Source organism: Ictalurus punctatus, chromosome 2 (genome assembly GCF_001660625.3).
Source record: "Ictalurus punctatus breed USDA103 chromosome 2, Coco_2.0, whole genome shotgun sequence".
NCBI lineage: Eukaryota > Metazoa > Chordata > Actinopteri > Siluriformes > Ictaluridae > Ictalurus > Ictalurus punctatus.
In genome coordinates, this window is record NC_030417.2 from 32,745,729 (window position 1) to 32,889,907 (window position 144,179).

At 39.3% G+C, this 144,179-nt stretch overlaps 6 protein-coding genes and 3 non-coding genes across 14 annotated transcripts; 5 read left to right on the top strand and 4 right to left on the bottom strand.

The window, feature by feature from the left end:
* The first annotated feature begins 10,166 nt into the window (after nt 1–10,166).
* On the top strand, nt 10,167–10,238 carry trnac-gca (transfer RNA cysteine (anticodon GCA)). The gene has a single exon. It is a non-coding gene; the product is annotated as a tRNA-Cys (tRNA).
* A 2,866-nt stretch (nt 10,239–13,104) lies between these two features.
* Nucleotides 13,105–13,176, top strand: trnac-gca (transfer RNA cysteine (anticodon GCA)). Its single transcript has one exon. It is a non-coding gene; the product is annotated as a tRNA-Cys (tRNA).
* Nucleotides 13,177–15,304: 2,128 nt separating this feature from the next.
* Nucleotides 15,305–19,787, bottom strand: arl5c (ADP-ribosylation factor-like 5C). Its single transcript, XM_017460916.2, has 6 exons — nt 19,472–19,787; nt 17,824–17,884; nt 17,479–17,626; nt 16,307–16,390; nt 16,050–16,201; nt 15,305–15,941 (listed from the first exon to the last, which is right to left on the bottom strand). The coding sequence occupies exons 1-6, from the start codon at nt 19,515–19,517 to the stop codon at nt 15,893–15,895; spliced, it is 540 nt and encodes a 179-aa protein (XP_017316405.1). The 5' UTR covers nt 19,518–19,787; the 3' UTR covers nt 15,305–15,892.
* A 6,373-nt stretch (nt 19,788–26,160) lies between these two features.
* cacnb1 (calcium channel, voltage-dependent, beta 1 subunit) lies at nt 26,161–63,838 on the bottom strand. 5 transcript variants are annotated; one of them, XM_017460884.3, is made up of 14 exons: nt 63,573–63,838; nt 53,404–53,490; nt 38,175–38,294; nt 37,536–37,658; nt 36,453–36,589; nt 36,134–36,201; nt 35,147–35,175; nt 33,646–33,726; nt 33,308–33,366; nt 32,985–33,094; nt 31,515–31,666; nt 31,281–31,376; nt 31,002–31,187; nt 26,161–28,686 (listed from the first exon to the last, which is right to left on the bottom strand). In XM_017460884.3, the coding sequence occupies exons 1-14, from the start codon at nt 63,660–63,662 to the stop codon at nt 28,213–28,215; spliced, it is 1,812 nt and encodes a 603-aa protein (XP_017316373.1). In that variant the 5' UTR covers nt 63,663–63,838; the 3' UTR covers nt 26,161–28,212. The 5 variants fall into 5 exon arrangements, with proteins under 5 accessions (XP_017316373.1, XP_017316355.1, XP_053531754.1 ...); XM_017460866.3 differs by lacking the exon at nt 35,147–35,175 and adding an exon at nt 35,488–35,624 and having other exon boundaries at nt 63,573–63,836; XM_053675779.1 differs by lacking the exons at nt 35,147–35,175; nt 53,404–53,490; nt 63,573–63,838 and adding exons at nt 35,488–35,624; nt 45,641–45,893.
* Nucleotides 63,839–66,353: 2,515 nt separating this feature from the next.
* rpl19 (ribosomal protein L19) lies at nt 66,354–75,052 on the top strand. The gene is made up of 6 exons (XM_017461507.3): nt 66,354–66,511; nt 68,466–68,572; nt 68,698–68,820; nt 69,964–70,084; nt 72,868–72,978; nt 74,835–75,052. The coding sequence occupies exons 1-6, from the start codon at nt 66,507–66,509 to the stop codon at nt 74,962–74,964; spliced, it is 597 nt and encodes a 198-aa protein (XP_017316996.1). The 5' UTR covers nt 66,354–66,506; the 3' UTR covers nt 74,965–75,052.
* Nucleotides 75,053–79,123: 4,071 nt separating this feature from the next.
* On the top strand, nt 79,124–79,796 carry LOC108274213 (uncharacterized). The gene is made up of 3 exons (XR_006984215.2): nt 79,124–79,186; nt 79,286–79,400; nt 79,513–79,796. It is a non-coding gene; the product is annotated as an uncharacterized LOC108274213 (transcript).
* Nucleotides 79,797–82,837: 3,041 nt separating this feature from the next.
* On the top strand, nt 82,838–84,896 carry st8sia6 (ST8 alpha-N-acetyl-neuraminide alpha-2,8-sialyltransferase 6). Its single transcript, XM_017485472.3, has 2 exons — nt 82,838–82,879; nt 84,435–84,896. Exons 1-2 carry the CDS (start codon nt 82,838–82,840, stop codon nt 84,894–84,896), a joined length of 504 nt encoding a protein of 167 aa, XP_017340961.3.
* Nucleotides 84,897–86,618: 1,722 nt separating this feature from the next.
* On the bottom strand, nt 86,619–114,721 carry gjc1 (gap junction protein gamma 1). Of its 2 annotated transcripts, none has more exons than XM_017484211.3 (2): nt 114,296–114,721; nt 86,619–91,054 (listed from the first exon to the last, which is right to left on the bottom strand). In XM_017484211.3, the coding sequence occupies exon 2, from the start codon at nt 91,010–91,012 to the stop codon at nt 89,588–89,590; it is 1,425 nt and encodes a 474-aa protein (XP_017339700.1). In that variant the 5' UTR covers nt 91,013–91,054; nt 114,296–114,721; the 3' UTR covers nt 86,619–89,587. The 2 variants fall into 2 exon arrangements, with proteins under 2 accessions (XP_017339700.1, XP_017339674.1); XM_017484185.3 differs by lacking the exon at nt 114,296–114,721 and adding an exon at nt 97,851–98,390.
* Nucleotides 114,722–120,782: 6,061 nt separating this feature from the next.
* On the bottom strand, nt 120,783–139,053 carry eftud2 (elongation factor Tu GTP binding domain containing 2). The gene is made up of 28 exons (XM_017461351.3): nt 138,947–139,053; nt 137,402–137,551; nt 137,127–137,292; nt 136,836–136,914; nt 136,671–136,746; nt 135,386–135,451; nt 135,251–135,286; nt 135,022–135,112; nt 134,847–134,929; nt 133,709–133,875; nt 132,883–133,007; nt 132,699–132,762; nt 132,519–132,609; nt 132,290–132,425; nt 132,054–132,181; nt 131,779–131,972; nt 130,702–130,813; nt 130,019–130,159; nt 129,788–129,889; nt 129,587–129,669; nt 129,086–129,172; nt 127,998–128,124; nt 127,606–127,693; nt 126,619–126,737; nt 126,334–126,428; nt 125,974–126,127; nt 122,783–122,890; nt 120,783–121,278 (listed from the first exon to the last, which is right to left on the bottom strand). The coding sequence occupies exons 2-28, from the start codon at nt 137,501–137,503 to the stop codon at nt 121,183–121,185; spliced, it is 2,916 nt and encodes a 971-aa protein (XP_017316840.1). The 5' UTR covers nt 137,504–137,551; nt 138,947–139,053; the 3' UTR covers nt 120,783–121,182.
* Between the last annotated feature and the right edge of the window lie 5,126 nt (nt 139,054–144,179).

Sequence of the window (144,179 nt, forward strand, 5' to 3'; positions counted from 1 at the left end):
GTCAGCAACAATCCTCAAATAGCCTGTGGCTTTCAAGTGATGGTCGGCTGGAATTAACATGCCCACAGTGTAACAACAAAACATTCCCCACGCCGTTACACCCCCTCCACCGGCTTGGACTTTTGACACAAGGCAGGATGCGTCCATGGATTCATGCTGTTGGCGCCAATTCTGACACAAGCATCAGTGTGCCATCAGAAGAACCCGAAATTCATCGGTCATCAAAAACACCGCGTTCGTTCCCCTGTTCGGCTGAGCAGTGTTGATGAGCCTGTGCCCACTGCATCCGCGGCTTCTTGTTCTTGGCTGACAGAAGTAGGAAGTATGTTTTCAGTGGTAGAGTATTTGACTGCAGATCAAGAGGTCCCTAGTTCAAATCTGGGTGCCCCCTGTCTGGCTTTCTTCACTCTCCCTTTAAGTGATTTATACTCTAGACCAGGAATATGCAGATTGAAATGACCAATAGCATGATGGATGTCAAACAATTCAGTATTGTATTCAGATCCTGAGATTGAGAACGGCAAGGGAGAGCAAAGAACCTGTTTCCATTTTCACGAAAACAGTTTGAGATGACTGTTCTTAGAGACGTGGTGCATTATAGTTAGGAAGTAGTCAGTAGTTGATGGGGTGAATTGTGGCACATAGTCTGCAACAATCCTCAAATAGCCTGTGGCTTTCAATTGATGGTCGACTGGAATTAACATGCCCACAGTGTAACAACAAAATATTCCCCACGCCGTTCCACCCCCTCCACCGGCTTGGACTGTTGACACAAGGCAGGATGCGTCCATGGATTCATGCTGTTGGCGCCAATTCTGACACAAGCATCTGTGTGCCATTATAAGAACCCGAAATTCATCGGTCATCAAAAACACCGCGTTCGTTCCCCTGTTCGGCTGAGCAGTGTTGATGAGCCTGTGCCCACAGCATCCGCGGCTTCTTGTTCTTGGCTGACAGAAGTAGGAAGTATGTTTTCAGTGGTAGAGCATTTGACTGCATATCAAGAGGTCCCTAGTTCAAATCTGGGTGCCCCCTGTCTGGCTTTCTTCACTCTCCCTTTAAGTGATTTATACTCTAGACCAGGAATATGCAGATTGAAATGACCAACAGCATGATGGATGTCAAACAATTCAGTATTGTATTCAGATCCTGAGATTGAGAACAGCAAGGTAGAGCAAAGAACCCGTTTCCATTTTCATGAAAACAGTTTGAGATGACTGTTCTTAGAGACGTGGTGCATTATAGTTAGGAAGTAGTCAGTAGTTGATGGGGTGAATTGTGGCACATAGTCTGCAACAATCCTCAAATAGCCTGTGGCTTTCAAGTGATGGTCGACTGGAATTAACATGCCCACAGTGTAACAAGAAAACATTCCCCACGCTGTTACACCCACTCCACCGGCTTGGACTGTTGACACAAGGCAGGATGCGTCCATGGATTCATGCTGTTGGCGCCAATTCTGACACAAGCATCTGTGTGCCATTAGAAGAACCCAAAATTCATCGGTCATCAAAAACACCGCGTTCGTTCCCCTGTTCGGCTGAGCAGTGTTGATGAGCCTGTGCCCACTGCATCCGCGGCTTCTTGTAGGTAGGGCACTTTAATGCAGAACAAGAGATTGGGGTTAAAATCTGTTTTCCCCCTGTCTAGTCAGCAACAATCCTCAAATAGCCTGTGGCTTTCAAGTGATGGTCGACTGGAATTAACATGCCCACAGTGTAACAACAATACATTCCCCACGCCGTTACACCCCCTCCACCGGCTTGGACTGTTGACACAAGGCAAGATACGTCCATGGATTCATGCTGTTGGCGCCAATTCTGACACAAGCATCTGTGTGCCTTTAGAAGAACCCGAAATTCATCGGTCATCAAAAACACCGCGTTCGTTCCCCTGTTCGGCTGAGCAGTGTTGATGAGCCTGTTCCCACAGCATCCGCGGCTTCTTGTTCTTGGCTGACAGAAGTAGGAAGTATGTTTTCAGTGGTAGAGTATTTGACTGCAGATCAAGAGGTCCCTAGTTCAAATCTGGGTGCCCCCTGTCTGGCTTTCTTCACTCTCCCTTTAAGTGATTTATACTCTAGACCAGGAATATGCAGATTGAAATGTCCAATAGCATGATGGATGTCAAACAATTCAGTATTGTATTCAGATCCTGAGATTGAGAACGGCAAGGGAGAGCAAAGAACCTGTTTCCATTTTCACGAAAACAGTTTGAGATGACTGTTCTTAGAGACGTGGTGCATTATAGTTAGGAAGTAGTCAGTAGTTGATGGGGTGAATTGTGGCACATAGTCTGCAACAATCCTCAAATAGCCTGTGGCTTTCAAGTGATGGTCGACTGGAATTAACATGCCCACAGTGTAACAAGAAAACATTCCCCACGCTGTTACACCCACTCCACCGGCTTGGACTGTTGACACAAGGCAGGATGCGTCCATGGATTCATGCTGTTGGCGCCAATTCTGACACAAGCATCTGTGTGCCATTAGAAGAACCCAAAATTCATCGGTCATCAAAAACACCGCGTTCGTTCCCCTGTTCGGCTGAGCAGTGTTGATGAGCCTGTGCCCACTGCATCCGCGGCTTCTTGTAGGTAGGGCACTTTAATGCAGAACAAGAGATTGGGGTTAAAATCTGTTTTCCCCCTGTCTAGTCAGCAACAATCCTCAAATAGCCTGTGGCTTTCAAGTGATGGTCGACTGGAATTAACATGCCCACAGTGTAACAACAATACATTCCCCACGCCGTTACACCCCCTCCACCGGCTTGGACTGTTGACACAAGGCAAGATACGTCCATGGATTCATGCTGTTGGCGCCAATTCTGACACAAGCATCTGTGTGCCTTTAGAAGAACCCGAAATTCATCGGTCATCAAAAACACCGCGTTCGTTCCCCTGTTCGGCTGAGCAGTGTTGATGAGCCTGTTCCCACAGCATCCGCGGCTTCTTGTTCTTGGCTGACAGAAGTAGGAAGTATGTTTTCAGTGGTTGAGCATTTGACTGCAGATCAAGAGGTCCCTAGTTCAAATCTGGATGCCCCCTGTCTGGCTTTCTTCACTCTCCCTTTAAGTGGTTTATACTCTAGACCAGGAATATGCAGATTGAAATGACCAATAGCATGATGGATGTCAAACAATTCAGTATTGTATTCAGATCCTGAGATTGAGAACGGCAAGGGAGAGCAAAGAACCCGTTTCCATTTTCATGAAAACAGTTTGAGATGACTGTTCTTAGAGACGTGGTGCATTATAGTTAGGATGTAGTCAGTAGTTGATGGGGTGAATTGTGGCACATAGTCTGCAACAATCCTCAAATTGCCTGTGGCTTTCAATTGATGGTCGACTGGAATTAACATGCCCACAGTGTAACAAGAAAACATTCCCCACGCCGTTACACCCACTCCACCGGCTTGGACTGTTGACACAAGGCAGGATGCGTCCATGGATTCATGCTGTTGGCGCCAATTCTGACACAAGCATCTGTGTGCCATTAGAAGAACCCGAAATTCATCGGTCATCAAAAACACCGCGTTCGTTCCCCTGTTCGGCTGAGCAGTGTTGATGAGCCTGTGCCCACTGCATCCGTGGCTTCTTGTAGGTAGGGCACTTTAATGCAGAACAAGAGATTGGGGTTAAAATCTGTTTTCCCCCTGTCTAGTCAGCAACAATCCTCAAATAGCCTGTGGCTTTCAAGTGATGGTCGACTGGAATTAACATGCCCACAGTGTAACAACAAAATATTCCCCACGCCGTTACACCCCCTCCACCGGCTTGGACTGTTGACACAAGGCAGGATACGTCCATGGATTCATGCTGTTGGCGCCAATTCTGACACAAGCATCTGTGTGCCATTAGAAGAACCCGAAATTCATCGGTCATCAAAAACACCGCGTTCGTTCCCCTGTTCGGCTGAGCAGTGTTGATGAGCCTGTGCCCACAGCATCCGCGGCTTCTTGTTCTTGGCTGACAGAAGTAGGAAGTATGTTTTCAGTGGTAGAGCATTTGACTGCAGATCAAGAGGTCCCTAGTTCAAATCTGGGTGCCCCCTGTCTGGCTTTCTTCACTCTCCCTTTAAGTGATTTATACTCTAGACCAGGAATATGCAGATTGAAATGACCAACAGCATGATGGATGTCAAACAATTCAGTATTGTATTCAGATCCTGAGATTGAGAACAGCAAGGTAGAGCAAAGAACCCGTTTCCATTTTCATGAAAACAGTTTGAGATGACTGTTCTTAGAGACGTGGTGCATTATAGTTAGGAAGTAGTCAGTAGTTGATGGGGTGAATTGTGGCACATAGTCTGCAACAATCCTCAAATAGCCTGTGGCTTTCAAGTGATGGTCGACTGGAATTAACATGCCCACAGTGTAACAAGAAAACATTCCCCACGCTGTTACACCCACTCCACCGGCTTGGACTGTTGACACAAGGCAGGATGCGTCCATGGATTCATGCTGTTGGCGCCAATTCTGACACAAGCATCTGTGTGCCATTAGAAGAACCCGAAATTCATCGGTCATCAAAAACACCGCGTTCGTTCCCCTGTTTGGCTGAGCAGTGTTGATGAGCTTGTGCCCACTGCATCCGCGCCTTCTTGTAGGTAGGGCACTTTAATGCAGAACAAGAGATTGGGGTTAAAATCTGTTTTCCCCCTGTCTAGTCAGCAACAATCCTCAAATAGCCTGTGGCTTTCAAGTGATGGTCGACTGGAATTAACATGCCCACAGTGTAACAACAAAATATTCCCCACGCCGTTACACCCCCTCCACCGGCTTGGACTGTTGACACAAGGCAGGATACGTCCATGGATTCATGCTGTTGGCGCCAATTCTGACACAAGCATCTGTGTGCCATTAGAAGAACCCGAAATTCATCGGTCATCAAAAACACCGCGTTCGTTCCCCTGTTCGGCTGAGCAGTGTTGATGAGCCTGTGCCCACAGCATCCGCGGCTTCTTGTTCTTGGCTGACAGAAGTAGGAAGTATGTTTTCAGTGGTAGAGCATTTGACTGCAGATCAAGAGGTCCCTAGTTCAAATCTGGGTGCCCCCTGTCTGGCTTTCTTCACTCTCCCTTTAAGTGATTTATACTCTAGACCAGGAATATGCAGATTGAAATGACCAACAGCATGATGGATGTCAAACAATTCAGTATTGTATTCAGATCCTGAGATTGAGAACAGCAAGGTAGAGCAAAGAACCCGTTTCCATTTTCATGAAAACAGTTTGAGATGACTGTTCTTAGAGACGTGGTGCATTATAGTTAGGAAGTAGTCAGTAGTTGATGGGGTGAATTGTGGCACATAGTCTGCAACAATCCTCAAATAGCCTGTGGCTTTCAAGTGATGGTCGACTGGAATTAACATGCCCACAGTGTAACAAGAAAACATTCCCCACGCTGTTACACCCACTCCACCGGCTTGGACTGTTGACACAAGGCAGGATGCGTCCATGGATTCATGCTGTTGGCGCCAATTCTGACACAAGCATCTGTGTGCCATTAGAAGAACCCGAAATTCATCGGTCATCAAAAACACCGCGTTCGTTCCCCTGTTTGGCTGAGCAGTGTTGATGAGCTTGTGCCCACTGCATCCGCGCCTTCTTGTAGGTAGGGCACTTTAATGCAGAACAAGAGATTGGGGTTAAAATCTGTTTTCCCCCTGTCTAGTCAGCAACAATCCTCAAATAGCCTGTGGCTTTCAAGTGATGGTCGACTGGAATTAACATGCCCACAGTGTAACAACAAAATATTCCCCACGCCGTTACACCCCCTCCACCGGCTTGGACTGTTGACACAAGGCAGGATACGTCCATGGATTCATGCTGTTGGCGCCAATTCTGACACAAGCATCTGTGTGCCATTAGAAGAACCCGAAATTCATCGGTCATCAAAAACACCGCGTTCGTTCCCCTGTTCGGCTGAGTAGTGTTGATGAGCCTGTGCCCACAGCATCCGCGGCTTCTTGTTCTTGGCTGACAGAAGTAGGAAGTATGTTTTCAGTGGTTGAGCATTTGACTGCAGATCAAGAGGTCCCTAGTTCAAATCTGGATGCCCCCTGTCTGGCTTTCTTCACTCTCCCTTTAAGTGGTTTATACTCTAGACCAGGAATATGCAGATTGAAATGACCAATAGCATGATGGATGTCAAACAATTCAGTATTGTATTCAGATCCTGAGATTGAGAACGGCAAGGGAGAGCAAAGAACCCGTTTCCATTTTCATGAAAACAGTTTGAGATGACTGTTCTTAGAGACGTGGTGCATTATAGTTAGGAAGTAGTCAGTAGTTGATGGGGTGAATTGTGGCACATAGTCTGCAACAATCCTCAAATAGCCTGTGGCTTTCAATTGATGGTCGACTGGAATTAACATGCCCACAGTGTAACAAGAAAACATTCCCCACGCCGTTACACCCACTCCACCGGCTTGGACTGTTGACACAAGGCAGGATGCGTCCATGGATTCATGCTGTTGGCGCCAATTCTGACACAAGCATCTGTGTGCCATTAGAAGAACCCGAAATTCATCGGTCATCAAAAACACCGCGTTCGTTCCCCTGTTCGGCTGAGCAGTGTTGATGAGCCTGTGCCCACTGCATCCGTGGCTTCTTGTAGGTAGGGCACTTTAATGCAGAACAAGAGATTGGGGTTAAAATCTGTTTTCCCCCTGTCTAGTCAGCAACAATCCTCAAATAGCCTGTGGCTTTCAAGTGATGGTCGACTGGAATTAACATGCCCACAGTGTAACAACAAAATATTCCCCACGCCGTTACACCCCCTCCACCGGCTTGGACTGTTGACACAAGGCAGGATACGTCCATGGATTCATGCTGTTGGCGCCAATTCTGACACAAGCATCTGTGTGCCATTAGAAGAACCCGAAATTCATCGGTCATCAAAAACACCGCGTTCGTTCCCCTGTTCGGCTGAGCAGTGTTGATGAGCCTGTGCCCACAGCATCCGCGGCTTCTTGTTCTTGGCTGACAGAAGTAGGAAGTATGTTTTCAGTGGTAGAGCATTTGACTGCAGATCAAGAGGTCCCTAGTTCAAATCTGGGTGCCCCCTGTCTGGCTTTCTTCACTCTCCCTTTAAGTGATTTATACTCTAGACCAGGAATATGCAGATTGAAATGACCAACAGCATGATGGATGTCAAACAATTCAGTATTGTATTCAGATCCTGAGATTGAGAACAGCAAGGTAGAGCAAAGAACCCGTTTCCATTTTCATGAAAACAGTTTGAGATGACTGTTCTTAGAGACGTGGTGCATTATAGTTAGGAAGTAGTCAGTAGTTGATGGGGTGAATTGTGGCACATAGTCTGCAACAATCCTCAAATAGCCTGTGGCTTTCAAGTGATGGTCGACTGGAATTAACATGCCCACAGTGTAACAAGAAAACATTCCCCACGCTGTTACACCCACTCCACCGGCTTGGACTGTTGACACAAGGCAGGATGCGTCCATGGATTCATGCTGTTGGCGCCAATTCTGACACAAGCATCTGTGTGCCATTAGAAGAACCCGAAATTCATCGGTCATCAAAAACACCGCGTTCGTTCCCCTGTTTGGCTGAGCAGTGTTGATGAGCTTGTGCCCACTGCATCCGCGCCTTCTTGTAGGTAGGGCACTTTAATGCAGAACAAGAGATTGGGGTTAAAATCTGTTTTCCCCCTGTCTAGTCAGCAACAATCCTCAAATAGCCTGTGGCTTTCAAGTGATGGTCGACTGGAATTAACATGCCCACAGTGTAACAACAAAATATTCCCCACGCCGTTACACCCCCTCCACCGGCTTGGACTGTTGACACAAGGCAGGATACGTCCATGGATTCATGCTGTTGGCGCCAATTCTGACACAAGCATCTGTGTGCCATTAGAAGAACCCGAAATTCATCGGTCATCAAAAACACCGCGTTCGTTCCCCTGTTCGGCTGAGCAGTGTTGATGAGCCTGTGCCCACAGCATCTGCGGCTTCTTGTTCTTGGCTGACAGAAGTAGGAAGTATGTTTTCAGTGGTTGAGCATTTGACTGCAGATCAAGAGGTCCCTAGTTCAAATCTGGATGCCCCCTGTCTGGCTTTCTTCACTCTCCCTTTAAGTGGTTTATACTCTAGACCAGGAATATGCAGATTGAAATGACCAATAGCATGATGGATGTCAAACAATTCAGTATTGTATTCAGATCCTGAGATTGAGAACGGCAAGGGAGAGCAAAGAACCCGTTTCCATTTTCATGAAAACAGTTTGAGATGACTGTTCTTAGAGACGTGGTGCATTATAGTTAGGAAGTAGTCAGTAGTTGATGGGGTGAATTGTGGCACATAGTCTGCAACAATCCTCAAATAGCCTGTGGCTTTCAAGTGATGGTCGACTGGAATTAACATGCCCACAGTGTAACAAGAAAACATTCCCCACGCCGTTACACCCACTCCACCGGCTTGGACTGTTGACACAAAGCAGGATGCGTCCATGGATTCATGCTGTTGGCGCCAATTCTGACACAAGCATCTGTGTGCCATTAGAAGAACCCGAAATTCATCGGTCATCAAAAACACTGCGTTCGTTCCCCTGTTCGGCTGAGCAGTGTTGATGAGCCTGTGCCCACTGCATCCGCGGCTTCTTGTAGGTAGGGCACTTTAATGCAGAACAAGAGATTGGGGTTAAAATCTGTTTTCCCCCTGTCTAGTCAGCAACTATCCTCAAATAGCCTGTGGCTTTCAAGTGATGGTCGACTGGAATTAACATGCCCACAGTGTAACAAGAAAACATTCCCCACGCCGTTACACCGACTCCACCGGCTTGGACTGTTGACACAAGGCAGGATGCGTCCATGGATTCATGCTGTTGGCGCCAATTCTGACACAAGCATCTGTGTGCCATTAGAAGAACCCGAAATTCATCGGTCATCAAAAACACCGCGTTCGTTCCCCTGTTCGGCTGAGCAATGTTGATGAGCCTGTGCCCACTGCATCCGCGGCTTCTTGTAGGTAGGGCACTTTAATGCAGAACAAGAGATTGGGGTTAAAATCTGTTTTCCCCCTGTGTAGTCAGCAACAATCCTCAAATAGCCTGTGTCTTTCAAGTGATGGTCGACTGGAATTAACATGCCCACAGTGTAACAACAAAATAGTCCCCACGCCGTTACACCCCCTCCACCGGCTTGGACTGTTGACACAAGGCAGGATGCGTCCATGGATTCATGCTGTTGGCGCCAATTCTGACACAAGCATCTGTGTGCCATTAGAAGAACCCGAAATTCATCGGTCATCAAAAACACCGCGTTCGTTCCCCTGTTCGGCTGAGCAGTGTTGATGAGCCTGTGCCCACAGCATCCGCGGCTTCTTGTTCTTGGCTGACAGAAGTAGGAAGTATGTTTTCAGTGGTAGAGCATTTGACTGCAGATCAAGAGGTCCCTAGTTCAAATCTGGGTGCCCCCTGTCTGGCTTTCTTCACTCTCCCTTTAAGTGATTTATACTCTAGACCAGGAATATGCAGATTGAAATGACCAATAGCATGATGGATGTCAAACAATTCAGTATTGTATTCAGATCCTGCGATTGAGAACGGCAAGGGAGAGCAAAGAACCCGTTTCCATTTTCATGAAAACAGTTTGAGATGACTGTTCTTAGAGACGTGGTGCATTATAGTTAGGAAGTAGTCAGTAGTTGATGGGGTGAATTGTGGCACATAGTGTGCAAGAATCCTCAAATAGCCTGTGGCATTCAAGTGATGGTCGACTGGAATTAACATGCCCACAGTGTAACAAGAAAACATTCCCCACGCCGTTACACCCACTCCACCGGCTTGGACTGTTGACACAAGGCAGGATGCGTCCATGGATTCATGCTGTTGGCGCCAATTCTGACACAAGCATCTGTGTGCCATTAGAAGAACCCGAAATTCATCGGTCATCAAAAACACCGCGTTCGTTCACCTGTTCGGCTGAGCAGTGTTGATGAGCCTGTTCCCACAGCATCTGCGGCTTCTTGTAGGTAGGGCACTTTAATGCAGAACAAGAGATTGGGGTTAAAATCTGTTTTTCCCCTGTCTGGCTCTTGTCTGTATTGAGGTACTCTTAGCTGTGACATGATTATATCTGGCTTTGATTGCGTTACAAAGGACCATCCTATACAAAGCAGCAGTGATGCTGTGCAGTTGAGTTAACCTGGGGGTATAGCTCAGTGGGAGAGCATTTGACTGCAGATCAAGAGGTCCCTAGTTCAAATCTGGGTGCCCCCTGTCTGGCTTTCTTCACTCTCCCTTTAAGTGATTTATACTCTAGACCAGGAATATGCATATTGAAATGACCAATAGCATGATGGATGTCAAACAATTCAGTATTGTATTCAGATCCTGAGATTGAGAACGGCAAGGGAGAGCAAAGAACCCGTTTCCATTTTCATGAAAACAGTTTGAGATGAGTGTTCTTAGAGACGTGGTGCATTATAGTTAGGAAGTAGTCAGTAGTTGATGGGGTGAATTGTGGCACATAGTCTGCAACAATCCTCAAATAGCCTGTGGCTTTCAAGTGATGGTCGACTGGAATTAACATGCCCACAGTGTAACAACAAAACATTCCCCACGCCGTTACACCCCCTCCACCGGCTTGGACTGTTGACACAAGGCCGGATGCGTCCATGGATTCATGCTGTTGGCGCCAATTCTGACACAAGCATCTGTGTGCCATTAGAAGAACCCGAAATTCATCGGTCATCAAAAACACCGCATTCGTTCCCCTGTTCGGCTGAGCAGTGTTGATGAGCCTGTGCCCACTGCATCCGCGGCTTCTTGTAGGTAGGGCACTTTAATGCAGAACAAGAGATTGGGGTTAAAATCTGTTTTCCCCCTGTCTAGTCAGCAACAATCCTCAAATAGCCTGTGGCTTTCAAGTGATGGTCGACTGGAATTAACATGCCCACAGTGTAACAACAAAACATTCCCCACGCCGTTACACCCCCTCCACCGGCTTGGACTGTTGACACAAGGCCGGATGCGTCCATGGATTCATGCTGTTGGCGCCAATTCTGACACAAGCATCTGTGTGCCATTAGAAGAACCCGAAATTCATCGGTCATCAAAAACACCGCGTTCGTTCCCCTGTTCGGCTGAGCAGTGTTGATGAGCCTGTGCCCACTGCATCCGCGGCTTCTTGTAGGTAGGGCACTTTAATGTAGAACAAGAGATTGGGGTTAAAATCTGTTTTCCCCCTGTCTAGTCAGCAACAATCCTCAAATAGCCTGTGGCTTTCAAGTGATGGTCGACTGGAATTAACATGCCCACAGTGTAACAACAAAACATTCCCCACGCCGTTACACCCCCTCCACCGGCTTGGACTGTTTACACAAGGCAAGATACGTCCATGGATTCATGCTGTTGGCGCCAATTCTGACACAAGCATCTGTGTGCCATTAGAAGAACCCGAAATTCATCGGTCATCAAAAACACCGCGTTCGTTCCCCTGTTCGGCTGAGCAGTGTTGATGAGCCTGTGCCCACTGCATCCGCGGCTTCTTGTAGGTAGGGCACTTTAATGCAGAACAAGAGATTGGGGTTAAAATCTGTTTTCCCCCTGTCTAGTCAGCAACAATCCTCAAATAGCCTGTGGCTTTCAAGTGATGGTCGACTGGAATTAACATGCCCACAGTGTAACAACAAAATATTCCCCACGCCGTTACACCCCCTCCACCGGCTTGGACTGTTGACACAAGGCAGGATGCGTCCATGGATTCATGCTGTTGGCGCCAATTCTGACACAAGCATCTGTGTGCCATTAGAAGAACCCGAAATTCATCGGTCATCAAAAACACCGCGTTCGTTCCCCTGTTCGGCTGAGCAGTGTTGATGAGCCTGTGCCCACAGCATCCGCGGCTTCTTGTTCTTGGCTGACAGAAGTAGGAAGTATGTTTTCAGTGATAGAGCATTTGACTGCAGATCAAGAGGTCCCTAGTTCAAATCTGGATGCCCCCTGTCTGGCTTTCTTCACTCTCCCTTTAAGTGGTTTATACTCTAGACCAGGAATATGCAGATTGAAATGACCAATAGCATGATGGATGTCAAACAATTCAGTATTGTATTCAGATCCTGAGATTGAGAACGGCAAGGGAGAGCAAAGAACCCGTTTCCATTTTCACGAAAACAGTTTGAGATGACTGTTCTTAGAGACGTGGTGCATTATAGTTAGGAAGTAGTCAGTAGTTGATGGGGTGAATTGTGGCACATAGTCTGCAACAATCCTCAAATAGCCTGTGGCTTTCAAGTGATGGTCGACTGGAATTAACATGCCCACAGTGTAACAACAAAACATTCCCCACGCCGTTACACCCCCTCCACCGGCTTGGACTGTTGACACAAGGCAAGATACGTCCATGGATTCATGCTGGTGGCGCCAATTCTGACACAAGCATCTGTGTGCCATTAGAAGAACCCGAAATTCATCGGTCATCAAAAACACCGCGTTCGTTCCCCTGTTTGGCTGAGCAGTGTTGATGAGCTTGTGCCCACTGCATCCGCGGCTTCTTGTAGGTAGGGCACTTTAATGCAGAGCAAGAGATTGGGGTTAAAACCTGTTTTCCCCCTGTCTAGTCAGCAACAATCCTCAAATAGCCTGTGGCTTTCAAGTGATGGTCGACTGGAATTAACATGCCCACAGTGTAACAACAAAATATTCCCCACGCCGTTACACCCCCTCCACCGGCTTGGACTGTTGACACAAGCCAGGATACGTCCATGGATTCATGCTGTTGGCGCCAATTCTGACACAAGCATCTGTGTGCCATTAGAAGAACCCGAAATTCATCTGTCATCAAAAACACCGCGTTCGTTCCCCTGTTCGGCTGAGCAGTGTTGATGAGCCTGTGCCCAGAGCATCCGCGGCTTCTTGTTCTTGGCCGACAGAAGTAGGAAGTATGTTTTTTGGGGGCATTGCTGAGCGGTAGGGCACTTTAATGCAGAACAAGAGATTGGGGTTAAAATCTGTTTTCCCCCTGTCTGGCTCTTGTCTGTATTGAGGTACTCTTAGCTGTGACATGATTATAACTGGCTTTGATTGCGTTACAAAGGACCATCCTATACAAAGCAGCAGTGATGCTGTGCAGTTGAGTTAACCTGGGGGTATAGCTCAGTGGGAGAGCATTTGACTGCAGATCAAGAGGTCCCTAGTTCAAATCTGGGTGCCCCCTGTCTGGCTTTGTTCACTCTCCCTTTAAGTGATTTATACTCTAGACCAGGAATATGCAGATTGAAATGACCAATAGCATGATGGATGTCAAACAATTCAGTATTGTATTCAGATCCTGAGATTGAGAACGGCAAGGGAGAGCAAAGAACCCGTTTCCATTTTCATGAAAACAGTTTGAGATGAGTGTTCTTAGAGACGTGGTGCATTATAGTTAGGAAGTAGTCAGTAGTTGATGGGGTGAATTGTGGCACATAGTCTGCAAGAATCCTCAAATAGCCTGTGGCTTTCAAGTGATGGTCGACTGGAATTAACATGCCCACAGTGTAACAAGAAAACATTCCCCACGCCGTTACACCCCCTCCACCGGCTTGGACTGTTGACACAAGGCAGGATGCGTCCATGGATTCGTCCAGGATGCGTCCATGACTGCAGATCAAGAGGTCCCTAGTCTGGGTGCCCCCTGGCTGGCTTTCTTCACTCTACCTTTAAGTGATTTATAGTCTAGACCCGGAATATGCAGATTGAAATGACCAATAGCATGATGGATGTCAAACAATTCAGTATTGTACTCAGATCCTGAGATTGAGAACGGCAAGGGAGAACAAAGAACCCGTTTCCATTTTGACTGACAGAAGTAGAACCCAATGTGGTCATCTGTTATTCTTGCCGCAGCTTCTTGTTGTCTTCTGCTATTGTAGACCATCCCCCTCAAGGTTTGATGGGCTTTGAATTCTGAAAGGTTTCTCTTTTGCTTACCAAAAGTGTACACCATTTCATGAGTTACTGTAGCCTTCCTGTTGCTTGCTCAAATTTTGCCTATTACCTGAAGACACTTAACATAGAAACAGATACTCACATATTCAATTGGAGCAAGAAAAATAAGACACCAGCCGTCAGTGAGAAGAAGCAAGGGTCCAGGTTTATTCGTTCCGTTCCACCACACGAGATCCCCACAGTTTGAGACGTCCCAAAATGCAATCTCAAAGACCAGAGCTGAAGCTCTTCTATTTATACAGTTTTCTTAGGCTCAGGATGACCCAGACACCAATATGTTTAGAGTTATCTCTCCCAGAACACCATTACGTATGTTAACCCTTATCTTGCAGGTGCAGCTTGGCTCCAAAATATATTTTGTTTTGTTTCACTCTTTAACAATAACCTGACCTTGTCTGTGTCACTGTGACGGGATTTTCGTTGAGAACGGACACTTTCAAACACACCATCCCAACATTATTAGTAAATGTTATGTTTGTTCTTCATTTCTTTTTTTGTTTCTAGTGCTTGCATGTACATTACCCTATAAGAGTTTTTCATGAAACAGAATATGAAAGAGATTAATTACTGTTTTCTTCATAAACACCAGCCCTGTCTGTGTGTCTGTGTGTGTGTGTGTGTGTGTGTGTGTGTCTTAGGTGAACATCTGTTCATACAGTCCACCAGCCCAGTGAATTCTCAATAAGATTACATATTACTCATACTAGGTCTCCCTCGTGTTTATTTCATGTATATTTTATATACAACACTGTCATCTCGAAAGAGTTCAGGCATTTTCCGCTGCGTTTAGCTTCAGATGAAGCAGTCTCTGCTTCACATCTAGGTGTCCCATAGCTGACTCGCTTCATGTTATCTTTAAGTGATTTACACTCTATGCCATTAACATATTAATGGAAATCACCAGTAAGATAAAGAATATGGTCTCACTATCATGGAGCATGGTACCATACCTGCAATGCTGTTAAGTGACAAAAGTGAGATTTAATTGTGTTTCAATGATGTCCAGTTAGAAACGCATGGAATATTGTTTGGTATTGCATTTTCACTGGGGCATAGCTGAGTTCTAGAGCATTTTACTGCAGATCAGGACGTCTGCTGTTCAAATCCTTGTACCTATGTCTGACTCATCTGAATGAGGTATCCTTAACTGCTTAATTTAACCGCTTACTACAATTAAATAGGTAGTGATAAGAAGTGTCTGAAGGTCTTGTGCAGGTCGTCATGTTAAATGGTTTCGGAATGTACATTTAATACATTCCACAGTTCATTGTTTGAATACACCTGAAAATCTTTGTATAACAACTTCCCCTGGTTTACCATGCTACAGTGAACACTGAATTCACAACATCTAGAAAGATTTTTTAAATCTTTATTTGTACAAAAATAAAATGAACCAGAACGTATAGTCTGAACACTCACCTTACTTTCAATATTTAAAAATTTCAATACTTGTTTAATTTCATTTGAATTAGGTCCATCAAACACAAACAACATTCTATTAAATATATGAAGTAATGCTTCCAGTTTAAAGCTTAAAAATTAAGCACCAACGTCCATATGAATTTGGCACCAAACACTAATGGGCTGTGCTTGGGGAGTGATCCAGTACCACAGCCAAGAATACACAGTTCAAGCAGAATTCACAAAATCAGTGCAATTTCTCCCACCTTGGACAACACAATCTGTTTGTAATGTTAACAATGTGACCTCTAAAATGAAGACATAATATGCAAACATTTACATATTAGTATATACACATATGTCACATGTCCAGGGTTCAATCTACACATAGCTAAAGCTGTAGCATATGGTGTCTCCAGTATGCTCAGTTTGAGTGGGGCTCTGAGCAAGCCCCAACATTAACTCTTAGAATTTGATGAGACTGTAGGCACATATGGTACATAAACTCTGGCTCTGCAGAGTTACAATAAATCACTGCTCGGCTAGTTTGCTATAACTCGGGAACTCATCCAGTCCAGACTTGCTGGTAAACTACAAAGGGGAGGGAAAAAAATCAAGGAAATGAGGTGTCATTACCACAGAAATGTCATTAACAGCATTGAAATGCATGTATGCTTCTATTATAAAGTTTCCACTCACCCCTCTCCAGTAAGTGCACAGCAGGCCTGGACATGCCAGGAGTGAGCTGTGAGAGAACTGAGGGTAAGACTCTGGGAAATCTCTGCTGCTGTCATGCTATTCTTCATATCCTGTTTATTGGCCAACACCAGCACTGAGGCATTCTGTAGATCCTGGAGTGGGCAGTTTAATTTAAATTATATATTGGTAACCAATAATCTCATGGCCACCGGCAATCAAGACCAGTAAGAAAACAGTGTAGATGAATATGAGCTCACCTCATGTGCAAGCATCATATGTAGCTCCTCTTTCGTAAGGGTCAAACGCTCCCGGTCTGTGCTATCTACTACCAGAATCACAATCTGCAAGTTGGAGACAGAGTGTTACTCTTTCACTTAGTACTAGCCAGGAAAACATGAGAATGACTGATACACTAAAGAACAGTGAATGTATAAATGATATATGGCATACTATCTACCAAATGTTACAGAGCATGTGTACATACAGAGAGATACACAACTGAAATTAAACAGTGTACAGATTTAAATTATCTGTCCAATTATTAAAACATGTCTGACAACTTGACCACATCTACACGTATTACGATTATTGTTATTCTAATTTAGTCTGATAGTCTAAATTAATCTTGATTATTTTTATCGGCTTTGAATTCACAAACTACGATTTTTGTTATCTCATTTAATAAGGCTTTATATGAGAGTGTTTTTGCTTTTGACCTCTGTATTGTTTTAGTTCAATACCTCGGCATTAAAAATAAAGAAAAGCAAATTGTTTATATTAGGTCCTAATTGGTTTCAGGAGGTCCATGATGGTCAGTCAATAGAATGCATTGATCCTAATGGTTCTAATGAAAGAAGACTCTATTGGGTTCTGGTGGTATTTAACAGTAACCAGAAAGTGCCTAAAGGAAAACAACAGGAATCTGTTGGAATCTATTAAGCCATTTCCATTTCAGGTCCATTACATGATGGAAACTATCAGTGATTTTCTTAATGGACTGCAAAGCATTTTTCAGCAGGTGCTTCATATGGTTTAATTTTTGGCGTGTATTATTAACCATTACATGAAGCCATGTGTCAACAAGTTCCCTGGGTGCATAAATTCATATCAGTATATGAAAGCTGGTTAATCTGTTAAGCAAAGCTTCACGGTTGGACCTCTGTTTTGCATATCACCATACTGAAGTGTGTGACACAGGCATAACCTAAACTTATTATTATTATTTTTAATTATTATTATTATTATTTTTTTTTTTACATATTTAACTATCCAAGCATTTTGATGACACCAAAAATCTCTCTCACTCACTCATTCACACACTCATACATACATACATAATACATACATACATACATACATACATACATACATACATACATACATACATACACACACACACACACACACACACACACACACACACACACACCTCTGTGTTGCAGTAATAGGTGCTCCAGCTGGCACGAAGGGCCTCCTGACCCCCAATGTCCCAAACAAGGAAACGTGTTTTCTTGACAGAGATTTCCTCCACATTGCTGCCAATAGTAGGAGTGGTATGCACAGCTTCTTTAGTCAAACTAATATGAGAGAGAGAGAGCGAGAGAGAGTAAGTGTACTGAGTTACATAAAACACCTACTTCTACATCTAAGCCCAAGTTACTTTTGTCTTGTACCACTGAAACAGTAGATCATTAAAATCATAACCTATTGAAGCATTTTGACTAAAGAATGAAAGCATGGTAACAATAATGTATTTATTGTTAACAACACTTACAACTGGTAGAGGATGGTAGTCTTCCCAGCATTATCCAAACCCACAATGATTACTTTGTGTTCTGGAAAAGGAGAGAACATTATGTGTAAAACACACACCACACAAAAAAGCCAAGAATATGTTTGATGTGTCTTAATTGTCAGAAATGTTGAATGGTTTTGTTGAATGTTTTATTGATGTGATTTTGCGATTTACATTGAAAAAGAGTTATTAAAAATTACTTCTAAAACCTCACAATTTCAAGTAAATGAATATGCAAGCATGCTGAAATGTCATCATGCCCAAAGGGTTACATCTGAACAAAAAATAAGGAAGTGAAAAACACCAACACAGATAAAAAAACATCTTATATTTATAACTGGCTACAGAACATTATAATGTTAAACTTTAATTGTCTGCAATTTGTTGTGATTTCACAGTCCTTTTTTTTTCTTTTCTTGTTGAGTAAAAGTTGTGCCATTAGTCGTCAGAGGAAAACACAAAACATATTGTTCTTCTGCTGAAAAGCCATTATTGATTACATATTCAGGCTTGACTGACAAGTTATTTTAAAGTTAGTTTTAAAAGGCTTTTTCTAGCCCTCCTTGCCACTCATCTGTTAACCTCATTGACAAGATTATGGAGGTCAGTATCATGAAAACAGCTCTAGCTAATAACTGTGAAACGCATAAAACCTCTGGATAAGAGTGTCTGCCAAATGCCATAAATATAAAACATACATGACTTAATAGTAAGTGAACAGCTGTGCAGGTTCAAGGTGGAACCATTGTAAAAAAAAACAGAACAGAACAGAACATCTTATCTAGGTTGCACAGGTGAAGACAACAGATGACCAATCATCTATTGATGATTCTGTGTACTAGGATACTGATATTGAGAAATGCCAAATGCTGCTGGCTGACATGCATTTATTGAAGTATACTGCTAGAGTATAGTAGCATACTATATAGGAGATTCAATTCAATTCAACTAAGAATTCCCCTTTGGAGCTTTGCCTGTAATGAGTCCAAACATTGAGACCAAAACTTTAAAAAAAACAGTTTGATAGAGAAAATGCCCTAAAAAATAATCAAGAAAACAATGGTGCTAATAATACAAAAACTACTAGTTTATTAATGAACTTGTTAATTATGATGGCGCCAAAGGCAGCATTTAATTATATGATTAGGGCAGTGCTTCTCAAGCTTTTTGTAGTTATGGAGGGCTTTAACTCTACTGAGCATAGACTCATTATTTTAATGTGTTCAATAATATTTACATTTATTCATTTAGCAGACGCTTTCATTCGAAGCAACTTAAAAATGAGGAAATATTCTTGACATTTACTGGAGAATTATTATCATCATTATTAATCATTATTATTATTATTATTATTATTATTATTATCATTATATACTTTCAACTTATAGAGCACATTAGGTCCAAGTTGACATATAGGCCTGTATGTTTTTGAGTTAGTAAAGTTTGTATTAAACCCATTTATTTATAAGAACTCACTTTAATAATCACTTTGGTAATGGTGGGTTGTCATCTCCACCACTGTAAGAAAATAAACAACAACAACAAAAACAAAACAATAGACCTTTGGCTCTGCTTCAGCCCTACTTTGATAACCACCAGTTAAAGTAATAAGATTCAAAATCCTTACCTCTGTCTCCAAACATCGTCATCAGTTTGGAAAAAAGTAGTCCCATGTTATATACAAGTGTTAGTCACAATTCAGCGCAAATCTGAAACCTAGATATCTCTCCACAAAGCTGTCAAAATATCCTTCTTATTAATACATTCGAGATGAATTCTTCGAGGCTGTTCGACGACGTGAAGAGCCAAAGTGTGTAGTGACTGTTTGTTGGTTTCTTTAAATTCTATGAGAACATAGAGACGCTCATATTTCCCTCCGCTCTGTCCGCGGAAACGCACAGGACCGCAACCTGTGGTGACGAGACAATGAGTTTCTACTGATTCACGGAGAATTCTTTCCATTACAGGTGGGCGGAGTCAAAGTTGACGCAAGACGTGACGCTACGCACGAAGTGCGTAAAAATAGCACGTCCGATTGGCCATCTATTGTAATGACGCGTTGTGTTGCTGTTTTTTTTTAAAAAAACAAAAAAACCTGCGCCAATACTTGGGCAGAGCGCCGGATGTTGACGTTGTATCGCTTTATTTTCGCCCTAGTGTGTGGGAATTCATGCGGAACGGAAACTTATGTAATCAAAAGCGAAAGAAGCTTGTCATGGAATTCCCGTGACTCTTGTACAGAAGAAGGAAGAACAAGTCAATCAGACACATGGCCATTTTGAAGAATTTCCCTTGAATTACCTGGGAGTTATACATCTCCATGTACTAACTAATACTGCTCATTTTTAATTATTATTTTTTCTTTGATTATAACACAAAAATACATTTGTGTAGCCAAATCTAACTGTTTAGTCTATTATTCATTCATCTTTAGAAACCACTTTATTCTGGTCAGGATTATGGTGAATCCAGAGCCTGATCTGGGAAGTCTGGGAGTAAGGAAGGAATACACCCAGGGTGGGACACCAGGCCATCATAGTGCACCATATACACACATTCAAAGATTGCATAAATTACATTGCAGCACAGTGAAATTAATTTATTATTTTTGCATATCCCAGCTTATTCAGAAGTTGAGGTCAGAGCGCAGGGTCAGCCATGATACAGCACCCCTAGAGCACGGTTAAGTGCCTTATTCAAGGGCCCAACAGAGGCAGCATGAACCCCCAACCTTCTGAGCAGTAACCCAAAGCTTTAACCACACAGACAGTAACCTGACCTCAGGTTCAAACCAAGAAACCTAGAGCTGTGAGGCTGCAATGCTACCCACTTCATCACAGTGTTACCCAGGCATAACATATTAGGTTTACTAAAATATTTATTAGAGACCATTTGGTGTGATTAACACTACACTAACACTGTTGAGTTGAAACAGTTATTCCCAATCAATATATCACTGTACTGAATAGTAGGTTCGATCCAAATCATTTAAGATATTTTGACTTTTCTTACATCAATCCTGTTAAAATTAGATATAATACTCATAGGAGTATCTGGTATACTAAGTTCTTTAAAATTTCCCTAAACAAAAATTTGTTTATATTATATATTTATTATACATACATAAGTACATATATTATACATATATAGTATACTCATTTACATACTTATATACTTATATATTTATTTACATACCAAACTATATTATATCCCCAAAAAGTATATTATTCATGCTTTATCTGTTAATTGCATTTGATCCTTTTTAATGAAATCACTTTGCTAGTCATTTGCAAGATTCTTTTTTGTGTCTAGTCCAAGCGAGATTCAGATTAAATCAAGAAATCACAATTTACTGCACTGCAATTAAACAACAACAACAACAACAACAACAAATCCAGAAAAAGGAGATAACATTAATATATGTTGTTTTGGCCCCATTGTAATCTGTAAAAAAAATTATTTGATTATGTCTTTACCATTTATTAAATAATAATGTAACTTTATTTTGTCTTAAGCACACTTGCATTACCTATGCCAGTAGGTTTTCATCTTCCTACACTTAACTAACTTAAAAAAAGAGAACATTTCACAAATATAGATACTGCATTGGTATGTCATAAATGTACATACATGTATAATAACATAACAATTTATTGGGAACACAGTTTTTTTGTTACAGGAAGTTAAAAAATTGTCAGAGGAAGTACCTGTGGGTATCTTTTGTCCTACCCCTTTCTGTAATGTCACACTGAGGAAATTATAATTGTGATTCCATGAGGTCACTTTAAAGTCTAAAAGTAATTCTGAGATGCTCTAATTTGATAAAGAAACAGAATTTCCCATTATGTCAACCCTATGTTAATGTGACAGAGAGTTCTTTTGGGACCATAACTTATGTTTCTATAATGATTAATTAAAAGAATACATACTCTACATACAAAGCACATTGGGGACAAAACTTTTCTAAAAAACAGAAAAAGAGAAAGAAACACAATTTCTCTTTGTTTCAGTTTAGCTGTGAACCATGGAAGTGGCATAACATTTTTTGTGATGCATTAAATGAACTGTTTCATCTTTAATATATTTATTATTAAGGTCACATTCCCTTTGAATATAGGTGACATGAATGTTGAGTAAATAAAATAAATAAATAATGTGTCCTGTATCTTAAATTGTAATCAGAAATGAATCTGATATCCCTTATATCCCAATATGGAGGTTTCTATAATAAGTTTCTGCTTAAAGATAATAAAATGGTGAATTTGAAGTTAATTAAAGGAGTGCCCTTGGGCATTGTCAAATTTTTGTTGCAGTTGGTTGAACCACGTCAAAAGATTGTCTGAGAACAGGTCCCTAATTATTTTTAGGCCTTTTACTCTGCTGCTTTTCAGTTCCATTTTACAAGAATGTGGTAAAACACTGCAGTAACAATTTTCACACTTTGACTAGTTTGAATGACAATTGCAGTTCTGTGGTACTTCACAAATGAAACAAATGGTTTAGCATATAAATGTGCCATTTAACTTCCTCTTTATTGTGTGTGTGTGTGTGTGTGTGTGTGTGTGTGTGAGTGTGTGTGTCTGAGAGAGAAATAGAATAGTGTCATTAAGCCTACTCAGCACATATGCTTCCTTACTGCGTAGGTGAACCTCATAACATTCATGAGTTGAGTCATTATAGTAAATCAAGATATAAAATGCACAACACACTTGCCTGCTCATAGTTGAAAAGAGTGTGTGTGTGTGTGTGTGTGTGTGTGTGTGTGTGTGTGTGTGTGTGTGTGTGTGTGTGTGTGTGTGTGTGTGTGTGTGTGTGTGTGTGTGTGTGTGTGTGTTTGAGAAAGAGAGACAAACATACGCAGACAGCAGTCCCGACCCCAGCGTGTCTAACCACCCACATCTGCTCTCGTGGCTGCTCTTTTTAAGCTGAATCATGAAGAAGGTTGAAAATTATGTTAATCAATTATGTTACTCTCATGTAATAATATCAATGTATTACACTTTAATGTAACATACATTTTGTCTCGTCTTGGTATTTCTATGGGACACTTATCATTCCAAAATATTATTTTCAACAATCCCCTAAAGATATCTAAATATTTAGATGATTCGGAGAAATCAGACCTACAGTAAGGGAAATAAGTATTATATTAGTATTTTTCAGCACATACATTTCCAATGAGGTTATTCACATGAAAGTTTCACCAGACATCAGTATTAATTCAAGAAATCCACAAATATAACAAATTCACAACATTAAAGTACATAAATAAAGTTATGTGTAATAAAGTATTTTCAAACCTTTTTCAGATGTGGGTGGTTAGACACGCTGGGGTTGGGAATGCTGTCTGCGTATGTTTGTCTCTCTTTCTCAAACACACACACACACACACACACAAACACACACACACACACACACACACACACACACACACACACACACACACACACACACACACACACACACTTTTCAACTATGAGCAGGCAAGTCTGTTGTGCATTTTATATCTTGATTTACCATAATGACTCAACTCATGAATGTTATGAGGTTCACCTACGCAGTAAGGAAGCATATGTGCTGAATAGGCTTAATGACACTATTCTATTTCTCTCTCAGTCACACACACTCACACACACTCACAAATGACACAGGGGAAAAAGTATTGAACACGTTAAGAAAAAGCAGTTCTCCAAGGCAAGGTAAGGCAAGGAACCAGCTGAAAACCGTCAGTAATTATACCCCCTATCTGTGTAAATCAATATCAGCTGGGTTAGTAAATTGATGGTCTATAAAAAGGCTTTTCGTTACCAAGGTGTCACACAAGAAACATCTCATGATGGGTAAAAGCAAAGAGCTCTCCCAAGACCTTCACAACCTTATTGTTGCGAAACGGTGGAATCGGATACAGACGTATTTCAAAACTTCTGAATCTTCCAGTAAGCATCATTGGGGCCGTTATCCACAAGTGGAAGCAACATCACTCCGTCATCACCCGGCCATGCACAGGAGCTCCTCGCAAGATTTCTGACCAGGGAATCCGAAGAATAGTCAGAAGAGTAGCCCAAGAACCAAGGACCACTCGGAAAGAGCTCCAGAAACACTTGGAGGCAGCAGGTGCCATCGTCACAGAGAAAACAATAGGCAATGCACTCCATTGCCATGGCCTCAATACACGCTCACCCTGCAAGACTCCATTTCTAAAGAAAAGGCATGTTGAAGCTCCTTTAAAGTTCACTACAACTCATTTGGACAAGCCTCTGAAATACTGGGAGAGTGTTGTCTGGTCAGACGAGAGCACAATTGAAAATTTTGGATGTCATACTACACACCATGTTTGGAGAAGAAATGGCACTGCACATCACCTTTAAAACACTATACTAACACTGAAGTTTCATTGCATGGTACTGGCACACTTCATATAATTGAAGGAAGATGAATGGAGCCCTTTTACCGGGAGATTCTTGCGAAGAATCTGCTGCCATCCACCAGGATGATGAAGATGAGACGTGGGTGGAGCTTCCAGCAGCACAACGAGCCAAATCATACAGTAAAGGAAACTCTCAATTGGTTTCAGAGAAAAAAAAAAATCAAGGTGTTACAATGGCACAGTCAATCACCTGATTTGAATCCAATTGAACAAGATTTAAAGACAGTATGTTTAGAAGAACGGACCAAAATCACACCTGAATACTGCGGACGATTAATTTCTTAATACAGGAAGCATCTTGAAGTGGTCATTACAAACAAAGGTTTCTCCACTAAGTATTAAATAAATTTCAGTTAGTGTGTTCAATACTTTTTCCTGTGTCGTTCCGTTTCATTTATAGACTTTAATGTTTGGATTTGTTTATATGTGTGGATTTCCTGAGTTAATACTGATGTCTGGTGAAAATTTCATGTGAATAGCTTAATTGGAAATATATTTACTGAAAAAAATGTTAACGCGTCCAATACTTATTTCCCCCACTGTAGATATACCACTGGTTGTAAAAGCCCTTCCACATCAGGTTCTATGGCTGGGGTTCTAAAAGGTTTGTTTTTGCAGCCATGGGAACCATTAACTGTAAAATGAACTTCACTGACTGTTTAAATGCAGAATTATTTTATGAACATAATCCAACTATTTAAATATTGGGTTGATTATGCACATATGTAGAATAATATTTTATTATTTATTATAGCCATATACATTTTTATTCCTGAACTTTCCACATACAGAACACTTTATTCCTCCTTCTACAGAGGCATGTTTAAGAACATCCTGATCACAGGAACTGTACAGCCTCCGACCGCTAGACTACAGCAAATTGTGAGAACAGCTAAAAAGATTATCTATTCATTGACACTTTATTCAACAACTGCTGCATGCACAAAGCCACCAACCAGTATTGTGGACAACCCCTCTATTGGACTCTTCTCCCTCCTGCAATCTGGCAGAAGGAACAGGAGCATCCGTGCCACCACCAGCAGACTCTGCAACAGTTTCTTCTCTGAGACAGTCAGTTTACTCAACACCCTGATGCCTCCCAATGCTCACCTGGGCTAGTCAAACACACTTTTATAATATGGAACTGGTTTTTGCTGCCAGTATTGCTACTATACTTGTGCTGTTACACTACACAATAGTTTACAGTTTACAGCCCATGGTCTGTGTATTTGTTGTCCTGTGTATTTTTGGTCCTGTTCTGTATATTTATTGTCTCACACTATTGTGTAGTCCTGTGTGTTGCACCATGGTCCTGAAGAAATGACATTTCGTTCCAATGTATACAAGTCATATAGAGGAATGACAATAAAAACTCACTTGACTTGACTTATAAATAGGCTAGTTGTACTTGAGTTTGGTTTAAACCAATTGGTTTATACTCAGTTCAAGTGGGCAGACAAACAGGCTAAATACTATAAATAAATATAATAATTTTGTGGGTTAAGATTTCCACCACTGTAACTATAATAATCATAGATGCCATGCTTATGCTTCATGGACCCCACTTTGAGAACCACTGATCTACAGTGTGAGCCCGTAATGTGGGGATGATTGTGAAATCACTCATTCAGCAAGTTGCGAACTTTTTGAGAACTGCTTCTTCTCCCTTTTCAACCCAATCTATGCCTATTCTGGTTTTCCATTCAGACTACTGTTTTTCTTCTCTACATGACTTTACGCTCTTTGTTCTCACCACCGTGGTAATAGGACATTTTTTTGTCTCCTAAATTGTCTTGTATGAGACCCTGTAAACTTGCCCTTTTCCCCCTGACCTCTACTGCTTCTCCCTCACAAATCTTAGACTCAAAGAAACATTTCAAACATAGAAATTAGTTCTGATTTAAAATTTTAATTAAAATACAGATTTACCCACAGATTAAAAACAGAAGGGAAAAAAGCAAAATGGAGCTACAATCAGGCACCAAAGATTACATGTTTTTGTTTTGTCATATATTAACAATTGCAATAACGCAACAATAACATTCATTATTAAGCTATTTTCTTGTACATTTTCTGAATTACATCATTAGCATGATGTCCTTTTGCAATATATGTGAGTAAAAACAGGCTCATCAAAGATATTCACTGACACTCTTCCTGCACATCAAAAGCTGCTTGAGTGTGTGTGTGTCCCTTACATATACACAGACACACACACAGACACACACCGGCACACCCACCCACCCACACCCACACCCACACCCACACCCAACCACACACACACACACACACACACACAAAACCCTTGTTTAAAAATGCCCACAGAGATAGTGACACAAAAGGCAGGAGCAGGAGAAAAAGGCAGTAGAAGGTTTACTGTGTGTGTTTATACATGAGTGTGTGTATGAGCTGTTGTCTGTGCATTTCTTTATAAAATCAGTGTGATCACACAATCAGATCCTTAAAGCGACAAAAATAACTAGTAGACAAAGAGTAAGGGTGACACATCTATAGCACATCCACACAACAAAAACATGTGTGGCACAGAGTTAAGACAACCCACCAGTGATAGTGGGTGTAACTTCATGAAATATTCTGGCACTTGTCATTTGTTATGTGATTGGCATGTATAGAAGACAGCTTTTCATTCCCACAGCAGTAGTGCATCAGAAAAAGTTTGATAAACACAGGAGACAGGATGATGCCACATAAAAAATTCTCTACATGTTGAATATCATAGTCCCCTGTTGTAGCCATTTATGGAGGTCTCAAAGTGCTTTAGACAATGGATTCCCAACTCATGCCATGGAGGCCCATCGCTCTGCAATGTTTCCCTACTGCCTACAACACCTGATACAGTGTGTTGTGAGCAGGAAAACTTGAAATTGTGTTGGGCAGTTAGCCTCCAGGACCGGAGCAGAGAACCCCTGTTTTAGACCTTGTTTTAAAGTTGTTTAAAGGTCATACTCGTTTGAAGGTGGGGAAAATCACATCATGTTTAATAAAGCGGCTTTAAAGTTTGTTTTCTTGCATAATAATACCTGTTATCACAAATAAGTTAACATTGGTCGGCTTTATTAATGTGTCAGCCACCTTACTGAAACCTTGTTCATACCACAAATGTGAGTTTTCGAACAGATTACTGTACAGGCTGGAAAAACACGTAGCAGCAATAAAGCTATATCAGGCAAATGATGTAAAACAGTTTCTAGCATTATAAGCATAATAATAAATAATATGTAAAGAAATAGAGAAAGTATATACATGAAGAATATTGGTAGATCTTTGTAGAGAATTTTGACCAGGGAAATCCTGGCCTCCATTACCTGGTGATGCATTATGTGAATCCACTGCACCATTGACATAGTATATCTGAAGGTTGACTGTGTAATACGGCTCCTTTAATCTTTAATTTAGATCATTCAGTCCCACAGTAAATTTGTAATGAATCCGGTCTAGGGAACTAAAGAGATGTGAGGCCCAGAATATTCTAACAGGGGATAAAGAGGCCCTGATTAAGACAGTCAGAGGACAAAATACATACATCCATGCACACACTTGCTCTCACATCCACACATACATACACACAAGACTGTGGTTATATATTTCCTTAGTTCTACTTCATTGCCATTGGAAATAGGAATTTATCCTTATGCTGATAAGGGTTCATGCAAGACACAAAGAAAACTAGAAACAAAGATAAAATGGAAACAAACATGTCTTTGCTTCCTCCTTACCCTGAAATAAGTTTAGCTAAATTAAATATGACTGTAAGCTTGTTTGGCATAATGCGCATGGTGGAAATATGAACTATACAGCATTTGCCTGTGATGGTTTCTATGGATTGTAAACAGATCCAGCTTTAGACATCAACAATTGTCCCCCTACATTTTTAAGCCCCCATTACTCTCCATATCTTCCCGGTCCTATTGGTTTTGGCTCTAGCGGATGTACACGTCTCTGTTCCACTCCTCCTGGTTTTGGTTGCGGCCTACCGTGGTCTCACCAGCCTCTACGTCTTGACAGTAGCGCTCCCTCAGGTGGGCCCGCCCACGGTGATGCTGATTGGTCATTGGCGGTGCTAGGTTGAGGTTCTCTTGATCTGGTTCGGCCCCCTCATCCTCCCAGGATGCCTGTCGTGGGGCGTGGTGGGCAGGGTTTAACCGGCTGCGACAGGATTCTGGTTCCTCGTATGGATCTGTTTCCATGTCATCTGTGTAGGCCGAGTCGCGACTGCCCTGTGTTTCCGAATCAAATGTGTCCTGTCGTGATAAGCCACGCCCCCCGGCTTGTAACTGACTACGTGAAGTGCGCAGCGGCTGCTTGCCGCTCAGCTCGGTCTGATAGTCCTGGGGGCAGGCCCGTTCCACAACGGACCCCTCCCTCTTTGGCTCACTGTGCACGAGAAATGGACCCTGTGCCAAGCAACGCCCCCAAATCACACAGTCCGGCCAATCAGCATGCAGAAACACAAACAAAGGAGAGCAAGCAGGAGGTTAGTACAAGAGTTAAAGTTTGAGATCAAATGTCAAATATATTAAAACATCACAATCCCCACATACACTAACATGCTGTGTTTTTAAATAAAAAAAAAAAAAAAAAAAACTTTTTAATCCAATGACTCTAAAGAGCCATTTATAGAAAATAAATTACAAATAAAATTGTCCTCAGGTCCCCAGTGAAATGTAATATACAATCCTAAGCAAGAATCTTTACTCGGCCTTCTTTATACAGGTTGATTGTGGGGAATTGAATAAGGCCATTTAATGTGTATTTTTAAGCAGGAATGAACAAAGTACTTAAAGTGCAGAAGAAGGGGCTCTGTGTACAATTAGCCATTACTTCTTGTAAACAAATGTTTGCACCTACAAGATCACGCCTTTGGTTAGTTTGCACCATGTATAACAAAATCTCTATCTTATCTGAAATGTTTCGTCACATTTGGCATGAGAGACTGGATGGTAAAGGATTTTGGCCATTATAGTGGCAATATTTAATATTTCATACGTAAAAGAACTGTATTTTAAAAAGATAATATTTATTTTCTCTGTTACATTGACTTTGTCAGGTACCAAATGACTTATAGAGACTACTGAAGATATTACTTGGTAAGAGTTACACTTTATTTAGTTTAGGGTGTAAAGGTTTACAATAAATAGATGAAAAGCTAAGCAAAACAGTCTCTCCCTACTAATGTACTCTAACATTTTGTTTTGGTAAGGTGTATATTGTTTAACTAGTCACAAGATTAGTAATATGACTTGTTCATGCACTTCACATGGCTGGAATACCCAAGAACAATTACATCAGCAGAAAAAAAAGTAGCTTTACCAACCTTATATCTGACAAAAATGTAACTAATTAATTAGAATTATTTGACCTTTAAAGCTGACAAATTACAAATAATACTCTCTGGCTCTGGTAATCTCTTGCTTTTGATATCACCTGATCTGTTTTTCTTTTTATTCTAGTACTTGTTATTTACTTTATTGTATGTTTTTGTAGTTATTTTAATTTTGTACAGCACTTTCGTCAACCGTGGTTGTTTTTAAATGTGCTTTATAAATAAACATTGATTGATTGCTTGAATACATTTGACTAATCTGAAACAACTCCCTGTCTGATATACAGTGGACTTTAAAGGGTGTAAAAGCCATTATTTCAAGATCAAATAGTGCACTATTTTGGGAGTAGGGATCCATTTATTCAGCCATAAAAAGATGCACAGGCACAGAAACACGCAAGGTCATTACTGTCCCCTTGTGGCCAGTATTTGTGAAACATGACTGGTGTGGAGAGAGCATTTCATTTTTTTGGCTTTATTGCTTTTCCTTATACATGGTCCTTACATGCTAGGAGCTAGGAGCAGAGTCTTCATAGTCATCAGATCTCTTGCCAAAGTGTACATTTTTGTTCTCAAAGTACATGTATACGTGTATGATTTTCTAATTTGAACCAACATAGTGTTTGGAAGTGATGTGTTGGGGCTAGATGTATAGGATCACATCAGGCATCCTTTATCAGACGATTGACTTATATCTCGCTGCCATGACGACAGCTCTACTGTCTCCTTGACAACTGTTAAGGTGGAGACTGGGCATAGGGCTTTGTTCAAACTGCAGTCAAAACACACATGGTAATTAAACTAGGGTAAGCAATATTAGCATCCACATGCAGATCAGACTGAAAGTGTGGTGTTAATAAGGTAAAGAGGTAAGTACGTTTTGTAAGGCTGATGCCATGGCAATTTGGAAAGGGGTTGGGATCGAGTCTATGTTTCCTACGCAGCAAAAGAAGAATTGAAGAGTGCTTTGGAGGGGCAGAGAGATGAGAATTTATTGTTGTGTATATGTGCATGTATGTGGGGGTGCATAATGGGCAATAAGTGCATATTGATTGCAGGACTACATAGTAGTTCAGTCTTTTTTTTGTGTGTTGGTGGAGGGGTATATATAGGCGAAATCCCGTGAATTTCAAATGAAAGGGAGCACAGGTAATTACGATTGCACTTTTAGATTCCTAACTGTCAAGCAGCTATCTGTACTTTGATCAGTGTGTATGTTTCTTCATGCCACTGAGGAAGAGACTGCTTCTCTGACATCTCCTCACAGCTGTGTTTTATGCCTCTCAACCCTTGTTAAAGGGCGTGTTCCTCCTCTTGGCCCTCCTTCACAGGGTTAGAGCCATCCAGGAGCTCCAGGTTACGGCGGAGCGAGGTGAGCACCTGTACCTGCAGGTTGGAGACGGGCTCAGGTGAAGCTGCAAGTGCTGCTGTGGCCATAGTGCGGTTCAGAAGTGGGTTTGGGGGGTTGCTGCTTGGAGGGTGTGTGGCCTTCCAGTATGCCTCCAAATAATCCGCCAGGTGTTCACATGCGTCCTCCAGCTGGTTCTCGTCTAATATGATGTCAAAGAGCTCCTGAGTAAGAGAGAATTTTTTTTTTTGTGAGAAGCAGAAAAAAACAAGTATGATGTATGTTGTACAAACAGACAGATAAGTACAAATACTTACAGGGGGACACTGTGCTAGTTTGTCTGCTGCCACCATCTGAACATTGAGATGTTTGGCCTGAGATTTACCTCTGGACTTTATCAGCCTTTGCAATACCTTGAAAAATGTAGGTACATAGAAATAAGGAGAGAAAGGAACAAAAAACATAATGAAACATAAAAATGTATAACGCACTGACATAGAATGCTTCAGTTTTTGTGTGTGTTTGATTGTAGATGAGTGAAGTGTGAATACCTTTGGAGAGGCAATCTTAATGTAAACTATTATAGGTGCCAGTGATGTTTTGGCAAGTTGAGATGGATGGTTAATGGTGTCGGCATCCAGAGCCACCAGCTGCAAGGTCCGAGCCAACTCAAAGATTCTCTCTATTTCACTCTGCACCTCAGCTAAGAGAGATAAGGAGATTTATTTATTTATTTTTTTTCGCTCAAACACACTCACACTCACAAACGCACACACTCACACTCACAAACGCACACACACACACACACACACACACACACACACACACACACACACACACAAGTTAATCAAACAAAAGGTCAAAAACATTTTAGTGGGTAAAAGTGGTAGTGGTATCCATATCAGACAAAAACACTTTTTATCATAGAGAGAAACATACAGCATCTACTTTGTATGACCCATACATTTAGAAACGCAAAAGTAGTGCCATGTTAGTATCATGCACATGGAGGTTATTATGGTCTATTAGATCAGAGGCTCCAGATGCCGTCCTCAGGGACACACTGCACTGTCACATCTAGCTGTTCTTACATCCAACACAACTGAGCCAGTATTGCTCAGTTGCGTTGGTTACAGATGTTAATGAAACCCAAACTTTCAGTATGTTGGTTACAGTATGTATATGAGTTCTATGTTTATATATTTAAGAAGCTTAAGAACAGATATCTACATTTAATCAAACTGAATACTCATGGCAAGTAGAGCTAAATGTGCATACTCTATACTTCCATAGTATTACCTTTTGAGCAGATGAAAGTAATTATATCTTAATGATTTCTATATAGTTCTACACATGTTGCAGGCATGGTTTTAAATTCAGTCTTCGGAAAAGTATGTATCATATTTAGCAAAAGTACATAAAATTTAGCACAAGTGATAAAAACGTGTGTGTCCCCCCCCCCCCCCCCCCCCGTACTTAAAACCACAGAAACATTATTAGAGGATTTGTGGGAGCAAAACAAAATGCAAAAAGGTGTACAGTATGGACCCTTTAGTTATTTCACTTTCAGGTCAAGCATGCAATAGACAGTTTCAGAGCCTCAAATAAAGTATAAGGAGAAAATTGTTAAGTGATGTGGATGGGCAAGGGATGAGGTCAGAGGAGAGATGAAAGAGATGAGAAGATACGTACCCAGTACGTCTGAGGTGGAGAGAGAAGGAAGGTGGAAGGGGAAGTGGGTGTGACGGAAAAAGAGACGTGCGTGGAGAGGGCCGGAAAGAAAGAATGAAAAAGAAAGAAGAAGCCAATCAGGCACAACAGCTCACAAGGAAATGTTTCAGAGAATGTTCAGGACACACTGATAGAATGTCCACAAAGCAACCACGAAACAGCCTGGAAACAGTGAAAAAGGCTTTAAGAGAAAATAAGCATATGCGTCACTGGTCGAATTACCATATAGACATTAACAGACACTTTTTTTGTCTGGTATGTTATGCCATTTGTGTGTGTGTTTATTGTACCCAAACTGGATCTGGTGCTGGAACGCTCAATGATGGTGTGTTTGCTGGGATTGTTCAGGACAGAACGCTTGGCAAGGGAGATATCTGCTGTGACCCGTGTGATGGATATTCTGCAATACACAACAGCCAATAGTATTATTTATTTAGAGTATTATTTTATCAAGTTTTCATACTGCTTCATATCATGCTATCTATAAGGCGTAACATCACCATAATATTTAATAACAAATAACATCTCCTTACATAACCAGAATATTGCATAACAAATAACATTTAATTACATAACCAGAATATTTAGGGAATCCATAAACTTTGCCACTTACCTGCCCTCAAACTTATGTTTCAGGAAGTCAAACAGAGCTTTCTGCATCATATCAGTTACCTGAAAATTATTACACAATGAATAAGCAGAAAGTAGCAGACAGGGGGAAATCCTTCATCCCTTATAACTTAATTGCATCAGGAACCAAATTTACATCAATGTCATTTATGTCTTCTCCAACCATTGCTGCCAAGTATTTTTGCTTTGTGACCTGATTATTTGGATACAGTTAATTACAGTTAATTAGAGCAAGCTTGTAACAATAACACAAACCATTCATTTCTAATAAAGCTGGATGAACTGTAGCACCTCAGTGGGCTGAATGATGTATGTCCCTACCTCATAGCCTTTGAGTGATGGCCCGACTAGGATGATGGGTCTCATAGAAGGCACCACATCATAGGGAGGAACATGTTCCATCTGATGGATTACACACACACACACACACACACACACACACACACACACACACACAGATCATCACATGACAGATCATTTAGGATTTATTATGCTTTTGGCGGTGAAGAAGGGTACCAGAGTTTTAGGCAGCCACTCATAGGCTTTAAATTTTTTCTGAAGTTCTGTTACCAAAAAGTGCATCAGAGGCGATTTCTGAATCAGTTCAGTAGTTACTCAGTAGTTGAATGTGGTACTTTTGGAAGGAGCAATGTCTAATTTGTTTTGATTTCTAAGGAGGACCTTTCTAGCAATAACCAGATATCTAGCAATAACTTTCTGTACTAGCTCAACTGGAAGCCGAGTTCATTCAGGTAACGTGGCAAGAACATTCTTCCTAGGAATAGCATTCTTCTTGGCGTTCAAATACACCCACAGAGTTTACAATAAACCCTTCCAACTTCAGAGATTAAAATCTGGTTTCAATTTTGTATTCTTTTGTATATGTTGCTCAAGATAGTAACCCGATTAACTGGCTGTGTTCAGGAAGAGAACAAGCAATTCTGCTGAATTTCCAAAAATGTCTTACTAGATTGTTTCCTGTTTCCCCAGAACCCAGGAACCAAATCGAAAGTTGTTTCATTTACCAGTAACAATAGTACTCTGATACATTTTATTTTAAGGATAGTTTTCTTAAGGGAGCTCAAAGGTAAATGTTTTATTGCATATGTATGCACATAATGCAATTTCATACAGTAATAATTACAGTATAAAATTGTCATGTAGTGCATATAACATGCACATACAATGGCCTTATAACACATTCCATATTTATGGAATTTATGGAATGTGTTAGCATACTAGTTATTATTAAGTAATTATTTTCCCTCACATTCATTACACCTTGCAATCACTGTTATGACAACTTACAACTTTGGCACAGGAATCCTGTCTAACTAAACCTTTGACAAGGATGTATATAAGGATTTAACCAGCCTAGTGTAGCTACATATTTTTTTTTCAAAATATTGCTGCCTTGTCCTTTTTATGGGCCTCACAGTGTAAAAAGAAAATTGAGTTTTAAAAAATGTAATCACATTTTTAAAAAGCTATATGCAATATTGGGTATGCTCAGCTAGCCTACCTAACATGTTGAAAAACAGCACTGAGATAAATCACTCATTGATTGTTTCCAGTGTAATTGTTTCATGGTGAGTCACACAAAGCTGTTGGCTCTTAGGAAGTGAAAAATGTTTGGAATCAGTTGAATTATGTGGGCTGGGAAAATGCTTGTTTTGTCCAAAATGGGAAGACAACATCGTGGACATTCAGTGTTATCAAATGGATAAGGATCCAATACGCTTTGCTATAACAGGAGATTAACGCACATGTGGTTGTCTAAAATGAGACGTAAATGTTAACTTTAATTGCTCTGATGACTCACCGACTTCTGTTTCTGTTTGGCTGGGCCGCCTAGCATTCCATACACACCAAGAGAGAGCGAGCAAACACAAACAAAGAAATAAAGAGAAGCACAATGCAGGTGATGCCATTACAAGCTGTTAATACATTCAGAAAAGATATGTGTTAGAAATCTATATCATGCTAGCATGTTACCAAAACCTGGGGGGAAAACACTGTGAGACACAGGAAGTGATGAGAAACAGGAATTGTGAAAATCTTGCAAAGGAGATATTAGTTTAGAACTGACTTAAGGGTATTAGCTTGAAATGGTGAGTGGTATTTCCTGATGCACTCTGGCTTGATAACTATCACTATGGTTACCTTCTTAAAGAAGGGCAGACGAGGTATATTGCCCTGAGGGGATGTGACACTGCTGGCCACACCCTTACGGTCCCGGGCATCAACATGCTCCGCCTCCTCAACATCCGATGTATCATCATAAAGTGCTGACATATCAGCTATACAGGGGACCGAAACAATTGGGAGGCGAAGGGGGATTTGGTAAACAGGTGGAGAAATAGAGACAGAGGAAGAAAGGAAGGCAGAAATGATATCAGGGACAGAACAAAAGTGATGGCAGAAGGAGGAAAAACAGCAACATAATGTACACTAGGTGTAGAATTTGAGTTTAAAAATATGGACAAGAACAGAGATAGAGGCTAAGAAAAATGTCGAGTTACAGATAGAATTTCTGTATAAAAAGATATAACACAATACCCAACTTAAAAAAGGCATAACTGGAGAGAACATAAATTGTGAAATGGGAGAAAAATGTAGAAGTAGAGTAAGATGTAGACAGACGGTAAGAGGAAGAAGTAGGGCATAGTGAGCTAGAAAATGGTCAGAACCCCAAGACTGCCGTAAATATTTGTTTGGAAGGTGTAACTACTGCTGGTGAAGAAGGGTCAAGTCTGGTGTATCAGCGCAGAAGCCCTAAACTACACTTCCATTTCATGTTTGCACATACCTGTTCCAGGTGGAGTGGGCCTACGAGTTCCTGAGGCAACATCCAGACTGGAGCTACCACCAGATTTACTGATAGAAGAAAGAAATATACTCTTAGTTAACAAACTAGTGACTGAATGTGTTGAAGGACACTTAATATTAATATTTTTTATAGTGGCTTATCAATGCTGTGCCCATGAACTGAGTGAAGTATGTTGACTATTAAAATATACAGTACTATGAATGAAAGTTGTTGGTTGCTATGTTGGGATGCAATTGGCTGCTGGTTGTCATGCATATTTGAACTAGGTTAAAAGTTGCTGTGGTGTTGTGACACATACCTGGAACTTAAGCGGTTCTGTCTACTCCTCTGCTCCTGTAGCTGACGAGTGCTTTCCAGCTTTACTGGACTGGGGATGAAACCCACCTCACAACCTTCCTTCACTAAACGTCCTATCCACCAGTTATTATTATATTTCTGTTAGTAGAAAAAACACATACACACACACACACACACACACACACACACACACACACACACACACACACACACACACACACACACACACATATTACCTTAATAACTTTTGCCACATCTTTGGACAGACCTACATATACAGTATGCAGTAGGTATTCAGTTCTCAGTGAAAGTGAAAATCTGGTGTTCATATCATATTTTGGAAAAGAACTACCAAATATAACTCATAGACTGTTTAAATTGCAGACAACAAAATATATTTGTTGACAACGCAATATAATTGTTCACAGCAGGGAACCACGCCAAAGAGAAAATGGGCGTGTGACCACTCAGGGATCACAGCTGGTGTGCACCGTGTCATCTTGCCTATATTCATCATTGATCTTCTGCACATTTTCTCTTTAAACACCATCCGATCTCTGCGTTAGCCTGATATCTGAGTAGTCAACCCCCTGGCATCATTTTAATAAAAATCAAATCAATTTTACAATTTTACCTTGAATACAATTGGTTCATAAAGGGAAAGAGAGGATCTGATTTCATTGCATGCCTAATCACACCTCATAACAATGTATTTATTCAAATCGAACCCTTTTACATTAGTGCCACCCTTGGTCATATTACCATGGTTACAATGGTCATGAAGATACCAAAAATATACAATGTGCTGGACTTATGTCTTGTTTTTGCATTTTGCCATGATCAAAAAATACATCCCAAAGACTACAGTTTATACTGGGGATGCCAATGTTTACAAATATTCATTTAATATAAGTTTGACTTCAAATACAACTGCATTAAAAAATATTTTAGTATAGTTTAATATAACAAATAAGCAGAAAGCTTATTAATACACAAGATTTGATACACACTTCTGTGATGGCAGTATATTAGAAATGACAAGGATATACAGGCGATGTCACCCCAGACGAGAAGCGGAACTGACCTCTTTGATATGCAGGAAATCTTTGGCTTCAAATGAGATGGCCATGCCCTGCACTGGAACATCATCATTAGGACCCGGGTTATAACCAACATTAGTCCTCACAGCAAATGCAACTGGCTTCGTCTAAGGCAGAAATTTAGAGAATAATAATAAACAAAATCTGAATGAATAAGGTTCTAAACAGTATGATGAAGTAGATATGAGTGATAATAGTGTCTGAATCTACTATAACGTTGAATTTAAAAAAAATAAAAAATCTTTTTGGAGTACAGAGTGTCTTTTCTGAAAATTAAATCCAAATTATTTCCTTCAAAAGGAAAAGTCTGAGTGTTTGGACCCTGCCAGTTAAATTGAATTATTCAAAGACAGAGTAAAACTGAATGGAGCTAAAGAGGTGAAATATTTTGAACGCTAAATGACATGCTTTTAAGTACTACTGAAAGGATGTTGCTGATAAATCCACTCCATATGATTTAACAGGTAAACTGTATCAGATGAAGAAGTCAATTTAGACGGCACATGGAATAGAGATTAATGGCACATTCAGTAGAGAGAAAGCTGGAAGAGCAAAAAGGACAACAGGAACAACAACAAAAAAAAAGGAATGGGAGAAAAAAAAGAAGAAATAAGGACACACACCTTAGCTTTCTCAAGGGTTGCCAGGGCCTGTCTATCTGCCTCTTTTCTCAGGGCCTCTGGATCCTCCTCCAGAGACACGTCAGAGTCTGAGGGACGACTGGTGTAGGAGTCTGCTGAACCCTGAGTAAGAAAAGGTGAAAGAGGAGGCGGAGGGACATAAGAGGAACATTCAGTCCTGTACATTCAAGCAAAGTATTTTTTAAATTATTATTACAGATTCATATATCACACGAAATCAGCAGAAAGGTCATTTAATCAGAAATCTGAACCATATTGCAAAGCATAACAATCTAACAAAGTGACCCCTTAGATTACTCACTACCATCCTTAAAATATATTAATAATCTACCAATTAGCTCTCTATTCAATTGTTTAGCAGTTTCCCCTACAAGATTAGCTCAGCCTTTTGCCCTGACTGGTAGCTCATATTTTATATGCAGTTCTATCACAGCTGCAAGGCGGTCAGAATGTGGGCAGACTTATAAAGTGCTGCCAGCAGTGTTTTATTCCCCGGAGTGAAGCGCTTCTTTCAAAAGTTGAAAGAAGTTAAACTTTTCAGAAAAACTCTGCGAAAGCTGTTTTTTTTCCCCGCCCAACCAAACAGGTCGCAGCTCAGGAGACAAGCGAAACAACTTAGATGGGCAGGGGAGGGTAGACCGTAAATCAGAAAATTAGTGAGAAAATATAATCAGAGATACTTATATAATCAGAGATACTTCAGCTTTGTTTTAACTTTACAGTACTCTCCTACTCTTGATTCTCTGCCACCAGACAGCCTCATCCTTATTATAATTACTATAATTCATCTTCACTAATCACTTCATCCTGGTCAGGGTAGCACTGGATCTACCTGGGATCAGTGGGTATGAGGAGGGACCACACACCCACCCACACACACACACACACACACAGACATATTCACCACCTACTAGACATGTTTTTGGGAGGTAGGAGGAAACCAGACAACCCAGGGAAAACCCATACGGACATATAAACTCAGTAACATGAGCTCAAATTTGAATTATTATTAATGATAAATGTAGTTTAGATAGCTAGCTAAACTATCTTCAATCAGATTTAATTCAGACACAGAGATGTTAATGTTATAAAGTGCCTGAAAATGCACTTCAGGCTATGTAATTCGTATGTAAGTATGATTCTCTGTCCTTGTTATCAGAAGGTACTCAGTAAACAGGAAATTAAAATAATTTCCAAAAATAATCTGCACGATTAAAACATAGCCATAATTTTCTTTTGTACATATTATCTAGTCCTCATTCTCCTTCACAGGTACATAATATTGAGCTGTTTCTAAAGGTTTTCAATGCAGCAGTATAGATCATGTTGGTTATCTTTATATAAGCCACCCACGCTTCTCTTTTCCCTGTTAACTTCTTTTCCCCTTTTTTTATCTCTTGCTGTTGTCAGGTGTCAGGCACACTCTAAACCGTGGGAGGTGCAGACAGGCATGAAGATAGCTGCAAAGACTGTGAGCTAGAGTGAGTGCCTTGAGGTTTAAATAGAGGTGAGAATTCATCATGATGACATATGTCAAATGAAATGTTGATAAATTATTCATAGCAAAACAAAACCACACACACAGCACTTACTAAATAGTATAATAAATATGGCAGGACATATTATTTACTATCTGAACACACACTGCTTGCATCCACTCGACTACATGCAAATTTTGAGGCAAGACTCATTAAAAAGGAGAAGAAAAGCTCTTCTGCCAGGTATGTTCATCAGGTGAAACCGGTCAAAGAGACATCTTACTGATTAAGTAGCATTTTACCCTTGCTCCTACAAATACACTGGTGGGTTTATCCAGTCCATACAGGATTTTTTTTTGTGATTGTTGTGGCCAAAAATGCTTGATTTTGCTGTTGTTTTTCTTTTCAAAATTTGTTGTTTTTGGGGTTTTTTGTTTGTGGAGAATTACTATAATTGGTAAAATTGCAATTACACAAAATTGTTTTGTACGGTCTTTCACAGTGATGTTTGCTGGTCTGCTTTTAGCTGTACTCAGATGACGGGTCTGGGCCAAATCTGTGGAAAATCTGCGGTAATTTTAAAACATCACAAGCTCCTTTTTCACACAATTGCAAAATCCTGGAGGGACTGGTATTAAACAACTGAAAATTAGGCAATTAGCTTTAAAGCAAGCCTGACACATGAGTTATAGTCTTCAACCTGGTGCAGTTATCTAGCCAAGGTATAGAAATTTTAACAAATACATTTACAAATACTAATTTGAATACATAATTTAACACAAGCTATTAAAATGTGTACTGATAATGAGCTGGCCTTGTAATTAGGAGATATGTGTCCAAGTTCTGTAATAGCCTTTGTATTCATTTAGGTTTGACCATTAAGTTAGTTCAACTTAATTTACTGGTCTATGGCTTTGGAAAACCATGCTGTTAGTACAAATTCTAGTTATGGTAGTCTGAAAATAACACAATTATCTTGGGATTATTGAAAAGGATCCATGCAAATTATTACCTCAACTTCTAAGTCGATCCAATGAATTACTTTTTAATAAATGACTAAAAGACTAATAATCCATCGTATGGAATATGGGGGCAATATGCTCTGTCACGTTAGTGGTAATGGGTCAGTTGGTAAAACTTTCTATGAAGGTCATATTTATACCACGCTATAAACACATTCATGTCATCTTATAATTCATTCATAATGCATTATACACATTGTTATAATTATTTATGAAAATACAATGTGCATTATATCTATTATTATGCATGATGAATTGTAATCATGATGTATTATAAGTAGGGTTCATAACACATTATATCACCAATACCAAAGAAACTGAGCTGATGAGTATAGTGCATCACAAACCTGTTGATTATTTTCTTTAATAAAGAATGTTTTTTATACTAGAGAAATTATATTACAAAACTTTACAACTTCTGAATGTCAGTGTGTTTATGACAGAACACTAACAAAACCGAGGCTAACTTTCTTTGGTATTGGAATTGGTGTTATAAAGACAGCTTGCAATGTATTCTGTTAACAATTTTAATGCATTATCAACATTACTATAGACACTAATGTTTTTTCATAAAAAATGCCAATGTGCAGAATGTCTAAGAATGCATTATAACATGTTATGAATGCAGTCGTAAGTCATTATACATACGGCCTTCATAGAAAGCGTTACTGGTAATTTAATAGCAAGCTTAAGCTCTTTAGATAATAGTAATCCTACTAAAAATGCATAATCTGTATTAGGATTTGACTCTAAATAAGACAATTACTGATCACTGAAGTCCTTGCATAGCCATCCTGATGACGTTGTAAAACCATAACTGTTTCCTAAGGGAAAAAAAATCCTTAAAACTTGTTAAAATTATGAAAGCAAATAATGATTTTTAGAATTTAAACTTATAGTATGAAAAAAGTATAGGAACAGGCTTAATATTTGGTTGCATATCCCTTGCTTGCAATAACTGCATCAAGCCAGTGACCCACTGATGTCACCAAACTGTTGGTTTCTTCTTTTGTGATGCTTTTCCAGATTTGTACTGCAGCTTCTTTCAGTTGTTTGTTTTGGGGGGTTTCTTCCTTCAGCCTCCTCTTCAGGAGGTGAAATGCTGCTCAACTAGGTTAAGGTCTGGTGATTGAATTGGTCAGTCTAAATCGTCTACATTTTTCCCGTTATGAAGTCCTTTGTTGTGTTGGCAGTGTGTTTCAGGTCCGAGCTTCTCAACGTTTTGTAACTAAAGCCCCCCAAAGCCTCCCCTATCATCATAAGGTTTGACTAAAAGGTCGCTAGATTTGTTGCTAGGCGCTTTCTTTTGGTTGCAAAAAAGTCGCTAAAGGGGTCTGAAAAGTCGCTAAGTTGGCAACACTGGTCTGCACTGACAGCTAGATAAAAGGAAGGCTAAGCTCCACCTCTCCACAGCAAAAAGAAAATACAGAGGGAGATGGAATGCAGGGTTTTTCATTTATGCACATTCTATTTGAAAAGCAATAAAATACACAGAGTATCCAAATGATGCCCTGTCTGTTTTTTTTTTCTTGAAAACAATTTGCACCCCCCTTCCATGTTGAGAACCACTGTTTTAGGTCATTGTCTTGCTGCATGATAAAGTTCCTCTCAATTAGATTAGATGCATTTCTCTGTAAATTGGCAGACAGAATTTTTTTGCAAACTAATGAATTAATTCTGTTGCTACCATCATGAGTTACATCATCAATAAAGATTAGTGATCCTGTTCCAGAAGCAACCATGCAAGCCCAAGCCATGACACTACCTCCACTGTGCTTGACCAATGAGCTCGTATGGTTTTAATCATGAGCAGATCCTTTCTTTTTCTAAAAATTGGCTTTTCCATCACTTTGGTAGACCTTAATCTTGGTTTCAGAACTTTTGTGGCTCATCTCTTTGTGGTATTTCTTTGTGATTTCCAAACTGGCTTTCTGTTTCTTACTGCATACGAGTGGTTTGGCTCTTGAGGTATGGCTTCTATATTTCTGCTCTCAAATCTTCTTTGAACAGTGGATTTTGATACCATCACCCCTGCCTTGTGGAGGTTGGTGCTTAAGTCACTGACTGTTGTTTTGGGGTTTTTATTCATAGCTCTCACAATGATTCTGCCATCAACTATTGTTGTTTTCCTTGGCAGACTTGTTTGATGTCTGGTTGTTAGTACACCAGTGGTTTCTTTCCTTTTTGGTACATTCCAAACTGTTGTTTTGTTATGCCCAATGCTTGGGCAACAGCTTTGATAGATTTTTCCCATTTTTTAGCTTCAAAATGGCGAAACCCAGGGCTCAAATCAAGAGTAGACAAATAGAGTAGACTAGAAAATTTATAAATCTACAATTTACATACTGAATATATATATTTCTGTAAACCTGCTTTGTAACAATGTCCATTGTAAAAAGCGCAATACAAATAAGAATTTAATTAAAAAGACATTCTTTACAGTTGCATTTATATAGCACTTTTCTAGACATTCAAAGCACTTTACATAGTATGGTGGGGGGAAATCTCCTCAACCACCACCAGTGTGTAGCATCCACCTGGATGATGCGACGGCAGCCATAGTGCACCAGAAGGCCACCACGCACAAGCTATTAGTGAAGAGGAGAGAGTGATGTAGCCAATTAAGAGATGGGGATTATTAGGGGGCTATGATAGAGAAGGGTCAATGGGGGAATTTTGCCAGAAAATCGTGGTATACCCCTACTCTTTTACAATAAGTGTCCTGGGATTTTTAATGACCACAGAGAGTCAGGAGCTCAGTTTATATATATACATATTAAACAAAATACCCTTCCACCATGTATCCTTTCTTATTCACACATTTTTTTCTCCTTACACATGCTATTTAAATATATCCAGGCCCTACAAATAACAGCTTTAGCACTTCATTTCACCAACCACCATCTCTTCACACTAGCAAATGCCTTCCACGAATCCAGCAGAGTCAGTGTGAAGACTGAAGAAAGGAGTGAGAAAGAAGGAATTGAAAGATAGTCTGTGAAAAAAGGAAACTGACTGTAGATTTGTTCTACAGTTCTAAATGTTATGCACCCTACTCATAATGCATCATGATAACAACACACACACACACACACACACACACACACACACACACACACACACACACACACACACACACAGACAAAATTATTATGGGAAAACCCCAGTGAACACCTGACTTTCTATTTTGGTAAATCAAAGTGGGGGTAGAAGTCAGGATGTGATTTTAAAAAAAGGAAAAAACTCAGGGTAAAATTTAGTTTAGAATTTAAATTCATAATTAAATACATAATTTGCCTCTGTACTATACTGAACTATTACCACCTCTACCATATATAATATAATATAATATAAACTGGGGTATTGAGAAGGGCAATTAGTATCCAGCACATTTTAATTGCCCTTCTCAATATCCTATTTTATGGAATGACTATGAGGTAAAAATATTAAAAGCTGTTGATTTTGTTGATTACAAACAATGTAATGTAAAGCCAGTTTACACTCTGGGTATTTGTGGTGTAGCTCTTAGGCTGTACGCAAATTTAAATTTCTAATTAAACCTTCATCAAAAACTTTTCAAGGCTGGTCATTTTAAATACGCACATGAAGTAAGCATACATAACAAATTGGGCTACTCTTTTAGGAGACAGTATATTAAACATTTGTGTTAAGGATTCCATTTTAATGTGACAAGCAAACACAATGCAAAGGCTAGGGACAATCTTTTCAGGGATTTTAAATTAAATACTCTTTTTGACTGTCACAGGAGAGATATGGGTTCTTCTGAAAGTTCATGAAGGTTTCACATAATAAACACATGTTTTTCACTGAACCATCAGTGACACTATTCTCAAATTTAGCTGCTGGATATCACTCCAGAACAAAGTCCATTTAATGCATACAACATTGAAATGGAAAAGAGAAAATACTAAATTAAAATAAGAGCTTGTGAACCTCTTTGACTAGGAGCTTAAGAGAGAGAGAGAGAGAGAGAGAGAGAGAGAGAGAGAGAGAGAGAGAGAGAGAGAGAGGGGAAAAAGGGAAGACAGATACAGTATGTGCCAAGACACAGTCTGATTATACTGATCATCTATTACGTCTGATCTGAACTCTCAATGGCACAGCCAGTCATTTGCTATTCTGCACCAGTTTCCGTGTAATTCCCCAAAATAGTATTTTACCAAGCCATCAAAACAGGCAGCAATCTCCTAATATACAGCCATTATTATACCAGAAATTCAAATTTCACACACGTCACCCTTTCACGTCTATGCTTAAAGCTATCATCATATCAGAATGATCACAGATGTCCAAACACAATATTAATACGAACACTTGTAAAATATGCTTAAAATGTTTGAATTTAGAGTGGCAATAAAATGAAATAAAATACAAAACAAAATTCAAGTTCACCATTCTTCACACAAGTAAATAAATCAACAGATTACAAATGAAAATTATCATGACATTGCACTTAATATAAATTACACATTAATGACAGGTTATCAAGCTGTGGAAAATCGGAGATTTTCGGCACAGAACCAGTTGAAGCCTATCATGAGCACATGGCCTATAACATGGACTTCATCTAATGTATGTATGTATGTATGTATGTATGTATGTATGTGTGTATGTATGTGGGTGTGTTTGTGTGTGTGTGTGTGTGTGTGTGTGTGTGTGTGTGTCTTAGCAACTGGTGCCTGTGGGGTCCCTGTGCAGAGCTGAAGGTCTAATTTAAACCCACAGGGCCAATGCAGCTGCCCAGCCCAAAATGGAATCACACACACCAGAGAACGATAGAGGCCATGAGAAAGAGGAAATAGACAACAATAACTTTTCAAACGTGAATCCTGGCCACTTCTTGGAAACCATATCTCAGATATCGAGCCATATTAAAAACCATATGCACACACCCACACACACTGAATCATTTCCAGATCTTTCTTACCACTATGGGCCTGTGAATCCGTTCATTTGTCTCCATGGCACTCTTTCCTTGCCACGGCAGCCCTGATTCACGCCCAGACGTCCGAGTCCAATCCAAATGTAATATGTGTATCACAGAAGGGTATGTGTGTGAGTGTATGTCCAAAAGGTTTTAAGTGTGTTGGAGAGTAGGGCCAAAAGCTCTGCTAACCTCAAGCCCCCAACCCACATTCCTCTTCTGTCTTTCTCTCTCTCTCTCTCTCTCTCTCTCTCTCTCTCTCGCTATCACACACACACATGCACACACACACACACACAGAGAACTGGAACCTGAACTCAGTTCAGGGATTGAGATGGGGGGGTCGGGGGGGTCGGATTGCAGGACTTGTGCTACATTTGCAAACTGGGGGTTAAATTTAGCTGTCACAGGCAGGGGCAGAACTCTCTCCCTCTCTCTCCCTGTCTCTTTCTCTCTCTCTCACCCCTCTCTCTCAAATTTAGCAGTGGTATGAGGTGGTGGGTAGCAAAATGTGACTGGGAATGCAGTTGTCAGCCCGTAGGGTGCATGTGTATGTGTGCGTGGAGTGGCGGGTTAGAAGGAGGAAGTGAGAAAACACTCATTTTCAGTGTCTCTCATGACAAATTGACACCTGACGGTGACGTATACTGTTCTATGACCAACACGAACTCTCCTACTCAAATGTTCTCTCAGTGGTCTGACTCACAAAGTCATAAAATAAAATTACTACATTGCTAAAACATTACCTCTCAGGTGGAGTAATAGTCTTACCACTCGTGTTTTTCAAACTACTACTACAAAACAGACACAAATATGGAAATATCTTCTATAAGAACACATACAATTCTTTCTAAATTTGTCCAAAATTGAGGACTTACTGTCCTGCAGCAGTCCATGAAGCATATCCTAAGCATGTTACAATAGTTCATGATCAACGACTATTAAAGTTGTTATAGTTTTTACAATTATTATTCATTCATCATAACTAAAGGTCTATTAACAAAACCAATAACATAGATAATTGATTTGTGATTTCACTATAAATATTAAATATTTTAAAAAATGAATAAAATTCACATTCTGTTCATATGCTATGAAACATGAAATATTTAAATTTACATTTTAATGCAGTCTAACAGTGGGTTTTGGTTCTGTGTGTGAAAAGTTATAGAATAAAAAGCTATAATTGTTTAAATACATGAATGTGGTGGCTACACATTTGCACAATAATGTGCCTAATATGTGAATAATTGGATAATTAAAATAAAATTAAAAAATCAATCTGTGCTAATTTCTAGATGTCTTTTTTATAGAGAATTACATAGAAAATGCTGCCTACTTAATCTCTCAAATGAGGTAGGGAAGACATTCTGAATTGTCCATGATAAGACTACTGAATATTGCATAATGTTGTAAAACCAACCATCAACACAACACATTCATAGAAAACATGTTTAGTAGATGGGTCACTAATAAGGGTACAAATGCATGAAATGTACCCTGAGCGAGAAGGACATAACATATAAGCTATGCTTGGTGCGATTAAATATGCTTTTGGGATCTCCCATTTTTAAATACACACAAGTATGAACGCTGTTGTTAACACTATGAGAGAACATTTCTCACATTCGTTCTCTGCTTCTCAAAATAAGTCCCGTCTACCGCTTGGGTAGTCTCACTTGTTTTCTTGTCCTTTTTTTGCCATCTTTCAGCCTAACTGTTTGTGTCTATCCATCTGTTTTTCTGCCATCTCTTTCAACATTCAAGACTTCAGTGTGTTGCCTGAGACACCTCCTGGTGGGTGTAAATGTGCCAGAGAAGTAAATATTACACCATAGTTAAGGGTATGCATTCGGGATAATTATCAAATAGGGATGTTTTGATATGCTGGAATGATGGTATTTAATGATAAGGAAATCTGACCTAGTTATATTGTTGGTGTTATGTAGACAGGTATTAATTATATCATCGTATAAATACGTGATATCCAAGTGTGGACACTGAAATATAATACAAGAAAGAAAATAGTGCAATCTTTTAAAGAACAAACATACCGGGCAAAAATAATTGTATATCTACACTGTTTTGATGAGTCCATTTAAAAATATTCTAGCAATATTTAATCAAATAATTAATATAAAATATTATTATTAAATATTGTTATTTTAATTTAACGGTTCATTATTTTGAGTAAATTGTTGTAAGTAAATAAAGATATACCATAAACCATGATACTGTGCTGTGTAGTTATTATTGTACTTTTTTTTTATTATGTACTTTTTACATGCTTCATCCTAGACACAACAATATTACCAACAGGATAATGTCATGATACATTATCAACAGGTTATATTTAATGTAAAAATGTTTTTATGTAACGGACAGTCAAAAAAAGCACTTCACTGCATGTCATACTGTGTACGGTTGTGTATGTGATAGATAAAATTTTAATTTTAATCATTTTCCATTTTGTTTCTTTTTAAATTGTTTACATTTTTTGTAATGTTTTAATAAAAACAGCATTAGACAACATTTTTTTTTGTCTATGGCATGGCTGTTTCACTCATGTATTCCAATTTTAACCTCAACAAACTACATATCATGACACATAGTGTGTATCAAGTATCATGATACAATAATTTTGAATTATAGGGAGAGGAAACCGAAGTACCCGGAGGAAACCCCTGAAGCACGGGGAGAATATGCAAACTCGGCACACACAGGGCCACGGCGTGAATCGAACCCTCAACCCTGGAGATGGGCTAACTAAAGAGATTTGAAGGTCTTATGACTTTCTTGGCAAAAAGATAATAGGTAAAGCTCAGGAAACCTTAATACACACAAAACATTTTCCCTCCATTCTTTGACAACACACTGGCCATAAACTAGAAGGTAATTGTTTGGTATCAGCTGACATAATATTTGGTTTTACAGCTGCTGGTTAAAGGCTATAATTATTCAACAGCCTGTCCTTTATCTATCTCTTTACAATAACCTGTACCATTGAATAGGTGTGTGTGTGTGTGTGTGTGTGTGTGTGTGTGTGTGTGTGTGTGTGTGTGTGTGTGTGTGTGTGTGTGTGTGTGTGTGTGTGTGTGGACAAGTGTCCCCACAAGGATACAAATATCTGACAGTCTTGATTTTGTGGGGACATTTTATTCTTTTGGCTACTGAGGTTATGGTTAGGGTCAGCTTCACGAGCAGCATAACATTAATAAGTTACATTCATCATTTTATCAACGGAAGGTCCTCACAAGGACAGTAATACAACTATGTGTGTGTGTGTGTGAGAGAGAGAGGGAGACAGAGAGAGACACACAGAGAAAGAGAGAGACAGAGAGAGAGAAAGAGTGTGTATGTTTAATTGTGATGTATAACCCAGGCTGTTTTGGGTGCCCAGAGACTTCCATGTTATATTCATGGCTCATTGCATGCACACACACACACATACACACACACACACACGCACGCATGCACACGCACGCACGCACACACACACACACACACACACACACACACACACACACCAACTTCATTTCCCTTTGGCACTTCCTACAGAACAGCATGGGGGAGGCCCTGTCACCATGGCAACCTGGGCCTATATAGCAGCACTACTGTGAGTGTGTTCAGCTCTGTGTACAGACGTGGGTGTGTATTAGACCAAGGCCTACACAGTGTTTTTTCTAGGCCGTTTGCTGCCAAAGATGGGGGAGCCACATGTACATACAGTGCACATGCACTGACACAGATCATGAAAATCAATATCCATTGTCATTGTTTATCCACATAATAGAACGTTTCAGGTCTTATGCAGGAAGATCTCCACAACCCTGAACATACACTGACACTGAATATAGCCTTCTCATATCTCTAAAGTTCCGTCAATTTCATATTAGATTTATATTAATCTACAGTATCTACATCTGACAAGAAATACATAAAACACATATGGCTGCTCTAGAGTTACATATTACAGGCAGATCCTATATCACACTGTTGTGCAAAATGTCAGACACTTTGGCCATCACAGAAGGTAAACATCATACAGGTACCTTACATATAATCAGATTTTAAAAAATGGCATACATGATAACAGGTAGTTCCACATGTAAAACCTTTTTTATAAACATTACAGAAATTCTCCAATTGGTGATCGAGTGTGAATCATCTGCAGAATGCTGCTAAGACATCTGGCTATTTGACAGACGTTGTGACATTTCATATGAACTCTATGCATACATCGTGGTGATGTTAGTGACTTAAGCAGCACAACGTTAAGGCAGACTTGAGACAGTCGATTACCGACGTGTATCAGCCAAGGTTACGTCCTAAGCCACACACTAAACAACATATTATTTTAACTTACCACAGAGACATAAACATATACACTATCACTATCATAGACATGTGCCCTATCAGTTTAGTGTGAGACTATTTATTCCTAGCTAATTTTTTCTCTTCACTGTATTGTGTGAACAGTAAAATCATGTTAAAATCAACTCCCTTATGTGAACAACATACATTTCTGCCTTTCTACTGCAAGCCATGTTTATCCATTAAACATCTATTATGAACTTCATGCTTGAACACCCCTAAACAACCACGAGTTTCACCACCAATCACCATTAATTAGATCCACACCTATACACACGATGCAAAGCTGTTGAAAAGATATTTCTGTAAGGATGCCTGCAGCATTTCAGGTTATTATAGGTTTGGTATTTATAGTCAGAACTGGACAGGTCCATCCATAGATTTTAACCAGGTTGATCCCAATGTTAGTCACAGCCAGCTCACCTGCAATTTAGGGCCCTGTAAGATATGTTCTCTCCTTGAGGAATGAGGGCTAACATGTGCTTCCTCTTCAACGTACATGGATGTAAGGGATGCAACAGAATATGAATACATTATATAACAGATATGACATATAATGTGTTCTAATACAAATACAGATACAAATTGAGATATTAATAGGAGATGTGCTATTCATTTTTAAAGAAAGTTCACACAACCTCAGGTTGGGGCTAGAGGTGGGCATCCAGACTGGGATCACAGTAGTGGGAGATGTTTCTTTCATGCAGGTGCAAACAAGTTGTTAGATATGAAGCTCACAGGATAAATACAGATGGCAAGTGGGGGTCCTTAGTAACCGCTTGGTTCCGGGTCACAGTGGCTTAAAGAAGATTACTAGGTTGGTTACATTTTGAGAAATAAAACCAAATGAATTTGTTAAAAAATATCGCGGGTAGGTCCTTGGACCACTTATGTATGCAAGTGATGTAGTTGATGTCAAGGAACTGTCAAGAGATTCACAGAACATGCTGACAGTGCTGGAATTTCTACCTTTCTACCTTTTTCACTGTTTGCCAGAGTTTCTGAGGGCATAGTGGAAAGGTTAATATTTAATAATAATAATAACAATAATAATAATAAACTATTGTTTAAGGCCATACCCACTTTGGGGCGAACTCCGAAATACAGATACAGATAGTGCCATTGTGTTACACCCCTATTCAGCTCCTCCAGGATTTTGCAATCACAGAAATGAACGCAAAATCAAGGAAAATCTGCAATATTCGCAGCAGTGTGCAATTTTTATAAATTACTGCAGATTGTCCACAGATTTGGGCCAAGATGCATCATGTAACATCATCACAACACGCATTCAGCCAAAACCCTCTCTGATTCACGTGTGTCGAACATGAGTACGGCTAAATGGTCTCATTTACCAACAATCATCACTGCGAAAGGCCGTGCAAAACAATTTCATGCAATCGCAATTTCACCAATTCAAGTAGTTTTCCACAAAAAGCACACACGAAAAAAACTCTGCAATCACATCACAAATTTTGTATTTTGGGGCACAACAATCACAAAAAAAAAACCTCTGTGAAATCCTGTATGGACTGCCTATTGGCCACTTATTAAGCCATGACCTTTCAGCATTGTATGTTGCTGCTCTGTTTACACAACCAAACAGATGCCTGTATCTAGCACTGCTAGTAATACAGTGTGAATACAACCAATTCTTGGTAGAAAATGACAACTTGGGAGAGCCTACAAATATTTTTTTTATATGTAGCTATAGATAAAATCACAACTTGTTATGATAAAATATTTACCAAATGTAATTGTTTGTCGTTTATCTTCTAAAGCAATTCAACTGACTAGATCTCTAAGGGAAGCCTTCTCTGTTTCTATTCCAGGATCAAAAGGATGCAGCTTCTGCAAGCACAGTCATGGTGCCAAAGACTGCTTCTTGGTGTGTTGGTGTGCTTGGACCGGCATAACCTTTTCTCTTTGTGCATGCATAAAGGAGGTAATGTTCTCTGTGTTCTCCCTGTATTGGATCAAGAGGGAGACTTCTTAGTTTGACACCCCTTGCTGGCAGGCAAATGTCATGCAGCAGGGGCGTGGAAAACAGGACACATGGAAAGGGAGGAAGTATTTCAGCGTGACACAGGAACCTTTCTTAAAATGTCAAGTCAATGTGAGCGGCTGAGCTACAGGTGCAGGTCTGTGTGTGTAGTTGAAGGAACATGGTGTAATGGGAAAGCAACAAAGATCTGTTATTCAGGTAAATGGAGCAAACAGAGATTGTAAAACGCCAGAGCTAGCTGCATAAACAGACACACTACAGTTACACGCTTTAGGCTATCTCAACTAAACTTAATAGTGCCCAAACTAATAAAAAGCATTAATTAAAACATTGTTGTAACAATTCAATTGACATGTCACAGTCTCAGTGTTTAAGTCTAAGCTTAAAACGTATTTGTTTACTCAAGCCTACCCTGACTAGATTCTGTTCTACTACTTCGCAGTCATAATTATCTTTTTTCTCCCTCTCTCCTTTCGCCGAGCCCCACACGAATCTATGGAGATACTAGAGATCCAGATCCTTTCTGCCTCTGGATGGAGCTCAAATCTTCTTTAATTCCAGACTGCTGGGACTACGGCTGCTCCTAGGACCATACAGACTTCATATAAATCCATAATGAACTTTTTCACACTAACTGTTGTTACCCAGATGAGGATGGGTTCCCTTCTGAGTCGGGTTCCTCTCAAGGTTTCTTCCTCTTAAAACATCTTAGGGAGTTTTTCCTTGCCACCGTCGCCACTCAGTGGCTTGCTCAGTTGGGATAAATTCGCACCTTTAATATCTGTATACCGTGTTGATATTTCTGTAAAGCTGCTTTGAGACAATGTCTACTGTAAAAAGCGCTATACAAATAACATTGAATTGAATTGAATGTCTAACTCAAATGCCTCTACAGACAAAACAGAAATAACGTGCAATTCAGTTTTATTTGCACAGCACTTTTAACAACAGACATTGTCACAAGGCAGCTGTACATAAATCCAGATGTAGATTTAGATCCCTAATGAGCAAGCCACAGTGAGAGTGGCAATGAAAAACTCACGGAGTATATAAAAATAAATTTGTGATATAGCTGTAATAAATTAGAGATATTAGGATAACCTCTGATTATATGTTTGAAGGGTACACACATTATGAGCTTTTTTTTCTTTTGTGTGTCTGTGAATGATTAGGAATGGGTCATAGTGATCCCACACATACACAGAGTGACACAATCACATTTGCATCCTGCTTGTTTTCCGCAATTCACAAATCAGATTTGTTTTTCCATATTCTTCTATGACCTGACTGCTTGTGTGTTTATCCAAGCTGCCACATTCTGAATATGTGCTATTGTGAAATAACACACACGTAGGCAAGATCCGGTGCGGAGAGTTTGTAGACTTACCTGCCGCACAAAGCTGTTTGAGGTTGTGTCAGATGAGGTACTGCCATCAGATCGCTTAAAACGACTCTTCCTCTTTGCATATTTCCCCTGAGAGAAACAATATTAGACAGAAAGAGAAATGGGGGAAGTCAGAAATAATCCCTCAACAATCAAACATTAAAATACATGCAAAAACACTGTCTGTACTCCATGTCCTGTCTCCATGTCCAGATATGATTACCCATGATTACTCATGTCTGCCAGTACACTGTGGTACCCTCTAATATTATTGGTCTGAAATGTGGCCAATGACCTGCTGGCCCTGGATGAGGCCATGTGCAGCGTTTGCGAATGCTAGACTCTGTCGCCATGGAGACCTGAGAAAGGCTAATTGGGTTTGGTGGCAATAAAAGACCTTTATGGAACAGACAGTAATGTAGCATCTCTCTCTCTCTCTCTCTCTCTCTCTCTCTCACACACACACACACACACACACACACACAAACAAATCACTTCATAATAATAGAGCAATTACAACATTGTTCTTTATCTTCCTTCTGACACACTCCCACATCTTCTGGCTTGCTTTTGCACATCTCTGAATGAATGACATGTAGGATTTATATCAAAATAGTGGCAAACATACAGAATAAAAGACCAGTAATCACTTAATTGGAATGAAAAATGAAAAAATCTGTCTCCATTAAGTCCTCTTGCTAGTAAATAACTCTTAAGCAAGTACAGAACATGTTACAGATGTCATGTGCACATGTATTAGACATTAAAGGAAACAGGCTCAAACATTCCCGTGTGACGGTTTCCCTTTTAGTAGCAAAATCAGTGATGAGCCTAGGACGCAAAACACAATGAAATTGGAAATTTGTTTCCTTAATAGTATTCCCATATTCTTCCCATCACTGTGCCTGCTTTTACACCTAAATAAAGACAGTTCCTGTGGAGATTATGTGAAATTCCTGATTAACCTCATTCAGCAGATCAAGTCATATCTACAGTAAAACCATTGCTAATTTCTGAATTTATTATGAGATGCATGGTATGCTATTTTCCTAATGCAGGATGGGTGGTGATCAGATGGGAGAAAAGGCCAACCAAATGTCAAGGGAAGGAGGAAGGATTTGTCACTATGGCAATGGGAGACTTCTTGTTAACAAACACCCACTGAGGCTAATTGGATAACTGGGAATGGGGGATGTGAACTGACGGGGAAATTATTTTGAAAGTTACACAATGAAATGCAGAGAAGACACGACAAGAAAAGAAGGGAAGGGAGCAGAACATAGAAAACAAAAGAAGCGGTTAGGAAAAAGAAGTGGAGATGAGAGAATAGAAGACAAAAGCAGACAAAAGAATAGACAAGAGACCAGATGAGAGGACAGATGAAAAGAGAAGAATGAACAGGAGTGGAGAGGAGAGGAGAGGAGAAGAGAGGAGAGGAGTGGAGAGGAGACAGGAGGATAGGAGTTAAGAGGAGAAGAAGCAGAAGAAGGTAGGAGGAGATGGGAGACAAGGAAGAAATGAGAGGACACAGAAAGAGGGGAGGCAGGAGAAGAAGAGCAGAGATAAGCGAATAGAAGAGGAGATAGGAGGAGAGGAGAGGAGACAGGAAAACACTCAGTAAGAGTGGAAATAATAGGAAAAGAGTCTAATGAAATGGAAAGGAGACCGGATCCTTGTAAAATGTTCCCAAAAACGCAAACATGCATGGACGCTGTTCACAATTCACAAATTTCTGCATGTGGTGTAAAGATATAAAAGGGACACAGAGATGTAGGCAGAGAAAATATGCGCAGTATCCCATTTTCTAATCTTTATATTATGGCTCATACAGCCTTAAGAGCACTTATGATTAGATCATCGTATGGTTCTTCTGATGACCATCAATGTTTTAATACTCGCAATCACAGACCATACACATACACCTAATCCAACCTACTTCACTACACACTCACCGATACAAAGGCATACATGCATGCACAAGAGTACGCACACATTAACACAACCAGCTTTGTAGTTTCTACCACCTCCTCCTCACATCTATGTATAGAAATGATTCAGATGTAGCACCTCTCTCTCTCTTACACACACACACACACACACACACAGCATTATATAACATTTGAGGCATAAATATGGATCTAACAATCAGGGACGTCACTAAAATATGAGCATATATAGTGAAAACAGGATAATCAGAAAACTAATCTGAGAAACAGTCCTTAAGAGGCAGTAAGAATAACAATAAGGACATTTTATAAGGACATGTTGCTTGATTTTCTTGCCTACGCAAGTGTAGTTTCTGGTATAACCCTGGCTTGTTGACAATTTGGTTGCACTACTTTCAGTTATTCAGACTTTCAGAAATTAATGCCCCTGCACTGACATGGGTAGAGTGGCACAATAGGAGGTACAGCATTCAAAATCTCGAAGGGAATTTACAAATCTACTTTGGCCCAAGATCACTGCAGATAGCAGAGCCTATACGCAGTCACAGAAACTCAGGCAATGGAGGGTATTATAAAGGAGGCACTGATGTTGGTGCACATCGGTCCCTCCATGTCTCAAGCAGTGGCAGGCGCTCACGATGGCCAATGTGAGAACAACTCATTGGATGGATTTTTGTGGCACTCAATGAACAATGATGTCAGGCACACAAGATCTTCAAGGATGTGCACAATCAAGAACATCCTGGGATCTGCCCATAGGTTGACTAGAGTCATTATCCACACCTCACTTCCCTTTATCACACATTGCAAAAAAAATTTATTACAAATCTGCCCGTATCAAGAGGATTGAGAACCTACATTCATCACTCTTCTGAAGGCTTGTTAACTCATGCCTCTACATAAACTCCCCCTGGCCCAGGAAATAGGAGAAGCTATTTTCAGCAATGTTTTTCTGCACTGTGACTGTGTTTCAGATAGGAGAGTACAGTTCACTTTGCATGTCTTGAAAGCCTTCTACCAACAGTTAAGCATCAATGAAAGCCTCTTCTTAAGGGATCACTTACAGACAAATGGTCAGGTAGATTGCTTGAACCAGGAAATTGTTGTTGCTGGTTGTTTCTGAAGAAATACTGCAGAAAAAAACCCAGTAAGACTGGAGTTGGAATACACTCAACATTCTCTCACCCATTTTTCTACAGGTCTCACCTCATTTCCATGGTCTGGGGAACCATCCGGGGTCCCAGCCATCAATGAGTGGATAATGAAAAATTAGCAAACTTTGGAGGCTGTATATGTTAAAACACAATGTAAAATGGTAAAAAGCACACTTTACTTTAAAATAGCACTTTACACTGTGTCTCATTCACTCACCAAAGGTAGCAGAGTATGGAAGGCACTAACTTGCCATCAAGAGCAACTTGGGGTTCAGTGCCTCACCCAAGGTCACTTCAGCATGTGGAGTCATCCAGGCCAGGAATTGAACCACCAACCCTATAATTAGTGGATAACCCACTCTACCAACTGCGCCACAGCCACCTATGTGTGGTATGATATAACAGATGCCTCATGCTGATCTTTCACACCAGCCCAGCTCACACCATCTCTGCCAGAAGATCTATGTCCCGAATACTATCATAGCTCTAGCTCTTTACCTCTTTTTTCCTTGGTTTTAGCATTTATAAGTCTAGTACATGCAACGACACAATATGACATCTTGCCATTGTTCTGCTCTGATTTGCTAATAACATGTTTAGACCCTTTGTTGTATGCTCACCCAATGGGCTGATCCTTTTGGTTTGTTTCCATGCTGAGATTTTAATTATTCACACATACACACTCTTCATACATGGATCCTCAACTTCCTGAGTCTAGATTATTACAATGCGTTACTGTTTGGCAAAACCCTTCTTAGTATAAACACAATGCCTGACCTAAACGGTGCATGTCACATTGACCTAAATGTGACAATCTGACTGAAATTCATAAATAGGCTACTCAATTTTTTTCTAAACACAACTGACTGAATTATCTTTCCAACAAACCCACTTGTTAAATGTTGACGTGCCATTACTCATAAATCCTCATATACTCAGGATGTCTGATATAACTAACAAAATACCAGCAAAGTGAATTTACTGCCATCATAGAGATGAGAAGTAGTCAAGAAATATGACACTTGCAACTTGTAAGTTGTCAGTCCACACTATCCCACACCACTGAGAAAAAAGGAAAACTTACTATCCACTGATTCCATAAAAATATAACTATTAATAATATTTTTACTCCTGTTTGTGATACATTGTGCTCAAATATACATCTGCACGGTTGATGTAGATTGCAGTATAGAAACAGAATCTGTGACATGAAAGGTAATTTGGTGAACAAACACATTTGTGTATGTTTGTGTGGCATATTTATGTTGATTCTGGTTTGCCATTTTAGAGTAACAAGTATTCAATTATTACCTTACAAACATTTTGCTCTGCCTTTGCGAGCTGCACAATCGATTCATTGTTAGAGATTATGAAGTTAAATAATAAACATAGAGAAAGTGGAATTTTATGATTTGAATGAATCTCTATGGAGTTACTCTTCACTCATGTGCAAGTGAAAAAAAAATAGGCACGGTGCACAAAAAGGTGGATGGAGTCATGTGTCTCACTAAGCTGGCATGGACTGAAATGATGGTTTAAGTGGAAATACACCTTTTCCAAAAATATGCAACTACAATACTTTAGAACCATTTTTGGAGTGATTTAGACTTTCGGCCATTTTGTCCATATTCATCATTGACCTTCTGCCTGTTTTCCCAGTTATGCCTTTGGATCTCTCCTTCAGCTGATCCTGGTACTTTTAAACACATGTCTGTTTTTCGACTACAGCTGTGAATTTTGGATGAATTTTGGTTCATCTCAGTGTGTTTGTGTCCCTACCACTAATTTATCTACATAAAATCTCAGAGAGAGACAAGAAAAAAAAAATTATTTGTCATTTCTACCACTAAAATATTGATGTAAAATATATGAGACAGAGAAAACAGCAAACACATTTGTTGTAAGTTCCAGTTCAAGTGCCATCTTGAAAAACAAATCTAGGTTACTGCCTTGTAGCGGTGTATAGTGCCACATGGCACAATATGATTTTGATTCTTTAGGCAACAATTACATTTTTGATGACACCACTGAATCTGATACAATACGACATGATTTCAATTCAGAGGGTGATGATTCAGTATTTGATGATATCTCTGAATTTTCTATGATATGATTTGATATGATACATCATATGACACAATTCAGTTTAGTAGCCTCCGATTAATATGTGACCAGGCTATGAGTTACAGGCTGATTAACTAACTGGCATATTAAATAATTTACAGTTTAAAAATATTTTTTTTTTTTTACGTACAATTTTTCTGAATGTCCTTTTTAAAAAAAATGTTTTTAATAAAATTTATTTATAATCAATCATACTGGCTACATCAATAGACATGAAAATTCTGAAAATACAGGGTGTCTCATAGTGTCCCAAGTCTCCATACATAGGGGAAATGAACAATTTTACGCTAAATGTCTTTTTTACGCAAAACGTATTGAAATCATTCTCATGGCTGGATTGGAAAGCTGTTGTAAGGTTGCGATGGGAATGCAGTTACATGTACAGATGTATTAGCACGAGTTCATCATGAGTGGGAGAGACGACTCCATGTGTGTTTACAAAGAAATGGCAATCGTGTATAGGATGTTTAGTAAACAAAGATACAATCTGCTAAAAAGTGTTCTTTCCCCCATGTATGGAAACATTTGGGACACCCTGTAATATTGCTGAATTCTTATGCTTTATGTTTGTATTTGTGCCACGATCTTTAAAATACAGACTATGACTAATATTGTGAAGATATATACATATATATATATATATATATATATATATATATATATATATATATATACAGTGAGGGAAAAAAGTATTTGATCCCCTGCTGATTTTGTACGTTTGCCCACTGACAAAGAAATGATCAGTCTATAATTTTAATGGTAGTTGTATTTGAACAGTGAGAGACAGAATAACAACAAAAAAATCCAGAAAAACGCATGTCAAAAATTTTATAAATTAATTTGCATTTTAATGAGGGAAAAAAGTATTTCACCCCCTCTCAATCAGAAAGATTTCTGGCTCCCAGGTGTCTTTTATACAGGTAACGAGCTGAGATTAGGAGCACACTCTTAAAGGGAGTGCTCCTAATATCAGTTTGTTACCTGTATAAAAGACACCTGTCCACAGAAGCAATCAATCAATCAGATTCCAAACTCTCCACCATGGCCAAGACCAAAGAGCTCTCCAAGGATGTCAGGGACAAGATTGTAGACCTACACAAGTCTGGAATGGGCTACAAGACCATTGCCAAGCAGCTTGGTGAGAAGGGGACAACAGTTGGTGCGATTATTCGCAAATGGAAGAAGCACAAAAGAACTGTCGATCTCCCTCGGTCTGGGGCTCCATGCAAGATCTCACCTCGTGGAGTTGCATTGATCATGAGAACAGTGAGGAATCAGCCCAGAAATACACGGGAGGATCTTGTCAATGATCTCAAGGCAGCTGGGACCATAGTCACCAAGAAAACAATTGGTAACACACTACGCCGTGAAGGACTGAAATTCTGCAGCGCGCGCAAGGTCGGCTGCTCAAGAAAGCACATATACATGCCCGTCTGAAGTTTGCCAATGAACATCTGAATGAGTGTTGAGATCAGATGAGACCAAAATGGAGCTCTTTGGCATCAACTCAACTCGCCGTGTTTGGAGGAGGAGGAATGCTGCCTATGACCCCAAGAACACTATCCTCACCGTCAAACATGGAGGTGGAAACATTATGCTTTGGGGGTTTTTTTCTGCTAAGGGGACAGGACAACTTTACCGCATCAAAGGGACGATGGACGGGGCCATGTACCGTCAAATCTTGGGTGAAAACCTCCTTCCCTCAGCCAGGGCATTGAAAATGGGTCGTGGATGGGTATTCCAGCATGACAATGACCCAAAACACACGGCCAAGGCAACAAAGGAGTGGCTCAAGGAAAAGCACATTAAGGTCCTGGAGTGACCTTGCCAGTCTCCAGACCTTAATCCCATAGAAAATCTGTGGAGAGAGCTGAAGGTTCGAGTTGCCAAACGTCAGCCTCGAAACCTTAATGATTTGGAGAAGATCTGCAAAGAGGAGTGGGACAAAATCGCTCCTGAGATGTGTGCAAACCTGGTGGCCAACTACAAGAAACATCTGACCTCTGTGAATGCCAACAAGGGTTTTTAAACCAAGTACTAAGTCATGTTTTGCAGAGGGGACAAATACTTATTTCCCTCATTAAAATGCAAATTAATTTATAAAATTTTTGACATGCGTTTTTCTGGATTTTTTTGTTGTTATTCTGTCTCTCACTGTTCAAATACAACTACCATTAAAATTATAGACTGATCATTTATTTGTCAGTGGGCAAACGTACAAAATCAGCAGGGGATCAAATACTTTTTTCCCTCACTGTATACATACACATAACACATATAAAACATAGCAACAAAGTAAAACATCAAATAATGTCTTAATAATGTGTTTTCAATGTCTGTGTGTGTGTGTGTGTGTGTGTGTGTGTATGTGTATATAATATACACACACACATTGAAAACACATTATTAACACATTATTTGATGTTTTACTTTGTGAATTTAATTTATTTTTGAAAATATACACTCATTTCAAATCTGATGACTGCAACACACTCCAAAAAAGTTGGGACAGTCAACTGTTTACCACTGTGTAACATCACCTTTTCTTTTAATAACATTTATTAAGCGTTTGGACGCTGAGTGAAGACACCAGTTGGATAAGTTTAGCAAGTGGAATTTTCTCCCGTTCATCCGTTATGCATTTCTACAGCTGTGCAACTTTACAGGGCTTTTGTTGCCTTATTTTGCGCTTCATAATGCGCCACACATTCTCAGTTGGAGACAGGTCAGGACTGCAGGGAGGCCATGCTAGCACCCGCACTCTCTGCTTATGCAACCATGCGCTTGTAATCCAGGCAGAATGTGGTTTGGCGTTGTCCTGCTCTGGATGGCAGCGTATGTTGCTCCAAAATGTTCATGTATCTTTCTGCATTAATGGTGCTCTCACAGATGTGGAAGTTACCCATGCCATGGGCACTGACACACCCCCATACCATGACAGACACTGGCTTTTGGACTTGACGCTACTAACAGCTTGGATGGTCCTTTTCCTCTTTGGCCTGGAGAACACGACGGCTCTTTTGTCCAAAAACTATTTGAAATGTTGACTCATCAGACCACAAAACATGATTCCACTGTGCTATTGTCCATCTTATATAAAACGGAGTCCAGAGAAGTCGGTCATGCTTCTGGGGCGCTTCTGGACAGTGTTGATGTATGGCTACTGCTTTGCATAGTAAAGCCTTAACTTGAATCTGTAGATGCAGCGGTGAACGGCGTTGACTGCTAAAGGTTTTCCAAAGTATTCCCGAGCCTATGTCAGGATATCCATTACAGACTCATGACGGTTTTTAAGACAGGGACGTCTGAGGGATCGGAGATCACACGCTTTCAGAAGTGGTTTTTAGCCTCGCCCTTTACACACTGAACTCCTTGAATCATTTAATTATATTGTACACTGTAGAAGGTGAAATGCCCAAAATTCTACTGATTTGTCTTTGGGGAATGTTGTTCTCAAAGTGTTGGATTATTCGCTGATGCATCTGTTGGCAGATTGGCGAGCCTCGACCCATCCTTGCTCTTGAAGGACTAGGCCTTTTATGGAGGCTCCTTTTTACTATGATTACACGATTCCCTCACCTGTTTCACATCACCTTCTTATTTTAACTCGTCACATTACTATTAATCCTGCTTTTGCCCCGTCCCAGCTATTTTAGAACTTGTTCTATTCATCAATTTCAAACTAAATGTTTATCTTCAAAAAACCATGCAGTTGATTAGCTAAAACATCAAATACCTTGTCTTCATACATTTTTTATGTTTAAATACAAGTCAAAGTACATTTACAAATCACTCCTTTTTCTTTTTATTAACATTTTCCATACTGTCCAAACTTTTTCGGAATTGCGGTTGTAGATTTAAAGCCTGTTTGGCTGGTTGCTGAATCTATTTTAATCCAAACCTCAATAACTCAGCCTTTAAATAATGTTAAAGTTCAGGAGTAAAAACTACTGCGGCTCCAATAAATAGCCCAAATATAATAGAACATGTTTAAACAATGAGCCTAGTTTTCGAATCGCTGGAATAAGCACATGTTCTGATGGGGTCCATGAAATTTTTATTTTATTTGCAGTTAAATGCCTTCCTGGGTGCAAAAATTTGCTTGTCAGAAATCTCAGAAAGTCAAATTTGGGATGCTAGGTAAGAAAATGGGCTCAGGTCCTGGTTTCAATAGGCTATGTCTAAACTAATATTGTGTGTGTGTGTGTGTGTGTGTGTGTGTGTAAACAACTACGCTTTCCTGTGCACGTGGGCGTGGTTATAATGAAGCCGGAATAATGAATGACATCATTCCTCTGTCTAGAACGCGACCGGAATCTCTAAAGGATTATCACAGTATGAAAAAGTGAAGAATTTGAAAAGGAAAAAAAGTATTTTATTTTATTTATTTTTTTTTTTTAAAGTGAAGATTCACATGACAATAGCTTAGAGTATAGCTTAGATTGTGAGGTTTAGAATATAAGCCTGCATACAGGCTATAATAGACGAATATTGCCAAAAGCCAAATAAACAGAAGAAAATATATGGAGTTAATGAAAATGTAGGTTATGAAGAAATGATAACACGTTGGTTTATATAACGGGGTTATGCAACAGGAACCTGAAGAGAAATGAAGGGGGGAAAAAATCTCCATAACTAGGATTTGCAATATTACAACCCCATTTTAAGCATCTTTATATTCGTTTACTAACACTTTAGCCAGACATTTGAGTTGTTGTTGGATCATATTGTAAGAGAAAACACACTGTAGTTTATTTTCTGCTTAAAAAAAAATTTAAAACAGCCGATAGTGACTGAGAATATCTATTAATATTCTAGACTATAATACCAAATTGTAACCAAGTGACATGCATGTCGGGTTAAATCCCATTTAAAACCTATCCAGTGGAGTATTTGTGTACTCGCAGCAGGTGTGAAGTGTTTTCTCCGCGTTTTATTTCCTCCTTACCTGCGCGTGCGAGCCGTGGTGGTCGAACATGTCCATCTGGATTTCCTGTGTCGAGGTGGAAGGCGTCCTGGACATCCCTTTCTGTACCATTGAGTTTAGCTTCAAGAACGGTGTCTAATGTTTCATTTACACTGCGATACCTTGTCTTTTCTTTCCATTCATTGTCGAAACATGTTTGTTTCAGGTTAAACCGTTACACCGTCTTTAGGTAGCTATAGCGACTGTATGGCTGTTCCTGCGCGCGACCAGTACGCTCACTCTGAGCTCGAGCTTGCCGTCGTTAGGCGGACTGGCCACGCCCCGTCCTTTCTCCTCCTGTCAATCAATCACACGCTCCTTCATCCCGACATGCACACACTGTGTGTGGGGCAGATGTAGTGGGAACGCTCACTGGGAAACGGATTATTTTCTTGGATGCATATGAATATATAAGATAAGATACACAGACACAAGTATTAAATTGAATCACACTTCCAGGGTTGATGGTTCAATTTCTTCTACACACTCTGGTTTCCTATACCAAGTCCAAAGACATGCCTTGTAGGCTGATTTCCAAATGGTTCTTAGTGTGTGAATGTGTGTGTGATTGTGCCCTGTGATGGGTTGCACCCCGTCCAGGGTGTCTCCAGCCTTGTGCCCTGAGTCTCCTGGGATAGGCTCCAGGCTCCCCTGCGACCCTGTGTAGGATAAGCGGTAAAGAAAATGGATGTATGGGTACAGTAGGACAGACAAAAAGACAGGAGGTGCAAATGTCCATGTACAATTGCATGCATGTAAACTATTGTAAATGAAACAATGAGGTACAGTAAGACAATAGGATGTATATATTTATTTTACGTACAGCTGAATTTTACAGTAAACTCTAATCAGGCAGCCATGTCATACAGGTCAGCTTCAGATAATTTTGAGAATTTGGTTGTTGGTAACCAAACATCATCTTTTCCCAGTCTTTAACTGTCCAGGTTTGTGCCCATTATAGCCTCAGATTCCTGTTCTTGGCTGACAAGAGTGGAACCTGATGTGGTCTTCTAGTATTGTAGCCCATCTGCGCTAAGGTTTCAAATGTTGTGCATCTGTGATGCTTTTCTGCTCACCACGGTTGCAAAAAAAAGTGGTGATTTGTGGTTACTGTAGCTCTGACAGCTAACAGTCTAGCCATTCTCTTCTGACCTATCTCATCAACAAGGTTTTTCTGTCCACTGAACTACCTCTCATACCTGGATGCTTTTTCTCCTGCACCGTTCTGTGTAAACTCTATAGAAGAGAGGCGTCCGGAAAAGGATGCAGGTTTTCATTCTATAAGCAGAAGCCACACTTGAGTCTTATTGAAAGCCAAGCTCGGCTGATTAAACAGGTGGATTCAGGTGTGGCTACAGCTTGATTGGAACGAAAACCTGCACCCACACCAGCCCTTTGCGGATAAGATTGGATATCCCTGCTCTAGACTGTTGTGCATGAAAACCCCAGGTGTGCAGCATAAATACTTGATCTAGCTCATCTGGCACCAACAACCATGCCACAGTCAAAAATGGTAAATGGTCTGCACTTATATAGTGCTTTTATCCAAAATGCTTTACACTGTGTCTCATTCACACACACCAATGGTAGCAGAGCTGCTATGCAAGGTGTTAACTTGCCATAGGGAGCAATTTGGGGGTCAGTGTCTTGCCCAAGGACTCTTCAGAGTCATGTGGACAGGGAATCGAACCGCCAACCCTACAATTAGTGGACAACACACTCTACTACCTGAACTACAGCCGCCCCAAAGATCACAGTGCACTGGGAATGGCCTAAACCACAATTTTTAAATGTCCCGGGCAAAAACTACAACACATCATTGATATTCAAGAAAAATTCTTGTGCAATAATATTATGAGCACTTTATTCCATTTATGTGGAATATGGTCTTTGTTTGTAATATGCACTTAAATTATTATATAACTGTATACGCTGACAAGTCCATAATTTCGTTGTATGTTTGTACATTGTCAATAAAGAAATCAAAAAAAAAAAAAAAAAAAATGTAATAAAAATCACGGGAAAAAATGGCAGAAATGGCAGCACTGTGAGTAATGTCTGTGAATTCTGCCTCTCAGTTCCTCAAGCATGGCTACAGCACTCTCATTGATAATTGGTCTAGACTAGAACTAGATATGTGCATGGGACTGTTTATTTGATTTGATTTATTTTTTAAATGCCTGCTAACTCAGTCATTATCTTTGTTTGTACCTCCCTGCGGTATTTTCAAGCAATTTATTTGGTTCTAAAAAAAAAATAATTTAAACCACCACTGCCCTGACAAAGCAGTTACTAAGGATGAATGAACACTGTAGTGTAATGAACATGGTCTTTGTTTGCTCCTTATGAAAGTAAAAACCTCCCAATCACACACACACACACACACACACACACACATATATTTATATATTTATATATTTATATATTTATAAATATATAATAACTACTAACACAACAATAAAGACCAATTTGAATACACCATGCTGGATTGTTATTTAAATTGGAATTCTAACAAATTTCCTGGAAGGATTCACACACTTTCACAATAAGGCATCATGCAGTACACACTCCTCTTCATCGAGCAGAGCAAGTGTTAAACGCGCTGCCTGCTTTAAACTAGCTTTCCCATGATGCTTCGCAGCAAACGTTTGCATTTATACCATTTATAGTTTGCTTGGGGGTTAAATTCAATATTCGGCTCTTGATATTAATATGATCTTAAAGGTATACTTTTATGACTTCATTCAGAATTAAATATTAAAATTCCAACAGTACGACAAGGTTTTCTCTCACAACTAGGCATGGTAATCAAAGTTCTGAGAGCATTGTGTTTTTAGCCCCACCTCTTGTAATGGTACAACCCAAGTATCTCATGTAAACTGTCGCTGTTTACAGTTTTGCGCTTCTCCTGCAGCCATGAGGTGAGAATAATGTTTTTAAAAGATTTGTTTGAAGTTAAATCACAGGAAGCAGTGTGTGTTATAGAGTCTGGATATTCGGATGTATTAGGACTGGCCTCTCAAATATATCGTAAGCGATAATTGTACTGGGGCATGCAGTGTAAACAACTACAATATCGCCATTTTGTCAGGAAGTCAGCTGTCACACTGAGTAATTCTCAAGATAGGTGGCATATATTTACTTTAAATAAAATGTCAGTCATCATCATCATCATCATCATCATCATTTTATCAAGTTGTCACGTGAAGTTTAGTTTTTAATGTTGTTTTATTGTTAGACGTTCACTATAAAACAATCCAGGATTAAGAGTCCAGGCCTTGGTAGGGAGACATGAATTACAAGAAGAAAAACAACAGCGTGATAGTCATGCTTTTAGTCAAAGATATTAGCATCATTAGCACAAACAAATAAATAAAGAGGAATCCCACAAAGGCACATGGAGAAGCCTGTGAAACTCTGCACTAAGGCTGTAACTAACGATTGTTTTGATAATCGATTAATCTATTGATTTATTTCTTTGATTAATCGATTAGTTGGATTAAAAGGCCAATTTTTATTTTCTGTTGTTTTTTTGTTGTTGTTGAAAAAATGTTTTCACATTCTGCCTGATGTTGTCCTTCAAGCATTGTGCAAACTGAAGGCTATGGAAACAGTATTAAATGTATCTATGTGGGCTATGCTATACATTGTGTGAAGGATTTTAAAAAATATTAACATTATATTTCGAAAACAAAAACTAACTGATTGTCCACAAGCTTTAAAGCAGAAGTTAGATCACTAGATTAAAATCGCTAAAAAAGAAAAACAAAAGCACAAACTAAGTGTTTACTGGTAAAAGGTTGAATGTTCTGCAGTAACTCACACATTCACTCGTTTGTTTCTAAATATAGCTAAATAAATATCGCATCAAACAACATATTTGATCAAAATTTTAGCCAGAAATTTTAGTTATCGCGCTTCCTTTCTATTGCACGCTGTTTGATTGACGTGTATGCGTGGACTCGCGCTCGTTCAGTGAAGTTTAATGGAGACTCGCTCGCTGTCAGGACGAGTCTTTATGTAAAATGGAAATACTGGTGTGAATTTCTAACATTTACAGATAAGGATATGAACGTAAAAATGTCATTTCTATGCTGAAGAAAACATGACTGGAACACATTAAACCGCACACAGATCTGTCACAGCGTCTGACACGCCACGACAAGCCACGTTAATACAGTCACGAGTTTGTTTGACGCGCTTAATATAAAACATTCTCATATTTTGGACGACCTGGATCGTGCAGTTTTCCCGCAGCAGCTCAGTCTGTGACCTCTACTGTTTCTCAGATGTGTTTTATTCATAGAAATGTGTTTTTCACCACCGTGAAGTGACGTCACTGACGGGGGTTATCCACAGTCACAGACACGACTAATCCATAATGAAATTCGCTATTGATTATTTTAATTATTGATTTTATCTATTAGTTGTTGCAGCCCTACTCTGCACAGACAGTAAAATGAACTCCGGGTTGAACTGGGGATCTTGTATATCCCTAGACTGCCAAGTCTTAATCTTCCTGCAGAGGTAACAAAGTTTTGGGTTAAAATATCATGGCACGTAGTGGAATTTGTGAGGTTGCCAAGTTTCACAAGGGCCCCTGGACCATTCAGTCATCCACCACCTTACTCATGGGTCCAGCTCCTGGAAATTTTTCAAATGTTCCAGATTTTTTTTAAAATTATGGTTCTGATTGAGCTTAGTGGTATTTTAAAGTCTGCATGTGTTCTTTAATATTCACTGAATTATTCAGATCAACAACCATACGCCTCTTGGTGCTGCAGGTATCAGTATGTCCTACTGCATGAGAAAAACAGAAAGGCTTATTTGTCTGAAATTAAAACCTTATTCTGGTTCTCACCTTTCTTTCTGCAGTATGCTCAGGCTTCAGAAGAGGTTGGCATCCAATGTCTTGCGCTGTGGTAAAAAGAAAGTGTGGTTGGACCCAAACGAGACCAATGAAATTGCCAATGCAAACTCCAGTAAGCAAGTCAGATCTTTTTAAAGTCTTCTAAATCCAAATACTCTTATGAAAGAATTGATATCATCACACCAGTTGCTGCAAGGTGTTACATCTTAACGTCCAGTCTACATGCCTCTTCTTTAGGGCAGCAGATTCGTAAGCTGGTGAAGGACGGACTGATCATTAAAAAGCCTGTAACGGTTCACTCCCATGCCCGCTGTCGCAAGAACACACTGGCTCGAAGGAAGGGCCGCCACACAGGCATTGGTAAGCCAAGATGGTGTTCGTTACTTATAGCTTAACAAAATGTTCATCTTTTTTGTAGATCTACACTCACTGTCCACTTTATTGGAAACACTTGCAAGTTCATGCAAATATCTAAGTAGTCATGGTTATGGCTGATGATGCCAATTATTTGGCAGAAGCACACCGCAAAAAATGTCATGCAGGCACAGTTCAAGAGCTCATGTTCAAGAGTTAAGGTTTGCATTAAAAATCAGAATGAAGAAAAAGTGTGATCTCTGTGACTTTAACCATGGCATGGTTATTGGTGCCAGATGGGTTGGTTTGAGTATTTCAGACACAACACGAGTATCTGAGATTACATAGAGTGGTCTGAGCTGACAGGAAGTCTACAGGAACTCAAATAAGCACTCTTTACAACCGTGGTGAGCAGAAGAGCATGTCGGAAACATACAACACGTCAAACCTTGAGGTGGATGAGCTACAACGGGACAAAACCACATCCGATTCTACTCCTGTCAGCCAAAAACAAGAATCTGAGGCTATTATGGGCACAGACTCACCCAGACTGTACAGTTGAAGATCAGGTGATTTTTTTTTTTTTCTCCTTCTTCTAATCTGTCCAGTTTGGCTGAGACTCTGCCCATGATAGCCTCAGATTCTTGTTCTTGGCTGACAGGAGTGGAACCTGATTTGAACATGCAGGTGTACAGGTGTTCGTAATGAAGTGGATGGTGAGTGTAGTTACTCCATATTGATAGTCCTGTGCAGGCAGTATATTACATACAATTCACTATTAAATACTCTTCATATCAAATACACAGCTTTACCTTCTCATCTGTATCATAAGAACCAACAATTTTGTAATATTTGTAGTAGCCTTGCTTTCTCATACATTTCATCAATGCTAATTAAAATGCACAATGCTCCATCTAGTGGTCATTAGTTGCAGATTCAGGTGAAATATTTTAGCACCTTATGCGTCATCTGCCGACATATTTACATTCACCTTATAGTTCAGGATAAAACAACAGGTGTATTCCAGCAGTTGAGGGAATATTACTGTCAACGCATAATATGGTTGCTGTTGCGATTTTAAGACTATTAAATCTGTCACTGTGTCTGAAAGTGCATGTTTATAAGGTTGAGTTGATGTGGAATGAACAGGTAAGAGGAAGGGCACAGCAAACGCTCGCATGCCAGAGAAGCTGTGCTGGATGAGACGGATGCGAATTCTGCGAAGGCTGCTCACACGCTACAGAGAGGGCAAGAAGATCGACAGACACATGTGAGTCTTTAGTTTAAAAAAAAAAAAAAAAAAAACATTCTAACTTTGTGACTACATTAACTGCAGAGTTGTTAAGGGATTTACAATTAAAATATGGATTCATAGAACCAAGATTTTAAACACCGACTCTTAGAAAACCTAAATCAGCTGCTACCCAACAAGGAATTTATTTATTTATTTATTTATTTAAAATGAGAACTTTATTATACTAAGTATAAATTAATTATACTAAATGCTAGTTTTAGGCACCCAGTCTGATTGGTTGAATAAATGGTCTGCACTTGTATAGTGCTTTTTTTAACTTTAGCGATTCTCCTAAGCACTTTAAACTGTTTCTCATTCACCCATTCACACACACACTCATACACCAGTGGTGAAATGGTAGCAGAGCTGCCATGCAAGGTGCTAGCTTGCCATCGGGAGCAACCTGGGGTTTGGTGTCTCCCCCACTTCGGCATGTGGAGTCACGTGGGCCGGGAATCGAATAACCCGCTCTACTACCTGAGCCACAGCTGTCCCTTGAATAGGTTGAATAGGGTTCTAGCCTTCCTGTTATATACGATAACACGTTTTTCCACCAAATTTTTATAGTTTCACTGACCACAGGGTGCTAAGTGGTATCAATGTTCACATTACTTAAAGCTGTTCCTAATATATCAGAATCATTAACCATAACTTCATGATTACATAGATAAATAAATAAATAAATAGAATACACAAATAAATAAATAAACGAAAATACATGTGTTAGAAAAGATAACATCTTGTAGCTTTTGGTCATATTCTGAATAAGTGTTTCTCCTTCTTCCTCTTCTTCTTCCCTTCTTCTTCTTATTATTATTTTAACTGTGACCACTGAGTAATGTTATAACCTACAGTTGTTTTTGTGAATGTCTATTTACCTTTTAGCATTTTATGTGGTAACATATCATGCATATAATTATTCATGCCGCTAGGGCAGACAAAACACAAGAGCTGTTCGTTTGCAGGTTGGATGAAATTGTTCATGATACTACGAGGGAATTTTACTCTGAAGGCGGAGTATAAAGACAGATTGTCTTTGCACTCTGTTGCCTGTTGTGCTGGGGAGTAGGATAATGAAGCTTACAGACTAGTTGCTAGTCTATAGACTTGGCAAAATGTCTTTTTTTACTCTTCTGTAATAATATTGTGGAACTAGTTTTTGTGGTGGAAAAATGGGCAGATTTTAAAGATAGATAGATCAGTAACATGTTGTGTAGTTTCTTCACTTGGCTTTTTTTTTACCCTTTGCACTGTAAATTGTTATGCAGCATCATGAAAAAAAATATTTGCCCCCTCCTGATTTCCTCAATCTTTGCATATTTATCACAGTAATTGATTTCAGGTCCATATAAAAAATGTAAGCTTTTTAAACAATCATTCCATTTATTGAAGGCAAAAGGTCATGCAACAACTGTGATGTAGAAATGTAACTGTATTTATACAGTTACATGTAGAAATGTAACAACACCCATGTAGAAATGTAACTGCCCCCTAAGCTTAAACCTTATCTGGTTGTTCCAACTTTATCAGCAACTTTTACAACTGCCATACCCGTTAACACTTAGTGTGTCCTTCTTTCTTTTTTTTTTTTTTTATTATTTTTTTTTTTTAGCATTTTGAATATGGTGATTTATATCCTGCTTTAAAGCTAGTGGACATTCAGGTCCCCCCCCCAATATAATGTTAATTAAAAAAAAATAAAAAATCCTTTGCACAATGTATAGCATAGCCCACATAGATACATTTAATACCTTTTTCAATTTGCAAAATGTTTGAATGACAACATTGGGCAGAATGTGAAATAACATGTTTTTTTTTTTTTAAAAAAAGCAGAAAATAAAAATTTTCATTTTAATCCTACTAATTGATTAATCGAAGAAATAATAGACAGATTAATCGATTATCAAAATAATCATTAGTTGCAGCCCTAGCTGTTGTACAGTGTTATGGTGAAAGGTAAGAATGATTTCCTAAAACGTTCTTTTATGGCAGTGAGCTGAATGAGTTCTGCTGTCTTTGTAGTGTGGCATGAAGGGGGTGAGATGAATTCTCCATGCTGGGGAGCAGTTTGCTCAGTGACCTGCTACTCCTCACTGACTCAAACGTCTCCAGATTTTGTCCAATGATAGTTTCGGCCTTCCGGATGAGTTTATTGATCCTGCTGGCATCTCTGACACTGATGCTGCTCCCTCAGCAGACCACAGCATAGTGAATGGTGCTCGTGACCACAGAAGATCACACACACAGCGTCAGTGTTGGCCCTCCAGTCCAGTCTGTTGTTCAAGTGGACACCCAAATACTTGTAGTGATTATTGATATATTTAAATAACTTCAATATCTCATCTCTTCTGGAATTAATTTTGATCACTGCATATTGTGCTGCTGTTAAAGACCTTTTAGCCTATTCCACATTGCTGGGTAATTCAAGTTTCTATTGATTAACTAAGGAGGCAGTTATTTTTCCACACAGGGCCAGTTGGTGTTGCATAAATTGTTTCATTTATGGAAGGAAACAATCATTTAAAACAGTATTTTGTGTTAACTCCGATTGTCTTGTATTAAATTTTGTTGGAAAATTTGAAACAATTAAGTGTGAAATCAAAAAAAATTGGGTGTAAAAAGTTTTTCGTGGCACTATATAAAAGCAGCAGAACACAAGCGGGCGTGTTTTATAATGGATAATGCCATGACTGGTTTGCTCCCAGTGAAAGTATAATATGGAAACACTCCAATATGTATAACTGTGTCTACCTTCTCAGGTACCACATCCTGTATCTGAAGGTGAAGGGAAATGTGTTCAAGAACAAGCGGATATTGATGGAACATATTCACAAGCTCAAAGCCGACCTGGCTCGCAAGAAACACCTGGCGTAAGTGTAAAATGCAACCACTTTCTCTGGTTTATGGCACACACACACACACACACACACACACACACACACACACACACACACACAGTCATGTGAAAAAATAAGTACACCCCATAGATATACTCTATCTAATTACACACACACAAAATTGACATTTTGTAGTAATTTTCACAATTTAGATTAACAAAAAAAAAAACTGATCATTAACATGGAAATAGTACGTACAGCCCTATGTTTATCACACCTTCCAATCCATAAAATTAGAATCAGGTGTTAAAGATTTGGTGCCAGTGATTAGAACCTGCTTAGGGAGTGCAGGTGGAACCTGTCTTTTTTTATATACCCCTCTCATATCTAGTGTCTGGTGTTCCCTTTGTTATTGAGGTGTGTGGTGTCATCATACCAAGATCTAAAGAGGTCTGTAAGGCCTTCAGAAAAAGGTCTTGGATGCCTATGAGTCTGGCAAGGGATTTAAAAAGATCTCCAAATGATTTGAAATACATCATTCCACTGTGAGGAAAATCATCTACAAATGGCGCAGATTTGATCAGACCGTCTGCCAATTTGAGCTGTCTGGCTGGTGCAAAAAGAAGTCTCTAAGAACCCCAAAATTTCATCACAGGATCTGCTTGTAACTGTTGGTGTGAAAGTGCATGCTTCTACAATCAGAAAGAGATTGCAGAGATTTGACCTGCATGGAAGGCGTGCCAGAAAAAGCATTTGCAAGACTACAGTTTGCTAATGAGCATATAGGCAAAGACCAGGACTTTTGGAATAATGTGCTCCGGACAGACGAATCAAAGATAGAGTTGCTTGGTCACAGTAACGGCAGACATATTTGGTGCAGACTGCAGACAGCTTTTCAGGAGAAGCATCTCATACCAAGGGTGGTGGAAATGTTATGGTTTGGGGCTGCTTTGCTGCTTCAGGGACTGGACAACTTGCATTCATTACATACATGGGGCGTACTGGCCATCAGGAGGAAGTTGATGAATGTTCCTGCTTCATGATGCTACCACTCAGTGGTTAGATTGGTGCAGTAGTGTGTTACACAGTGTTGTAGAATAACTGATTTAAAATATTTTTTTAATTTTATTGTAAAACGTAGTTATTTTATATGTTGGGATCTAAACTAGCTGTGTGTTGTTGGACGGGGGGGGCTTCCAGTACAATTTTTTTCATTTATCAAAAAAAAAATCCAAAAACAGAGTGTTACAAATATAAACTTAAGATTAAAACTTTACACAACTGTTTGTCCAATTATATACGACTAAAAAGAACCCAATACACACAGACACACACCAGAAAATATATTATTCATTTAGAACTTGCAATTACACCACTGACCACTAGGGGTCCGCGGAAACACTGCACTAGACAGTAGCCTACACAGTGTATAGTTTAAGTGTATAGTACTTCATTTGGGACACAACTGTAGTATTTACTCTCCGAATTCTGTTTTCGGAGCAGAAGTAACGTAGTGAGTAAACGTACCGCACGCAGAACAACTAATCGATAATGAGATTCCTTGACCACCATGTTCATAATCGATTATTAGCGATTTTAACAATTAGTTTTTGTAGCTCTTGTGTGTTGTAATACTAGTTTTGAACAAATACAAGGGACCCACTATAAAGCAAATTCCTTTTTATGTCCTCATTCAGCCCCTGCTGCGAATACAGCTACCTGACAAGACATGTTAATAATGTTAATAGGAGATCATCTAACAAACCTGTAATAGACATTAGAGTAGTACAAGAAAGCTAAGAGATCCAAAGCCAGATTCCACCTTTTATAAAATAGCGTTTCTGATGGTATGGTTTTACAGCTCATTTTTTCATTCCTTCTTTCTGTAGTCACCAAGCAGAAGCTCGTCGCTCAAAGACGAGAGAGGCCCGCAAAAGGCGAGAAGAAAGACTTCAGGCCAAGAAGGAAGAGATCATCAAGAACCTATCCAAAGAAGATGAGACCAAAACCAAAAAATAAGTTTTCTTATTCTCTTTCCTTCTACATGTAATCCTCTGTTATACAAAATCAATTGATTTAAAATAAACATACAGTTGAAAACTTTTCATTTTGGTCTATGTTTTTTGGGGTTTTAAAGACAATATGTCACTGTTTCATAATTGTTCATAATTTTCACATCAGTATCACATGAGTACTGTAAAATGTGTGTCAGCCTAGAAAAACCTTTCACATGATCAATATTTTCTACTATGTATAGTTCTGAAAACTACATGCCTGAACTGATATATTATACTCTTGTGCATGTATCACAACCAGAAGTAAAGTGCTAGCATTTTCAAGTCTGGTTATGCTTAAAAGTAAAAAGGGAGAAAATCACATTTAAAGATTTCTTTCAAATCCACTGAATGATGACCCACATACCTAGACATTTATAACCTAATCTACGTATGGAAAAAAACATACGTGTGTACACAATGTGCAGTGGAGTTTGAGGTTTGAAAATTCCTTAAAAATGTAAAAATTTTACATCATAGATATCTTGACATCATCCTAACCAGATTTGATATGAATCGAACGAACCATCTAGGAGAAGTATTTAAAAGTTTAGTACTCGTCAAAATGCAAAATGGTTTTTCTAACGCATTTGTAATTTGTAAGAAAACCATAATCCTACCAAATTTAGTGCATATAGTTAAAATTGGATGCTCATTGAAGAAAAATGTTACAGACGGCAGTAGTAGCTCACTGGTTAAAGACATTTGACCACTGATCCACTGAATCACAACACTGCCTAGTTGCCACTGCCTGGCCCTTTCAAAAGTAACAGTCAGTATCTGGTGTCCACCAGCTGCTTTAAGTACTGCATCTCATCCTCATGGACTGCACTAGATTTGTCAGTTCATGCTGTGAGATGTTACCCCACTCTTCCACCAAGGCATTTGCAAGTTCTTGATCACATCTGGGGGGGTCACATGGTTACAGGTAATTTTCCACTGCAAGGACGATCAGCTGTCCTTCCTGTCTCACCTGTAGCACTGTCTTAGGCGTCTTACATTACAGACATTGCAGTTTATTGCTCTGGACACATCTGCAGTCCTCATGTCGAACTCGGGGTGTATTATGTCATGGGCCCGATATAAATATCTGATCATGGGACAAAACAAGTCCACTCGAGCGAATCTGACCCAGCTAAGATCCAGTGTGTGTATAAAACTACTACTCCTCTTTTTCAGCTTTTCACTGTTAGTCACATTAATGCATATGATTCACTAACTAATATGAATCATTTAGTAACTACAGTGTAACTAACTGGAAGGGCATGTAGCTGTGCGAGTAAGGAATGTAATACTAGTCTTGAGGACAGATTGTTGGAGTATAAGGGGTTAATGACTAGTTAGCAGACTGAAAGGCTTAGCTCAGGAGTGACACAGAACTTATTTATCAAATTACATGCTTTGTTTGGGTCTGGCACAAAAGGACGAAGACCGATACCAAGAATACATGCTTTCCAGGATAATAAAAACACTATTGCAGCATTATAGCTTCAGCCCACTAGATGGTCATGTCAAATATATTGCAGGGGGCAAGCACTTTTGGCAGAGAGATGAATCCATGAGGGATATGATTATTACCTAGAGAAAGTAAATCAGGAACTGGATCCAACCAACTAATATTTTCCCTCATTTTTATTTATTTATTTTTAATCTTACCGCACCATTTCTGTTTCTCTAATCTACTGTGAATCCTCTTACACTCCATTTACATTGTCTTTTTGGACCATCCTGTATGTTTAACAGTGTCTCAGCTGAGTCTTGCGTCATCTATATATACTAGCAAAGGGTTTATTTACATAGTATTACCATGTATGGTACATTTAATATAAGAATTAATAATATTAGTCTTCTTGAAATGTTCATACTGTACAAATGAATGTGTGTACTTTATGGTAGTTTATTACTGTGAAGCACCATATCAGACTAGCTACATGTACTCTTGGTTAAATTAATCATAATACAATAACACAATTTACTGTATACTCTTTGGAAATTTACTAACACAAAAACATTAAAATGGCATTTTCATCATTCAGGAAAGAAAAAACAATTAAAACTTTTTTAAAGGTATATAAAATTTTTTTTTATGATTTAATGACTAAACAACAACAAAAACAATAATAATGTTTGTTCTTTATGTTGATACCATAATTGCATGCAAGTGTATCAGATGAAGGAGGCTCGTCCTGCTGGATCCCTCTGAGGAACAGATGCATAAAGGACTGTGTACATTTGTGTTTTATCCCCTCCATCCTCCAATTTGACCAATATATTATGTATTATTACTTATACCTTTTTGCTTGTTAGAAATAAAATGTATTACAGGTTTACATTTATACTTCCTTTGAAGGGTGACAGGGTGCTCGGTGGCTTAGTGGTTAGCACGTTCGCCTCACGCGTCCAGGGTTCGATTCCCGCCAGGGCCATGTGTGTGCGGAGTTTGCATGTTCTCCTCGTGCTGTGGGGGTTTTCTCTGGGTACTCCGGTTTCCTCCCCCATGCATGCATGGTAGTCTGATTGGTGTGTCTAAAGTGTCTGTAGTGTATGAATGGGTGTGTGAGTGTGTATGTGATTGTACCCTGCGATGGACTTGGCACCCTGTCCAGGGTGTACCCCGCCTTGTGCCCGATGCTCCCTGGGATTGGCTCCAGGTTCCCCGTGACCCTGAAGAAGGAGTAAGTGGTAGAAGATGGATGGATGGATGAAGGGTGACAGTTAAAACAAAAATCATAGAAAAATAGATTAATTAGTGCAAAACTGATTTACATTACACCACACGGGTGTTTTGATCAGAGCCAAGACAGAATACGAAACATTTCTGTCGCTATGACGACTTCTTTTCAAACGTATTTCAAACGTGTGTTCATTTCATTCTATATTCTATAGTCTTCAATATTCCAAGCTAGATGACATTACTAGTTGACATTACTTGACATTATGACATTACTTCTCAAAGCAAGTGAAACCTTCAGTGAGAAACTGTACTTGCTTCTTAGTGACTAGGTGAGTAAACTACTGCACACTCATGCTGAGCAGAGGGGAATGTCCAATTAGAAATGATGTCTAAGGTTAACTAAATACAAATAATACCTTGATATTTTTCCTCAAACCTTAAACAGACCGTCGAGGACATTGTTTTTAACCGTAATGTTTAACCAGAGTGACATTATAGAGAAGGTTCATGAGAGTAAATCTCACAGAGAGGTGTAAACTAACAGTAAACAGATTGACATTGTGGTCACATTGACCTCTAGTGGTGAGAGCCGGTATGGCTTTATCTCTTCTGTGTGAACCCTTCTGTTTCTGTTTGAGAGCTGGGGAAATTAGATTGAATAGCCATGTATGTGTTGCTAATTGCTAATTTCCCACAGTTTACAGGATACCTGACTGAACTCTAACAATTCACAGACAACAGACATTAGTTAGGCAAAAAAAAAAAAGAAAAAAGGGAAAGATTGAGGCCCAGTGTTTAGTCCTGAGGAACGTTATAATATGTAAGGTTGTAGTTTTTAATCCTGGACACAATTAATACAAGAAAAAGTATAAAACTGTCAAATGAATAAGATTTCTATAAGCATAGAGTCATGTAATTAGTCTGTAGCCCTAACTGAGGATTTGACTCCAGGGATGCCCAGCTACATGTATCAACCTGATCATGGCGACCTGGATGAGTTTGACATTGTGGCTTTTCCTGGCCCTCTTATGAGGTGAGAACCTCTTCTCCTCTCATATAAGATAAATCGAACATTCGTTGTAAGCAGTAATCGTCATAATCCAGTTGTGTTCCAACATCTGTTGCAGCAATAAGATGCAGATAGAGGACCTGCTGAAGTTTATAAAGTGCCAAGTAGAGGAGTGTCTCAGTCGGATTAAAGAACTTCACCAAATGGAGGCCTACTTCTTTTGGCAGATTATGGACTTGTTCTGCCGTCAGAACGGAGTAAGTGTTATAGTTCAGTACGTGTGGTGTTTAACTTTGTAAGCAAATGTGTTTTTCATGAAAGTAAAGATTCTCTGGATTATAATAAGTGCCTCAAAGAATAAATCTAGTAGCTGTGCTATTCATATTCAGTTACATCCCTAATACCTACAATGCATGTGTAACATAATGACATTTCTTATAGAACGTGATGATGGCTCAAGTCGCCACAATCCTCTTCAAGGGAGACGGCTTAATTAGGAAGAAGGTATCAAAACTTATATCACACATCTATATCAACATTTGTCTGTATATGATTGCTTTGTTTTTGCCAGACTACTGACTAAAACGACTATTTCTGCTACAGCTGAGAGGAACTGAGGACCTGAAGTACTGGTTCCTTTCTCTGGCACAACTTTTGTGCTCCTCTGCCCCAGATGATGAGTGAAGAGAAGCCGTGATTCAGATGGGAGATGATCTTGGTATGGATAAGCTCCACAGTAACCAAATTTTTTTCTGAAAATGTTGTAATCATATCCTGAACTGTTTCATGGACCCTGATCCTCACATGCATGTTTGATGGTTCATCTGCAGCCTTCAAAGGACTGACATTCGCAGCGCACATCTGCTATGTGGTGGCAAAAGTGGAGCTGGGGACACGTAGTCAATTCGAATTGATCGGATATGACAGGTATTTGTGTGTGTTTGTGTGTGTGTGTGTGTGTGTGTGTGTGTGTGTGTGTGTGTGTGTGTGTGTGTGTGTGTGTGTGCAGGATGGCCTGGGATGGACTGCCGTATTATCCAGGGTGAATCTACCATCATGTGCCCAGTGTTCCTGGAATAGGCTCTCGATCCACCACACCCCTGACCAGGATAAACAAATGAATGAATGAATGAATGAATGAATGGTCCATTTCTGATATCCCTTATGTTTGAATAGTTGAACAATTTTAATTACTTCATTTATAAATTGAGGCTGTACAGATGTGAGTGGTAAAATCTTTAATAGCAGAAACACAGTGTGGTTTACATCTATTTAGCCTTTTAATCCAAGAGCTTGCTAGATTTCTCACGTGCTTTTGCTCAAAACTAAAAAGTAATCATAATAATAATTATATTCAGCCACTAAGGAGCTGTCTGGAAGATATGATTTACCTCAGAGGATTTAAAAATAACTTCTAAATCAGAAAATCTTTCAGAAAAAAAAAAAATTGTTATATTGATATTTCATCTTCAGGTGTAAATGAAATGCTTGAGTTGATAATGGTGAAGGATTGAGGCAGCATCTAGTTGCATCTCCGGGAAATTATCATGTAAAATAAAACATAAAACCAGACATCAATATTGTTAGAAGATTTGAATACAATGTATTCATACCTGTCATGTAACAAGGAGGGAACTCTGGACTTCATTTCCCAGCAGCCACTGCACCATACTACATCACTGTCACATGACCACCTGCACCTGTATCACGTTTCTGTTTAATGAGCACTCCTATATATAGCCACTGTTTGTACTGCTTCTTCGTCCACACGTCCACGTTTAGTTTTTGCCACAGTATTTTGCCTCGTGTTATTGTGGCTTTGTATTTTGTGTTTGTTTAATGTTAGAAGATCTGCACTTGCTTCTGTATCCATCTTTGTAACATGACAATACCTGAGAGGGAAATCTGCAGATAACAAACAGAAACTCTAAATATGGTACAATGAAAGCCATTAAGACAAACAGTGATCACAAGATATTCATCATCATTGAAATCATCTGTATTAGTGTACTGACAGACTGCCACAGTGTGTGTAGGAGGGTGGTGATGCTTTAAAAACACACCTTACAGTGGAAATAAAAAGTCTAAACACTACTATTAAAATAGCAGGGTTTTATGATGTTAAAAAAAAAGAAGAAGAAAGAAACCAAGATAAATCATGTCAGATGTCAAAGCAAACAATAAATTGAAAATATATTTTAAAAAAACAAATAGAAATATTTTAGACAGACAATAAGTGTTATTCTGTTATTCTGAACAATGCACCATATAACATGGGTTTGGTGGTCTAAGCATAATAGGAGCATAACCGAACAGTAAAGAAATTCCATTGTTCATTTGATTTCTAGAGTCCACTAAGGAGGACTCTTACAAATCAAGCCCAGGGATAAAAAAAAGAAGCTAAAAATCACCCAATGGTGTGTATGAGCTGGGTACAGAAAATGGCCAGTCATCTATCGAGGATCCATGAGGATGTTCCTGCTGGACAGGAAGGGGACATGAATAAGACTGCTGCTGATGATGATTATGAATTTCTTCTGATCATTGGTAAGTGTTCCTGCTTTCTAATGCTATATGTGTAAACTTGTTTGTCTTAATGGTACAATGATGTTCACAAATCTCTTTTTCTGCTAAAAGATGACAAGGAATTCTCTGAAGAATCAGAAATGGAAGCATCTTTCTCCATCTTGGTCTCCCTGAAGCTCTAGAAAATCATGATGGAGGTTAAGATTATGAGGATGACTTTGAGCCTTTTGTTGAAAAAGACGAGCTTCCAGAGAAGAAGAAGATACAACACAGCTTCAGCCAACCACGAGGGTTTCTAACATATTTCTTATATAATTCATTACTTAGGGAAAGAAGCCATCTTCGGACATGGCACCACAAAGTAAACTTTATACCATACACAAAGTAAAGCAAAATACCGTACTTTCTATCAAGAACACAGACAAAAAGAAGCCATGATTGTGCATAGTCGTGAAAGGTGAGTAGTCATGAAATACACAATATGGCCAACAGTATGTAGTGGACACCTGACCATCTCACCCATATGTGCATTTTCAACATCCCTTTCCAGATTTAGTCCCTATTTGCTCTTATAATAACCTTTTCTACTAGATTTTGTAGCATGGCTGTGGGGATTTGCTCATTGGGGTTCACTGGGGTGCAGCTGGAGTCACAGTTCATCCCAAAGGTGTTCAGTGGGGTTGAGGTCAGGGCTCTGCACAGGATACTCGAGTTCTTCCACTCCAACCTTGGCAAATCATGTCTTCTTGGACCTTTGTGTGCCCAACTTTGTGGCAACAGTTCAGGAGTGGCCCACGTATTGGTGTGATGGTCAGGTGTCCACAAACCTTTGGCCATAGAGTATAGTTTGACTATAGAGTATAGTTTAAATCCAAATAACTTGAATAATATTAATTTGGACCTAATATATTTAAAGAGCCCCTTCTCTTTAACCAAAAACACAGCCATCTTGCCCTGATGATTTTTTCTCTAGTCTTAGCATCAGTGGGAGATGCTGTGGTAAAGCAGTCTTAAATGACATTCTGTCAAATAACAGGTTGGTGGAACAAAAACAGCATTTGAACTCACATCTGTCTGAGATGTAATACTCCTAACAGAAATCTGTGTATCTCTGGCATGAGCGTATGCAGTCATTACATCAGTAATGTTTCCCCAGACCTTTGAAAGTGATCTCCAGGATGTGCTGGTCGTTCTGCATAGCTACCTTGTGTAAGAGAATCTATTCATAACGAAGCTCAGCTTCATCAGCTCATGTACAAACAACAAAACCAAATTACTGACCACAACATACAGTGTATGAGCATTTGTCAAAAAAAAAACTTCAAAATATTCTTACCTCATGTGATGTTTAAAATATGTAGCTATAATCATTACATTCTCAAATAGCGATCATGGAATGAGATAGACATGAAAGAAAGTCTTACCAAAGCTGTACCAAATTTCTAATGAAGAACATAAAAAGATCCCCCAAAGACCTTTTCTTTTGTTTTAAAAAAAGTATTCACATCTCACAAGGGCAACTTACAGATTTAGAGCTTAATTAACAAATATCCATCCATCCATTTTCTATACCACTTATCCTACTGGGTCATGGTGAACCTGGAGCCTATCCCAGGGGGCATCGGGCACATGGCAGGAGACATCTTGGATGAGGCGCCAGTCCATCGCAGGGTACATTTAAATACGCGTTCACACACACATTCATACACTACGGACACTTTGGACATGCCAATCAGCCTACCATGCACGTCTTTGGACTGGGGAAGGAAACCGGAGTACCCGGAGGGAACCCCTGCAGCACAGGGAGAACATGCAAACTCCGCACACAGGGCCTCGGCGGGATGCAAAGCCCGGATCCTGGAGGTGTGAGGCGAACATGCTAACCACTAAGCCACCGTGCACCATGACAGTGTCATCACTGTCATCGCATCATTATGTGATAAATGTGCATACAGTATACGAAAGCGCAGTTGAATTCACAAATCTGATTGGTCAGAAGGTGTTTTTCGTATAACAGCATGGATCAGGCTGTATGAAGTATTAATGCACTTATTCTAATACATTATTGTTTCTGTAGTAATGGCTCATTCACAGGGACACTACATAATCTAAGACTAAATAATAAATGGATTTTTTTTTTTAAAAAAGAAAAAAAAAGAGCACTATTGTTTAACAAAGTAAAATGTATAATCATTGACGTGGTGACATTTTTGTTAGGAGACATTTATTCAACATTTATCAAAATAGTCTCGGTTGTAAGCGCTTTGTAACAGTCAAAGTTTTCCAGCTCAGGAAAGCAGAGAAGTTTTCCAGTTTCTAGGTTAAACAATAAGCTGAATTTTTAGAGAGAGAGAGAGAGAGAAACAGAGTGTGTGTGTGTGTGTGTGTGTGTGTGTGTGTGTGTGTGTGTGTGTGTGTGTGTGTGTGTGTGTGTGAGAGAGAGAGAGAGAGAGAGAGAGAGAGACTTTTGTGAGTGTGTTTATTGAAATTACATAAGACAGGTAGATTCTTTAAATATTTGATTTGTGGGGTTCAGCTTTCACATGTATAATGTAATTGGTTAATAAGCATTTTTATGTAATACTGCATGTATTAATAGCTAGATTTTGATATTAAAAGCGTCATTTGCATTTACACAGTGTCTCTCAGTCCCTGATACTAAACTAATAACCCATTGATAAAAAGTGTTTTTAAGCATGATGAGCTGATGGTTGGTGTAAGGTGGTGCAGCTGTTACACCTGCACAGAACATTTGAGGATTTTTCATGATTTTAAGGATTTTGATTTTGGGAACAATTATAGACATAACACATGACTCACCAAATTTGAAGGTTAATCAAGTGTGACTGGAGGTACAGCTTGGACACCATCACTAGTTCACAAGCTCACATTTGAACCTCCCCTCCCAGCATGACTGCAGCAATGACTAGTATTGAAACAAACACATTTTTGGAAATGAATGAGTATGTAAATGAACGTGTAAACTGGTGGGGAGGGGGGACGTACGACAAATATTCACATGATTATTGAACAACATTCAGAATTTGTTTTTTACAGTTGTTGGTAAACAAGGTAGACTTTACACTGACAAGATTGGCCCTTATATTCAGGCATGGCAAAGTTGATGACAGGATGGAGATATCGTGTTACACCATACACTTGTATTTTATTATTTTACCTGCACATAACACAGAACACCTAAATAATATCTCTGATTCTTTGCAAGTACCATGCATTAAATGAGCACCGGCGGTCATTTGTGGAGGATATGCAGTTATATAGGGATGCTCTACTCTTCCTGCCTGCCTTCTCATTTCGGCGGAACACGGCTGTGTCCCTGCGTGCCCTCTACTCACTGGAGGACTTCAATCATGGCCCATGGCCCATCTTCTTTCACCCGACATACCTGGCCAGCCTGGTAGAATTTTGGCGTGAAAGGGGAATTACATCATTACGCCTCAGCACTGGTATCACGATGGCCAGCCTGGCACTGGAGCTCTGCAACAATGCCCATCTGTACGGCTTCTGGCCCTTTGGAACACACCCGTACACCGGCCAGAAACTCAACAACCACTATTATGATAACCGAAGAGTAAACAAGAGAATGCATGCGATGCCAGCTGAGTTTAAAGCCTTGCTGAATCTCCATAATAAGGGTGTGGTCCATCTACAGGAGTGCACAAATTAAGCTATGTGGAATGCCCTCTATTAAACTGTTCCTCAGTTTAACCCATTCATTTTTCAGGTTAATTATTCCACTTTTTAAAAAAAATCCAAATAATAATAATAATAATAATAATAATAATAATAATAGTTGGTGCAATTTGCAAGAAAAGAACACTGAATAAGTTAAAAAAAAAAGCTGAAACAGTTACTTCTTAGTATAAAGACTTTATAAAGATGAAAAATCAGGGATAAGGTCATTTCTTTCCTAAAAGCACTGAGATAATTATAGTTGTATGATAGAGGAAACACTACTTTTATCTACTGTTTAAAGATCACACAATGGGACAATTTATAAACCCTTGCAGTTGAAAATTACTGAGTATTTCTAGTTAGTGGAAAGCAGCAGAGGTGGTAACTATGTGATTATCCATCTGCTGGTCAAATGCGAACTCCCACACTCTTAGTTCTTCAGTTATTTATTTGCATTGTTAAGGTTCTTAGTTTCCTGAAAAGGTTCTCGTTTGGACCTCTTTCTGATAGGGAAACACTCTGTTGTAGAGTTTTTACAAGGAACCTTTAAGGGTTACTCCAGAATCAACATTTAGTATGTGTAGTTATTCAAACGAGGCGCACGGCTGGAATGCTGTAAGTGTAGCAGGGCGTAATTAAGTATAACTTTACGAATAATTAGATCTTTTTGCCAGTTAATTTTTTTTCCCACATTGCCAGTGAGCTCAAGGTATTTGAATTGAAATCCTAGATCATGATACAGCACTGAGTACTGTTTTCCTTGCTGGAGCAGTCATAACTGCAGAAAATATCTGTTAGTTAGTAAGTGGATTTCTCAGATTGAAGGAGGCGTAGGCATGCACAATAGCATGGAAAGGGTCAGTATTTTTCTAGAGAGTATATACTTAACCGTGAAATACGCTAAAATAGTGCATGTGGCCGCATTTTATTACAAATGCCCTCTAATGCACTTCTTAGACAGCAACTTTGCTCAGGTCGTAGAGTGGGTTGTCTGCTACTCGTAGGGTTGGTGGTTCGATTCCCGGCCCACGTGACTCCACATGCTGAAGTGTCTTCGGGCAAGATGTTGAACTCCAAGTTGCTCCCGATGGCAAGCTCTGCTACCATTGTTGTGTGTGTGAATGAGAACCAGTGTAAAGTGCTTTGGAACCACCAAGGTTAAAAAAGCGTGATACAACTGCAGACCATTTACCATTCTTACGAGAGTTGTTTTGTGATTTGGTTAAGATGGACTTTTTAGCAGGAAGTCGACTTACACGATTCACAAATGTTTAAAAAAACAACACAGTTAGATAAACATATAATGTTACGCAATATGAAATCTCTGTTTGTTAATCATAAAATTAGTTAGGGTTATGTACTGAAATATAACGCTTTGGTTTACACACTTCTTTTTCACGGTTTGCAATTGAGCACCCATGAACAGCATCTGAATGAAAGGATTGACTGATACCAATTTGTTCTTAGTGACTCATTCAAAATGTTTGCAAGGAAAACATGTCTACTAGACATTACACCAAAATATTTTATCCACCGAAGTTTGCTACACATGTAGGCAGTTGTTGGTTATGTTAGACAACAGATTTTGGTAACACCTTTTGCAAAGTAATGAATCTTTGTTTGAATTTACAGTAAATATGTGCTTTTTTGTGCAGGCTGTTATAGTAAAGTTGGAGTAATTCATCCAACACTGGACCATATTAAACTGAGAAACTTATTTATTCATTTTACATGTTTATTAACAAAATAGCTCTGGGCATGCATTTTCATGAAATCCAAAAAAGGGGGTTTCCAAAAATGGAAATAATTGTACTTTACTGGGCATTACAGCTTGGCACATTAAGAAAAGATTTTTTTCTCTCTCTCTTTTAAGTATAACAGATATGAGAGATTCTTTTAAAAAGTCAGAAAAAGGGCAACAAGACAAGTAAGGAGAAATATTCTACAGATATCTTACATTTTAAATTCCATATCCTAATTCAGTGGAAATACAGGCACACGAATATACACTCTTAAGAGTAATCAGCGTATACAGTGCCATCAGTTGTAGTGACCCTGCTGAGAAGATGTGCTGGCCAAGCACTGTGCCAGTAGCCTTCACGCAAAGAGCAAGGAGGAAGAAATATCTTTGAGTTCATCCTGATCCAGGTCAAAGCATAAATACAGACACTGTTCCTCTGTTAACTCAGGTACAGACAGATAAAACCCCTCAACATCTGCGCATTCCTTTTGTCTTCCTGAATAGCATTTGCCCATATTCCTATGACTTCCTGAAAACCATATACTTAATTGTTCCTGTCTTACATTGATATGCTTCCTGTTTTATGTAAATATGCCCTTCCGCCTAGCCAATCAATAGTTAACCCATTGTCTCTGCTGTGTGTCAAGCATGATATTTACTCTGTTTTTCTTTGAATAAATGAGAGATCTTGCATTTTTTTTAACTTTGTGTGTCTGTGTCATTTGGTAAACTGTCTCAAGCACTCGGTGCAGGAAGTGTGTAGCGGGGCAAGGGCACTGTCTTTCTGTGTAACTTCACTTTCTCTCTTCTTAAGAATTGTAACACGAAGGTTCTCTATTCTCAATTAATTTCCTAACAGTTTTCTGAGGGCTCATTCCGGGATGGCGATTCACAAATCCTAACACCATATATTGGGCAAAATGGTGTTATAGGTGTCTTTCCTTGGAGCTCTTATAATAAAATTGCTCTAGAAATGGTTTAGTGGCCATTTCCCTACTTACTCTGTGTGTCATATGAGTGAACGCACACAGTTAAATGTCTTTTTCTGCAGCTGCAGTTGGATTTTATCCAGTATTGTTTGGATATTTGCCACCATCATAGCTTCACATTCTTTTTTTCCCCAAGTGCAAATTCAGATCTATCTCTGTACCAGTCATGTTTAATTACAAGATTTCAAGATCTAAATATATTGTGGAATATTGTCAGTCAAATGGCCGTAAAATTGCACACTTCACTTTGATTATATATGTTGTTGTTTTTTTTGTATGTATATACGTAGCTTCATACAAAAATGAGCTTCATTTTTGTTACAAAATTGAATGCAATGAAATAAACCCTACAAAAGTGTCATAACCAAAAAAAGGCATGATAAATACTGAATGGAAGTCCACATACAAAAACACCAATATTAAAAAAAAAACTGAAATATTGAAATTCAACAAACAAGCAAAATCTTTTCTATATTAATAATTTCACCCAAATTCACAATCATCGTTACAGAAAAGTATTGCTGAAATATAAAGGGTTTTGTCCTCTCCATCTCTCACGTGTAATACAGAATTTATATATGGCCTTTTCTGCACCGTTAGCATGACGGCATAGCAGCAGGATGAATCCATGCCAACAGTATTTGGTCTCCCAGAGCATTCATACTGGTGCATAAAAAGGCAACAAAAAAAATTCTTGGAATGTGGCAAAATGGAAGACTTCACACAATACACAGGCTTTTCAAGCATGAGTGCACGTGTGGGCATAAAAATGTACCAGTGACATCACAGTGACTGGATATTAGGCGCCTGTAACCCTTAGAGACTGAGTAAATATATCTGAACATGTCAATAATTACTACAGTACAAAGACAACTGTAACAAACTATACCACTCAACCGCTTTTTACCAGATCTCTGCTGCTGGTTGACGGAAATAACTACTGTTATGCAGAAGGGGGCAGTATGACGAAACAATCAGCCTTTCCACAGTTTCGTGGCTCTGTGACGGTTTTCTATGTGAAGACTCTGAGATAATAACAGGGAATGGTAGGATGTAGCATTGACCTGTTCTCTGCCGTGTCATGAGTCAATAAGCAAGAAAAAGAGCTGATGTAGGGTAAAAGAGTTCTGTGCATGCATATGTAGGCATTTCTATATACGTGTTTTTTTTTTTTTAAACAAGATCCACCCTCCGTCCTGGAAGGATAAAATGAACACAGTGTGACGTCGTTGCGGTGCGATGTCACAGCATTAGAAATCATTGTGAAATCTGACAGTGCGATCTCATTAGGGATGTACAGATCTGGTACTAATTATTGGCTTAAAACATCTGATTAGCATGGGATCAGATTTGATATATTTTCCGATTTGATCCAGTGATGTATTTTACGTCATTGACAGTTAAGTTCTGTGGAATGACACAACACAGATCTTGGACATGAACACAGACCGTACATTGTCTTAAAGCATGTCACCATAACACCTCTGGTGTTTCGCATAACTTGGCATTGCATAGCAGCCGATACCCCAAGCTCTGATGTTATATGGCAATTGGAAAATGTGGGATCGGTGCATCTATAGATGTTGTAGCTCCAGTTTGAAGAACTATTTTGGTTTGGGATTTCCTTGCAAAATCCCAGAAAGACTTGGGAGCTTCTCACACCAGTACCATCAGTATCAAAGTCCTTTTTATCAAATATGTTTCTTAAAAAAATGTTATGGCCAAGCACTGATATAGAAATGACTTAGTTCAAACAACAGGAAGACCAGAAGATCAGTCAAAAGTATACTTTCACTCATCCAGAATGCCCTGGATCATAAGGCACAAAATATATGCTATACCAATAAATATACAGTGTATACAGTATACCTAAAAACTGTATCATCTGTGCATGTGTGTGTGGGTATCTATGTAAACGGCAAGGTTTTGCAAAATGGAACTGTCTACAGATAGTCAGATCCATACAGATGGTTTGCCCTCACCAGATTTGCTACTACTGCTGCTCCCACTGCCTACTTTGCCATGTTTCAACCGATGTTTCCTCTCTTTCTGAGGAACAGTGGGGATGTTACTTTGTGGCTTATCATCATTATTATGGTTGTCATGCATCTCATTATGGCTATTGCTGGCACTGTGTTGGAGGGCATAGGCCTGAATAGCTGCCTCTAACTGGACAGCATCCTCGTTGACTGGTGGCGGCCGAGCATCACTTGCCGAAGGGAAGTTGTCCTCGTTTGATCCAAACTGCTGCTGCTCCTCTTGTGCGATGTTGGCACGGTTCTGCTTGCATGCCATCTTGGCATTGCTCAGGTCTGTGTAGGGCAGGGCTTCCGGCTTCATCACGATGTTATAGCCTGGTGGTGCAGATGGGGTGCTCCAAGTGAACGGATAACCCACGTAGTCTGCCTCCCTGACTCTGTTCCCAACATCATCCACCATTTCTCCTTCGTTGAGTGCTGGCCCGCTTACTCTGTCAGACATGCCTCCGGGCCCCAGCAGGCCCAGTTGGTATTCTTCTTCTGCTGTGGCAGCATGACGTTTTTGCAGTGCATCTTTGATAGTGCCCACTCCAAGGTGAATCATTTCCCACACGTTGAGTAACAGGCAGAGGCAGCTGACGCCATACATAATGCGCAAGAAGATGGTCTTCTCTGTTGGGCGTGAAACAAAGCAGTCCACACGGTGCGGGCAAGGCTCACCTGTACACACGAAGATGGGTGCCACATGAAAGCCATACAGCAGATACTGGCCAGCCAGGAAGGCCGCTTCCAGGGCTGAACGTGTCAGTAGCTGGAGTACATACACTCGCATCAGGCCATCGTCCCTTATGCGCCGCCGCCCATCATGCCGCTCTTTGGGCTTGGGGCGTGGTGGAACAAGCTCCCTTCGAGTGCTATCTATCTCAGGTACCTCATAGATCATTGGGTCATCCTCTCTCTCCTCCCCTGAATTCTCGTGCCCTGCTCGATGCTGACGTGCCGCAAAGTAAAGTTTCCTTGGCCTCCGATGTGTGTACCCACCTTCTGCTCCACCTCCTGCTGAATCCCCATCCCCAGTCCCTGGCACCTCCTTGGTGTGGGAGATTTTATTAGCCGCATAACCCATATAGAGAAGTGATGGCATGGCAGAGAAGATGATCTGGAAGACCCAGAACCTGACATGTGAGAGCGGTGCAAAGGAGTCATAGCAGACGTTTTCACAGCCAGGCTGGCCTGAGTTGCAAACAAACTTGCTCTGTTCGTCATAGTAGATGGACTCTCCGCCCACTGCCGTCAACACAATGCGGAATACGACCAATGCTGTCAGCCAGAGTTTCCCCACCGGTGTGGAATGATTTTGGATCTCCTCCAGCAGACGCGTCAGGAAGCTCCAGCTCATGGCGTCGGACGACAGTGTCCCAGATGGCAAAGTTCACAGACTCTACAAAAGACAAAGTGGAAAGTGAATGAACGAGAGTGCATCTTTAGTTAAACATAGCTATTGGATAAACTGCTGATGTATCAGGTTTGGTATTATTGTTAATGACATTGAAAACAATACTTTGGTCTTGCTATAAGACATGGCTTGACATTAATTATCAGTTTGTTTACTTAAAAATGTCATAGAGTTCAAATATGAGTTACAGTGCAGAAATTGCAAACAACATCACAAGTTTCTGAAAGTTTGAAATGTTTGTGAATCTGATATACACTGACATACACTTATATAGCTGCGACTGTTATTATTTAACAAGACTGGAATGGTTATAATAAGGACAATAAAATGACATGAATACATGCAGGCTTCAAATTGATCAGAACCAGCATGATGTGAGCAATGTGATAAATAGGTTACTTATATAATAGGGACAAATCAGTGCAGATCTGCAGTAGTAGATGACTTCCTGATTGAAATGAACATTGTGTTCACCTGTGTCTGTGTTCTTTTAAGCTCATATACTGATACTAAAAGTCTTACTTTGAAAGGCAGCAGGAAATCACTTTCTCTCTCTCTTTCTCTCTCTCTCACACACACAAACACACACACACACACACACACACACACACACACACACACACACACACACACACACACACACACACACACACACAGAGACCTCATACCTCTGTTAGAAAAACAGGCTTTGCCGCTGCTCAGTGCTATGTTTACAGAGTCTCTGGATTCTCTCCACTCATTTTTCAAAGCTAAATGTTTACATTTTGCCTCACAATAAAACATTTAAAGTATTGACTGCTATGGCTATATATGGACAAGTCTGAGAAATGTCAGGGTATTCAGGATACAGATATAATTTTGGTGGCGAGAGAGAGAGAGAGAGAGAGAGTGTTTGAGAAGCAGAGAGAAAGTATTGTCACTCATCTACAGTGAAGTTCCTGTATTTTAGTAACCATTACCCTCACATGCACTTAAAGTACTTGGCCTATCAGGCTGGAACAGGGAATCCTGTGGCTTTCCTAATGTCTTCTGCCGAAAGTAGAGCTTTGAATCTGAGCATGGTGCTGCCGTTCTTCCCAGTTCTTCCCTTCCAGCAGGCCCTGCTATCCCTTCACCTCTCATCTGTGTCTAAGAGTACTAGTAGTAGCAATGACGACGGCGAAAGACCTAGCAAATGATGAGTGAGTGAGTGAATCATGCATGCACACACATGAATACAGAATACAGACTTCTAAAAATACCGTTATATATGAGAACTTATGTGCTGTAATAGAAAAATAATCAATAACGGTGTGAGAAGGGTTACTTTTACCAACACAAAGTTGATTATTTTCCAGTAACAGAATGTTTTATTCCTCTTATTCCCACAGCAATTCACAAATGCTATTCACATTATAACAATTTTTAGTTGTTTTCATTCATAGGAAAGTTGGGCGATCATCCACAACACAAGTTAGTTCCTGTTATCCCTTATGTTATAGCATTTTTTTTTTCTCTCGTCAGCCTTTTGTCTTGAATTTTGTCTTGAATTTTGACTGTAACTTGGTTACAGTGAAAGCTTACTCTGGTATAAAAGACAGACACTGGAGACTCCTTTCAAAAAAATGCAATAAACAGTACCCTCCACTAATATTGGCATCCTTGGTAAATATGAGCAAATAAGGGAGTAAAACATTGTCTTTATTGTTTAATCTTTTGATCTTTTGTTAAAAAACAAAAAACAAACAAACAAAAAAAAAACAACTACTCTGCTCTCATGAATATCAAACAATTGCAAACAGAACACAGGTTTATCCAAAAATATAGTTGTCAAATCTAGGTGTGCAACAATTATTGTCACCATTTTAGTCAATACTTTGTGCTACCTCCCTTTGGCAAGATAACAGCTCTGAGTCTTCTCCTATAACGCCTGATGAGGTTGGAGAATACATGGCAAGGGATCTAAGACCGTTCCTCCATACAGAATCTCTCCAGATCCTTCAAAGGATGTCAGCATCCTCTCAGAATCTCTCCAGATCCACAGGTGTTCTATGGGGTTCAGGTCAGGGGACTGGGATGGCCATGGCAGGACCTTGATTTTGTGGTCAGTAAATCATCTTTGTGTTGATTTTGATGTATGTTTTGGATCACTGCTCTGCTGGAAGATCCAACCACGGCCCACTTTAAGCTTTCTGGCAGAGGCAGTCAGGTTTTAATTTAATATCTGTTGATATTTGATAGAGTCCATGATGTCATGTATCCTAACAAAATGTCCAGGTCCCCTCGCACAAAAACAGCCCCAAAATATTAAAGAGCCACCACCATATTTAACCATGGGCATGAGGTTTTTTAGATGAGAGTAGAGTTTTTGGGTTTTTTTTAAACCCTTCCAAACAACTGGCCTATGTGTCACCATATATTTATACCCCTGTGAAACATAAAGTCATGGCTGAACAATCCGAGTCACTCAGGTGTACTAAAAAATGTAAAACATCAATGGGAATATACTTAGAATATATCTTTTTCATATGAATTCATAGGGGGGCTAATCATTGTTGCACACCTATATTTAACAAAGATTTTTTTTTATACATAAACCTGTTCTGTGTTTGCAATTCTTTGATATCTATAAGAGCAGAGTATTTTTGTGAATTTTTTAAACAAAAGATCAAAAGGTTAAACAATAAAGACAATTTTTCACAGGCTTCTTTGCTCATATTTACCAAGGGTGCCAATATTACTGGAGGGCGCTGTATGCTATAAACACAGTGATGTATTAGAACAAGTGCAAAAATTATAAGCATTTCTGCTGGAACTTATTGTCAAAATTACTGTTAAAGAACATTAGCCAACATCTTGTGACCAATCATTACCGGGTTTAGTAGGTGTGTTGGAGCAGGGAAGTCATCAAACTCCTGATAAGACAAGATAGGACTTTATTTATTCCAGAGGGAAATATTTTTTTGCCGTTGGCAAAGAATAGTTCTGTATAACCGTTTAAAGTAACTGAAGGAACATAAATGACTATAAAACAGGAAGTGTAGAAAAATATTAGAAATAGTGCATCTAAAATAGAAAAATAAAGCAACATAACTTAATAAGCAATATCTAAAAAATAAATTAAATAAGATCAAATAAACCCTATATAAGAATTATAGTATATAGTGTTATTATCCAAGTACAAAAAGTGACAAGAGTAAAGTGTCTGAGTGACTGAATGAATGTTAAAGACTGGTGTGAAAGATCTGAGTGAAACAGCGTGAACATCTAACCTGTTCAATAACATATATAACATGTGACATTTGTGTCACTCCATGAAAACTGCAGCCAATGTGTGACATGAAGGTAACATTCCAGACAAAGGAATTTTGAAGAAGACTCTCATTCACAGACATAATGGAAAACGATAACATGAGTTATGAGGCATCACATTTACTGCGTTGAGCATGTAACAAGGAAACTAAAATAACAATGAATTCATCAGTACAAATTAGATAAAAAAAATAAATAAATAGGAAAACACTTCACAAGTCAATAAATAACATTAATCCAAGTTTGAAAATGATCTCAAGAACTGTTAACGTGAATATTTCAAGACACTATAACTCTTCAGTCTATTTTCAATCCAATAAAAAAGAAGCATTCAGAACACTGAGGTCGGGATTTTCTTGTGTACAGCGTGCTTAATGTAAGAGGGGGTTAATGTAAGACCATATTAATTCTTTTGGTTTTTATGATAATGATAATGTAGTTGCAATATATATTAAATGAGTGACTTCACTATACACTACACAAAACACTGCAATCACAGATCGTCAAAACTTTTGCGATACACCATGTTGAATGATTATCGTAGGAGATCTGTAAGTACTCTCAGCTGATACACATCATGCCTGAATGTGGGGACCAGTGGGAAATTCAAAGTGTGGGAATAAGGCTGTGATTGTTTCGAATGGAACATACCCAAAACAGGACATGCTAAAACTACAAACCTTAAAATGTTCATTTTAATCTGTAATCTTAAATTCTGGAAATTTCCTGTTTTTCTAAATATATATTATAAATTGTGCTTGACTGACTGACAGAGAAATATTGTTGTTTCTAATGGAAACCTTGTTTTTATAAAACAGTTTGAACGTAACCCATGTAGACACCAATGCTTACATTCGCAACGACTTTTAAAAGACCTCAAACCCAAAACTGGCCGTGACCCTGAACATCCATTCCCATCGATAACTATTCTCTAACCTCTGTACTAAAGTAGGAAGACTCGTATTCCTGGAAACGGTAGGAATTAAAGCAAAAAACAATGACTTTATTAGGTAAGGTAAGGAATGACACAATTTCCAACACTAATTAATGGGGAGAATTTAGTAATGCATTATGTTTTTACAGTAGTTATGAACAGGATGACATTGAAATAATCATATGTATATATGTATATATATATCACTATATTCACTGCAATGTTAGCTTTAATTGTCAATGATTTATACACATTTGAAAGGCTGCAGATTTCATGGAACGACCAATTTACAAGAGCTTAAACATGAAGCGTATGCACTAGAGGTATAAACTTCAGGTTTCCACATGTTATTATATATCGTGGTTATTTGATGATACCATTGAATCTGAATATAGATTGAATGATACAATATATAACTATTTTATTTAGTAGCGTCTGATCGATACGTGGCCAATCTGGGGTAAGCCTAACATTCATTTGTGAATGCTTATGATGTAGAGAAGGACTATTTTAAGTATCAGAGTTATGGGCAAATCACCTTGCTAGCCTATTTACCATTCCGTAGAGGATTTGGCTGAGTTTTTTGTGATTGTTGCGGTAAAAAATGTTTGCTTGTTGAGTTTTTTGTGTTTTTATTGCGGAAAACTACTGGCAAAATTGTACTTGCACGCAATTGTTTTGCACGCTCTTTTGCAGTGATGTTTGTTGGTAAGTGAGACCTTTTATCTGTACTCGTGTTCGACTCACGTGAATCGAAGAGGGCTTTTGCCGAACGCGCATTGTGATGACGTGACGTGACACATTTTCTGCAGAAAGCTGCTGTAATTTGGAAAAATTGCAAGCTCTTCCGAATAGTGCGGTGTTTGCTTGATTTTGCATTCATTTCTGCAATCGCAAAATTGCGAAAATTCTGGAGGGACTGATTTACACATCAGTTTAAAAAAATATGATTTTTCACTTTAAAAATGAATGCATCAGTCCAAATCATTTGATCATTACACCGCTAATATGTTTTGATCTAAAGCTGGGTGCTATACTGCATATCTGGCACTGATATTACCAAAGTATAGACTTTCTTTGGTACAATGAGCTTACATTGTAGGGCAGAATGTGACCATACAATCCTTCATGCAGTGTTATAAAATTTGCAGCCAGCACTGTGAATTCAAAATTGCTGAGTCCATTTAGTGACTTTGTGGTCTTGTAGTTGGCCCTGCCACGTGTCTGAAGCGCACACACACACACAGTTGTCTCATCACTTGTGCCCTCCCCTTGGGCAGTTGAGAACGGCAGAACGAGCTCATGCTCAGCAGAACGCTCATCAGTGCTAACCTGCTTTCATAACCTGTCTTCATCTCTCTCACAGTCTGCTTCAATCTGGAAATGAAGGTGTGTTGATTCTTGAAAAGTGAATAGACCAAAGTCACTGTTAATTACTAGTGGTTCACGCAAAGTCACCTACATTTTTGTATCCAACTTACCCCTGCCAAGCAGCACTAAGCATCACACACCACTAATGTCCCTAGAGAGGGACATGCTTTTGTCGTTCCAACTGCATTGTGCATGGAGTCTTAATGTTCCTCATTTCCAAATTAGCTACATTACTCTCTTCCAAAAGAACATCACAGCTTCAGTATTATAAATTGCATTCATTTTGGCCTTTATTACATATATCCTAACCAAGTGCATATCAAAAATTTAAATGACTGTGCTCCATTAGAGAAGGAAAAAAAAAAAAAAAAAAAAAAGCTGATCGCCTGCATCATAAATCACCACTGTGTATTTGAATTATACGACTTTCTCCTAGATTACTTACACTTACTGGCTTAATGCCAAAACCATGGAATGTTAATTGTGAATAAAAACCCAAGGTTTAGTTAATTACTTTGAGCTTAGAGTAAAAAAAAAAAAAAACATTGAGCGTATACATTTCTTTGTAGTAGATTGCTGGAAAACATGGTCAAAACCCCGATATGATCTATGACTGTTTTTTTTGTTTTTTTTTCAGGGAATGGTATGAAAGGAAGCGAGAGAGAGACTGAGAGAGATAGATAAAAAGAAAGAAAGAAAGAAAGAAAGAAACCATTCCACCTCAACTGAACTGGTATATTCTTTGAATTGTTTTTTTTCCCCCTATAGAGGTCTGAAGATGTGGGAGAGAAGAATGAACAGATCTTGTCGTGTTAAACAGAATGGACTAAAAATAGAATTCCTGACCATTTACGGGAATTGTGCAGTACTAAGAATGAAAAGAGAAAAAGAATGATGCAACATATGTGCTCTGTGCGTGTGTGTATACATATACTCTAAAACTTGATGTGTATGTGTGTGTGTGTGTGTGTTATGAATGGATTTGGATAACGGAATGCTCAATGCAATCAAACAGAGTAATATTTCATCCAGAAGCCTGTAACATATAGCACTTACTAACACACACAACTCAAATAAACACACACACATACATACACACGCATTCATGCACACACACACACACACACACACACACACACACACACACACACACACACGCACGCACATACCAAACTATGTACTTACATACACTCGGGTGTCCCTGTTATCTCTCCTCTTTGTGTCTGCCTCTCCACCCCTTTTCCTTTCATCTCCCTGCTCTTCTCTCTTTCCTTTTCATTCTTTTACGAGATCATTAGCCATTACCCTTAAAACCAGGAAGCAAACAGACCCCCACATTTATACGCACAATCTGACAACCATGTGGGACTGCAGTGTGTGTGTGTGTGTGAGTGTGTGTGTGTGTGTGCGGCGTGTACAATGAAGTGGGTGGGGGGTTGCATGTCTTTTCGTTTCCTCCTCTTCTCTCTCTTCTGTGGAACACACACAATGGACCCCTCTTACCCCTCATTACCCAAAATTGGGTCAGAGATGGGAGGGAGGTTTGTGTGAAGGGTTAATGTGCTTACTGGCAGGGTGATAGGTGAAAAGGGGGTGAAATATGAAATTTTCCCATACGAATGATTGGAGGAGTGAGTGTGGCGATGGGGGGATGGGATGGATTAAATGCAGACCCTTTAAGGGCTTTCCCTTCTATAGCCTGTGACACAGAATAAAATATTTCCCTTCCTCAACCTTATCTACTCCTCAAAGCCCCTTCTGTCTCCTTTTATGATCTCAGAGTGCAACGCCCCAAGGAACATCACATCCTAATATCTGGTCTTCTATTCATCTTGCCATCTTGGGTGATGGTTAAAAATTCAAGCTTTCAGATATCTCTCTATAGTCTTTGTCTATTCTTTCTTTTAAAATCATTTTCTCTCACAGTTTGCGCAGAAGCCAGATTACAATCAGAGGATTTTTTTTCCAGTTAAAACCATATACAATCTGTAAGTTAAAACTGATGGAGTCTGTACTGAAAATGTCTTACTCAAGCCTTCCAAACGTCAAGGTTTCAAGTGTAATACGATTTTGTTAAATGGATGAGATACTTGACTGAACTTTTGGGGATTATGTAAACATTAGAGTGTAAGCGATAAAAGGAAATTGTACCATGTGCGCCTGCATGATAAATGTCCCGGAGACGGAAGGAATAGATATTGATTTAGCTTAAAAATACATATATATTGTTATAACAAGGCCAGCCTTTTCTATAAATCACCCTCAATAATGCAAGACCCTGCGTGTCACCGGAAACCTTCCAGCAAGTGACACAATACCTTCAAATATGCCTACGGATCTGGAGAAATGAGAAACACCATAGGGGAAAAAAAGACTCTTTATTACAGTATCTCTATAATTTCTCCTTGACGGTAATGAAATCAGATGGATGGAAAAGGGAGACATTTTCTGCTTAAGGTTTTTGCCCCTGAGAAAAAAAACACTACAGTATCTTATCATATAACTCCTGTTACGTTTTATTAGAGATCTCAGCAAAGATGAGATGAAATAACCAGTGAAAAATACAAAGGAAAATGTTTTAGTATCAACAACAAGTTCCCAGGTGATGCCGTGAAAAAGTGTTCACCCTGTGCTCTGGAGATGTGTGTTTAAATCCTGCTGATGTCTCATTTAATCTTAGAAAAAGCTTGTTTTTTTCCCCCCACTGCATTATTTCTTCTAAAAAATTGTAGGATAAACTACTGTGACAAAGCTGATACTTAAATGAACACAAGTGAGAATCACTATTACAGTAAATCTACAGTATGTACAATATATAGAGAATATCAAACAGAAACCTATAATAATAATAATAATAATAATAATAATAATAATAATAATAATAATAATAATAATAATTTGTGAGTGTGTGTGATTGTGCCCTGCGAAAGGTTGGCACCCCATCCAGGGTGTCCCCTTCCTCGTGCCCCCAGTCCCCTGGGACAGGCTCCAGGCTCCCTGTGACCCTGTGTAGGATAAGTGGTACAGAAAATAGATAGCTGGCTGGATAATAATAATAATGATAATGATTATATCATTATTATAATAATGAATAATAATAATAATTATTATTATTATTTGTATTATTATTATCATTATTGGTGTTGTTATTATTATTATTTTTATTATTATTACTATTCTTCTTCTTTTTCTCCTTCTTCTTCTTCTTATTATTTCTATGGACAGAATTTTACATTATTCACACATGGCTAAGTCTTAGCTGCCAGGCAAGAAGGTGCTGGATAAAATGCCCTGGTACAAGAACCAGAGTAGCGTAGAGGTTCCTTGTACCACTCCAGTCTCTTTGCTAAATTTCTGAGGATCCTGAGATAGCAGAATATTGAAAGGTTGCTATATTAAATATCTTGACATAATGCTGCTGCTCGGATGCACATAATTTGTTTTCCTAACTGAACTGAACAACTCTCTGCTCACGTGACAACTACGAATGCTGCAGCAGCGCACACTAGATCCATCACCGATGCTATTGTAATTTTGATCATTATATATATATATATATATATATATATATATATATATATATATATATATATATATATATATATAGGTGTAATTGTTGATATTGTGAAGCTTTCTGTAATGCTAGCATTTTTAGAAAGAGTGTCCAGTGTCAGTGTAACACTCGGAGGTAAAGCTGTAACACAGGAAAGTCTTCAGAGTGGAGGGTTTTGTAGTTTCTTGGCAACATGAAAACCCTGGAATTTCTTTTGACTTATTAACTTCAAAAGAGAAAAAAAATTTAGGAACGGCTTTTTTGAGCTGTCGTAACAGAAGCGATAACAGGAATGAACTTTGCGGCTGATTTGCGGATGTTCCACAACATTAAATGTAACTATAAACAGATAAAAAGCACGATGTATAATTCATTAATGAATAAGAATTGTATTCATTGCTCTGGTATAAGGGGAATAAATCCCTTCAGGATGTGATGTTATAGGAAACGAATCAACTTCGGAGTGGTAACAGCGACTTCACTTCACGTCATTTGACACCAACCTGACACTGACTGTTTTCCTATAATTGCCTTCCCTATTGTGTTTTAATCCTTACCATATTGTTGCCTCTAATCGTACTGTATATGCCACATTTTGTGGGTTAGTTTGTGATTTATTACTACACCACACACGGTACCCTGTTAAGATCAGATTCTTGCCAGGTATTTTGAACCAGAGACAGGTAAATATGTTGGCACAAATACGGTTTAATAAGATTTGAAAGAAATGTCAGGACAGAGAGATGGATGGAGAAAGGATGTTGATGACTATTGCGAAGGTCAGAGAGAGTGTGTACGAGAGAGAAAGAGTAAGAGAAAGCGCAGTTACTAAATGAGGTTTTCTGTGGTGAGGGAGCATCTGCAAAGTTTATGTAATGATGGGGATTTAAGGGACACATTGAATCCATAGGGGAATTTTGTTTTAAAAACATAATCACACACTTGCTCCACATCATGAAACACTATTGTGTTTTTATCACATTAATAATAATTCTTAACAGAATCTAAACATATGAGAGTCTATAAAAACCTGAGCTTCCATCTGGAAACAGACAACTGACCTAAAATTTTAATCACACCAATATCTATTAACATCTGTATCCTAAAATTGGTATATCCACAAATCGCTTTTCCCCCCGATCATAAATCCTAATCTAAATATGTATATTAATCAGTCCCTCCAGGATTTTGTGATTGCAGAAATGAATGCGAAATCAAGGAAAGTCTTAAAATATTTGGAGCTTGCAATTTTTCAAAATTACCGCAGATTTTCCACAGATTTGGGCTGAGACGCGTCATGTGATGTCATCACAACACGCATTCAGCCAAAGCCCTCTTTGATTCACCTGCGTCAAGTTGGCGTACAGATAAAAGGTCGCATTTATCAACAAATATCACTGTGAAAGACCGTGCAAAACAATTTTGTGAGATTGCAATTTCTCCATTTCAAGTAGTTTTCCGCAAAAAAGCACAAGAAGCTCCACAAATTGCATCCCAAAAATTTTTTAAAAGCCGCAGCAAAATCACGTTTTTCCACCACAACAATTACTCTTGTGAAATCCTGTAGGGACTGATTTAGAGCTGCAACAACTAATCGATAAAATCAATAATAATCGATTATGAAAACCGTTGTCAATGAATCTCATTATTGATTAGTCGGTCTGCGCACAGCACGGGGTGCGTTTACTCACTACGTTACTTCTGTTCCGAAAACACGCTTCAGAGAGTAAATACTAAAGCTGTGTCCCAAATGACGCACTATACACTTACACTATGCATTACGTACTCTACCATCTAGTGTGTGGATTTTAGAAAGGTAGTATCATCTCAAATGGAACACTAGCGGGTTTTTTTACTAACTGGAAGTAAAAGCTGTTTCCTAGTCGACGGCACATGACGTCATATGCACATGTGACGCCGCTAGCTTTAGCAGATACCCAGAGTCAACGACAATGACTTTCTTCAGTTTACTGTTTATATACTTAGCTATAAACTTAGTTATATACTTAATTTATATTATTTATAAGTATTTATGCATTATTTTTTTATGGATGCACAAAAAGCACTGAATTAAACTAAAGTCCTAAAGGAGTAATATATATTCTGGTGTGTGTCTGTGTGTATTGGGTTCTTTTCAGTCTTATATAATTGTATAAAAAAATATATAAAATTGCACAAGTCTGAAGTTTATATTTATAACACTCAGTTTGTGGATTATATTTTAAATAAACAACAGCAAAAAAAATTGGTACTCAAAGCGCCCCCCCCCCCCCCCCCCCCCATCTGATTAATCGAACAAAAAATAATCGGCCAACCAATTATGAAAATAATCGTTATCCCTAGACTGATTAAAAGCACATTCTACATAACCCCCAACCCCCTTTCTTTCATAGGAGTCAGATTGGAGGAATCCAATGCAATGTGTTAGTCGTGAACTAGCAAGCACAGGAACATCTCAACATCCTCAGATGACCCCTTAATCTCCCGCCTTCTCTTCCTCGTCCACTAGAAAATAGGCAAAAGTTTATGGCTTTGAGAGGTATGAGTTGGCTTCTTTATTTAGATCTGAAGGCCCACAGCTATATTTTCCTATTATTCCCATGTTATCTCACATTGTACTGTAATATTGTCTGCAAACCACAGTATGATTAAAGCTTTGTGAATAAGCCAGGTTCGGCCATTGTTTCGCTCATGCTTTTTCATGCAAAATATTTCAGTATGATCAACCACTTGAACAGATACTCCACTTGTTCATCAACATGCCTACAGAACCATAAACTACTGGACTGTTTAGGTTTTTTTCCCCCCATATAGGACTAACAGTTTAAATCTAGAGAGAAATAAGAGAAAACCAAGGAACTACTATTCTAAAACTGTATTCAGCAACGTGCATGTGAATGATGAAAATAACATGGCAACATTTTTCAAATGGAGACAACAGAATAAACTTTCTCTCTCTCTTTCTCTCTCTCTCTCTCTCTCTCTCACACACACACACACACAGAGGACAAATGTGTCACAGGACACATGTACAAATTGAAAATGCCCTGCGGTTAAACAGACTCAACCTCGTCTGCTTACTGCCAACACACACACACACACACACACACACACACACACTCAAATAAATACCTCCACAACAAACCTATTACCTCATGTGTGTGTTCTCATCTTCTGTACCCTTCACCTTACGCCTCTCTTCCATTAAACGAGATTTTTAGCGGAGTACATCACTGATCAAGTGCATGACTGATTGAATTAAAAGATTTTTAAAAATCGTATATACATTATTGATAATATCAGACAACATGTTTGTGAAATGTGGCACATGTCTAGCCCATATGGACTTACAGTATGCCATTTATAAATGAATGAAAAAACGGAATGAGTATATGAAGAGAAAACAGATTAAACCTTGCCTCTTTCACCTATATCGCATATGGGGTTATATACAGTAACTGAACCTATAGCTGTATGTACTTTGTATGCATGTAGTGTGTTCACACTGGAAAAGTCAGTGAGATGTAGTGTGCTATTACTGCCTGCATCACTGAAAAACGAAGTGTGGAACGCTTGTCACTGTCGCAACATGCATTACATAGTGGAATGCAAAAAAAAACCCACCAGAAACCACAGCACTTAAATTTTTCTAAAAGGTTCACTGAGTAACCTAGAATACTATCCATCCATCCATCCATCCATCCATCTTCTATACCGCTTATCCTTCCTTCAGGAAGTCTAGCCCAGGGAGCCCTAGAATACTAATACATCCAAAAAACCAAAATGTTAAGATCAGTAATGTTGTGTTTTCAAAATTAGTGGTTGCTCCTTTAGAAAATTTTGATAATTTGATATTTCTATTTACTTCTAAAATCCTAGTATTCGATTTTCCGTTTTTCCAAGGGCAACGTGTATAGTGTAAGAATATAGTGCAGACACAGCTTGTCTGTTTGCATCGTGTCTGCTTTCTGGTTTTCCCTTCTTTCTGTTTTCTGTCTTCCTTCAGCTTTTGATTAGAAAAAGGAAAAAAAAAAAAAGAATAGAAAGAAAAGAAAAAGGATGATGATAACTAATATACAGCACATCCTCCCGGCTGTGAGCGTTCAAATCAATTTCATCATTCGTCAACCTGACAAGCCGTCTATTTCCTCCCGTCTATTCCTTTCTACCAGATTTATATTGTTCTCCAGTTTTCGATGTTCACCAGTTTAACGTTGATGAGCACTAATGTGATGCACTTGTACATACACGAACAGACTAAGCACGCATTCACCTAGAGGTTGCACATAAGGAACGAATATGAGGTGGGTAAATTGACTTAGGACACAGAGGCAGAAACATAGTCAGTATATACACACACACACACACACACACACACACTCGCGCTTTCCCTCACACACGCCTGCATGCTCTTACTCAATGCAATTACTGTATCGACTGGAGTGATTTGTTGCCCATTTGACTTCCTTAGTCAGCTGGTTACAGAGCCAAACCCTGAACTGATACATTTTGTCTCAGAAAGTCGAAGTCACATGGGAAAATATGAACACGACACGTTTCAGTTTCCATTCTTGTTTGATTTCTGTAGATATCTGTAGGGTGACTTGTGATGACAGGTCTGATAGCTGTTTGACCTGTTTTTTGACCTGATTTCTCCACAGCAGCTCTGAGATGTTATATTAAGTATAATATTATAGTATTACTGAGTATATCACTTATAAATATACACCCATTTTCATGGATTTCAACTAGACAACACACACTACAGTACATGGTACCCACACACTCATCTAGAAGTGAATGTTTTCTAAAGCTAAAACATAAAAGCAGTACAAAAAATATGGACCAACGTCAAATACAAAGCAAAAGATTGCATTGAGTTCTATAAGAGTGCCATTTACATTTGCACCATTTACATTGAATTTCAGTGTTAATGTGTTTGTAAAATATCTACACACACGTTGGGGAAGGTTTTTTTTTTTGTTTGCCTTTCAGTTGTTGTTAGCTGATAGTCTGAAATGATCAGATATGACCTGATGAGCATTTCATGGAGGACATCATAAAAAAGTGTTAACCCTTTACTGCATGATATTCCCATATGGCAGAATTAATTAATCTCCAATTTCTAGATGTTTCTAGACATATCTTGGGGTAGGTCATCATCGAAGGGCTCTCAAAATGTGACTCATTTTTCAATATTTAGGCAAAACTACTTAAAGGAAAAAATGTAAACAATATTTGAGATAAGTAAAAAAAACAAATGGTCATTTAAGCAAGTTTATATATTTTGAGTATTCTGTTAAATGGTCAAATGAAATTGTTGCCATATGGCAACAACATGCGATTATGGAACTGTAGTATGAACATTCATGAATGGAAAAAAAAAAGACACTAGGCTTCTCTAATAGTATATTTACATTTTTTCACATTGAAAGTAAGAAAAACTGTTGTAATTTCAGACATTTGGCAATTGCAGCTTATTTTTAAACTCTTATTTTTTTAAGAAGATACTTCACCCAAAACATATTTGAATTTAATTTGTGTATGTATTTTGACTGTGTAAATCCATCCACATACCTTTTACAACTGTAATTCCTTATTAGAAGATATCACTTTTACATGCTTACTACATGGCAAAAAAAACCTGCAACTTATAGTCTGGAGAATGCAGTACTTCTAACTTCATAATCTCATACATGTTGTGTTATTTTTTACTATATGATACTTGCCACCATTGCGCGTTGTTGTCATACGGCAACAATCAACCAACTACCTTCTAAACGTTTTAAAATATCTTTTTATTACTTAATTCAAGTAAGAAAAATGCATAAAAACATTTTTTTATGTAAATGTAATAATTCATGTAGTAGAGGGCTTTTAAAAAAAAATCCAGTTTGGGATTTATGATTTTTCTGATGTTGTAGGTTTTACTGTACTATTTGGAAAATGTACAGCCACTCGTGGAAGTGACTAATAATAGAAAATACAGATTGAAACAGAAACAGAAAACTCTAACACTGTAGAGTACTGGGTCACTCCATGAAAACGGCAGCCTTTCAAATGTATATAAATCATTGACAATATAAACTAACATTGCAGTGAATATTGTTATATATCATGATTGATGTAAGGTGTTACACCTTGAGATATACATAATTGATGTCATCCTGTTCATAACTACTATAAAAACATAATGCATTACTAAATTCTCCCCATTAATTAGTGTTGGAAATTGTGTCATTCCTTACCTTACCTAATAAAGTCATTCTTTTTGCTTTAATTCCTACCGTTTCCAGGAATACGAGTCTTCTTATTTTAGTACAGAGGTTAGAGAATAGTTATCGATGGGAATGGATGTTCAGGGTCACGGCCAGTTTTGGGTTTGAGGTCTTTTAAAAGTCCTTGCGAATGTAAGCATTGGTGTCTACATGGGTTACGTTCAAACTGTTTTATAAAAACAAGGTTTCCATTAGAAACAACAATATTTCTCTGTCAGTCAGTCAAGCACAATTTATAATATATATATATATATATAAAAACAGAGGAAAATTATCAGAACTTAAGGTTATAGAGTAAAATCAACATTTTAAGGTTTGTAGTTTTAGTGTGTCCTGTTTTGGGAATGTTCCACTCGAAACAGTCACAGCCTTATTCCCACGCTTCAAATTTCCCACTGGTCCCCACATTCAGGCATGATGTGTATCAGCTGAGAGTACTTACAGATCTCCTACGATAATCATTCAACATGGTGTATCGCAAAAGTTTTGATGATCTGTGATGTTCGTGTCCAGGTAAGATACACCATGTTACATTCGCAACGTTTTGTGCAGCGAACCTGGCAGTTGGTTCTAACCCATATACTGAAATGTGCATTGGCTGAAACATGCAATGTGTCAAATTTAGCATCTCCACATTAAGTATTTCTGGCATTGTGTCTTGCTTTACTATGGCCACCCGACCATAGCTAATGTATGACTCCTGCCAGGCCACCCCAGTCACAATGTTCTGGATCTGCCAATGTGTGACTTTTTGCCACAAAAGGGTGTAAGGAGTTTGGAAGGACAGTGAACTCCAGTGGAATGTGTTTAGTGTTTAGAGCCCAATGAAGGAAAAGAAGGGAAAAGAGAAGTGTGCTTTGATTATTGAGAATCAATGGTCCAGGGTGCTACAACAGTGTTAGCAATCATGTTTAAGATTGGTTAAGAATGAGTTTAGGTTTAAAAGGAAAGGGAAGAGAAATGCAACCATCGTTAACGTCTCTGCTTGAGTTCACACAGAGTGTCATAACGCTGTACGGTCAAGTCAAAATAAATACATTCTTGTTGCTGCTGATGAATGAACAAATGAATGAAACTAACAAATAAATAAGAAGGCGCATTCCGTGTTTAAATCATTCGTTCATCTTCAGTAACCACTTATCTTGGTGAGATCCAAATGAGAATTACATAAAAAATCCCAAATATAAAGAGCTAGAGAGATTTCAGAAATAATTTGACATATACGGCTCTATATCAAATTGTTCTTTTGATATAATTGTGCACCGCGAAATCCTTATAAACTAATCCCTGCTTTATGCCGCAGTCAGAAGCTTATCACTGTGCAGCTGGAGAAAATATTTACATGACCTGCTCTCTCCATTCTGATTAATGACTTTTAAAGTCTCAGAACTTGGTTTCTTGGACTCTCTCCCTCTTACCCGTTATAAATACACTCACCACAGACACACACAGCTGATGGGGGGAGTCACAATCTTCTGACAGTCTAAACATGATTTGTCTTGTTTGTCTGAAGGACATTTTTTTTCCATTCTCTTGCTCTGTCAATCTATACACTCATTATTAATGGCATGCCTAAAGGGGAAAAACAACAACAAAAGCAAACACATTACAAATACCCTAGAGTGCTTAAAACACCAAACAGGTGAAAAGGCAAGGGAAAGTACTGTACACAGAGGGTCACAGAGAAAGAGAGAGGGTTAAGTAATGGAAGACAAGGAGAAAAAGATGCTGTGTTTGCTTTAGCATGCTACTATGTGTATGTCGCCGGTGGGCTCTGTTCCTTGTCCAGAGCACATGGCCATCCTGTGCTCTGATTGGCACGATCCTTGTGGCCATGGAAACCCAGCCATGGATGAACAAATATCTTAGAACATGACTTGAGGAAAAGACACAGAGGAAAGGCACGAGTAAATATACAGACAGTCATCTACACTCATGTCTCTCTAATGCTGATTCCTTCATGTTCTGTCTTTGTTCTCAATAAAGGACAACGCTAGAAAACAAGTATAAAGAGGAAAAGCTAGATATGAATTCCATTTCTTTTAATATTACAATCAATGTTCCCAATTAAGAGCTACTCATTATTATTATTATTATTATTACAATTATCTCTCATACTTTGCTTTAAACTAATCTTACACTGCAGTTCCAGTTTCTGTCATTAGCATGTTTTGTTTACATTTAGTTATTACCACTATCAGTGCTGCATCCCAATTCACCTTACTTATACTATGCACTAAAAGTATGTACTCTTTTTGAAAAGAAAACAGTACACACTTTTGAGTGTGTAGCAAAAGAGTTTGTAAGTACTGGGACATACTAACTAATACGTCATGTAACGGAAGAGAACGTTGTTGCCTAACTACGCACAATTTCTTCTTTCATTATTCATTAGATGCTTTGTACTATATAATTTAATTTACCATTCCCTTGATTTATATTTCTAACATTTCATTTATACCCCTCTAAAATACGCTTCACCGACATTACACTCACCCGCCATGTTTGCAGATGAAGTTCGGCAAAGAAAACGTTCACAAAACTCCTCCTCCCTCGTGCAAGGAGTCGTGGGCAACATTAGCTGAAAAAAAAAAAATGTCCACAAATCCACACTTTGAAAATCCACAGGAAATAGTAGACCATCCGGGCACCTTTGGGATACTCATTTCAACACACACGACATCTCGGATACTATTTAGGACGGAGAGTAGGCGGATTGGGATGCAGCACATATTTCTATCTGTCCCATGAGGTTCGCATTATCCTGTGGTGCCTCGTATTGGTGGCTGTTGGACAAGTGTTAGAGCAGCAGTCACACTTTGGCACTGCCATAACTTTGACGTCGACCGGCTTTGGTCACAGTGACACTGAATCTCAATGCATGACCAAAGAATTCTTTTATGATGTACGTTCTTTTGTCTGCAACAGCAAAAATGCGAGGAACATTGTACCGTGGAAGACCAGCTATACAGTTATATTATGGTGACAGCTAACAAGGTCTTGAAAGAATTCACACATGCTAAATAGTTTGAAAAATTACCAACGGATCTGATTATGGTGAGGGTTAGACTTTGTGTGAGAGTGCTGGTAGCCTCAAACACATATAAGTTCAGTGAGTAAAATGATCAGATGCACTTCTATACACCAAACACACACACACACACACACACACACACACAAACATATATATATATATATATATATATATATATATATATATATATATATATATATATATATATAAGGATAAGAGATTAAAAAAACAATGAAATGAGACAGTGGGCTGTCATTGGCTTGTGGGCCTTGAGTTTGATAACTGTGCTTTACAGCCCTTGAGTATTTTGTACATCTTGACAAGACGCTGATGTGAAGCTTTTACAGCATGTGACACAGGAAAATAAACATTTCATATAATGCTCTTGCTCTATAAAGTACATTTTTAGTATATTTTCTCTCTTGTCATCTTCTTGTTCCTCTACTTCATGTTGTTTGCTGCTGCCTCCAGCCGTGTCCAATCAACCATGTGCACTGCAATGTGACACAGATATTGTGTCACAAGAAATCAGGTTTTGTGTGTGTGTGTGTGTGTGTGTGTGTGTGTGTGTGTGTGTGACAGGAGACAGAACAAGTGTGTGTGTTTTAAGGAAGATGATGTTAGGCAGACATGGGAAAGAAAGCTCTGTGTGTTTGTGTGTGTGTGTGTGTGTGTGTGTGTGTGTGTGTGTTATCTGAACCATTCACCGCATCCTGCTTCTCTATTGTCTTCTGCTGTCACAAATAATTAAAACATTCTATGACTGCATCTACAACCATGTGTGTGTGTTGTAAGAGAGAGAGAGAGAGAGAGAGAGAGAGAGAGAGAGAGGGAGAGAGTGTAGTGTGCAATGTGCAAATATGTACTGCTCAGTGGGAGTAAAGAATCACATGAGACTTCTACCCACTGGGAATGTCACTAAGGATTCACATACATCTCTCTCTCTCTCTCTCTCTGTGTGTGTGTGTGTGTGTGTGTGTGTGTGTGTGTGTGTGTGTGTGTGTGTGTGTGTGTGTGTGTGTGTGTGTAGTAGTAGTAGTATATTCCCCATCATGACCACTTTCATTTTCTAATTGAATGCATAGTCTGTGATTTTGACAGAACCTAGAGCAAGAAGGTGAACTCCCTTAAACATCTTAAACACTTCCTTGGCTCCTGGGTGATGCAACACAAAATAGTTCAGTGTATAGTTGGGAGACTTAAATCCAAGTCATGCCACAGCCTTCTGGAGTCCCAGGGAGTAAAACCCATGCTGTCTGGGTGGGAGGGATGGCATTACTCTCTCTCTCCTCTGTCACTGAGTGCGATACTAACCAGTTGTGGGTGTGAATTCATGACTGATGAAGAGGGGAGATAGTACTTTCCTCCAAGTGTGTTGAGCTGATGTGTGATGTACCATGTGCAGAAACTGAAAAAAGATGCCGTGTCAGGCTTGGAGTAAGCATGTGCTAGCCTTCACCCTTCCAGATTGGAAGCTGAGAGCTAGCTAGTGGATGGGAATTGTGTGAATGATGATGAAATTGGGTGAACATTGGGGTTACAATTTTTTAAATTTTTTTTTAAAATAATCCATCCATCTATTTTCCATACCATTTATCCTACACAGGGGAGCGGGCAGTCTGGAGCCTATCCCAGGGAGCTTTGGAAATTTGGAAATGTCAATCAGTTTACAACACTTGTCTTTGGACTGGGGAAGGAAACCAGAGTACCTGGAGGAAACCCCCGAAGCACAGGGAGAACAGACAAACTCCACGCACACAGGGCAGAAGCGGAAGTCAAACTCCCAACCCCGTAGGTGCGAGGCAAACATAGGCAAATTCCTACCCAACTTCTAGCATTAGCACTGTCGCTCAATACATTGCCAAGGAAACGCCCACACCACTCTGATCAGGAAGTAAACAAGATTTTGTAGCCTTTATCAATATTTAAATTGTAGCTAGGGATATCTATTCATTGAATCTACCATGGCAGATGGTTTAGTGACAGATCTTACAAATTGCAACGTTTTTTTTTTTTAAATAGTTAAACCCATGTTTCCAGATGACCCAACTCAGTATACTTTAATAGGGAGGTATATACAGTATGATTGAATGATCAGAGCTTGAATACTTAAATACAGTGTAGGAGTGAAACAATGAGAGAAATCCACAATTCTACCATTCTGCATTTCTAACACTTGTAATGGAAAACGATGTATTACTGGCACAGAGATGTCCTATCAGATGCCATACTACCTTAACACACTACGTGGTAATGTATGCACTTATAGGTGATAATAGAACACAAATGAATTTACTACAGGGCATCACAAACTCCACAGTGGGGGTTAATTATACGCAGCTGGATTTCTCCTAGACAAGGGGTGGTCCAAACTGGTCTTAACCAACTGGAACCAAGCTGTCCTCCTTCTGTACGTATGTGCACGCGTGCATGTCTTTGTGTGTGTGTGTTATTGCCTGACAGACCGAGTCTGCTCCTTATGTCTCTCTTTATCTGACTACAGGCAATTTTTTTGCTTCCTTTCCCTTTCTTGTCCTTCTTCTCTGTTCACTGACTCTAAAGGCAACATTACTGGATCACACTCTTATCCTCCCTGTATGTTTGAGATAGAATACTATTGAAATGTCAAAAAAAAAAAAAAAAAAAAAAAAAAAAGAGGATTGAATGAAAAAGGGCAGCAAGGCTACAAGGGAATAACTGTACTCATCCATCAAGACAACACACTGTGAATAAATGAATACTTATGAATACTCAGACAGAAACATACAGAAAGTGAATATGTACATACACAAATGCACAAGACATAAAATGCACATAGCACATTCTGTAGAAACACAAATGTCTCACGCACAGACACACACGCAGCTGCTAGTTAATCTGCTTATAGAATGCCTGTAAATTACCTTTGCATCACAGCAATGGCGTGCACAGCATTTTAATTCACCTGAAATTAATTCAGCATTTCAATTTACCTGAAAATCCTTATTACATTCAGTTGTTCATCCATCTATCCATCCATTTTCCATACTGCTTATCCTTAAAGGGTCCAGGGAACTCAGGGCACAGGACATCCTGGACAAGGTGCCAACCCATCACAGGGCACACTAAGGACAATTTGGAAATGTCAATCAACCTGCAATGCATATCTGGGGAGAAAACCGACAACATGCAGGCTCTGCACATACAGGGCAGAGGTGGGATTCAAACCCCCAAGTATGGAGGTGCGAGGCACACATGCTAACCACTAAGCCACCATGCTCGCCTATTCTTCTTCTTCTTCTTCTTCCTCTTATTATTATTATTATTATTATTATTATTATTATTATTATTATTATTATTATTATTATTATTAGGGGGCCAAGCACCAAGGTGCATAGGCACCCTATTGTTATTCTAGTTTTCCTTATTATTATTATTCTGCCTCTTCTTCTGGCTAGTGTGTCTATGGCAGTGCATAGCACCGTCTGGTTAAAAAGTTGTGAAATTTGGCACACTGATTGGGGAGGGTGTAAGGAACATTCTGACCAAATTTGAACCAAGTGCTGCCAAACCTCTGGCGCCACCATCGGGGCCATTTTATAGCCATAACTTTTGAACCATGTGTCCAAAATTCAAAAGCCAGATATCCATGCATCTCTCTCTCTCTCTCTCTCTCTCTCTCTCTCTCTCTCTCTCTCTCTATATATATATATATATATATATATATATATATATATGCATGGATACCTGGCTTTTGAATTTTTGAATTTTGGACACAGCATATATATATATATATATATATATATATATAGAGAGAGAGAGAGAGAGAGAGAGAGAGAGAGAGAGAGAGAAAGAGAGAGAGAGAGAAAGAGAGAGAGAGAGACATACACACACACACACACACACACACACACACACACACACACACATATATATATATATATATATATATATATATATATATATATATATATATATATATTTAGTTATGTCCCAGATATTGTAGCGCATCTATGAACGTGCAACCCACCGAGTCTGGGTGCTTGGCCCCCAAGAACGCTTTGTTATTATTATTATTATTATTATTATTATTATTATTATTATTATTCAATTCTTTCGATGGGTTAGCTGTACGAGGTCAGATAATGAATAAGTGGGCATGCAGAAAGATGAAACTTTCGTCTTGTGTAACCAACCAACAACATCAAGCTTGTGCACTCAGGCATAATAATATTGTTTCCTCTGTAATTCAGATCCACTGTACATCAACAAGCACTGTTCTCCCTCAGGAAGAAGGTACAAATCCATCAGCACTCGGACCACAACATTCAAGAGCATCTTCTAGCAACAAGCCATCAGGAGCCACAAACAACTATTGCTACTGCACTGCCCTACTGGAATCCTACCCTTGCATCATACACATCATACCCATCATGAGTCTCTCAGTCTGCATCATCAGTAGTGTATGTTGTGTGAAAAATGTTGAATGCAAGTAAGAATATATTATTATTTATTCATTTCTGTAGCACGTGACAGCAAAGAGTGTTGACTCTGAAGCTGTACATTATTCAAACAACATGTTTGTGAAAATTATATTAAACACAATCGTCCTGGCGCGCAAAGAAACTCAGTAGTGTCCTTTCAGTAGCATCCTTACCTCTGCGAATATACATGCACGTGCGCTGGCAGTCTATTCTTTAAGACCCATAGGCTAAGCATTAAGGCTATGTGGCAGAGTGTGCCGCATAAAACCCTCATAAAACCCATCGTTTATAATGCATCTTACCGCTTTGCGAGTCTGTGGAGGTTATTAAGAGAAGAAGTTCACCCCGACTCGAATAATCGACCGCTTTCACCGTGTCAGCGTCGCCAAACTGCTTCATTAACGCCGGATGGAAATCCGCTTTACGCGCGTTTGGAGACTGTCTACATAACAAACAGACTCATACTGTATGCACTCTTATCCTTCAGCTGTAAGTCTATACTAGAAATGTAGGCTGCTGTATATAACGATGAGTGATCATCCAGGATGACAAGCACGAGCTCTCCAGTCTTATTAGTCTCACGCGGTTATATCCATGATTAAACGGTTCCGCACTGTAACCATGGTAACCATTACATTCCAGTGTACTGCCCAACATGCTAAAGTACATCTTTTCTGAGGTCCAATAATAATAATAATACGAAGAAAGAAAATAAAACATGTGGCCCCAAACTATATGTATGCTGTTCTCGACTACGCCACTCCCGGTTATTATAATAAGACCCCTGCGTCATGTGCAGTTTTAATTTAACAAAAAAATTTCTGATTGATGTTTTTTTTTTTTTTTTTTTTGTGAACTGTCCACGTAGGCTACTGTATGTGGACACTATGAGTTAAATAAATAAATAAATAAATAAATAAATACATACATACAATGTGTTTCTAAGCATGTCTGTGGATTTATCATAGATGAACTCTTAGATTGATTATATTGCAGAACTTCTATTTAATACTACAAAGAATTCTCAACTCAAAGGCAAAACATTGTAACATTTGTAACGATGCATCGTCTTTTCATTCGGACAAGAGATTATGTAATCCAAGAGAATAATACGCATCTGATGCCGGCGTACATCTATTTTCCATACCGTTCCATCTATCTTCCATTCCATACCATGTAATTTTTTCGCAGGAGAGGGGCACAAGGTGGGGATGGGGTGCCAACACGTCGCAGGGCGCACTGGAACTAAGAGGCCCAAACCTGTTCCAGCATGACAATGCTCCTGTGCACAAAGCAAGCTCCATGAAGACATGGTTTGCCAAGTTTGGAATGGAAGATCTCGAGTGTTCTGCATAGAGCCCTGACCTAAACCCTACTGAACACCTTTGAAATGAATTGGAACTTTGACTGCACCCCAGATCTCCTCGCCCAACATCAGTGCCTGACCTCACTAATGCTCTTGTGGCTGAATGAATGAACACAAATCCCCACAGCCACTCTCCAAAATAAAGTGGAAAGCCTTCCCAGAAGAGTGGAGGTTATTATGACAGCAAAGGGGGGACTAAATCTGGAATGGGATGTTCAACAAGTACATACTTTTGTCAATATAATTTATATAATACCCACTTCTGTTCATTGCAAATCTGTTATATTACCAGTGTTGTCTATATCTTTGTCTTTACGTTATTGTAATGTTTAGCGTTTACAAACAAAATGAGAGCTCAACAGCTGAGCCAAGTTCCTTGTATACCTTAGTGTTTGTGGCCAATAAAGTTTTATTCTTAATCTGATATTCTGAAGAAAAAAATAACAATTCTAATATCCACCCACAATTCTCTCACTCATTCAATTTCAGCACTCACTTTATCTTGGTCAGGTTTGTGATGAATACAGAGCCCAGGAACACTATTTGTAAAGTGGGAATAAACCCTGGATGTGATGAGAGTGTATACACTTTCAGGCACTCATTTTCAAATGAAGGGCAATGCATTAAAGCCAGTCCACCTACTGGTATGTTCATGTTTTAGGGAGGTTGGAGGAAACTGGAGAACCTGGAGGAAACCCACATGGTCATAGGGAGAACATGCACGACCATGCCGCCATGTTTCATGGACATATTTTACATAATCCTACACAGACATTGTGTTGAATTGTGTGAGGTGTTTGTGTAATATTGTGCAACACTTGAACAAGATGTATATACAAAGTAGGCCTAAATCTGGACGAGCATTATTCCCTGAAACCATGTTCCACAAATCTGAAAACTCGTCACGTACTGTAGGCATAGAAAAGAGATTCATCATCCGTCCATCTTCTATCAAACAAGACATCGGTCCTCTTGCCACAAAGGTGGAATTGGTAGACAGGGACCGACAGAGTGGGTGATATATTACACCACTATAAATTAGTTATACACTGGAAAAGGATTCCCTTTCATTTTTCTTCTGAAAAAAAAAAAAAAAAATTAGAGGTTCTCAGTCCTGTCCTTCTCCTGCTAGTTCACAATTTTTTCTGTTCCTAAAACACCTGAGTCAGTCCATCAGAATTTTACTTGTGGGAGTTGTGCCTTTAGAATTGAAATAGATTAAAAGATTTGGGCCATCCAAACGACTCTGAAGACTGGAAGTGGAAACCTTGGCTTATGTTGAGTCTATGAAGAACAAAACGACCGTTGCCTGAACGAAACATGTCAGGCTGCTCTCCCATTCTGAGCCGTAAGGCAGTACGAGGACAGCTCTCTGGTGACACGTATGAAGATTTCCTATTGGTTATCAAACTGAAATGCTCTAAGCATTCTTCCCAAGCTTGTTTGGGACATATGGCAAACAGAGACACCCCTGGGCACCACACAGTCCTGCTAAGTGTTTCGGTTTCCATGCCTCTCATGATCTCTACATATAACGAATACCTCTGGCATCGTCCCCTTCATCACTTACTCCCTCATGCAAACATGCCATCTCTGGGTGACAGCAGGAGAATGGATGGACAGAAGATGTCTGAAGAAGAACAGAGATGCGAGACCTGAGTGGGTAGGAAGTGGACATTGTCGCATGAAATCAATCAGCTAATCAGTTAGACTATTAAGGGAAACGGATCCTCTGCCAGCATAGAGTCTCACAGTCTGCTGTCTGAGATATTCCCAGAAGTTTTGCAAACATGTCTGACATTCGCATTGAATTCATAATGCTGTAGCAATAAACTCAGGTAAAGAGGTTTAAAAAAGGTAGCACCTCTTAATATTTCTTCGGTTGTATGTTTTATATTTCTATTTTAGAAAAAGAAGACAAACGCCTTTTTTTAAATAAATTCCTGCCTATGCCCTCCATTAACCACTCTTTAACAAATGACAGTAAAAGACCTTTCTTTAAAAAATAAAAGAAAAAGAAAAAAAACAGATGAGTAAGGTCAGAGGAGAATGGCCAGACTGGTTTACGTTGACAGAAAGCCCATGGTAATTCAAATGATCACTCTTTACAACCGTAATGAGCAGAAAAGCATCTCAGAATGCACAATACAGTGAATCTTGAGGTGAATGGGCTACAACAGCAGACAGCTAATGAACGAAAAAACAAAACAAAAAAACAAAACATTTCCTGATTGAATTGGATAATAAAAACATCTTTCACATCTAAAAAGGTGAACAAGTTTAACTTAAATGAATTGAAAATTTGTAGAAATTGGAAAACAAATAAAATCATACATGTGATTTGTGAATTTCTGCAATGTACGCCTTATTTACCTGTGCTTATTACATACAGAACACTATGCATTGCTATGCTATGTTAGTTATGCCCTAGCAGAATGCAACATGCTCATCTTTGATCATGTGGATAAGGAACTGTCTTCATGTTTAGCAACTGAGACACTGGCCTACTCGTCAAATTTATTCTACTATAATTAGATTTTTCATAAATGCTGGGGATTTCAAGTATTTTGAAGAAGTTTGGTTCTCCTAATGGAGGCACGGTGGATTAGTGGTTAGCACATTTGCCTCGCACCTCCAGGGTTGGGGGTTTGATTCCTGACTCCATGGAGTTTGCATGTCCTCCCCGCGCTTTCGGGGTTTTCTCCAGGAACTCGTTTCCAAAGACATGCATTATAAGCTGATTGGCATCTCTAAATTGTCTGTAGTGCGTGAGTGTTTGTGCGATTGTGCTATGTGATGGGTTGGCACCCCACCCAGGGTGTCCCCCACCTTGTGCCCGGAGTCCCCTGGGATAGACTCCAGGCTCCCTGCAACCCTGAGTATAATAAGCAGTACAGAAAATGGATGGATGGTTGGCTCTCCAAATGTATTGTTAGGATTTGAATGGTTACTCTATTCTCACTCTACTCTAAAGAATCCCCTTTTAAGAGCATAGTTTTTGACTTTTGATTTGCACAATTGTAGCCAAAGCTACATCTAGGAATTGAGAATCTCAAAAATGAACCTAGTGAGGCTAGAAAGTAGAGACCATGTCTCACGTAGAATGAATGAATGCAAAAACACAGCCTTTCACTGGTGACAGCCTATGAGATATGAGACATGATGAGTCTTATGCAGTAGGATTGCTGGGAAGCTGTCAGCAAAATCTTCTTAAATGTTTTAAAGTAGTTGAATGACTCTGGAAACCACATTTAGATGTCATACTCATCGATCGTACTAATTAGCCATCATTCATTTGACTCATTTTGATATATGGGACTGTAATTTGATCCACCGCTTCATTCTATCTCCTGACAGTCTGCCAGGAATGGGTTACCGTCTTTAATCAGCGGAAGATGACTCAAAATGTTTGTGGATGGCTTTATACTGCAGTCCTCATGTTCTCCCAGCATAGATGTATTAGAAACTGTCGCAAGTAAACCTGTACATAGACATGATAACATTTGAGCTCTGTCTCGAACCTGCAGCTAAATGTATTTGCCAAATATGGAATGATTATCCTTGTTTCTTCTGTGGCATTGTTGAACCATACTTTTCTTCTCTCATCCTCCAGACTGACATAGCTTACTAATATTGTATTTTTCTCCTCCCTGGAGGGAGGAGAAGGAAACAAGCGACAAAGCAACCAGTGACCATTCATTTTCAATGAGAGCTGGGGACTTCTGGCAACATGAGCAATGGCAACCGTTGACGACTAGATGTGGGCGTGTCCACAAAGCGACAAACTCGAGAAAAGTGAAGACAGTAGACGTAGACATGTAAGCCATGATCCACCATGCTGCCTGCAAGACCGAATAGTTTGCTGGACCCAGACAGTCCGTCATTTGCACTTTCACTGCAGACAGATGCCTGCAATGGCAAAGAGCACCCACTGCTTCTCCCTCATCTCATAGAACATGATGCATATTGAATTTTATATACAAACGCTCTCCCAGAATGTTTCATTTTAGCAGCAAGAAAACTGGTTTGTTGTCAAGTGGAATGCTAGTTGCAAGATCCATGATAAATGTTACTTTGACAACCAGTAGTAGGAACACCTACTGGTGACTTAGTACATAGTACAGTGACTGGCGACTTGTAAGGATAAAATCGTTGTATGTGTGACTGTACCTTAACTGTAAAAGCTACAAAATCCAGAAGCATAACATTTGAAGGGAAATGACAGCATATTACAGCAGAATTGGCATTTTTATTGTTCAACATACTGCATGAGGATCTTATGAAATGAGCTGACAACATCTAATAAACTGAAGAAGAAGAAGAAGAAACAGGGAAACTGAAAAAGAAGAAAAAGACAAAAGAATACAAGTGAAAAAAGAAGAAAAACATCAACAAGAATACCCCCAGCACAAGTCTAGTCCTTTTGGTTACTAATTTGTATGCCAGGAATACCCTTAAATCTACTTCAAACAGGAGGGAAGTTCTTGAAGAAAAAGGAAGCTATTGAGATATCTACGAATCATGATTTTTCAGCCTTCAGGTGCCTCAGTGTCATGGTGCTGTGTATGTTGATGTAGCACCATCCTACTGTGAGTAAGAGTGCCTATGTGTAGCTTCTCAGGTAGGAAAACTCCAATAAGTAAGTTATAAAACAAGAAAAGGGGTGGCGTTATAAGAAAATAATCAACAGTGGGATTGAGTTGTGGCACATTACAGCAAGTTCCAAAGTGTTTTATTCCTCTTACACTACAGCAAAATGCCAACACTATCGAGGTCTTATTTATTCAAGAATGGCATCTCGTACTTTTAACGGTTTTATAGTGAAACATGTTTGTGAAACGAGTTAGTTTGTGTTGTCACTTGTTAGAACAGCTGTAAGCAGCGGTTTCTTCACCCCTCTCTTTTTCTCTCCGAGACAAGAAACGCAGCTTGTCAAGTTAGCAACAAGCCACAACATTCTGAAGAAATTCCCATGTCAGAAATCCTGAAGTTTTTCCTCCGACAATGGACACGCCCTTCATAAACGCTAAATAAACATCTCCAGAGAAAACCTCACTATACCAACAATCACACGATTTTAAATTCTGAAGCATCCTCTGTAATCTTGTGTAAATTGTTATGGTAGAAATTATTATGTATCAGGAGGAGTGTGTTAATATAAACCTCGCAGCCGGCACTACGGACAGATTTCTATTTCAGTAAAAAAATTGAGGTCAATTAAAGGTTTGATTTTTTTACCCATCTTCACCAAGGGTGCCAATACTTCATGAACGCGCTGTATATTTTATATTTATTTAAGCACGAGAATCACATGGGGAAGCCCTAATAGATATTCCTATAAAATTATTTAAGCACACGTTTAAATGAATTTATTTCAGCACCTATACAATCATCTGTTCTAGAAAAAGACAAAGACACAGAGCTGTTTCTCATCATTTTACTGTACAAAACATTCTTGTACTGAGATATAAAAAAATATAAACACAGATATCAGTGACACAAACTGATTTTTGATGGGGGAACTGTTCTTCGCTAGCACTATAAAAATGACAAAAGATACCAGCGTAATGAAAATGAATGGTCCATAATTATACCTTACTGCATGACTGCATTTGTAAGTTGTCAAGCTAAGCTAAAAAAACAAAAGACAAAAAAAAACAAAAAAACAGAGGACTTTGTGCCACACTAGAGCATCTTCTAATGCTGGCATTAGGGAAGTGAGTATTAAACAGTATCTGTGCCAGGTGATTGGGGGACTGATACTGCTATGACGTAGCTGGGCGAAAAGTGAGGGCAATAATTGAACCTGTTAGGTATTTTCCATCACATGGGGTAGTTCAACACGACATCCTGTTTGGCCAGCTCCAACAACATAGGATCGTCGAAGAACTTGCTGATACTGACGTCCTCGCTCAAACCCTGCAGACAACGTACAGAGGTAGGAGAAATAAAGAAGTGTACATGTAAAAGCTAGAAAAATCCAGAAGGTACTGTATCACAGATTAGAATGGATTTCATTTATTGTTCAACATATTGCTGCTTTATAAAAACAAAGACCTTGTCAAATGATGTACCAGCATTTAGTAAACCGAAGAAGAAAAAGAAAAAAAGTGGGGGAAAAAAGAAAAAGGGATGTAAATGGTAAATGGTTCTGCACTTATATAACGCTTTTATCCAAAAGCAAAATTAAAAAGCACCGAAAAAAACACCGGAAACAAACCCGCCCCCCGCCCCGGCTCATCATGGCTAATCAATAACCGTCGATGGTTATATAGATATTGTAAAACTCAACAACAGGCACAAAAATTTAAGTGGGAAGTGTCTGTAACTCTATAAAATATGCAATAAAGGGTTGCACTAATATCGCACTAATGAGAAGGATTCACGGACAACCCAGAAACAGAAAAAAAAGACGACGTGAAAGAAAAAAAGGGATGAAAAATGGCAAAACCCTTCCAGGCATTTAGGTGTTGTGTTTGTTTGCAGGAAAAACAGTGACTCAGAAGCTTTCCTAAAAGAGCTCGGCTTACAGCAGGACTGCTCCAGTGACATCATTGATATGTTCATCAGTTGCTGGCAATGAATTTCTTTATTGATTAGTTAAGCGGCTGTTTAGCTAGCAGCGCCACTTCATTAAGTGAGGAAAGCATTTAAATGATGGAGGATAGACCAGTGGATAGAGCTGCACCATAACAAGACAGTTATGAGTATGTATGAGTACAGTGCAGGATCAGGGGGGGGGGGGGGGGGGGGGGGGGGGGGGGGTTTGGAGGCAGCTCGTCTGGGTTGGTTTTTTTGGGGTTATTTTCATCATGCCTTTGAAAACAATTAGCGAGTATGACCACAGAAAGCAATAATTCTTCATTGAAGAGATGCGAATTTTCCTCTGGAGTTTCAGAACTACGATCATTCCCTACTTCAGATTTCACATTAGATATCCCGACGCAGGAAAATGGCCCTGGCGTCATAAAGTTTTCTCTGCCGTTTTGTGTCTAGAACATCCACAATGTCAAAATCATGTGGTCTGTTCGAGCAGAATAAGAGTTACAACTCTGGAGGTGTTCCTAATATTTATACACAGCTCCGTCAAGGCCCGTCACACCGGTTGGAAGTCTAACCAGGCTAAAATATTTATACTATATAATTTATATCATTCTTTCCCCTTATACTATCACCTTAGGATATGTTAAACCTTAAAATATCGCTTGACTACATCATAAAACTGGTGAACGATTTAGATGAACTGAGTAAGCTGTATAAACACATTAAATATACCTGCAAGGATGATTTGATTTCCGACAAAATAACATTTTTAACTGCAATGTGGAATATCCTCTAAAGAAACACACACACTTCAACCCTGGTACTAAGCCTCTCAGAAGGAGTGGGAGTGTGAGAATGTGAAAGACTGACAGTATCTCACCTTGCGTCTACGAGTTTTGATCATGAACTCTCTGGCTAGATGAGGGGCGGGCTGGGGCTCTAATGGCCGGATCACGATGCTCTTGTCCAGAGGATCACCAGGAACAATCTATAGAAATAAGAACAATAAAAAAAAAATGAAAGAGGCAGTAAGACAGAAATGAAAAATGATGCTTCACACCAGTTTACGATTTTAAACGTGTAAAGACAGAACTTGTAATACTCTGGCACGCGCAAACCATGTGACGGGTTTTCTGCTGATTCAGTGCTTCACAATGCAACATCATAACACATTCAGTGTCAAAGAAAACATACACACACTGAGGTAGAGCGCTTGCATGGGTGTATGTGCGTGAGTGTTCGGGATTATCTTTAAGACGCAACATCAAAACACATTCAGTGCCAAAGCAAACACACACACACACACACACACACACACTTTAATTATTCTTTTAAGACTTCTTAAGCAGTCTTCTCTTCATAAGACGAAATTACATAGCGGAGGATTAAGAGTTGACATGACAGGGCTGACAAAGAGCCGCTGAACTACTCAGCTCTATGCTTGCATAAGATTCTGCCACGCTTGTAAGTAAAAGTATTCACACTGTGAATAAAAGTATTTGCGCAACCAGTGCAAGTAAATGTCATTATGATCCCACACCACAGATCTATTTCCCCCATTATATATCAAATCGCAAACGGCTCAAAGTGTGTCCCCCCTCCCCCCTCCTCTTACATTTCAGACTAAATGTCACTTTGTTGCACAATAACATCTGTGTCACGTTTAGACTAACTAAATCTACTAATACATGTTTTACTAATTAAACTAATACTGACTTCGGTTTTTCAGTGAGATGCTCAGCTCTCAGTCTACAATGCCAATGTTTACACTTTGACCAGTTCTGATTCAATTCTATAACAGCACGACTCGGAAAGCAATACAGTGTCGTTTCCATAGTAACGACTTATTCACAGGGACTTGTATGGCGGATGCTCTAGATCAAACTCGCCGGATTAAAAGCGTGTGAAATCGTCGATGTGGTGAAGTTTTCTGCGAGGAGACATTTACGTAAGGGATAATCCACGACTAGGTGTGCGTTATGCAATCTTAGCGCACGACGTAGAGGCAAAGAACCCTCCGCGAAGTGCATTAAAATCATGTAACGCACACCTTGCTGTGGATTCTCTCGCTGATACCATTTGTGAATGATGTTTGCAGTGCAAAATTTGACCGAGAGGAAAAAAAAAAATAACGATTACTTTTCATTACGTATTTTACATACGGTTGTAAGATCTAGAATTCTGCCCGCTCTAAATCATACACAGACATAAAGTAGTGTGATAACATTACATTTATTTGAATGAATTATAATATATCCCCAATTCTGAAAAAGTTGGGACAGTATGGAAAATGCTAATAAAAGAAAGAGGAGTGATTTGTAAATGTACTTTGACTTGTATTTAAACAAAAAACGTATAAAGACAAGGTATTTGATGTTGTACCTAATCACCTGCATAGTTTTTTTTTTTTTTTTTTTTTGAGATAAACGTTTATTTTGAAATTGATGCATGCAAAATGTTCCAAAAAAGTTGGGACAGGGGCAGTTTAGGACAGAGGTATGTATCTTAGGATTAATAGCGATGTGACGAGTTCAAATAAGGCAGTGATGTGAAACAGGTGAGGGAATCATCTAATCATAGTATATAAGGAGCCTCCAAAAAAGGCCTAGTCCTTCAAGAGTAAGGATGGGTCGAGGCTCGCCAATCTGCCAACAGAGCTGTCAGCGAATTATCCAACACTTTGAGAACAACATTCCCCAAAGACAAATCGGTAGAATTTTGGGCATTTCACCTTCTACAGTGCACAATATAATTAAACGATTCAAGGAATCCTGTCAAATCTGTGTGTGTAAAGGGCGAGGCTGAAAACCACTTCTGAATGCTCGTGATCTCCGATCCCTCAGACGTCACTGTCTTAAAAACCGTCATGAGTTTGTAATGGATATCCTGACATGGGTTCGGGAATACTTTGGAAAACCTTTAGCAGTCAACGCCATTCACCGCTGCATCAACAGATACAAGTATCACAGTGGAACCTTGTTTTGTGGTCTGATGAGTCAACATTTCAAATAGATTTTGAACAAAACAGCCGTCGTGTTCTCCAGGCCAAATAGGAAAAGGACCTGTTAAGCTAAATGTGCATTACAAGCGCATTGTTGCGTAAGCAGAGTACGGGTGATAGCATGGGCTGCCTGCAGTCCTGACCTGTCTCTGATTGAAAATGTGTGGCGCATTATGAAGAGCAAAATAAGGCAAAGGTGGCCATGTACAGTAGCGCAGCTGAAGAAATGCATAATGGATGCGACCTTGCTAAACTTAACCGACTGGTATCTTCAGCGTCCAAACGCTTAATAAGTGTTATTAAAAGAAAAGGTGATGTTACACAGTGGTAAACAGTCGACTGTCCCAACTTTTTTGGAGCGTGTTGCAGTCTTCAGATTTGAAATGAGTGTAAGTACAACGTCAAATGTGTTTTCAATATAGTAGAGGGTGAATTGAATTTTCAAAAGACTCTGTTTTTTTTTTTGCATTTTCCATACTGTCCCAACTTTTCGGAATTGGGGTTGTAAATGGTTATGAAAGAGAGTGAGAGAGAGAAGCTGTAAGTTTACTGTATGTTACTATGGTTAGAGTTGTTTATCGGCAGAGCATCACTGTAGAACGGTGATTAAACTGACTGGAACTACCTGTACATTACATACACCTTTGTATTGGAACGCACACCTTCCAGCCAATCAGAATCGAGTAATCAGAGAGACCATGGTATGAATAGTATTTATGGAATGAGTGTCAATGCTTTGCATGAGTCAGAGGAAAATTAAAGGTCAACTTAAAGGTAACTTTAGGTTTTCCAGAACAGAAAAGTCTTCAGTAAATATTGAAATCCCTTACATAAAAGTTACTGTGATAGTTAAGTCCCTGCAGTGTTTTATAGATGAAAGGATATGGCCGTTCAGAATAAACACTGAAGAGATCAGCTCTTGAAATGTTGGCTTTTATTTTAATCTCCTAAACACCAATCAACTAATGCATATTTAAAACTGCATCCTTAAAGTAACACTCGGTAATTATGAAATATTTCATTTTAAAAATCCTCTTTTATATGTATATAGTGTGTTTGTTTGTGTGTACCTGCCAGTGGTGGAACACACTGAGTGCGAAGGCCTGTCCCTGTGTGTGCGTACGCAGATCAGTCTCAAACCCAAATGAGTCGATTGCAGGAATGAAAGCCTTGATGGTGTACAGAGGCGAACCGGGGATTGGTGCATCCTGTGTCACATGACCTCTGAAAGAGAAGGCATTATTACTTTCATTAGAACTTGAATGGCTATTAATCAATTACTATAAAAGTGAGTCATTTACTCGCAATTTAAGAGAGTGCTGTAAGTAATGTTGCTGATGCTGTGTGACAGTCAGCAGAGTCAGCAGCAGCCTAATTCCCTTTCCCATCCGTGTGTGTGTGTGTGTGCGCGCGTGTGTGAGACGTGTTACCTCCTGCGTGCCAGTACAGTGTAAACAGCAGATACACAATCAGCAGGAGCTTGAACCTCCACAAAGTAATAAGGTTCCATCAGCCTGGGTGTAGCCTGAAACGAACAAATCAGAGCAAAGAGCTGGGTCTTGGCACAAAATCAAGAGTAACAGAGAAATCCAGCTCATCAATTAGGATATTGGTTAGAAAGACTCCAAAACACTTCAATACGACTAATGGAAGCAGCAATTAATTTGCAGGAAGAACGATCGCATAACACAAGGAGAAAAGCAGAGACTGCTCACCATGAGGAAGGCGGAATAGACAACTCTTCTGGCAGTGGGAATGACCTGCCCACCTCCTCTGTGTAACGGCTCCTGAGCTATGACCGCATCCAGAATCTTAAACTTCACATTACGAATGGCTGCAGCAAAAAAAAAACAACAACAACAACAACAACAACAAAAACGGTCATTTATTACTGAATATTTATCCATGGGCTTGTTGAAATAATCATTTGAAGGGCCTGGCTTTATGTTAATTCCCAAGACATCCAACACTAGAATTTAGTAATAAACAGTAGAGGTCGACCGATAGTGAATTTTACCGATACGTTGGGCAGTACCTGCCGATAACCGATTAATCAACTGATTAAACTTTTTAAAAATTGATACTAATTGAAAACATAAGACTCAAAGTATAGATACATCCAAACTGAACCAAAAAGTAACACTCCAAATAACAAATAAAAATAGAGACCCTCAAAGTGAATCAAAAAAGACTTCAAATAACAACAAAATTTGTCAGTGAAGGTCTTTATTTTGCCTCTAGAGGCCGCTCTCGTACTGTATACCAACAGCAGACTCTTCTCAGCCGCTCTCGCAACGGACGCAACCTGGAAAAACTATCGGTGTGGATAGTTTTTCGTTTTTAGCCGTCAGTTATCAGAGCCGATTAATCTGAAAAACTGATCAATCGGCCGACCTCTAATAAACAGGCCAAAATTGTGATGCTAGCAACACATATTAACTCCATAAACAGTGTATGCTTTCAGACAATCAATGTGTAGAATTAGAATTAAATCTGAATACATTTTTTTTTTTCTTTCGTCACTTTAGGGCAGGACCAGAGAAGAATGCTAGAACTTTACTTCTGTTTAAGATGCATGAAAAAGAAACCGATTACAGTTCAGAAGAATGTAGAATATTCCCAGTTGAGAAGGGTTTCCCTAGGGCACCACACAGATATACTTAGTTCTGTGTTGAGGACTGATTCTAATTTGAATGACTTACGTTCATCACACAGAGGACCTTCTCTAGTTCCCCACTGGAACCCCTGAACGATGCTGTCCTTCACTGAGCCAAGCAGAGCTTTGTCCACCTACACCCACACACAGAGACACAAACACCCACACACCATATATGCAGAATTAAACTTAACCACATAATAAAAGGTTACACCTTTTCAGACAAAGCAAACCTAACAAACCTGACGCCAAAACCTTTTCATACTTCATTTCCCACACACAAAGCAATGCAAATCATCTGCATGCAAAACAATAGCCTACCTACACACACATGGCAAAGAACAAATACACCCTCAGGCCTTTAATATACAAGTCTAGCAAAATTCTCTCATTCTACAGTCCAGTTAGATAACACACCACCCTGCTACATATTCATACCTCAGAGGGCAGTGTGTCATCTACTAAGATGTTGGGTCCAGTGGTGTCGGGTCCAAAAGCCCAGATAGAACGAGCTGCCAGCAAATCCCAGTCATACTTGGTCTGGAAGAACTCTCCCAACTTCTTTCTACAGACAGAGAAAGAAAACAGACTTGACAGATTGGAAGGCTGTGCACTAAATGGGGTGTGACACATGCTGGTCCCCTTCAACTCCAGATCGCATCACAGCTGAACTCCATTACAAACACACACGATCACACTCCAGATATCTAATAGATCAGTGAAAGCGAGAATACCAAACTAGTATGAGAAATTACACACTCTCATTAAAAGAACCTTTCAATTGCAAACTACTCGAACTTTTGCTATTAGAAATCTGAAACTGTGTAATTGGCCAGATATCCAGTACCAAAGGTTTCATTTGTATGATTTAATAATAGGGCTAGAAGTACTGTTTTTGCTGAGGGGTTAAGCATACTGCATCAGATCATGTGGAAAAAAACAACAACAGAAAAAAAAAAAACCTAAATCATGGAATAGTCCTGTTCTTTGGTGCTGTGCACCATTTCTAGACAATTCAGAGGATTATACGGGGTCAGGGGTGGACAAACTGGTAGCCTTATTTGGTATTGCCATAGATCACTAAATTATGTTTGTAAAATTTAGTCAAGGTGTCTAAGCTAGTTGCTTTACACAACACTCGTTGGACTTAACAAAGAATGGTTTAGTGTGTAACGTATTATAATATTGATCGCGGCCAATTTTACATTTATGGTATTTTGCTGACGCCCTTATCCAGAAAGACTTTCATTTATCTCATTTATATAAATGAGCAGTTCAGGGTTAAAGGCCTTGCAGTGGCAGCTTGGCGGTACTGGGATTTGAACTCACAACCTTCCAATCAGTAGTCCAACATCTTAACCACAGAGTCACACTGAGTCCAATTTTGCCATCATCGCCATCGGGCCTGGTGTTGTTTCTCATTGTGCGGTGGAGAAATGCTCCAAATGACTTTATATTACCAAAATTAGTGCAGATATGTGCAGTGTCAAGAAGAGAGGAGTTTAATGAAGCCTTCGCCTTCGCACCTGTTCCATGTAATCTGCACCACCTCGTTCTCAATGTCTTCAGCAAGGCCTTTCTCCAGAGGCTCAGCAATCATCGTGATCTTGTTCCTGGAATTCAGCACAGAATATAACAAAATTAGTCAAAATTGAGTTTTACGGCTTATAATATACTTTGACACTTCAGTTTTAAGAAGCCATGAATATAATTCAATCAAACGAAATGGAAAACTGTTATCTTTATGCAAGGATCATGTTGGGTAAGAAAGCATATTAACAAATGCTGTGGAAAAAACAGTCTGTGTGTGCTATAGCAAAACAAACATACGCTTAATCAACTCAGATCTACATCTTGTAGTAAATGTAAAGATTTTACAATGTGACGTGTTTCCCATGCCTCCACACACTTTGACTCAAAAAAAATCACATTTCATCAAATCACTAGCACATTGGATTACAGGAAGCAAGGCTTCCCAACTTCTGATTGGCCGCTGTAGAGTAGAACGGTGTCTAGTTTTCACATACTTTTTATTGGGGGTTTCAGCGAAGCACTTGAGAGAGGACGTTTCCACCACCGTCTCGCAAAAGGTCACTACGGGGTCAGCTACCTGGGGTGAAAGATTAAAGTATACTTTTTTAGAACAGGACATCAATATCAGTACACTAACAGAAAATTAGGAAACTGTATAAATTTTTTTTTTTTAAAGTGCAGAAAGGAAGCAATACCTTGATGTCAATCTCTGAATACATCTTCCTCAGGTCGTGCATGACACAGTCCAGGTAGAGCTCACCTGTACCCAGGATAACATGCTCTCCAGACTCCTCCACCTACACACACACACACACACACACACACATAGTGTCCTGGTTAAGGGGTCTGTTAAATCAGCCGACATACAGCCCTGTTTATAGTGCAGATGAGTAGAATGCAGTACAGCATTTCTGTATGTGCTTTACCTTTGTTGTAAGGGATGGGTAGCTCTTGTTAACCTTTCTCAATCCATCCAACATCTTGGGCAGCTCAGACGGATTTACAGGCTCCACAGCGATTTTGATGACTGAAGCAGTGTTGAACTTCAGCGGCCTGAAGATCTGAGCCTGAACACACAAACGCGTTGCTTTGTGTGAATTTGTGGTACAAATATTTTCTTCTATTGTTTGGGCAGACCATTTAACTGATATAGATACAGAGAGTGATTAGGACTGTAATATGGGAAGAAATCAAAGTTTGCACTGGAGTTTTTGCCAGCTTGTGCTTTATGGCAGGGATGTCTAATGTTATCCGGAAAGGGCCGGTGTGGGTGCAGGTTTTCATTCCAACCAAGCAGAAGTAGGGCCTCGGGGCAATGAAGTATTAAGTGGAATTAGAGTTTCAAGAATGGTCTTTCTGCCAAATCTTTACCTCAGTGAAACACTTTCTTCATTTTTATTTTTTCTCTAATGTCAGATTAATGCTATGCTGCCACCTAGTGCACACCTTTACACACGCACCTTTGTACAAGCTGGTACATGTTCACAGATTCTCAGAAGTATAATTCTATCCTCAGGCATAATTGTTTTTCCAGCGTTCCCCTGGAGACTTCCTTAATTTCTCAGTGTCTGTCTCTCTACCTGTAGTCACACATACTAGTCTGTCTCACCTCTTCATTGCCCCGAGGCTCTGTGATGGTGGCTGTTTTCACAATGGGCTGGTCACAGCCCTCAATTAGCACCCAGTTGCCAGCAGGGACCCGATTCACCTCGATCTGATACCTACACACATACGAACACAAACACACAGATGAGGTCGAATCAGATGCAAGGGTTTTATAGGCCTTTGTTGCATTACACAACGAACAGTACAACGTCGTATTAAGTGGAATGCAGAACCATTATAGCAGTTCACCTAACAGACTAATTATTTTTATTTTTTTGGTATTAGAAATCCATTGGCCAGATATCCAGACTTTTTACCTCATCAGCCTCCTTCAAGTGTGGAATTTTACCCTCTCGTCTGGTCGGATATATAGGCACCCAAAGGCAAACAGCAACAGATATACATTTTGGCCATGGGCATATAAACAGGCTGAATGAGCATAAAATATAAACTCACTTCTTTGCTGTTTTCACTTTTTTATGGTTAATGGACTATGCATATGTTTCCATTCTATTTCTATCGTTGCACAGTTGCTATCCTTGCGGTCACTGTTTGCCTTCGGCTATTTTTTTATGTGCCATACTCCCAAGCAAACTTCTCATTGCAGGACAATAAAGAACTGAGCGGCTTTAAATGCAGCATGAACAAATAGACACTTTCTTTTCCAGGTGATTACGGTGTGCAGCATTACAGAAGGTTTTTGTGCTGTGATATGCTTTCGCAAACATCAAAATCAATTTAGTAGTTCATCGAAGATTTTTCATATTCTTGTTGATATTATAGAAGAACTTCTATAGCTGCTGTAAACGAGCCCGTTTAAAGGCCCGTTTAAACTGTCAATCAGAGTAAGAAAAGAGTTCCAGGAATGATGATAATGAAACGATAAAACAATAAATGATAATACTCCTGTCAACATGTCTGCAGTCGGCTCTCAAATTAGTGCGAAACAGACTCCGCTGGATCGTTCGGAATGGTTTATCGATGTGCAGTGGGGAAAAACTGTGCTCGTACTGTGCTTCAAAATGGCTACCACAGTGAAACTTGTTTCAAGAGTGGCTCCCATGGCGAAAAAGGTGTTTACCTGGCTACAGAGATCCAGAGGCGTCCAACAGTGCAGATCTGCGAGTCCTCTTCATCCTCCAGTGTGTAATTCTCTCCGAGAACTTTCACCGGCTGCCCCGCCTGCAGCGTTCCGCTCAGAACCCGACCAAAGGCGTGGAATTGTACTCCGTCATCTGTGCTGTACATCTTAGTGGTGTGACACATTAATGGACCCTGACACGAAGAGAAAAATTAGTACAAAGTATGCTGGTACTCCTGTCACACACACACACACACAGAGTCTTGGGTACATACATCAGGGTCACACTCAGTCATGGCCTCCCCCAGGTCTGAATCCAGTCCTCCGGTGTAACTGTGCTCAATCTTGGCTCTAGCGCCCCCTTGAGGAGACGGGATGTGCTGCACGCACATGTCCACAAGCCCTGCAGAGCACATTTTGACACATTAGCAAATCATGCTCAATACAGGATACATGACATGTATCCGCACGTCATGTGCCTCCCACTATTTTTTTTTAGGAAATCACAAACCTGTAAACTCCCCAAAGAAGCGGTTGCAGACGAGTCGCAGGAGAGGCCGGATGTTGAGTTTGAGCTCCTCTTTGGTCAGGTGGATCCCCAATTCATCTAGTACACGTGGCAGTGAAGTGTCCACATCCCCGACCACCTACAGAGAGGTTTGAGAAATGAAAATGTTTAGCTGCTGTTCAAATAAGAAAATTTTTAAATCTTCCATAACATGTGCGTGAGTGGGCCTTACCTGTGAAAGGATCTTGTAGAGCGGCTCCAGTACGAATTCGACAAAGCTCCGCTGCGAGTTACTGTTGGGGGCTTTTTTAGAAAACTTCCTCCTGATTGACAGACGGCACAACCGTTCACATTAGAGAAAATATCTGAGACGCTCCTCACATTTAAAAACAGCAGTTAAAGGGATTCTCACGTCTTGGGGTTGAAGTAGATGTCTCCCCAGAGTCTCTTTGCAAACTCGTTGTAGTTGATGTCACCTGCAAGAAAAAAATTATACTGTGTATACACACACACACACAACACTGCCAGGCAATATAGGAATGCCAATTTATCTAGGTGTGTATGTCCGTGTGTGTATGCCCATGTGTGTGTGTTACCATAGGTATCAGAGTAGATCTTGGCGAAAGACCCGAGCGTAAAGCAGATGCTGTACTGTGAGGAAGCGAAACACACGTTGCCCAGAAGAGGAGACACCACTAGAGACTCGTCAGTTGTATATGTGCTAAGGGAGAATGAAAAGAAGAGGCCAAAAGTTTAAATGCGATGATCTCACTAGATGTTTTTGATGAAAAAATGAAAACTTTGACATTTAAATTTTTTTTTTTTAAAAGAAAGACAAAAAAGTAGCTCACATAACGTGTGCAGAGTAACTATAACACTGTTAGCACTGAATTCTGTCTTGTATCAAATTCTGCAGATTGACTATATACATTTTACCCATTACTATTATTAATAAAAATATATTATTTTTTAAAAATTGGATTCATTTCTCAATATATGGCTATGGTATATGCCTTAAGCTTGGCTTTGAATGTAATAAATCAAGTAAAATAGTGTAACTAGTTCTACTGGCATTACATTAACCCCAAAAGCTCGGTATATCCTCAGATTATTAGTGGTGATACGATTGGCTGAATGACAAAATATCACGCAGAATATGCTTTTCTAAACAGTCTTCTGATTACCAGGAGACTGAAGGCTGAGTTGTGAATAGTCTAACTCAGTGTAAACATTATATAGCATTTATTTTTGAAGCCAAACTATTACTAAGTTGTGGTCTAAAAACACACATGGATGATACCTTAAATATCAGTAATTTATACAAAGCCTCCTCCGCAGTCTAATCAAAATACCTTGGTCATCCCAGCACTGTAGCTCAGATAACAGAGTGGAAAGAATGTTCACCGTTTTGGGATGACGTACCTGAGCATGCCATTGACCTCGTCAACGATATGGCGCAGTTTGTAGTAGGCGTCAGTGGGAGGAAGCTTGAGCTCCAAGATCAGCCGGTCAATTTTGTTGATGCAGATGGTTATGGCTAGCCGCTCCTGCACGGCATGTTTGATCAAACGCTCCGTGTTCAGCATCACCTACGTATACAGGAAGAGCAAAAAGTCAATTAAATACACACGGAGTGCAAACAGACAAAAGCATTAACAAAAATTGTGGTATCCCCCACCAATTTGGTCATATGCCAATTCCCACCCACCAGCAAGCTCTCTCCAACTTACAATAACTACCAACCTGGTTGAAAGAAGACTAACACGTGGAGGTTGACCGATAGTGGATTTTGCTGATACCAATAACGAAGTTGGGCTGTACCCTCTGATTACCGATCAACCAACCGATAGTTTTTAAAATTGACACTGAATGAAAATACTAACCGTACCATGAAAATGTATTGTGCTTTTTTTAAAACTAAATAAATATATACATATATACATTAACTATTAATAAATATTAAAGTAAATAAAAGATATACAGCCAAACTGAACCAAAAAGTAACACTCCAAATAACAAATAAAAACAGAGACATGCAAAATGAATCTAAAAAAGACTTCAAATAACACAACAAAATTTGTCAGTGAAGGTTTTTATTTCTCCTCTAGAGGCCGCTCTCGTACTGTGTAATGAGAGCGGACACTTCTCAGCCGTTCTTGTAACGGACACAACCGGGGGAAAACTATCAGTGTGGATTTTTGCCGATAACCGATAGTTCCAGCAATCGGTTATCGGTGCCGATTGATTGGTTTTGTCGACCTCTACTAAAACGTGCTTCCTCTGAGACACGTGAAGCGAACCATCCGCATCTTTTCAAACTGCTGCTCATGTAGGGTCACAGGGCACTCGAAGAAAAGCGCTATCTGCCCTCTTACGCATACAGGCGTGCACAGACGCCCACGCTTGGCTAGTGTCGCTGTGTCTGACAGGAGAGTGAGAGTATGCCATTCCTCCCTTTAATCTAAAATGGTTTACAGTGTGCTGATGAGTTCAGTGAAACATTCTACAATACACAAGACCCTGTTAGTGAGACCCCAGCAGCAGCAGCAGGACGACTCACCCCCTCAGCAGCGTCAATGAACAGCACAATCCCATCTGAAAGCCTGATTCCCGCTGTAACCTCATCCGAGAAGTTCACGTGACCTGAGTAATGAGAAAAGTGTGGTATTACCACCGTCCTCATTTCTGTGCATCTAACTGTACTTCAACATGTGGACCGCTTTAGCTGTGTATACCTGGAGTGTCCATAATATTGAACAGGTAGGATTTCCCTCTTGAGTCAGGAAGTACCATTGTCACAGGTGTGCTCTTAATACCAACTCCTCTCTGCAGAAACACACACACACACACACACACACACACACACACACACACACACACAACAACCACCACCAAATTTTACACACAATTTTTTGCACTTGTACTGCTTGGAAGCAAGTTATTACGGTTCAGAAAAAGACTTACTTCTTGTTCGGTGAAAAGAATATCTGTATAGCGCAGCTAAAAGACAGAGAGCAAAAAAGAAAAACGTAACAATTTAACCACAAGCTTTCAGAATTTAGATTCTTATTTGTATACGTACAACGCCTTTACACTTACATCTGCATCGTCTCTCTTACGGATTTCCGGATGAGTCTGTTCAATCAGGCAGTCCACAAAGCATGTCTGTGGAAACAAAACACATGCACAACTGTCACTTAAACACAGCAACTGATTTTAGTTACAGATTCATTTAGTGTGTGTGTGTGTATATATATATATAATCTTTGCCATGAGGTGCCATGTTGAACTTCCAGTGACCAGTATGAATGAGAGAGTGTGAGAGCGATGACACCAAATTTAACACACCTGCTCCCCATTTACACCTGAGACCTTGTAACACTAACAAGTCACATCACTTGGGAGGGAAGATGGCTAATTGGGCCCAATTTTGACATTTTCACTTAGGGGTGTAGTCACTTTTGTTGCCAGCGGTTTAGACATTAATGGCTGTGTGTTGAGTTATTTTGAGGGGACAGCAAATTTACACTGTTACACACAAGCTGTACACTCACTACTTTACATTGTAGCAAAGTGTCATTTCTTCAGTGTTGTCACATGAAAAGATATAATCAAATATTTACAAAAATTGTGAGGGGTGTACTCACTTTTGTGTGATACTGTGTTATATTATATATATATACATATACATATATACATATACATATATATATATATACACACACACACACACACACACATACACACCTACATACTCGCACACACACACACACACACAAATACAGTTGTGTGTAAAAAAAACTATTTTCAAATCTACAAAAATATATATCAAATATAATATTTCGGTTCATTAAAAGTGAAATGTGAATTTATGAAATAAGTGAAATTTAAAAACAAAAAAAAAAGGAACCAATCATCATAAGTCTTATATGATTTGACGAGATGTGTAAGACATTTAGCACAGTTTTAACAGGCTTTTACACTAACACTATTTTGATTTCTCACAAATACCTTATATAATAATAATAATATAAACATATTAACAAAAATATTAATATAAACAAATAACGTTTGACACTTGTGATAATGAAGGAACATCTGGGACACCCAACACACTAAAAACCGTCTGATGAATTAAATACATTTTAAAGACTATGCCAACTTTTACACTTTATCCTCAATGCATACATTTTAGAGCTCAAAGATTAGTTTACAATGAATTATATTACGATATCATTTCCTTTTCCCTTCTGTGATGTCTCAAAGACGAAGGGGAAAAAGCTTCAAATTAATCTCGGTCATTTAAAAAAAAAAAAAAAAAAAAAGTCACTAAAATAATCTTTATCTTTAACACAAAACACTGTGGGTGTATCTAGGTACTGACCTTTCCGTGGTGTAAATGTCCACACAGAGTGATATTTCTGATCAGCTCGGAGCTGTCCATTAAATCAGCGAGAAATCTGCAGAGAAAATTAAGATTTGGTCCAAATTTACATGATGTCTAGATCAGTCAGAAGGAATATGTGGTCTACTGTATATGCAGACTCACTCCATTTCATAAACTGTAGCTGGCAGCTCCTGCTCTGTCAGAGTGAACTGCTTCGTCTTCACAGGCTTTATAATAGGCTCTGACGTGAGACAGAAACAGAATGATAAGCTTGATTATATATACACACACACAACACACACACACACACACACACACATATGTATGTGTGTGTGTGTGTATATATATATATATATATATATATATATATATATATATATATATATATATATATATATATATCTCAAACACAAGCTTATAAATACATATAAACTTGACGAAGTGAGCATTCACCAGTAAGTGGTTGTGTGTCCTCCTCTTGGACGATGGTCTCCACTTCAGGCCCATAGACTTCCTCTGCAGTCGGGTAATACTTCTTATCCTCATGCAAAACTACCTCCATGCCACCACCATCCTCATCACCATCCACCTGGTCTTCATCCTCCTCATCCTCATCTGCCTGTAAGGACCACAATGGCAATGATTTAACATTCTAAGAAAACAGACATTTTGTTGATGGGATATTTTCTCACATATGCATGTTCGTTTAGGTTCGGCAATTCATGTACCTCAACAGCATCTCTGTCCTCTGCCTCTACATCTTCATCCTCATCAGAGTCCAGTTCTGGCCCGATGTAATTACCGAATTCGTCGTACAGATCTGCCTCCATGGTGCGAAGCTCTTATCAGGTGTGGCTTCAACAAACAATTCTGGCACCCTGAACATGGAATGCAAAGAGGATTATAAACAGATGAATACAGATTAAATCTCTGACTTCGTAATAAAATACATTCGCTGAAAAAATCAGACACAATCATGCGTCGTTACTACTCAATGCGCATATGCACACTGATATTTTAGTAAGGACATAACGCACGTCATATTTGAACCATTTCATGAATAAATTATTTAGACGTATATCCACATTCTTTTAGAGTTTCTCTTTTCTTAACTTATAATGACATGATGTATGAATTTTGATTATGTCTAAATATTACTTATATTAAAAAGTAAACGGATTGTCCATGACTTAAAAAAAAAAAAAAAAGGCTAAAACAGTATGCCTGAAATAATAATGTTATTAAAATACTTTGGACAATGCAAGATTAAACTTCCTACTTAGACAACATTTACACAGGAAGTAAAAAATAAATCCCTTCCCCCTTCAAAAAAACCCAACATAATTTAATAAAGGTATTTAATGAGTTTGTTTTTTTTAATGTAGGAAGGTAGTAAAGATTGAGAGTGACAAATTTTCTAGAGCAGGGGTTCCCAAACTTTTCCAGGGCAAGACCCCCCCAAAGGGTATTAACATTTGACCGAGGCCCCCCTTTTGCAAGATGTCTTTAAAACACATTAAAAATACAGATTTCTAAACATATCCCCCTTTTTTAAAAAAATTAATAATTACATCTTACATCACTTTAGGAATTGATTTTGTGTGTGTGTGGTTGTCTGAGAGTGAGAATTTATTTTTCACACCAAATTGTTGAGGGGCCCCCCGGGCGCCCACTTTGAAAACCACTGGTCTAGAGAGCTACAGACGTTTATGTTAAACGATTTAACTTTAAATTCCGCTGTGAACAAAGTTTAAAAATAAACGTAGATGTAAAAATGTCTGGATAATTGAGTACGCTTGCAATTTTATTAATGCAAAATGATCTTTTCACCTAGAAGCCACAGACTGAATCCCAAACGCCTCTTTACTCCCTATATAAGTGCACTACACATACGAGAGTAGAACATGTCCTGCACCCTACTTAGTGTGCTTCATGTCTTACATGGAAACATGTCTTGAGTAACGTTAACTAGCTAACAGTAAACGTTATCATATACAATAGCTTAATTTAAACAAATAAAATTTTAAAAGCCCCAGTATTATGTGATTAACACGGAAACAAGCATTTGAACCGATCACCAACTAATCAACACACCTCTCGTGTGCAATGCATGTGAATGAATGGTACTAGTAATGCTACAAATGCTAACGTTAACCTGACACTTCAATGCAGTTCTGTTGCTTCGTTATACAGCGTATAACAGTATACCTGTGTATATTTATATTTAAATGTGCACAAGCCAGTAGTAATGTATATGAAAGAATAAAACGTACGGATTTACTGGTTGATCGTATTAATTTCGTATCACAAAGTGTTTCCAAACACCATACACCGCCAGGTCCTCACACTGCACAACGTAGGTCGGACGTAGATGACGTCACGAGCAAGGCGCCTCTCGCTTTGCCTGAATAAAAATGTACCGCAGGCAGTAAACCGAGCAGAGAAGCGATAGATAGATAGAAAGATAGGTAGATTTGAAGTCTTAAAGCTGTATGTGATTTTATATGAGAATCTGATAGGATTACAAGCTTTGAATATAAGAGAGAAAAAGCCTAGAAGGTTCTAGAGCCATAAAAAAACTCGACAGATTATTAGGTACACCAGTCTAATTTATTCAGAACTGTATATATTAACCTTTGGGGGGAAAAAATTGTTAGACTACAGATGAATAAGGTATTAAAAAAAACACAGTAGCTATTACAAACAGTCTTGCTGATATTCTTTCATGTATTTATTGCAATTGAACTTTTTTCTTCAGAATAGTGCATTTATTTAGGCAAATGAGACCTCATCTAATTAAATATTCACAAATGTAAATTTAAATATTCATTTCAGTGTGAAGACACTCTTCAGAGAAATATTTTTAGAAAACATTTGGTTGGAATCTTATTTCATCACTGTTATAAAACACTGTTATACAACAATTTATTTGTGTCCTTTTTCAGTATAAAATCTATCACAAATACATTCATCCATTTTTCTAAGCGCTTATCCTACACAGGGTCGTGGGGGAGCCTGGATCCTATCCCAGGGAGCTCTGGGCTGAGTGCAGGGGACAACCTGGATGGGGTGCCAACCCATTCACACACTACAGACAATTTGAAGATAACAGTCAGCCTGCAACACATGTCTGGAGTGGGGGAGGAAACCAGAGTACCCAAAGGAAACCCACAAAGCACAGGGAGAACACGCAAACTCTGCACACGCAGGGCAGAGGCAGGATTTAAACAACCAACCAACCCGGGAGGTGCAAGGCAAACGTGCTAAACACTAAGCCACTGTGCCCCCCACCCCAGCACAAACCCAACAGTTATAAACATTTTGAGACACATGTATAAAATTGCATGAATGCAGCAGGTCATCTAGAGATTTTTGTTTCTGATCAAACACAAACTGACAGCTAATATCAAGGTTTTTGCAGTGAATTCAAACAAACAGCAATAAGAGGGGACAAAAGTTGCATGGCTAAAACATGCAGTGACCTGACCTGCCTGATGAGGACGCCACAACACACCATTCTGCTGCTCTATAAAATCCCACCTGCTGTTAGGCTTCACACAGCAGATCTATGTGTTTTTCTCATAGGATATACTTTTCTATTTTAAGACCTGACTCGACCTGTAGGCTTGCTGATATGTTACTAACATTTCTGTGTCTGTGTCTGTGTCTGCAGAGCATTTTTCAAAGCTTGAGTTTCGCCTTACTATACAATAAAAATAAAAATAAAAAGATCAAATAATTTGTCATAGCCATATTTCCTAACTCCAACAGTGCAAATATAGCAGGGCAGAGACGTCTTTACAGGCTTGACATTTAGAATGAATAGACGTTTTGTTCAGAAAGACCTGATGCACACTAAATAAAATCTAGCATACCCTTATAGCCTGTGTACACAATCACCTGTGCTGTATGCTCAGAGCTGGAAAGTACTTTGAAGATAAATAAATGGCAATTGCTTTAAGTATTTTTTCAATTATTTATAGTTCAGATCAATAGACTTTAAAGCCATCCATCTTCTGAAAGAAATATGAATTTGATCTTGAAAGTAGGTGTGAAAGAGAGAACGCTAAGAAGAGAGATCAAAAACAAGGGTCAAACCATTTCACAGGTACATTCATGTCTACACCGACTTTGAAATGGATATCTCAGTGTTGTAGTCTGGGACACCCAGACTATTCCTTTTGCCTGCAAAATAACAAGCATGAAGGCAAAGGCGAAGAAAAGCATGCAAGAAGGCATGCAAAACCGGCCAGCGCTAGTTTACACGGTGACACGCAGGAGGAGGGAGAGTCTAGACGAAAGACAGACAAATAAACAGATACACATACAGGCACACTTGAGATGTTGCCTTTTGAAGCATGAAATCCAATCACTGTACATCACAAACCATTATTACAAGAGAGGACAGCTAGAACGCTTGCATCTGTGGTTATATGAGCGAGAGTGCATGTTGACCCCTTTCTTCACTCTGTTAATCCACCAGATGAGACTTTTCCCACAATGCAATATTGTCCTGGATGTGGCTCACTGGCACTTGAAAAACAAAAGTAAAAAGAAATCATCAAGTCAGGCATAACATATGAGAGAATGCACTAGGTCTAGCACTACATGTCTGATGTTTCTAATATAAGAACGTTAACGTAGCTAACGAATCATCTGTGCTTCCTTGAAGAAAGCTAGAATTATCTTAACCTAATGACTTGTGGAAAGTGCAAAATTACGCAATACCAGTCAAGACTATTTTTATAATAACCAGTAGAGTGCTGGAGGCTGAGCATGTACCCTATTAGTGTCTGCAGAATTGGTCTAATTATTTTGTAGCCAGCAACAAAAATCGCAGTGCTGTCTCATAATGACATTACACCACAGTGCAGCTGAGTGTTCGTTTCGTATCGGACAGAGGTGTTGATTCATTTTCCATAAAAGCAACTCAGACAACCATTCCAACTGCAAATCTTACATATATAAATGCACAAATTATCATTTTTATAGTATAAACGCAGACAGAGACTTATCTCTGTGAACGCTCACGGAAATGGATTTAAAATGCGTGTAAACGCTAATATGGTGAAGTTTTCTGTGAGAAGATGTTTAATTAACATTTTAGGAAGGAGTCTCCAGTGTTAGAGCTTTGTAACTGCGAAAGATAAAGCTGTTCTTTTAAGTTTTCAGACATAAGACAGTCTTTAGGACTTTCTAGTTACTCAGGGTGCGTCTCAATCAGCTCCCTAGCACTAGGGCACAGGTGTTCAATCTTATCCGGAAAGGGCCGGTGTGGGTACAGGGTTTCAATAGCAGCAAATGACAGCTGTCCTGACTAGAAACAATGCCCATGGCCATCCATCCATCTTCGATACCGCTTATCCTTTTCAGGGTCATGGGGAAACCTAGAGCCTACACCCTGGATGTAGGTTTCCCTGGACTAGGGGCCCTGTCCAGGTACACCCTGGACAGGGCAGACTCACATACACATTCACACACCCATTCATACACTACAGACACTTTGGACATGCCAATCAGCCTACCATGCATGTTTTTGGACTGGAGGAGGAAACCGGAGTACCCGGAGGAAACCCCCGCAGCACGGGGAGAACATGCAAACTCCGCACACACAGGGCCACGGTGGGAATCGAACACCCGACCCTGGAGGTGTGAGGCAAACGTGCCAACCACTAAGCCATGATAATCACCATATATAATAATGATAGTAGAAGATTCACTCGTGGCATCTAATATTTTATTTTATTCCCTGGACATTTAGAAGAATGTAGGAAAAAATGTCAAGCGTGGGCAGAGTGAAACCAATTTTATTTATATTTATTTATTTTATGTGATGCTAAAAGTGTGTCTTTTTCAGTGTATTAGAGTTCATAATCATTCATAGTAACGCTGTTTTGAACACGATTAACACTATTTACAGTTGACTGAGGGTGCATCGCAATCAGTCCCCTAGTTCAGTAGTCAGGGAACTGATCAGGGAGTCGGCCATTTTAAGAGCTGTCCCAGTCACAAAATTCTTCCAGTGCACTGGAACTTTTGCGCCATAAGAAAAATCCCACGATACACCACAAAAACCAGAACTATGAACTATGTTCCCTTTGTGGAAATGACGTCATATTTTCTGAAGCCTCTCCACTGGAAAAATTGTTTACATTTTTTTTTAAATACATAAAAAATGTTAATAGTTTGCAAATTTCTGTGGAATACAATAAGAGGCATGCTTAGTCTAATGCTGTTATTGGAAAATAATCAACTTTGGGGTGGTCACAGTAACTTCGCTTCATGTCAGGCTGCATCACACCACTCCATCACTGATTATTTTACAGAAACAGAACAACCCCAAGCATTTCATTCCTAAATTATAGAAATTCCTAAATGATAGTAAATACTGTTTTGCAATGAACAGTTAATAAATAAATGATGATTATTAAACTCATCTATAATGAATATGAACTTCTACAAACGGGTGAAATTACATCTCTAGTGCCCTTAGCTGACTTCCTGTGTGTGTGTATTTTTTTTCTTAGAGGGTATGGAGGGATCTTCCAAACTCCGGGGCTATTAAGTATACATTTTGCTGAAGGCTTTATGGTAAACACCTCAGATGGAATTGTAATGAGGGCACACATGCCTATAATGTTTCATGACAGGAAATACCGGACATACTGTAAGGAGATATACTTGCATATACTAGCATAAAAGTATTGCTATTTTTGACTGTAGACAAACAGGCAAGTGTGTGTGTATGTGTGTGTGTGTGTGTGTGTGTGTGTGTGTGGATAGAAATTTTCTGGAAAAATCTAGAAATATTTTATTCATTAATTTTGTCACTGTGCTGTTCTGTACAGCCAAATTCAATCATGTTTTCATTACAGATGTGTGCAAGCAACAGTGTGTGTGTGTGTGTGTGTGTGTTTGTGTGTCTGTGTGTGTTTGTAAGTATTCTCCCAGGTACTGCCCTACTAACCGCCTCATTTCTCATTCTGATCAGCACACCTGTGCAGAGGTGAAAATAAATGGCATACATTTCCTCCACACATCTCTTACTCCTGATTTCCTGTATCAGCTATTCATCACATCTATCATCATCTGCCTTTATTCACACACACACACACACACACACACACACACACACACACACACACACACACACACACACCTACACACCTTCATTATTATTCATTCTTCAGGTCCATGACTTCACCAATTAAACACATGGGTCTATTCCCAAGGTCGGTTAATACTACTCAATGTCTATATGAACTCTTTCCGCTGTGAGTTTCCCTCTGGCTCCTGTGTACGATCTCAGCTTTCTTTCTCTCCATCACTGCCTCACTGTGATTTATTACTACTGTATAACCCATTGCTACGGCCTGTTATATTACTAATCATTACAGTAGCTCATTGCACCCTGCAGCTAATCTGTGCTTGCAACTCTTCTACACACACACACACCCCCACACACACACTCTACACACCCACACCTGTTACTCATCAGTTGGTGCG

Excerpts from the sequence above, each read along its gene's own strand:
- arl5c (XM_017460916.2), bottom strand. The coding sequence starts at position 19,517 with ATGGGACTACTTTTTTCCAAACTGATGACGATGTTTGGAGACAGAG. Across the intron at positions 17,627-17,823 it reads ACTACCATCCTCTACCAGTT|TTTGACTAAAGAAGCTGTGC; the intron begins GTAAGTGTTGTT and ends CTCTCATATTAG. Across the intron at positions 16,391-17,478 it reads CCTATTACTGCAACACAGAG|ATTGTGATTCTGGTAGTAGA; the intron begins GTGTGTGTGTGT and ends TCCAACTTGCAG.
- cacnb1 (XM_017460866.3), bottom strand. The coding sequence starts at position 63,662 with ATGGTACAGAAAGGGATGTCCAGGACGCCTTCCACCTCGACACAGGAA. Across the intron at positions 33,727-35,487 it reads GTCTGCCCTTCTTTAAGAAG|ATGGAACATGTTCCTCCCTA; the intron begins GTAACCATAGTG and ends GTAATCCATCAG. Across the intron at positions 28,687-31,001 it reads AGCCCGTCTCCAACCTGCAG|GGTCCATTTCTCGTGCACAG; the intron begins GTACAGGTGCTC and ends TGCTTGGCACAG.
- rpl19 (XM_017461507.3), top strand. Across the intron at positions 68,573-68,697 it reads AATTGCCAATGCAAACTCCA|GGCAGCAGATTCGTAAGCTG; the intron begins GTAAGCAAGTCA and ends CCTCTTCTTTAG. Across the intron at positions 68,821-69,963 it reads GGGCCGCCACACAGGCATTG|GTAAGAGGAAGGGCACAGCA; the intron begins GTAAGCCAAGAT and ends TGGAATGAACAG.
- st8sia6 (XM_017485472.3), top strand. The coding sequence starts at position 82,838 with ATGGCAGGAGACATCTTGGATGAGGCGCCAGTCCATCGCAGG. Across the intron at positions 82,880-84,434 it reads AGGCGCCAGTCCATCGCAGG|TACCATGCATTAAATGAGCA; the intron begins GTACATTTAAAT and ends ATTCTTTGCAAG.
- gjc1 (XM_017484211.3), bottom strand. The coding sequence starts at position 91,012 with ATGAGCTGGAGCTTCCTGACGCGTCTGCTGGAGGAGATCCAAAATCAT.
- eftud2 (XM_017461351.3), bottom strand. The coding sequence starts at position 137,503 with ATGGAGGCAGATCTGTACGACGAATTCGGTAATTACATCGGGCCAGAA. Across the intron at positions 132,610-132,698 it reads ATCTACTTCAACCCCAAGAC|GAGGAAGTTTTCTAAAAAAG; the intron begins GTGAGAATCCCT and ends TCTGTCAATCAG. Across the intron at positions 126,429-126,618 it reads TCTATTCCGCCTTCCTCATG|GCTACACCCAGGCTGATGGA; the intron begins GTGAGCAGTCTC and ends TGTTCGTTTCAG.